At 38.9% G+C, this 144,179-nt stretch overlaps 4 protein-coding genes and 1 non-coding gene across 18 annotated transcripts in view; 1 reads left to right on the top strand and 4 right to left on the bottom strand.

Moving 5' to 3' along the window:
* Positions 1–31,074, top strand: part of LOC128693562 (fatty-acid amide hydrolase 2-B) — a 50,743-nt gene extending 19,669 nt beyond the window's left edge. For both annotated transcript variants that reach the window (XM_053783332.2, XM_053783333.2), the window contains exons 6-13: positions 2,852–2,982; positions 9,333–9,444; positions 11,286–11,440; positions 17,747–17,890; positions 25,597–25,701; positions 28,600–28,818; positions 30,339–30,521; positions 30,876–31,074. In XM_053783332.2, the coding sequence (XP_053639307.2) occupies positions 2,852–2,982; positions 9,333–9,444; positions 11,286–11,440; positions 17,747–17,890; positions 25,597–25,701; positions 28,600–28,818; positions 30,339–30,521; positions 30,876–30,974 (1,148 nt within the window). In that variant the 3' untranslated portion in view covers positions 30,975–31,074. The remainder of the gene's footprint in view (positions 1–2,851; positions 2,983–9,332; positions 9,445–11,285; positions 11,441–17,746; positions 17,891–25,596; positions 25,702–28,599; positions 28,819–30,338; positions 30,522–30,875) is intronic.
* A 13,002-nt stretch (positions 31,075–44,076) lies between these two features.
* On the bottom strand, positions 44,077–71,247 carry LOC128693563 (tubulin-specific chaperone C-like). 5 transcript variants are annotated; one of them, XM_070079879.1, is made up of 6 exons: positions 71,177–71,247; positions 62,903–63,040; positions 55,951–55,995; positions 53,576–53,748; positions 48,893–49,008; positions 44,077–46,666 (listed from the first exon to the last, which is right to left on the bottom strand). In XM_070079879.1, the coding sequence occupies exon 6, from the start codon at positions 46,417–46,419 to the stop codon at positions 45,415–45,417; it is 1,005 nt and encodes a 334-aa protein (XP_069935980.1). In that variant the 5' UTR covers positions 46,420–46,666; positions 48,893–49,008; positions 53,576–53,748; positions 55,951–55,995; positions 62,903–63,040; positions 71,177–71,247; the 3' UTR covers positions 44,077–45,414. The 5 variants fall into 5 exon arrangements, with proteins under 5 accessions (XP_069935980.1, XP_069935982.1, XP_069935981.1 ...); XM_070079881.1 differs by having other exon boundaries at positions 44,077–46,663; XM_070079880.1 differs by lacking the exon at positions 71,177–71,247 and adding an exon at positions 70,942–71,092.
* A 1,381-nt stretch (positions 71,248–72,628) lies between these two features.
* Positions 72,629–72,747, bottom strand: LOC128693602 (5S ribosomal RNA). The gene has a single exon (XR_008407747.1). It is a non-coding gene; the product is annotated as a 5S ribosomal RNA (ribosomal RNA).
* A 3,393-nt stretch (positions 72,748–76,140) lies between these two features.
* Positions 76,141–119,612, bottom strand: LOC128693565 (ferroportin). Of its 7 annotated transcripts, XR_011391033.1 has the most exons (13): positions 119,509–119,612; positions 114,231–114,462; positions 110,693–110,829; positions 109,635–109,749; positions 109,135–109,259; positions 93,782–93,896; positions 93,377–93,582; positions 91,899–92,106; positions 91,353–91,462; positions 87,614–87,944; positions 84,221–84,419; positions 81,522–81,807; positions 76,141–77,081 (listed from the first exon to the last, which is right to left on the bottom strand). XR_011391033.1 is itself a non-coding variant. In XM_053783339.2 (12 exons), the coding sequence occupies exons 1-12, from the start codon at positions 119,518–119,520 to the stop codon at positions 81,711–81,713; spliced, it is 1,887 nt and encodes a 628-aa protein (XP_053639314.2). In that variant the 5' UTR covers positions 119,521–119,612; the 3' UTR covers positions 76,141–81,710. The 7 variants fall into 7 exon arrangements, 6 of the variants coding, with proteins under 6 accessions (XP_053639314.2, XP_069935976.1, XP_053639313.1 ...); XM_053783339.2 differs by having other exon boundaries at positions 76,141–81,807; XM_070079875.1 differs by lacking the exon at positions 81,522–81,807.
* Positions 119,613–143,208: 23,596 nt separating this feature from the next.
* LOC128693421 (serine/threonine-protein phosphatase 4 regulatory subunit 4) overlaps positions 143,209–144,179 on the bottom strand; it is a 157,068-nt gene continuing 156,097 nt past the window's right edge. For all 3 annotated transcript variants that reach the window (XM_070079871.1, XM_070079873.1, XM_070079872.1), the window contains exon 18: positions 143,209–144,179. This exon is cut by the window's right edge. The gene's annotated coding sequence lies outside the window, so the exon portion shown is untranslated.

The following is a 144,179-nucleotide window of genomic DNA, read 5'->3' as shown; positions in this document are numbered from 1 at the left end:
TTTTGTTTTGGCACAATACAAAGTGTCTATGTTGGAGTATCATAGGCAAACTTATGACTAGCTAGGATTTATTATTTTAAGATTAAGATTAGTATTTCTGGGTTTATAGTCAGTGGGTGAGTGAGTGTAATTGTGAACCACCAGGTGGTTATCATGTAGTTAGTTGTCGGGGTGTATCAGGGAGATAAGATGTTTTCTAACTGTAGTTTTGAAAGTGATGAATGTGTCTGCAGTTCCAGAGTTTTCAGGTAGGGTGTTACAGATTTTAGGTCCTTTGAAATGCATTGAATTTTTGTAAAGGTTTAGTCGAACACGGGGAATGTCATAGAGATGTTTGTGTCTGCTGTTATGCCTGTGGATCCTGTCACAACTATCAAGAAATCATTTTAGGTCAAGGTTAATATTAGAATTTAAGGTCCTGTAGATATAGATTGCACAGTAGTAAGTGTGGATGTTCTGAACAGGGAGTAAGTTTAGATCTATGAAGAGTGGGGGGGGGGGTGTTGCCAGGGATGGGATTTAGTGATTATTCTTACTGCGGCTTTTTGTTGGGTTATTATTGGCTTTAGGTGTGTTGCTGCAGTTGAACCCCAAGCACAGATAGCATAGGTGAGGTATGGATATATAAGTGAATGGTATAGTGTGAGAAGGGAAGTTTGTGGCACGTAGTATCGTATCTTGGAGAGGACCCCCACCGTTTTGGATACTTTTTTTGTTATATGTTGGATATGGGTGCTGAAATTTAGGTTGTTGTCGAGGTATAGGCCAAGGAATTTGCCCTCATTATGTCTGGCAATTAGAGTGTTGTCGATCTTAATGTTAAGTTGCACAACACTTGCTCTGCTACCAAACATAATATAGTAGGTTTTGCCAGTGTTAAGTGTAAGTTTATTGGCTGTCATCCAAGTCGATATTTTGAGCAGCTCCTCGTTAACAATGGTGGTGAGGGTGGCAAGATTAGGGTGGGAGATGACATAAGTCATGTCGTCAGCAAAGAGAATGGGGTTCAGGTGTCGAGATACGTTTGGAAGATCATTGATGTAAATGAGGAAGAGCAGGGGTCCAAGGACACTTCCCTGCAGAACTCCAGTATAAAGTGGCTGTATTGATGAGGCTGTCTTTAATGGTGACATACTGATACCTATTAGAAAGGTAGGATTTAACCCTTTGACTGTCGAAGGGCCAAATCCTGAAGTTGCTTCTGGTGTCGCAAAATATTCGAAAAAAAAAAAAATTATTTTTTCTTATGAAATGATAGAGAATCTTTTCCCGATTGTAAAGACACCAAAAAAACGAAATTTGATGGAAAACTGACGGAATTACGCTCTCGCGAAGTTAGCGACTTCGGCGATATTTAAAAATCGGCAATTTCGCCCACTTTGAGCTCTATTTTCGGCTAATTCCGTTATTTCAGTCAACCAAACTCATAACTATTTCTTCAGAACTCTATTTTTTCTATCGATTGAGTACAAGAAACTGCCCATTTACCGATTTCAACTACCCAATAACATGGTCAGAAATTTGCAATTTGGCCAATTTCACGAAAATTAAAAAATACGACAATTTCAAAATAAGGTCCAGAATGAACAATGCAGACATTCCTGGCTCTAAAATAACATTTTCTTTGTTCATCAGTCATGTCTCCAGGTCCCTGTGATATTACTCTTGCTTTTTATTTTGAAATTTTATTCAAACAAAAAATAGAAGATTTACTGTTATGCAGACTACTGCAATACTGTAATAATTGTAAAAATTACATCAACCCATTCATGACTGCGTATTAGAATGGCTATTTGGACATTTATTGGACAATGACATCATTTGTTCACTTTTGAACATCGGCAAAAATCAAACATTTCCTGTACTTTGTGCTCCATTTCCAGGTTCTTTTTATAGTAAAATTAATCAAAATCACCTCTATTTCTATAATATAGTTTCCATTCTATCAAATGAGACCAAGAAAACGAGAATACAACCACAAATACTATACGAAAATAGACCACAAAGTCGGCATTTTAATTAAAAAAAACGGTCGGAGTTTTTTTTTTTCTCATTATGCACTGCGTGCTCCAGGATTTTTTTTATGTGGTGCACACTGACCACACAGACCCATTCTCTCACATGTGGGCCTACTAGCTTTCTCCTGCCTGATTTGAAGCCGCTAGAATTTATGAGTATATATACGTCAAACACGGTACCTCACAAACGTATATATACGGCCGCGACAGTCAAAGGGTTAAAATATGCAAGCGCATTGCCTCTTATACCATCTTATCTCATCTTATATCATCTTACTTAGCCTTCATTCCATCTTGTGTATTTTTATTTTTTTTCAACACTGATGTTCTCCTACCAACGTAGCTTACCCCCCAAAAAAGAAACATAATTCACCATCATTCATTCAGTAGATGTCTTGTCAGAAGTGTGGAGACATCACAGTTCATATGACACTCTAAACTGCGACATCTACAAGTACAAGCACTGTATTTCCCACCACCATACATTTTTTTCAACAACTGTCATTACATTATAGACATCACAGCATTTTTTTTTTTTTTTAAACTAAGAGGATCATAATGGTAAAGTTTCTTGTAATCATTGAAAGAGTTGCCTTAATGCTGAATACTGAAAGGTTCTTGAGCCAAAGAATTAAAGGTATCCTCCCCTTCCTTGAATCAAATCGCATTATCTCTCATTCCCCAGGCATTGTATGTTTCCTATGGGATTAGCACTGTCCTGTGACTGTAATGATGATCTATGAAGGAAAACCTTTTTATTTCCATTGAGGCAAACACTTCTTGCATATTGTTTATAAAGCTTCCCTTAGTATATAAATATTTCTTTCTTTCAGGAGCCATCTTGTTGGCAAATACCAACATATCAGAGTTGGGTATGTGGTGGGAGTGTGACAACAGAGTGTATGGCCGCACCAATAACCCGTATGACACCAGGCGCACCCCAGGAGGTTCATCTGGTGGTGAGGTGAACTTATCAGGTCTCTCTTTCTGTCTTTTCTCTCAGCATGTATCTCTCTCTCTCTCTCTTCTGACCTCTGACCTGATAAGCCAGGTCTTCAGAAAAAATTAGATTAAAACAAATGCAAAGAGGGGTGCAGAAAGAGTGTACTCGCCTAATTGTGGTTGCAAGGGTCGAGGCTCAGCTCTTGGCCCCGCCTCTTCACTGATTGCTACTAGGTCCTCTCTCTCCCTGCTCCATGAGCTTTATCATACCTCATCTTAAAGCTATGAATGGTTCCTGCCTCCACTACCGCACTTGCTAGGCTATTCCACTTCCTGACCACTCTGTGACTGAAGAAAACTTCTTAACATCCCTGTGACTCATCTGGGTCTTCATCTTCCAATTGTGACCCCTTGTTTCTGTGTCCCCTCTCTGGAACATCCTGTCTCTGTCCACCTTGTCTATTCCACACAGTATTTTGTATGTTGTTATCATGTCTCCCCTAATCCACCTGTCCTCCAGTGTTGTCAGGCCAATTTCCCTTAACCTTTCTTCATAGGATATTCCCCTTTGCTCTGGAACTAACCTTGTCGCAAACCTTTGCACTTTCCCTAATTTCTTGATGTGCTTGATCAAGTGTGGGTTCCAAGCAGGTGCTGTATACTTCAGTATGGGCCTGACGTACACGGTGTACAGTGTCTTGAACGATTCCTTACTAAGGTACACAAATAACCCGCACATAAAAGAGAGAAGCTTACTGCGACGTTTCGGTCCGACTTGGACCATTTACAAAGTCACAGGCTTTTCCTTTTCCGTTTACTAAAAACCCATGCACAGTGGCATGTACATTCACTACTTTTCCTATCATGCTTTCCCTGTCAAGAAAAGTGTTCTTATCTCCCTCTTTCTCCGTGCCCTCCACATCTGTGATCCTCAGTTCCTTCCAGCAGAAATTTCCACTCTTCATAATTCGTTTTCCCATCTTGGCTACCCTTCCCATTTCATAGACTCTGCCCTCTCACATGCTAAATGCAATTTCTTCTCTCCCAAACTCTCTACTCCTGGGAACTCTTCTATCCTCTGCCTTCCCTACATTTCCGGTCTTTCTAATCTCAGCAGTTCTCTCCGTCCCTTAGACATCAAGCTTACCTTCTGCCAGACTAACACTGTTCGCACTAATCTCGTTCATACCTCTCCTCCCTCTACAGATGTTCCTGGTGTCTACTCTATTTCTTGCTCCTCCTGTCCTCTTCAATACTTCGGAGAAACTGGTTGATCTCTTTCTGACAGACTTAGGGAGCACAAAAATAGTGTTAGGCTTGCCAACACTAACAATGCTCTTTTCTGTCACGTCAGAGATCATAGCCATCCTATTGACTGGTCTTCTGCCAAAACTGTCTTCCCTACTTCCAACTCGAACAGTTGCCGTCTAGTTGAATCCTCTCTAATACACAACTTTCCTTGTATGAATCTTAGCCCTGGCTTCGTCTCTGTAGATGCCTTCCTCTCCCACTACATTGTAAAATGCTCCAAACTTCAGAACACCCGTGACTTAACCTGACTCCTCACTTTTTCTTTTTCTTTTTCTTCTCCCTCTTCCCCTTTCCTCTTTACTTTTTCTCCTCTGGGTTGTCTTTCTCTCTTCTGTCTTGTGTTTCTGTTCCTTCTTCATTTATTTCACCACTTCCTCTTTCACGCACCTCTGTGCGCTTGCTCTCCCTCTGTGGGCACCTAGCTCTCTTGCAGTGCTCCCCTTCCTTTGTGTTTGACTGGCTCGTCCTCCTTATTTCCCACTTCTACCACTACCACTACTACTGCCTCTTCTACTACTACTACTACTACTACTGATGAAATTAAGACACATGCGTGGCGTCTGGTTGTCTTTGTTGTGGACGTTTCGCCATCCAGTGGCAGGCTGGATGGCAAAACGTCTACGATGGTGATGCCCGGGTGTTGCGCATGTGTCGTGATTTCATCTTGTCGGTATTATATACCATTCTTGTACTACTACTACTACTACTACCACCACCACCACCACCTCTTCCTGCCTATATATAGCTGTCCTGCTCCACTTCTGGTTAGTGTGACTTTGTAAATGGTCCAAGTCGGACCGAAACGTCGTCGTAAGCTTCTCTCTTTTATGTGCGAGTTATTTGTGTATCGTTCCAGTCACGGTATTGTGCCTTTTTTTTGTTATTCCTTACTAAGGTATCAGAACACTGTTCTCAGGTTTGCCAGGCGCCCATGTACTGCAGCAGTTATCTGGTTGATGCATGCTTCTGGAGACGTGCTTGGTGTTATACTCACCCCAAGATCTTTCTCCTAGAGTGTGGTTTGCAGTCTTCGGCCACCTAGCCAATGCTCCGTCTGCGGTCTTCTTTGCCCTTCCCTGATCTTCATGGCTTTGCATTTGGCTGGGTTAAATTCAAGAAGCCAGTTGCTAGACCAGGTGTCCAGCCTGTCCAGGTCTCTATGAAGTCCTGCCTGATCCTCATCTGATTTAATTCTCCTCATTAACCTCACATCTGCAAACGGGGACACTTCTGAGTCTAACCCTTCCATCATGTCATTCACATATACCAAAAATAGCACTGGTCCTAGGACTGACCCCTGTGGGACCCCGCTTGTCATAGGTGCCCACTGTGATACCTCATCACATACCAAGACTCATTGTTGCCTCCCTGTCAGGTATTCTCTGATCCATTGCAGTGCCCTTCCTGTTACACATGCCTGATCCTCTAGCTTCTGCACTAATCTCTTGTGAGGAACCGTGTCAAAAGCCTTCTTGCAGTCCAAGAAGATGTAATCAACCCACCCCTCTCTCTCGTGTCTTACTTCTGTTACTTTATCATAAAACTCCAGAAGGTTTGTGACATAGGATTTGCCTTCCATCAATCCTTGCTGACTGGCGTTTATACTCTTGTTCCGTTCCAGGTGCTCCACCACTCTCCTCCTGATAATCTTCTCCATGACTTTGCATACTATACAAGTCAGTGACACTGGTCTATAGTTTAGTGCCTCTTTTTTGTCTCCTCTTTTAAAAATAGGATCTACATTTGCCGTCTTCCATACCTCAGGTAGTTGCCCAGTTTCAAGGGATGTGTTGAAGATTGTGGTTAGTGGCACACACAGCATTTCTGCTCCCTCTCTAAGAACCCACGGGGAGATGTCCGGTCGCATTGCCTTTGAGGTATCAGTGTCCCTTAGCAGCAGCTTCACCTCCTCCTCAGTTGTATGTATGTATGTCATCCATCACCTGTTGGTATATTCCTTGCTGGTGTCCCCCTCTGTTCTGTCCTCCCAGAGGCCTTCCTGTCTCCACTGTAAATACTTCCTTAAATATCATGTTTAGCTCCTCACATACCTCTTTATTGTTTCTTGCGAGTTCCCCACCTTCTTTCCTCAGCCTGATCACCTGGTGTTTGACTGTTGTCTTCCTCTTAATGTGGCTATACAGCAGTTTCGGGTCGGACTTGACTTCTGATACTATGTCGTTTTCATACTGTCACTGGGCCTCCCTCCTTATCTGTGCATACTCGTTTCTGGCTCTTCGACTAATCTATTTTCCTGGGTCCTTTGCCTCCTGTACCTTTTCCATTCTCTGATGCACTTAGTTTTTGCCTTCTTACACCTTCGGGTAAACCAAGGACTCGCTTTAGTCTTCCCATTATTTCTATTGCCCGTGTGTGTGTGTGCATGTGCGTGTGTGTGCATGTGCGTGTGTGTGCATGTGCGTGTGTATACGTGTGTGTACGTGTACGTGTACTTACCTATACATGTACACCTACCATCCGACTAACGACCTGCTCGACTTACGACCACTCGACTTACGACCGTGTTTTTTATGCCAAATTTCTGGGAAATAAACAACTACATGTATTTGTGTTGTACACAGTGTTTATCCTAAACCTTACAGGATAAAATACAGTACTAACAACATAAAAAGTAAAGTAAAACATGAAATACCAAAATAAAACAATAAAATAAAGTCATTACAAAAATGTTTTGTTGATATTCAGTAGTAAAGTTCGAATTACGACCATTTCAACTTACGACCGGTTTCTCGGAACTGAACTCGGTCGTAAGTTGGATGGTAGGTGTATATGGTTGCAGGGGTCAGGTCATGGCTCCTGTGTATGTGTCTTAAAAATAAGTGAATGTCCAGTATTGTACTACTTAGATATTTGGCAATATACATGTTAGTAGGTTGATCTATAGACTATTAAATGTTTATCAAGGAGCAGACTAGATAGAGATGGCTTGAGAGCATTATGTGTAAATATTATGCAGAGTTCTAGGTAGTAGGTTGGTAGACAGCAGCCGCCCAGGGAGGTACTACTGTCCTGCCAAGTGAATGTAAAACGAAAGCCTGTAATTGTTTTACATGATGGTAGGATTGCTGGTGTCCATTTTTCTGTCTCATAAACATGCAAGGTTTCAGGTACGTCTTGCTACTTCTGCTTACACTTAGGTCACACTACACATACATGTACAAGCATATGTATACACACCCCTCTGGGTTGTCATCTATTTTTGTACTAATTTTTGTTCTTGTTTATTTCCTCTTATTTCCATGGGGAAGTGGAACAGAATTCTTCCTCCATAAGCTATGCGTGTTGTAAGAGGCAACTAAAATGCCATGAGCAAGGGGCTAGTAACCCCTTCTCCTGTATAAATCACTAAATTTAAAAAGAGAAACTTTCATTTTTCTTTTTGGGCCACCCTGCCTCAGTGGGATATGGCCGGTTTGTTGAAAGAAGAAGATCATGCAGAGTATTCAAAATGTAGAAATTAGGAACTGTATAGGATTATAGAAGGTATAATTCAGAGGGCAGGTGAAGGGTTGTTGAGGTTATTTCTGTATTTAGAGAAGATGAAGCATAATACGGTAGCCAGTTTCAGAGTAAAAAGTAGTTTTTGAGCAGTAGGCGCTTAGCCCTTTGAGGGTCAACAGGCCCTCTCCGAGACTTGTTCTCAGGGTCGGCCAAATTTAAAACAAAAAAAAAATTATTTTTTCTTATGAAAAGATAGAGAATCTTTTCTCGATCATAATGACACCAAAAGTATGAAATTTGATGGAAAACTTACGGAATTATGCTCTCGCGAAGTTAGCGGTCTCGATGATGTTTACGCATCGGCGATTTTGCCCACTTTGAGCCCTATTTTCGGCCAATTCCAGTGTACTAGTCGACAAAAATCATAACTATTTCTCTAGAACTCCATTTTTTTCTATTGAATGAGTACAAGAAACCACCCATTTACTGATTTCAACTATCCAATACAGTGGTCAGAATTTAGCAATTTTGCCAATTTCACACAAATTTCAAAAGATGCCAATTTCCAAATAGGGTCCAGAATAAACAAGAAAGACATTCCTGGCACTAAAATAACATTTCCTCTGTTCGTTAGTCACATCCCCAGGCCCCTCTTATATTTTTTTGGCTTTCCACTTTCAATTTTTATTCTTACAAAAAATTGAAGATTTACTGTTATGCAGACTGCTGCATTAGTGTAGAAATGGTATAAATAATATCAGCGCACTTGTAAAAGAATATTAGGCTCACCAGTTGACGTGTATTGGATGCTTGGCATGATTTGTTTACTTTTAAACTTTGGTAAAAATTTAACATTTCTGCTACTTTGAGCTCAATTTCAAGGTACTTTTCATTGTAAAACCAGTCAAAATCATCTCCATTTCTGTAATATGTCTTCCATTCTATAAAATGAGACCAAGAAAAGTAGAATACAACAATAAATACCATACGAAAATACAGTGCAAAGTCGCTGTTTTATTCCAAAAACACAGTCTTTTTTTCTCATTATGCACTGTGTGCTGCAGGATTTTTTTTATACTGCACACACTGACCACATAGACCCATTCTTTCATATGTATGCCTACCAGCTTTCTCCTACTAGATTTGAGGGCGCTAGAATTTAGGCGTACTAGTACGTCAAAAGCCCTGGGTCGTAAGCCGTACTAGTACGGCCGAAACCCTCAAAGGGTTAAACATCCAGCAGGTGTATGAGTATGTTAGATCTGAGTGAGAGGAGAAAAGTTTGTTTTTATGGCTTGACATGCTGTTGAAGGGTGTGCAAAGAAACATTTATAAATGGGTTCAGGGAAATTGGTTATCCAAACTTGAGTACTGGAGATGGGAAATAGTACCTGGACTCTGAAGGAGAAAGATTAATGTTGTTTGAAGGGTTAGCCATTTATTTGAATTGCACTATCTGCATACTTCTGGTGAGACAGCTGTTGAAAGAATGATGGTGAATGTGTCCTTTTTATTTACTGAAATAACTGAATGACCTGTACAGGTCTGGCACTTTGTTGCTTTTATCATATTTAAATAATCAGATAATTTGTCTTCCAGTGTGCTTTAATGTGTGCATGTGGAACCCCATTAAGTTTGGGCACGGATACTGGAGGTTCCATCCGCACTCCGGCATTCTTCTGTGGCCTCTTTGGTCACAAGCCAACCAGTGGTAAGTGTTCTTTCTCTCTCATCCACTTTTTGACCCCCTTACGAGTATACCCAGGTGGGGACACTCACAGCTCCCAGAGCTCAAGGAGAATTAAACCTCTAAGGTTTTACAGAGATGCACTTTAAAATTATTTAAATCTTGTATATTTATCGTTTCTCCATGGGGAAGTGGAACAGAATTCTTCCTCAATAAGCCATGCGTGTTGTAAGAGTCAACTACAATGCCAGGAGCAAGGAACTAGTAATCTTTTCTCCTGTATGCATTACTAAAGTTAACAAGAGAATTCTTGTTTTTCTTTTTGAGCCACCCTGCTTGAGTGGGACATGGGTGATTTGTTGAAAGAAGAAAAGATATTTATCTTTACATTATTTTTATAACTTGGACATTCTTATAGTTTTTTCTGGATCATGCACCAGAATAGTTACACCTCATTTATCCACATTTACTGTAACTGAAAACTCTGTAGTTCAGTTACCCTTCAAGGACTAAGGGTGCCTTGATTTTGGTGAAAGGCTCTTGATCTGAGAAATTAGTTAGCTTCCCTGTCCTTGGGTCAGACCTGATTACATCCCATTTCCCAGGTGATGTATGACCCCTCAGGGTTTAATGCTTTCCCATAAAAATATTGTTTTACTTAAGATTTAGTTGGTGCCTGCCCACAACCATTTAATTAGATCATCTAATCTCATTAAAAATAAGAATGATTTTTTTTTAGTCATGGGAAATTGCTAAACATTAGCTGTCATGCAGTGCTTGGGAAATAGCAGATAATTAGATTTAGCCCAAAGGGATGAGTAGCTCCAGTACCTAAGAGCTCTTCACTAGTATCAAGGCACCTCCCTCTGAAGGGATGAATATTCAGATTATGATCCCCAGACAGAGGGTTAATAACCCAAAATAACCTAACCACATCACCCACTTTCATACATAAACCTTCTATTAAAGCTCCTCAAAAAATAGGACAAAATACACTAGGTATTAATAAGTACCAGGCAATAAATAGGTCCTTATTTACTGCTAGGTAAACAGGCAGCAAATGTAAGGAGACTTGGCCATATGTCTCAGCATTCCCAAAATTCAAACCTATGTCCTTTTGATTTGTGAGAAATCTAAAATTTAGAAAAATATTGTTACTTAATAATGCCCCAGGATATGAAAACACTTTTTTTTTTCGTTTTCTAGTCTAGGTGAATACAATAAGGTAGTAGATTCTCATAATTAGCAGACGGAGGATTAATTTTTCATCATTCCTTGTGCTGAATGACCCACACAGATTTGGCACTTCATATAAATAAAAATTCTGGCCTGTTTATTAGTTTGAGGTTGAAATATTCTTACCTGCCAGACATCTACTAAATTATGATTTTTCTTTCTCAATTTTTATGTTGGAAATTCATGTACAGTGGAACTTCAGTACTCAAACTTAATTCATGTTCAAGTACTGAACGAATTTTTCCCAACCAATTTTCTTTTTTGTTGGCTGTTACCACTAATCTTCTTAGGCCTCATGATGACTTATTTGTACATATAAAAAAAACACAAAAAATGCAAAGAAACATGAAATAGTTTACAGCGAATTTCTGGCATGTCATGTTTGTTTGGTCGAGTACCGGGCAAATGGTCAACTATAGAATACTGAGTTGTTCGAGCAGGTAACTGTTAGAGTACTGAGGCTCCACTGTATTTACAACTATTTACAACTGTATGATAATGATGATTTATACATGCTATTTTCTTACTTTGCTAGTAAATTATATTTTTAAATAGCAATGAAAGCATCTAAGGATGAAAATCATTTATTATTTATTCTTGCTTGTTACTTATATGATTTATTGCTCCAGGTGTGGTGTCACTTCGTGGGTGTAACATTCATTTTGATAAAGAATGGGGTGAGTTGCAGTGTGTAGGTCCCTGCACCAGACATGCACAAGACCTAGCTCCCATCCTTGCCATTCTTGCTGGAGACCGGGTCAACAAGTTATCCCTTGGAAAAAATGTAAGTTGGTAGAAAATTGTACATAAATGTACCTGAAATTACTGTACACTGAATGACAAAATTTCTTTATACAGTTGGTGATATGTAACTTGAAGCTATGAATAATAGGAAATTTTGTGCGTCCAAATTATATCAGTGTTTTTAGCTGTATCTGCAAATTTTGCTCTAATCTGTTTAATACTGACGTTCATAATGCAATGAGCTCATTTTGAATGAAATCTAATGGCTAGTTTTCAATTTAGTGGTCATGCACTAAGAAAATAAATAGATAGAAAAATGTGAATAATCAAAGCTATCCACAAAATAGCCTTTAGTAAACATGCATAATTGAATCATGCAGATCATGAAACATGTTAACCCTTAAACTGTCCAAACGTAGATCTACGTTTGCACGCGTAGCGCTCCGAACGTAGATCAATGTTTTATTTTTCATTCCTTCAAATTTGGCACAGTAGGCTTGAGTCACCTAGACATGAAAAAATGGGTCTGTACACTCAGTGTGTGCAGTATTAAAAAAATCTGGGAGCACTTAGTACCTTGCGGGAGCACCAGTTCAATTGAGCGCTAGCTAGAGCAAATATTGTGGCAAACACCTGTGATTCATTGATGCCATGTTGCATTAACACTCCCATTTTAAGAGGAAAGTAAAAACAGGTTAGATAAATACACGAGTGAGTGTTGGTGGGTGTGAGTTGGACCTGACTAGCTTGTGGTACTAGGTCTGATGTCATGCTTCTTCCTTCAAAATATGTGACCTGACTAGGTGGGTCATTGGTCTAAGCCAGGGGGGATGACATGGACCTGCCTTGCATGGGCCAGTAAGCCTGCTGCAGTGTTCCTTCGTTCTTATGTTCTTATGTATTTGGCAGGCTGGCTGGCCTGCTTTGGCTGTCTATATCTCTGTCTATCTGTATCTCTACATTTCTGTCTATCTATATCTCTGTTTCACATGTACACATAAGTACAGTTATTATACATAGTGTAAATTACCTAGGATAGCCCAAAATTTCCAGGCAAAGATAGATAGACAGACAGACAGACAGACATGTTTGTGTGTATCAGTGAAAACAAAGCCAGGATTCCCCGAGCACCCATTTATCAAATGTCACTGGGCTATCAACAGATTTCATAACACCATTCTTCAAGGAGTTTGATATACATATACTCCAGGCAGACAGAAAGACAGATAAGCAGAGACAGACAGAGAGGCAGACAGATAGATAGACAGACAGACATGTTTGTGTGTAATGTTGATAAATACAGCAAGGGCTCTGGTGGCCTGGTGGCTAACACACTCGCTTCGCACGGCGAGGGCCTGGGTTCGATTCCCAGCCAGAGTAGAAACATTGGGCGTGTTTCTTTCCACCTTTTGTCTATGTTTACCATCAGTAAAATGGGTAGCTGGGTGTTAGTCGACTGGTGTGGGTCGCATCTGGGACACTGACCTAATTTGCCCAACATGTGGAGCATAACAGGGGGCTTTCCATATATGTAGTAGTATGTCATTGTTGTCAGCTAGGCCTGTATACCTTGTACATGTACTTGTAGTAAATAAAGGTATTATTAAGGGTTAACTAATTACGTACATGAATAACAAAAAAGGCACAATACCGTGACTGGAACGATACACAAATAACCCGCACATAAAACAGAGAAGCTTGCGACGACGTTTCGGTCCGACTTAGACCATTGACAAAGTCACACTAACCAGAGGTGGAGTAGGACGGCTATATAGGCAGAAAGAGGTGATGGTAGTAGTGGTAGTAGTAGTAGTACAAGAATGGTATATAATACCGACAAGATGAAATTAAGACACATGCGCAACACCCGGGCATCCCTATCGTAGACGTTTCGCCATCCAGCCAGCCACTGGATGGCGAAACGACCACAACAAAGACAACCAGACGCCGCACATGTGTCTTAATTTCATCAGTAGTTGTAGTAGTAGTAGTAGTAGTAGAGGTAGTAGTAGTGGTAGTGGTAGAAGTGGGAAATAAGGAGGACGAGCCAGTCAAATACAAAGGAAGGGAAGCACTGCAAGAGAGCTAGGTGCCCACTGAGGGAGAGCAAGCGCACAGAGGTACGTGAAAGGGGAAGTGGGAAATAAATGAAGAAGGAACAGAAACACGAGACAGAAGAGAGAAAGACAACCCAGAGGAGAAAAGGAAAGAGGAAAGGGGAAGAGGGAGAAGAAGAAGAAGAAGAAGAAAAAAAAAAATGGTATTATATACCATTCTTGTACTACTACTACTACCATCACCTCTTTCTGCCTATATATAGCCGTCCTACTCCACCTCTGGTTAGTGTGACTTTGTCAATGGTCCAAGTCGGACCGAAACGTCGTCGTAAGCTTCTCTCTTTTATGTGCGGGTTATTTGTGTACGTACATGAATGAGTGATGGTGGGTGTGAGTTGGACCTGACTAGCTTGTGCTACTAGGTCTGATGTCATGCTCCTTTCTTCAGTGGATGTGACCTGACTAGGTGGGTCATTGGTCTAAGCCAGGGGAGGGGGTGACATGGACCTGCCTTGCATGGGTCATTAGGCCTGCTGCAGTGTTCCTTCTTTCTTATGTATTCAGCAGGCTGGCTGGCTAGTCAGCTGGCCAACTGGCTGGCTGGCTAGTCAGCTGGCCAACTTGCTGGCTGGCTTTGGCTGGCTTTGGCTGTCTCTCCATCTGTATCTCTGTTACTGTCTATATCTGTGTGTGTCTCACATGCACACATAAGTACAGTTATTATACATAGTGTAAATTACCTAGGATAACCCAAAAATTCCAGGCAAAGATAGACAGGCAGATAAATACAGAGAGACAAGACATGTTTGTGTGTAACAGTGATAACAAACACAGAGAGGGTTAGCTGGAGCAGTGGGCACTTATCAGATGTCACTGGGCTGTCAACAGTACATGTATAGGGATTCCTTTCATAACAACATGCTTCAAGGTATATGCCAAGGTATCTAAAACATTGATGGGACCTATAAATACTTTGTATATATTTCTAGACAATAGTAAATAACCCAGGCAGGTGTAAATGTTCACCTGTCAATGTGATTGTGACTATTTGAGCACTATTTCAGTACCTAATATTAGTGTCAGAGCAAAGATTGGCTATGAAATTACAAGAACTATTATAAATTGTAATTATGAGAACATAAAAAATATATAAATTGAAATAAAAACAAGAAAAAAAGGTATATCAGCAACACTTCTGCAAGCGGCAGGAGTTGATGTTGCCATCAGGTGAGCATCCAGAGCCAAATTCATGGTCTTATATCTCAGTAAGTACTGACCCTAAAAAATTTTTTTGATCCTATAACATGTAGAAAAATGTGCTCTTCATTTTAAAAGAAAAAAAAATATTTTTTTACTTTTCAAAATATTCGGAGCACCACGCAAGTGAACGTAGATCTATGTTAGGACAGTTTAAGGGTTAATATGCTTGATTTCCGTCAAACATGTTTGTGTGTAATTGTTGTACCATTTGAGTTTTCTAGGGGAGCTAGGTATAAGCTATAGCTCTTGACCCCAGTAGGGAAGGGTCACTGGTATGTGGTTTGATACTGCTCAGATTTGAAACTGAAAACTAGCCATTGGATCAATATTTAACCTATTGACTGTTTCGGTCGTATATATACGTCTTACGAGCCACCGTGTTTGACGTATTACCTGGAGTTTACCTGGAGAGAGTTCCGGGGGTCAACGCCCCCGCGGCCCGGTCTGAGACCAGGCCTCCTGGTGGATCAGAGCCTGATCAACCAGGCTGTTGCTGCTGGCTGCACGCAAACCAACATACGAGCCACAGCCCGGCTGATCCGGAACTGACTTTAGGTGCTTGTCCAGTGCCAGCTTGAAGACTGCCAGGGGTCTGTTGGTAATCCCCCTTATGTGTGCTGGGAGGCAGTTGAACAGTCTCGGGCCCCTGACACTTATTGTATGGTCTCTTAACGTGCTAGTGACACCCCTGCTTTTCATTGGGGGGATGGTGCATCGTCTGCCAAGTCTTTTGCTTTCGTAGTGGGTGATTTTCGTGTGCAAGTTCGGTACTAGTCCCTCTAGGATTTTCCAGGTGTATATAATCATGTATCTCTCCCTCCTGCGTTCCAGGGAATACAGGTTTAGGAACCTCAAGCGCTCCCAATAATTGAGGTGTTTTATCTCCGTTATGCGTGCCGTGAAAGTTCTCTGTACATTTTCTAGGTCGGCAATTTCACCTGCCTTGAAAGGTGCTGTTAGTGTGCAGCAATATTCCAGCCTAGATAGAACAAGTGACCTGAAGAGTGTCATCATGGGCTTGGCCTCCCTAGTTTTGAAGGTTCTCATTATCCATCCTGTCATTTTTCTAGCAGATGCGATTGATACAATGTTATGGTCCTTGAAGGTGAGATCCTCCGACATGATCACTCCCAGGTCTTTGACGTTGGTGTTTCGCTCTATTTTGTGGCCAGAATTTGTTTTGTACTCTGATGAAGATTTAATTTCCTCATGTTTACCATATCTGAGTAATTGAAATTTCTCATCGTTGAACTTCATATTGTTTTCTGCAGCCCACTGAAAGATTCGGTTGATGTCTGCCTGGAGCTTTGCAGTGTCTGCAATGGAAGACACTGTCATGCAGTGTCAAAAATTCTAGTGGCTTCAAATCAAGCAGGAGAAAGCTGGTAGGCCCACATGTGAGATAATGGGTCTGTGTGGTCAGTGTGCACCACATGAAAAAATCCTGCAGCACGCAGTGCATAATGAGAAAAAAAAAAACTCCGACCGTTTTTTTGGATTAAAATGGTGACTTTGTGGTGTATTTTCGTATAGTATTTATGGTTGTATTCTCGTTTTCTTGGTCTCATTTGATAGAATGGAAGACACATTATAGAAATAGAGGTGATTTTGATTGGTTTTACTATGAAAAGAACCTTCAAATGGAGCTCAAAACAGGGGAAATGTTTGATTTTTGCCAATGTTCAAAAGTAAACAAATGATGTCATTGTCCAATAAATGTCCACCTAGCCATTCTGTTATGCAGTCATGAATGGGTTGACATTACTTATACAATTATTATAATATTACAGTAGTCTGCATAACAGTAAATCTTCTATTTTTTGTTTGAATAAAAATTCAAAATAGAAAGCAAGAGTAATATCAGAGGGGCCTGGAGACGTGACTGATGAACAAAGAAAATTGTCATTACCATTGGGAAAAGATTCTCTATCATTTCATAAGATTTTTTTTTTCGACACCAGGAGACACCTCAGGATTTGGGGTTTCAACAGTCAAGGGGTTAAGGAAATACAGCTTTCTGCCAGTGTAAGCATGTGGGTGCCACATTGTTGTTACCATTTGTGGCTTAAAATCAAAACCAGTTACTGAATTTTTACAAAAAAATAAAAATGAGATCTTTAACATCAGCATCCTTCCGCTATATAATGTACAACTTATACAAGTTATTTAGCACTTTTTAGTGGATATACTTATACTGTTTTGCTTCATAATTCAATGAAGATTTCTGTTCTAAAAACCTAGGGTCCTGTAATTGCTTTGAAACAGGAAAGGAATATGAGAACAGCTTATGAACCATCAGGAAATCTTACTGACTCATAACCAGAGATCACTTCCAGATTGTTTGAAGCTTGCCTGTTATCACAGGAACACATTTAGTTTTCATTTATAATTTTTACCTATTCTTACTATTTATTTTTAGTTTTGTTGCTTTGTTTCACAGACAAAGCCTATACCATTGTTATTATATGGAGGTCATATAGCACCTGGGGGAATGTCAGGCATTCAGGTTTAATTCAAGGAAGAGAAGGGCAGGTCAAATTCCTTGGTCCAATCTTACATTCTTATTTAATAAGTGATAGCTTATTACTTTTGGTTCTTTATTCCTCATATTTTAAATAACATAAGAAAAACAAGTTACTTAAATATTAACTATATTTCTTTATGGAGTTGTAATATGTAAGCTACCATACCCATGAGCATAAAAATCAAAGTGTGCATATTTTTTTTTTTTTCAACAAGTCGGCCGTCTCCCACTGAGGCAGGGTACTTTTGGTGTCATTACCATCGGGAAAAATTCTCTATCATTTCATAAGAATTTTTTTTTTTTTTTTTTTTCTTCAAAAAAATTTTGTGACAATGACAGTTTCAGAAAGGGGCTTGCGACAGTCAAAGGGTTAATATAGTGTGAAGGATAGTTTGGTCGAGTGAGAATCTCAAATGTTCTAACACTGCTTGCTAGCCCTGTTTAAACATTCTTTCAGTGCAGTATAACCACAGCCTATAGATAGTGTTAGTTTCTCTCCTTGTAGGTGGATCCTGGAACATTACGTTTCTTCACCATGGAAAATGACGGTGATGCAATTTTGACAACACGTATGAGTCCTTACCTAATCATGATACAGAGAGCTGTTGCAAATCACATCAGATGTACATACGACTGCACAGTCCATAAGGTAAGCCCTATTGAATTTTAAGACTTTTAGTATCTTTTTGATTGTGCTACTTGGAACAGTATCTGAAATATTGTATCTAGCATAATATTATTCCTTCAGAGCATCCACCTTTTCATGATGGTGAAAAATGGTTGCTACAGTGTCATGGGTTGTCTTGGTAAGGGTTACTCACAGCCATCTCACTAAGTGCAACTAACTTGCCATACCCAAGTTATAGTTGCATAGTATTAACCAGTTTTGGGGTCACCCTACCTTGTGCGTTAAAAAATAGAATAAGAAAATATAATGCATCTTAATTATTGGTCTACACACAGTTTTCTTATTATGATTAACCCTGTCAGTGTCAGTCCCACTATATCATGGCTTTGAAGCCAGTGTCAGTCCTGTAATATGATGCCTTGAGCTCAGCTCACTCAGATAAGCTGTGAGCGGTAAATTTGGGCCTAGATATGAGAGAATGTATCTGTACAGTAAGTGTGCACCATATAAAAAAAATCCTGCAACATGCAGTGCATGAGAAAAAAAATGCAATCATGTTTTTGGTTTAAAACAGCAACTTCATGGTGTATTTTGTGGTTTTTATGGTTGTATTCTCGTTTCCTTGGTCTCATTTGATAGAATGGAAGATACATTACAGAAATAGAGATGATTTTGATTGGTTTCAGGACTAACAGTAGCTTGAAACTGAGCTCAAATTACTGGAAAATTTCGATTTTTGTCAATGTTCAAGAGTAAACAAATCACATCACATGTGGGTCTAATATGCGTTCATGAATGCGCTAATATTATTAATACAGTTACATTATAATAATGCAGTGGTCTGCATGATAGTAAATCTTCTATTTTTTTGTGAATAAAAATTCAAAATGGAAAGTAAGTGTAATATAAGAGGGGCCTAGAGATATGACTAATGAACAGAGAAAATTATATTTTAGTTCCAGGAATGTCTGCATTGTTTATTCTGGACCCTATTTTGAAATTGGCCTTTCTTAAATTTTGTGTGAAATTGGACAAATTGCCAGCTTCTGATCACTGTTAGGTAGTTGAATTAGGTAAATGGGCAGTTTTTTGTACTCGGTCGATAGACTAAAAGGAATACTAGCGAAATAGCTATGAATTTGGTTGACTGGAACAATGGAATTGACCCAAAATAGGGCTCAAAGTGGGCAGAATTGCTGATGAGCAAATATTGCCAGGACTGCTAACTTTCCTAGAGCGTAATTCTGTAAATTTTCCATCGGGTTTCATAATTTTGGTTTCATTATGTTTGGAAATAGATTCTTTGTCATTTCAATAGGGAGGTACTACCGTCCTGCCAAGTGAGTGTAAAACGAAAGCCTGTAATTGTTTTACATGATGGTAGGATTGCTGGTGTCTTTTGTCTGTCTCATAAATATACAAGATTACAGGTACGCCTTGCTACTTCTACTTACACTTAGGTCATACTAAACATACATGTAAACGTTTATTTATACACACTCATCTGAGTTTTCTTTGATTTTATCTTAGTTCTTGTTCTTATTACTTTTCCTTTTATATCCATGGGGAAGTGAAATAAGAATCTTTCCTCCGTAAGCCATGCGTGTTGTAAAAGTCAACTGAAATGCCGGGAACAATGGGCTAGTAACCCCTTTTCCTGTAATAATTACTAAAAAGAATAAGAAGAAAATTGTCAAAGTGGGAAGTCTGAATGTGTGTGGATGTTGTGCGAATGATAAGAAAGAGATGATTGTGGATGTTATGAATGAGAAGAAGCTGGATGTCCTGACTTTAAGTGAAACAAAGCTGAAGTGGGTGGGTGAGTTTCAGTGGAGAGGAATAAATGGGATTAGGTCAGGGGTTTCTAATAGAGTTAGAGCTAAAGAAGGAGTAGCAATAATGTTGAAGGATAAGCTATGGCAGGAAAAGAGGGACTACAAATGTATTAATTCAAGGATTATGTGGAGTAAAATAAAGGTTGGATGTGAGAAGTGGGTTATAGTAAGCATATATGCACCTGGGGAAGAGAGAAGTATAGAGGAGAGAGAGAGATTTTGCGAAATGTTGGGTGAATGCATGGGGAGTTTTGAACCATGTGTGAGAGTACTTGTGGTTGGGGATTTTAATGCTCAAGTGGGTAAAAATGTTGTGGAGGGAGTAGTAGGTAAATTTGGGGTGCCAGGGGTAAATGAAAATAGGGAGCCTTTATTTGAGCTATGTGTAGAAAGAGGTTTGGTAATAAGTAATACATATTTTATGAAAAAGAGGATAAATAAATATACAAGGTATGATGTAGCACGTAATGAAAGTAGTTTGTTAGATTATGTATTGGTGGATAAAAGGTTGATGGGTAGGCTCCAGGATGTACATGTTTATAGAGGGGCAACTGATATATCGGATCATTATCTAGTTGTAGCTACAGTTAAAGTAAGAGGTAGATGGGATAAGAGGAAAATGGCAACAACAAATAAGAGGGAGGTGAAAGTGTATAAACTAAGGGAGGAGGAAGTTCGGGTGAAATATAAGCAACTATTGGCAGAAAGGTGGGCTGGTGCAGGTATGAGTAATAGGGGGGTTGAAGAGGGTTGGAATAGTTTTAAAAATGCAGTATTAGAATGTGGGGGCAGAAGTTTGTGGTTATAGGAGGGTGGGTGCAGGAAGAAAGAGGAGTGATTGGTGGAATGAAGTAAAGGGTGTGATAAAAGAGAAAAAGGTAGCTTATGAGAAGTATTTACAAAGCAGAAGTGTTATAAGAAGAGTAGAGTATATGGAGAGTAAAAGAAAAGTGAAGAGAGTGGTGAGAGAGTGCAAAAGGAGAGCGGATGATAGAGTGGGAGAGGTACTGTCAAGAAATTTTAATGAAAATAAGAAAAAATTTTGGAGTGAGTTAAACAAGTTAGTAGATGGGGAGATGGAGGTTTTGGGTAGATGGCGAGAATATTTTGAGGAACTTTTAAATGTCGAAGAAAGAAAGAAAGGCGGTAATTTCATGCACTGGCCAGGGAGGTATACCATCTTTTAGGAGTGAAGAAGAGCAGGATGTGAGTGGGGGAGGTGTGAGGCATTACGTAGAATGAAAGGGGGTAAAGCAGCTGGAACTGACGGGATCATGACAGAAATGTTAAAAAGCACTGGGGGACATAGTGTTGGAGTGGTTGGTATTTTTGTTTAATAAATGTATGAAAGAGGGAAAGGTACCTAGGGATTGGCAGAGAGCATGTATAGTCCCTTTATATAAAGGGAAAGGGACAAAAGAGATTGTAAGAATTATAGAGGAATAAGTTTACTGAGTACAGTATACCAGGAAAAGTGTACGGTAGGGTTATTATTGAAAGAATTAGAGGTAAGACAATGTAGAATTGCGGATGAGCAAGGAGGTTTTAGAATGGGTAGGGGATGTGTAGATCAAGTGTTTACATTGAAGCATATATGTGAGCAGTATTTAGATAAAGGTAGGGAAGTTTTTATTGCATTTATGGATTTAGAAAAGGCATATGATAGAGTGGATAGGGAAGCAATGTGGCAGATGTTGCAAGTATATGGAATAGGTGGTAAGTTACTAAATGCTGTAAAGGGTTTTTATGAGGATAGTGAGGTTCACGTTAGGATGTGTAGAAGAGAGGGAGACTACTTCGCAGTAAAAGTAGGTCTTAGACAGGGATGTGTAATGTCACCATGGTTGTTTAATGTATTTATAGATGGGGTTGTAAAAGAAGTAAATGCTAGGGTGTTCGGGAGAGGGGTAGGATTAAATTATAGGGAATTAAATACAAAATGGGAAGTGTCACAGTTAATTTTTGCTGATGATACTGTGCTTATGGGAGATTCTAAAGAAAAATTGCAAAGGTTAGTGGACAAATTTGGGAGTGTGTGTAAAGGTAGATAGTTGAAAGTGAACATAGAAAAGAGTAAGGTGATGAGAGTATCAAATGATTTAGATAAAGAAAAATTGGATATCAAATTGGAGAGGAGGAATATGGAAGAAGTGAATGTTTTCAAATACAGTGGACCCCCGGTTAACGATACTTTTTCATTCCAGAAATATGTTCAGGTGCCAGTACTGACCGAATTTGTTCCCATAAGGAATATTGTGAAGTAGATTAGTCCATGTCAGACCCCCAAACATACATGTACAAACGCACTTACATAAATACACTTACATAATTGGTCGCATTGGGAGGTGATCGTTAAGCGGGGGTCCACTGTATTTGGGAGTTGACGTGTCAGCGGATGGATTTATGAAGGATGAGGTTAATCATAGAATTGATGAAGGAAAAAAGGTGAGTGGTACATTGAGGTATATGTGGAGGCAAAAAATGTTATCTATGGAGGCAAAGAAGGGAATGTATGAAAGTTTAGTAGTACCAACACTTATATGAGCATGAAGCTTGGGTTGTAAATGCTGCAGCGAGGAGGTGGTTGGAGGCGATGGAGATGTCCTGTCTAAGGGCAGTGTGTGATGTAAATATTATGCAGAGAATTTGGAGTGTGGAAATTAGGTGAAGGTGTGGAGTTAATAAGAGTATTAGAGGGGTTGTTGAGGGGGTTTGGTCATTTAGAGAGAATGGATCAAAGTAGAATGACATGGAGAGCATATAAATCTGTAGGGAAAGGAAGGTGGGGTAGGGGTCATCCTTGAAAAGGTTAAGGGAGAGGGTAAAGGAGGTTTTGTGGGCGAGGGGCTTGGACTTTCAGCAAGCATGCGTGAGCATGTTAGATAGGAGTGAATGGAGACGAATGGTATTTGGGACCTGACGAGCTGTTGGAGTGTGAGCAGGGTAATATTTAGTGAAGGGATTCAGGGAAATCGGTTATTTTTATATAGCTGGATTTGAGTCCTGGAAATAGGAAGTACAATGCCTACACTTTAAAGGAGGGGTTTGGGATATTGGCAGTTTGAGGGATATGTTGTGTATCTTTATACGTATATGCTCCTAAACTGTTGTGTTCTGGGCACCTCTGCAAAAACAGTGATTATGTGTGAGTGAGGTGAAAGTGTTGAATGATGAAAGTATTTTATTTTTGGGGATTTTCTTTCTTTTTGGGTTACCCTGCTTCGGTGGGAGACGGTCGACTTGTTTATATATATTTATTTACGGCATTCCGCTAATATGGACATTTCAAATTATGACCAAAACTTGCTATATGGCTCCCCCTCCCCCACCTGACATTTTAATATGGTCACCGTGCGCCACCCAGTTTGTTTATATTCTCCCTGAGCCCCTTGTCTCTTCATTATGACTCGACTCGACTCGACTCATTATGTCTGGAAACTTTCCAAAATTTCAAGTGTTTTAAAGTTACTTCATGTTTTATATATACATGTACTCTGAAAAATGTACTTATGTGTACCTGAACCTAAATAAACTTGCACACTGTGCTGGCATGCAAGTATACATTAAAATTACTAGAGTGTCTTATTAGTCTTGAGAACACCATATTAATAATGAGTCTTGACCCCTGCAACCACAAATAGGTGAGTATTTTGAGGTGCATTCAATGTCGTATATTATGTTAATATAAACATTTTCTTTAATCCATCTATATTTTTTCAAAATTATATAATAAACATGCTACGTAACATGGAAACATGATACACCCCACAGTAGAATAAATTAACATAAATATTAGATGTTATTTTCATATAGTCAGACTTGAGTCCTGGAAATGGGAAGTACAATGCCTGCACTTTAAAGGAGGGGTTTGGGATATTGGCAGTTTGGACGGATATGTTGTGTATCTTTATACGTATATGCTTCTAAACTGTTGTATTCTGAGCACCTCTGCAAAAACAGTGATAATGTGCGAGTGTGGTGAAAGTGTTGAATGATGATGAAAGTATTTTCTTTTTAGGGATTTTCTTTCTTTTTTTGGGTCACCCTGCCTCAGTGGGAAACGGCCGACTTGTTGAAAAAAAAAAAAATTAGATGTTAGGTGTAGATGAACGTGTATCAACCAAAACCAGACGCCGTCTGTTTGTTTGCATCCTCTGCAGCTCTCCTCTCTCATTTACTCATTCTCTCTGTCTTTCTCATTTATTCGTTTTTATGTCGTTTACTCGCCTCTCACCTTACATTAAGACTACAAATATTTTTAGGTAAGTAATAAGTGTACTGTCTATGTACAGGATTTTATCGCTCTAGGGCATGGGCAAGTGATCGCCCGCGCCCTAGAGCAAACGGGTGGCGGGCGAGTGATCGCCCACCACCTGTTCAGTTTGTGTTTTTACATTGTCTGAGCTCCGTGCATCTCGTTCTCTCTCTCGTTTACTGTTTCGTAAACTAGTTGGCTCCTGTTGACAATTGCATCTAAGCTTAGTTGTGATAAAAAGAAGAGCCATAAGCCTCTTACTTTAAGTGCCAAGTTAGAAGTGATTATAATTAGTGAACTGACTTCGTTGGGTTATCCTAGGTTCTCTACACACATGCTGCTATGTATGATAATCTATGTAACTGTATTTGTGTATATCTGAATAAACTTACTAACAAGGTTTGTCGATGGCTGAGATAGCCATCAAATACAGTTATATATAGCAGCATATGTGTAGAGAACCTAGGATAACCCAAAAAATTCAGTGACTTAGTACTGACATGGAAAAACTTTTACACTGCCACTCGCCTTTCACACATTCATATTAATATTTTAAGGTAAGTAACAAGTGTACTGTGTGTGTATTTTACTTTTTATTGTATTTTTAATGCCTAGTTCTATTGCTAACTTAATATATGTTAATGTAAACATGACACTGAAAGGGTTAATAAACTGGAACTACTACTTTATTCATGCAGTAGTAGTTTCAGTAACTATTCTCTGTATTGGATTTATATGAGTATCACTGGATCTGTTGTACACTTCCTCCCATACCTCTCACTCTAGTACATTATTTTTTGCAACACCAACACTTCTGAGTGCACATTGAATTATCATCCCAATTAAAGAGAGCTCCACCATATTATTACAGTCAATGAAGGGAGCTAAATCTGTAAGGGGGGGGTCATACAGTACCAGGAAAATGGAAGGCAATCAGATATGATCCAAGGATAGGCAGGTTAGTTGCAATTCCTTGGCTCTAGATTAGTTAACAAAGCCATCTGTCATTCTTATGTTTGTATAATTTCTCAGTTTGGTTTTGATTTTAAAGCTTTTGGAATCTTTTCTTTCAACACACCGGCTGTATCCCACCGAGGCGGGGTGGCCCAAAAGGAAAAACGAAAGTTTCTCCTTTTACATTTAGTAATATATACAGGAGAAGAGGTTACTAGCCCCTTGCTCCCGGCATTTTAGTTGCCTCTTACAACACGCATGGCTTACGGAGGAAGAATTCTGTTCCACTTCCCTATGGAGATAAGAGGAAATAAACAAGAATAAGAACTAGAAAGAAAATAGAAGAAAACCCAGAGGGGTGTGTATATATATGCTTGTACATGTATGTGTAGTGTGACCTAAGTGTAAGTAGAAGTAGCAAGACGTACCTGAAATCTTGCATGTTCATGAGACAGAAAAAAGGACACCAGCAATCCTACCATCATGTAAAACAATTACAGGCTTTCGTTTTACACTCACTTGGCAGGACGGTAGTACCTCCCTGGGCGGTTGCTGTCTACCAACATACTACCTAGGAGCTTTTGGAATATGGGTAATTATTAAAATTTAAATTAAATTCTATACTCGCATGCATTCTTTGGAAATCAAAGTAAGATAAAATATTATATCAAACTTATTGAAAGATTGTGATCCCTGGAATGCGACGATCTTACCAGATATGGCAAGAAAAACTCAGAGAAGAATACAAGGATTGGCCTCCAATGTTTGAGCAGCTGGCAGACAACAAGGTAACATTTTTGTACTAACTGGTTGAGCTAAAGTTATACAGTGGACCCCCGACTTGCGATATTAATTCATTCCAGAAGTCTGTTCGGATGCCGTTACCGAACAAATTTGTTCCCATAAGGAATATTGTAAATTAGATTAGTCCGTTTCAGATCCTCAAAAATACACGTACAAAAGCACTTACAAAAATACACTTACATAATTGTTCGAGTTGGGAGCTGATCGTAAGCCGGGGGTCCACTATATTTGTTATACTGTGGACATTTTGCTCTTTGCTGTTGTCAGATATAAAGAATTACAGGGTATTTATTTAGCCTTGGAACTATATCTTGTTACAATCTAAGAAAAGTCAATTAAGCAAAGTATTTTGGGCAAACTAAAACTAGTACATGTACTTAGGAACTACCTAATACTAGTACACATATTTACATAAGGATTATAATATGTACTTTTGTGTGACAGTTCAGTATGAATAGGTTTTGTACATAATGAAGTGGTTTATATTACAATGAGGAGGTAGTAATTGAATAAGCTAACAGTATGATACAGTTGACATAGCAAATATTCCTGGTCATTATTTATTAAATGTTACATAAAGTTCAAGAGATATTTTTTTGAATTTTTGAACCCATTAAGTAAATTTTTTTTTTTTAATCTTACAGGAAATTCCAGATTTTGGGCCTTTTGATATGCATGGAGTGTTTGCTCAGGTTTTGGTGTACATGTGGAATATCAAGATTTATTTTTTGTGTTGTGCCTATGTGATCTCTTTCAGCTGTCAAGAATTGTTTAGCTTAGAGTTAATATTTCTATTGAGTGTCCTGTATAGATAACGTGCAGAGTAGTATGTGTGGATTCTTTGTATGTAAATTATCATGGGGGGGGTTGCTAAACCCATTATACAGTGCCTGTGGGGGGATGATGGAAGGCATTTAGGCTTAATTCAAGGAAATGGAGCTTGTATACAAAGCAGAGGGTTGTTAAGAATCAGATTGAGTGATTGCTCTAATGGTAGATATTCATTTTATGATCAGTTTAGACGATTTGTTGTTGTAGAGCAACATGCATGTATACCACACAAGGTAAGGATAGGTGAACGAGTGGAAATAAAAAGTTTGCCATACCGACTAGGGGTTTAAGAAGACAAAATGCAAACACTAGGACATTTTATTGGAAATGTTTTAGTCCTGGGACCTTGGTCACTCCAAGTGTACATTTGGATAGAAAAAGATAAGCATAAATAGTCAGAAAGGCCCCAGACTGGCAGCATGGTTTAGGCTTAGTGAAGAATCGCCTGACTGCTGTATCTGGTGGTCAGAATGACGCCTTTTCAATTATGTGTGCAAGAGTAATGGCAATATTGTAACTTCCTGTTTTTTTGTGTATGGTGGTGTTTGTTACAACAATCAAATAGGCTTCTGAACACTGGCATCTGCTGAGATATAGCTTTGTGCACCTCCCAAATTTATCAGGTGTGCGTGTTTTTTGTGGACCTTGAATACATTAGTTACGTCATCCCTGTTGCATGCACATTAGTATTTGTTTATTTTAGTGGACAGATTTCTACCTGTTTCTCCATAGTGATCACACAAGATCACAGACTCACAGCAGTGGAACCTGACTGGCGAGGAGTGTGCCACTTCCTGGTGAGTTCCTTGATGGATGTGGAAACCACACCTAGTGGGTGCTGCTTCTTACCAGTGCATATGTTGTATTGCTAGTCACATTACTGAAGGGAGGATTATGTTCATCTTGGTGGTTTGTTCCCTGGGTGTGTGCATGTGGTCTACAGAACATATATACTCATGTTGGGGATGTGCACAGATGATCAGGGAGCCAAATCTCAGCAGACTGAGGTTTGGAAGCCCTTCTGAGTGCTGTAATACAGTCGTATAAAAAATACTAAGTTACAACGTTGCTATTACACACATGATAAATGATAATTGAACAACTATTATCATATGTATGGAGGAGTGCTACACCCACCCATTTGGGGTCATAGAGCACCAAGGGAAATGGGAGGCATTCAGATTCAACCCAGGGAAAGGTGTAGCAGGTCAAATTCCTTACATCACAAGAATACTTGAACAAGCTTTGCTTCACCCATTACCATTATCATCATCATGGAGAGTGCTAAACCATAGGGATTATACAGTGCCTGTGGGTATATGGAAGGCATTCAGGCTTAATTCAGGGAATTGGAGCACAGATCCAGTTCCCCTCATGACTCACGAAATCGTAATGACACGATTGCAAACAAACCATACCACGGGCGGGATTTGAACCCGCGGTCAGAGTCTCAAAACTCCAAACAGTCGCGTTAGCCACTGGACCAGCTAGCCACAATAAGATTCATCCAGCTAGGTATATTTCTACACCATAAGAAGGTTAGCATAGGCACCACTGGAGATTCGTCTGTAAAAACTTGCATTTGTGGTCACAGTGGTGCCTATGTTAACCTTCCTGTGGTGTAGAAATATACCTAGTTGGACGAATCTTATTGTGGCTAGCTGGTCCAGTGGCTAACGCGACGGTCTGGAGTTTCGAGAGACTGACCGTGGGTTCAAATCCCGCCTGTGGTATGGTCAGTTCCCTTCATGATTACCAAATTATATTCATGGAGAATCCATTACTAGATATTACTATCAGGAGACAAGAAGATGAATTCAGAATACTGAGAGTAGCATCACATAGTAGGAAAATATTAACCTTTATATTCATGAAAACCTCATATATCAACCACTCTATGCATCTAGTTTCTTTGGTTTGATTTTATTATTTTGCATCTGGAAATCTTACAGAAGAGTATAAAAGAATTGGAATCTTAATTTACTAATTAAGAATCTAGAGGTAGGCAAACTATTGTTTGGATATTGACTACTACTGCTTATTATTCACAGGGAGAAATCAATGTGTGGACTGAAATAACCCGAGCTATACTGGGCCGCGCACTCCACACTATACCCTCACTAGCACAGGCTCTCCTTGACAAGCTCGTAGGGGAAATCAAATTCCTCAAGGACCAGACAAAGGTACTCTTGGGAAAGGAAGCCACAGCTGTTCCTATGCCAAAATTTAATGCAGAAAATCACTGGAAAACCCTACAAATGAGGGTGCAGGTATGCTATGTAATTAAACTGTTTCCATAGACGCCTTAAGACAACTTTACTTTTTTTTTTCCCCTCTCATTTGCTACTTTTTAATTATCTAAATACATTCACTCCCTAAACATTTTGTTACCTTCATCACCTTGGTCTTTTCTATGTACACTTTTTAATTTCCTTTAACTCACCCTGAGTAAAAGGCAATTAAAAAGTGTACATAGAAAAGACCAGGTGATGAGGGTAACAGTTTAGCATCTGGCAATTCCCACTTTGTATCAGCCATCTTTTAATCCCACACTTCTCCCCAACACCAGAACATTCACTTGTTATAAACCTTGGCAGTGCATACTGACAGTTGGTTTAAAGTACAGCCTCTCCTCACTTAACGATGGAGTTCTGTTCCTATGCCCATGTCGGTAAACGAATTCATTGCGAAGTGAGGAGCATACTATAATAGTGGGTTTGTGTCAACCATCTTTGACATTGTTTTAATGTCACCTTTGCATTATTTATAACATTTCTGTTGTATTTTTAAATGTCACCTTTGCATTATTTACAACATTTCTGTTGTATTTTTAAATGTTTATACAGTAGTGTACTGTATATTGTAATAAACAGAATGCATACTAATCAGAGAGCCTGTTGTAAGTCCGAGTCGTTGATCAATGAGTATGTCGCTGAGTGAGGAGAGGCTGTATTATAAAAAATGAAGTGCTAAACTTATGAGTCATACAACGCAGCAATTGGTTTAAAAAAAAAAAAGAAATGAAAGCAAATAAGACGACAAGAAAGATTTTGATCGTGGGACCTTAATCATTTGTAATGTTATATCTGGGCATAAAGGTGATGTTTCAAGCACTTTTTGAAATGCCTTTTATCCCAACATTATACATAGTGTAAGACTTAGAAAATTATCACAATTTGTAATAAAAAAAAAATGTTGGTATGCGCATTTATGTCAACATAGGAGTCATACATCACCTGAGGAAATGAAAGGCAGTCTAGTTTGATCCAAGGAAATATTACATTAGTTTCTTGAAAGGAGGGAGGGGGGTCATAAAACTTTTATGGGTCATACAGCATCTGGGAAGCAATTGGACCTAGAAAGTAAAAACAGGTCCAATTCCTTGCATAGAGTTGCTTGCCACATCAAGGCACCTCCTTTGAGGAAATTTGCAAAATATGCAAAACCTATATGGGTCACCACCCTCTAGGGTGGTGCTTTGATGCCTGTGAAGAGCTCTTAATCCAAGAAATTGAACATAGCTTTCCTTTTCTTGGATCAAACCTATTTGCCTCCCATTCCTCAGGTACTGTATGACTTATGGGTTTAGCACTCCCTCATGAATGTAATATGATAAATGCATCATAAAGCACTGCAAGACTGAGGGAAGCTATTGACAAAGTAAACTAAACTAACCAGGTAAATGAAATTTGGCATCTTGGTATTTTCTTGATTGTATTAAAAACCATTAAACTTTCAATTCCTTTATTGGAGAAAAATTATACCGAGTTAATCCATTTTTTTCATTCAGCGATTGCTTGGAGATAATGGAGTGCTACTATATCCAAGTCATCCTACACTGGCTCCTTATCACAGCGAGTCATTTTTTCGTCCTCTCAATTTTACTTACACAGCAATCTTCAGTGCTCTCGGATTTCCTGTAACTCAGGTACCTCTCGGATTGTCCCCTAATGGTCTTCCACTTGGCATACAGGTAAGAAATGGTTGAATTTTTGTTTAAGTAATTAAATTGCTCATCTACTGCAAACGTGTACAGACCACCCTGACATTGAAAGCCCCTGCCAGTGTAGCCAGCTCTCAGTAGGATGAACCCACAAATAACTTGCCTATAATTGAAATATTTTTGGAGCCATGCAAGATTACCTACATTCACTTCAAAGAATGTGTGTGTACTAAAAGATTTCACTGTTCATAGGTTCGAGTTGAAATGTTTTATTAAAAAACTGCCCATAAGGAAAGGGGGGAAGAACGTAGACATCTGGTTCCTCACATGAGACTTTTGCAGATAAAAAAAATACATAACCAAAATATTTTTATGTACTTACAGGTTGTAGGAGGAATGTATCAAGATCATTTAACCATTTCTGTAGCAGCAGACCTGGAGAAGACATTTGGAGGATGGGTGTGTCCTTCAAAAATTCTTTGAGTAAATTACACATCATAGAAAACTATATCACATTCCAGATGTACATGAAGAGCTCGTTTCTGTATTTCAGTACTGCAAATAAATTACTTTTTGTAAGTTTTTCCAACGTTCACCCAAACCTCAAATAAAGCTCTATACTAATATGACATTAATAGGGAATCCTTTAAGGTGCAGCACTATACGAGCCTTCGGGGTTTAGCACTTTAGTTACGATTATAAGTTTAAGGAGAGTGCCTTGATGCCAGTGAAGGGTTCTTTATCCTGGAAATTGTACTGAATATTTCTTTCTTTGAATCAGACCCGAGTGCTCCTGGTTCCCAGAATGCTGCACGATCTCCAATGGGTTTAGCATTTCCCCATAAACAATCATGGGAAGAGCATTCAACCCATGGGATTATTATTATTATAATCAAAAAGAAGCACTAAGCCACAAGGGCTATACAGCGCTGCAGGGTAGGAAGGAAGCGAGGGCATCAGGTGGCAAAAGGGAGATGGACGAGTAATAGGTTACGGATAACAGCGGGGTAGTGGATGGTGAAAGGGTAAAGGGCAGCAAGAGACTGAACTAGAAAGGGCTGAGGGGAGTGCGAAAAGTATCATCAGAGTTTGTGGAGTAAATCAGTCGTTGTCAAGAAGTCAATGAGAGAGTCAGGATTAAAGGAGGGTCCATCAGCAAAAAGGGAAGGTAAAGAGAGAGTAGTAGAACGAAGATGACGTTGGAGGTAAATTCTGCGTGCTCGTTGATAGAGAGGGCAGTCTTAACAGAATGTGGCTAATCGATACTGGAACTTGACACTGCTCACAGAGAGGAACAGGGTGCCTCTCCACGAGATACCCACGAGTAAGACGAGTGTGGCCAATGCGAAGGCGGGAGAGAGTGGTCTCCCAACCTCGGCACTGATGACAAGAAGACGGCCAGTAACCTATGCTCGGTTTAATAGAATGAAGTTTGTTACCGAGCAGAGTTGACCAACGTTGTTGCCAACGGGTGTGAAGGTGGGTAGTTATTGCAGCAAAATAGTCCAGAAATGGAACACCTCTATAGGAAATTGGTAGGTCATGTACTGCTGACCACGCAGCAGTGTCTGCTTGTTCATTGCCCTGTACGTCGACATGACCAGGGACCCAACAAAAAATAACATCTTTATGCTTGGTAGAGATACGGCGTAGCCAAAGTTGGATACGGAGAACTAGGGGGCGAGATGTATCAAATTTTCGTATAGCCTGTAGAGCACTAAGGGAGTCTGAGACTACCACAAATGATGACACAGGCATAGATGCAATACGAATAAGTGCTGCAAGAATGGCATACAATTCAGCAGTAAAAATGCTAGCCGAAGATAGTAAATGCCCCCGCACGACGCTGTCCGGAAACACTGCTGCGAATCCGACGCCGTCTGAAGACTTAGAGCCATCTGTGTACACAGCGATGGCATGAGAATGGGAATGGGAGTGGATGTGATCAAGACAAAGAGAGCGGGAAGCCACCGTAGGCAGCTGAGCTTTCGAGCAAGGGAGTGAGAAAGAACAGACCCGAACAGCTGGAACTTCCCAGGGGGGTAGGGAAAAGTGAGATGCTACATGAACATATAAAGGTGGTAACTGAAGGGAAGACGAGCGAATGTAGGCGAAGAGAAAAGGGACGGAGCAAACAGGGGCGGCGAACGAATAAAGAATGTCTACTAATATCAGTGACCATTCTATAAATGGAAGGATTGTGGAGATCGTGAGAGCGTACATAGTAGCGAAGGCAATGGGCATCATGGCGATCAGACAAGGATGGAACATTCGCTTCTGCATAGAGGCTCTCAACAGGGGAAGAGCGAAAAGCACCAAGGCACAAACATAATCCTTGGTGATGGATGGGGTTAAGGCTAGAGAGAGTAGCAGGAGAGGCCGCTGAATAAATCTGGTCACCATAATCGAGTTTCGATAAAACGAGGGCTGAATGTAGGCGAAGCAGAGTTCGACGATCAGCTCCCCAGGAAAGATGAGCAAGGGTTTTAAGAAGGTTTAGCCGGCTGTGACAAGTTGCCTTCAGAGAGGTAATGTGAGGTTTCCAGGATAACCTACGGTCAAAGAGAAGGCCTAGAAACCTGACTGTATCACGTTCGGGGATACGGGAGCCATAGAGATACAAAGGATGATCGGAGATGACAGAGCGTCTAGTGAAAGTAATTTGGGGAGTTTTGGTACTGGAAAATTTAAACCCATGCGTGGTGGCCCAAGTGGAAACACGGTCGACCGCATGCTGGAGAGAAACTGCAATGAGATGACAGTCAGCGCCTGCACAAGCAATAGCGAAGTCATCACCATAGAGTGATGACCAAATATTGGGTGGAAGAACAGAGGCCAAATCATTTATAGCAAGGAGAAAAAGTGTTGTGCTTAGAACACATCCCTGAGGGACACCTTCAGCTTGGATGAAGTCCGGGGAAAGAACATTATTGACTCGAACACGGAAATGTCTGTCAGTTAAAAAGTTCTTAAGGAAGGATGGTAGATTGCCTCGGAGGCCTAAGGAGTGGGCCTGGGCCAAAATATTATACCTCCAAGTTGTGTCATATGCCTTCTCAAGGTCAAAAAATATGGCAATAACAGTGATTATTCGCAAAGGCATTACGAACATACGTATCCAAGCGTAGTAAGGGGTCTATGGTAGAACGGCCCTTACGAAAGCCATATTGGCTAGCGGAGAGACTGTCGTGTGTCTCTAAATACCACATTAAACGTCGATTTAAGAGACGTTCCATTACTTTGCAAACTGCACTAGTAAGAGCGATGGGACGATAGTGGGAGGCATCATGTCCTGTAGTACCCGGTTTGCGGAAAGGGAGAACAATGGCAGATTTCCACAGCTGGGGAAGAACTCCTTGTGCCCAAATAAGATTGAAGAGGTGTAAGAGGACTACAAGGGCTGACCGATGTAAATGTAACATACGAATATGAATGTCGTCAGGCCCAGCTGCCGATGATCGGCAAGCTGAGAGCGTTGCCTCCAGTTCTTGAAGTGTAAAAGGCACATTATACTGTTCTTCTCTGAGAGAAGAAAAGTCCAAGGGTACTAACTCTCTGGCAGACTTTGAGGAAAAAAACGAGGGGCATAAATGGAGCCCCTGGGAAATACGGACCAGATGTGTGCCAAGTTCAATGGCAACGTCGAGAGGGTTTGCTACATCAACACCAGCGACCCGTAGAACAGGAGCCGGGCCAGGAGAGTATTTACCACTCAATTTCCTCACTTTTTTCCAGACTGCACTCATAGAAGAAGCAGAGGTGATGGTGGAAACATAGTCTCGCCAGCAAGTGGGTTTAGCTTCACGGATGACACGGCGAGCAATCGCACGCTTCTGCTTAAAATCAAGAAGTCTCTCAGCGGGTCTATTGTACCAGTACCTGCCCCATGCAGCGCGTTTCAAATGTACTGCACAAGCAAGAGACCACCAAGGCACGCACTTCTGAGAATGCCTGCCTGAGGTTTGGGGTATAGAATGAGAAGCTGCGGTATAAACTGACGTCGAGAAGAGGTGTAGGAGCTCATCAATGGAGGATGAAGAAGGAACCTCACTGAAAGCAGTGAGTTGCGAGTAAAGATCCCAATTTGCCCGATCAAATTGCCAGCGAGGGCTACGGAAAGGTGGTGAATAGGAAGGAGAAGTAAGAATGATTGGAAAATGATCGCTGTCATGTAAGTCCGGTAGAACAGACCAGGTGAAGTCTAGTGCAGTGGAGGAAGAGCAGACGGATAGATCGATGCAAGAGAGAGTATGAGTACGAGGATCAAAATGGGTGGGAGTACCCGTATTTAAAACATGGAGGGGGTGAGAGGCGAGAAAAGCCTCCAACTGGATGCCATGCGAGTCACAATGAGACCCCCCCCCCCCAGAGGAAATGGTGGGCGTTAAAATCACCAAGTAACAGAAGTGGTGGTGGTAAGGATGAAACGAAAGGCAAAGTCTGGGATAGAAAATGCTCGAGAAGGAGAGAGATATAAAGAACATATTGTAAACCACTTATTCAAGTGGATACGGGCTGCAGTGTAATGCACCGAGGTATGGACAAATAGTTGACAGTACGGAATATCATTGCGTAGAAGAAGGGCACTTTCATTAAAGGTCCCATCTGAGAAAGGATCCGAAGAATACAATAAATTATAGCCTGAGATAGGTTGGAAAACAGCCGAGTGTAATTTTGGTTCTTGTAAGCAGCACCAACGGGAAAACCTGGAAAGCAACATCTGAAGCTCACCCCGATTACCCCTGAGGCCGCGGATATTCCACTGTAAATAGGCCATGATTGGCGATGAAGAAAATACCAGGAATCCGTAGGGAAAGGCACCTACGGACTAGAGGGGTTAGAAAAGTCAACGTGCGGTGGCATTGGAAGACGTTCAAGCAGCGAAGGAACGGAGCGTTGCGAAGAATGGGGTTGTGAAGATGGAGGAGAGGGAAGAGAAGGAACAGGAAGTGAATCAGTGTCCATTGAAGGTTTAGTCTCTGCAATATATTCTGAAATGGCTTCCCAGGATGACCCCTGTGCCTCCTACCTTAGTCATACACCCACATTGCCTTTTAATTTCTATGTTCTGAATTCTCTGCGTGATGTTTAAACATGACATCTCCATTGCCTCCAGTTTCCTTTGTGCTGCAGCAAGAAGAAACTAGAGGCACCACTATAAAATCGAGAATACTTTATCCAAAATGCTTAAGACCAGAAGAGTTTCAGATTTTTGGAATATCTGTAAACAGTAGAACCCCCCTATCTGGGGGATATATGTTCTGTGGATAGTGGCAAACTCTATACAGTGGACCCCCGGATAACGTAATTAATCTGTTCCAGAGAGTGTCTTATACCGAATCTGACTTAATCCGAATTAATTTTCCCCATGAGAAATAATGGAAATCCAATTAATCCGTTCCAGACACCCAAAAGTATTAAACAAAATAATTTTTCTACATGAAATATACATTTCCCTACACAGAAAACAATGAGACATGCAGAGTAAAACATTACTAAAATGACACTTACCTTTATTGAAGACTTATTGATGATTGATGAGGAGGGGGGAGCGGATGGTGGTGTACTATTGTTTGGAAGGGGAATCCCCTTATCTTATCTGGGGTTACTTACCTTCTTTGTTTTTTAATGCCACTAGGACCAGCTTCAGAGTCACTGGAGCCCTGTAGCACAAAATATCTGTCCAGAGAGCTCTGTTTCTAGCGTCTCTCTTAAGATTTCCCTAAAATGGGGGACAACATTGTTATTGTAGGTGTTGCCAGCACGGCCTGCAACAGCTATGTCAGGGTGATGTTCATCCATAAATGTTTGCACATAAGAAAGCAGGAACACTGCAGCAGGCCTGTCAGCCCATACTAGGCATGTCCTTCACAAACCATCCCACTAACAGAATCGTATTTGCCCAGCCCAATTTTCAATGCTTCCCAAGCAATGAGCTTTGATAATTCTATTCACTCGTGCGCAAGTCCCAATCAAATCGTGTGTGTGGGGACATACCCCTGGCTGGTGTGTGTGTGTGGGGATGTACCCCTGACTGGCGTGTGTGTGTGGGGACGTACCCCTGGCTGGTGTGTGGGGATGTACCCCTGGCTGGTGTGTGTGTGTGGGGACGTACCCCTGGCTGGTGTGTGTGTGGGGATGTACCCCTGGCTGGTGTGTGTGTGTGGGGACATACCCCTGGCTGGTGTGTGTGTGTGGGGACATACCCCTGGCTGGTGTGTGTGTGTGGGGACGTACCCCTGGCTGGTGTGTGTGTGTGTGTGTGGACGTACCCCTGGCTGGTGTGTGTGTGGGGGGATGTACCCCTGGCTGGTGTGTGTGTGTGTGTGTGTGTGTGTGTGTGTGTGTGTGTGTGTGTGTGTGTGTGTGTGTGTGTGTGTGTGTGTGTGTGTGTGTGTGTGTGGGGACGTACCCCTGGCTGGTGTGTGTGTGTGTGGGGACGTACCCCTGGCTGGTGTGTGTGTGTAGGGTATGTACCCCTGGCTGGTGTACATAAGAAAGCAGGAACATTGCAGCAGACCTGTTGGCTCATACTACCACCCTCTACCACCATCACTTTTGTATCTTTCTACAAACTTTTTCATAAATTCTAATGTTTCTCACCGTCTTTACCAAAGGGCTGGCACTAGAAGCTTTCTTTGGGTCCATGGTGGCTTATTTAGCAGTTAGAAGCACTAAAAACAATGGAATAATGCAAAATGTATCACATATTATTACAAAAAAGTAATTTTTAAAGATGGCAGGTTTACTCATTTTGTAATAAAGAGTTCGGGATACATAAATACATGTTAAAATCAATTAATCTTTAATATTATATAAAACACACAATCTTTGGTCTAGAGGTATTTAAAATATACATATATAAATGTTACAATAATAAATTATAATTAGCATTTTACTAAAATAATAAATAATTCGTTACCCTACACAGGGTACAACTCTCTTGACACTACTGTGTCACTATATATATATATATATATATATATATATATATATATATATATATATATATATATATATATCTATGCTAAAATAATAAATTATGCGTAACATATTTACAATAATATGTTAGTCAACTCTGTCTTACGACACCTTAATGACGCTCCGTGTCTCACACGACACTTATCCGTGGTGTGTTGTGACGCTCCCTCTCAACTGTGTCACTTGACACCCTTCCGTGTAATGACGCTCCTGCTCAACCGTGTCCACTAGACACCCTTTTCTCTGTGTCACATGACACCCTTTTCTCTGCATCATACACAATATCTCTACTGTCACTCTTGACACCCTTGTCTCTGCGTCGCACACTATCACTCACAGCGTCTTTCTTATGAGAGACCAGTCACATGACACTATTCAATGTACACTGCAACCAGGCCATCTTCAGTGTCACACGACACCCTTTTCTTCTCAGTGTTCCACTACGGTCCTGTAGCATATCTCAGTGTTCCACTCCATCATACTTCCCTAAGTGTCACACTACGGTCCTAGCCCAGTTCAGTGTAACACTCCAACCTTTTCTTCATGTAATGTTCCACTAAAACAGCATCAGATGACTCCGGCCCACAGTTGACCAGCGTAGGCAGTGAGTCCGCAGACATCACCGGTAGTCCTGTAAATACTCTCTAAGGCCGGTAGAAGTACACTGTAAGATGGTCTGGTGAGTACTGTCTACCGCCTTCAAGACAGTTGACACACCGCAAGGTGGTCCGATGCAGCACACACTATATTGCAAGCTCACTGAATGCGGCCGTCAAATAACTGAGGCCAACAGATTCAGTGAGCTGCGGTGAGCGCTTCTTCTAAAATCAGTAGAAGCCAGTAGAATACTCTCTACTGCCAGTAGACGTGTACCATTAGGTGTTCTGGTAACTACTGCTTAGATGCGTACCGTGAGGTGTTCTGGTACATACTGCTTCTAAAGCCAGTAGATGTGTACCGTGAGGTGTTTAGGTACTTAGTGCTCTAAGGCCGGCTCAGCAGTCCCCACATTGGGTTTGATGACGTACCCAGTGGTACTGCCGGCCGGCAGGTTAATCATTTAACCTCTAGTTTGGTAGGGGGCCGCAACACATGTACCCGTGGAATCGTCCTCACTGGTTGGTAAACAATGGCACACTGACTGTACACGCACTCAGACACATTGGGGACGAATGACTTTTACCGAGTTCAGTGTCGTTAACCGAACCAATATTTTGACGCAAAAATGTTACTTAATCCAATTATTACTTAATCTGATGACGTCTTAATCTGGGGTCCACTGTATGTAAGTCCTATACATCCCTATTATAAAGTTTAATTGGTAAATTATGCACACTAAGTGGAGAATTATCACTTTTTCAATGATGGGAAGCACTTTACAGCTTCTCTTAGGCTTTGAAGAACACCTCTATTTGTGGTTGGTACCTTGTGTCAACATGAAAACTTTGGGATTTTGGATAAAGGATTCTGTACTATACCATGGTGCATTCCCTTTTTTATTTCCCTGTAATTCTACACTTTCTCATGTCCCATTTTCCTTTATACAAAGTAACTGTGCATGCTTTGCCAATACTTAAGTATCCTTCCTTCTTTCATGCACATAATGAACAAATACAGCAACCACTCAATGCTACAGTTGTATCTCCATCTTAATCCTATCTGTCCCTGTTGCATTACCCCCTTTTATTCTGCTCTCCCACACAACACTGGGCACATCTCCTTAGGCACACATCAACCAAATAACTGCTGCAGCACATGGGCACCTAGCAAACCAAAGAACAGCATTCCGACATCTTAATATGGAATCATTCAGGACCCTGTACACTGTGAACGTTAGGCCCACATTGGAGTATACAGCACCAGTTCAGAACTCACACCTAGCCAAGCATGTAAGGAAACTGGAGAAAGTGCAAAGGGTTGCAACAAGACTAGTCCCAGAGCTAAGGGTATGTCCTATGAAGGGAGGTTCAAGGAAATCGACCTGACGACACTGGAGGACAGGAGAGATGTAATAACGACAAAATACCAAGAGGAATCGACAAGGTGGACAGAAACAGGATGTTCCAGTGATGGGACACAGCAACAAGGGGTCACAGTTGAAAGTTGAAGACTCTGATGAATCACAGGGATGTTAGGAAGTATTTCTTAAGTCACAGAGTTGTCAGGAAGTGTTGTAGTCTGGGAAGTGATGTAGTGGAGGCAGGATCCATATACAGTTTTAAGTAGTAGGTTGGTAGACAGCAACCACCCAGGGAGGTACTACCGTCCTGCCAAGTGAGTGTAAAATGAAAGCCTGTAATTGTTTTACATGATGGTAGGATTGCTGGTGTCTTTTGTCTGTCTCATAAATATGCAAGATTACAGGTACGTCTTGCTACTTCTACTTACACTTAGGTCACACTACACATACATGTACACGTTTATTTATACACACTCATCTGAGTTTTCTTTGATTTTATCTTAATAGTTCTTGGTCTTATTACTTTTCCTTTTATATCCATGGGGAAGTGGAATAAGAATCTTTCCTCCGTAAGCCATGAGTGTTGTAAAAGTCAACTAAAATGCCGGGAACAATGGGCTAGTAACCCCTTTTCCTGTAATAATTACTAAAATGAATAAGAAGAAAATTGTCAAAGTGGGAAGTCTGAATGTGTGTGGATGTTGTGCGAATGATAAGAAAGAGATGATTGTGGATGTTATGAATGAGAAGAAGCTGGATGTCCTGACTAAGTGAAACAAAGCTGAAGGGGGTGGGTGAGTTTCAGTGGAGAGGAATAAATGGGATTAGGTCAGGGGTTCCAAATAGAGTTAGAGCTAAAGAAGGAGTAGCAATAATGTTGAAGGATAAGCTATGGCAGGAAAAGAGGGACTACAAATGCATAAGTTCAAGGATTATGTGGAGTAAAATAAAGATTGGATGTGAAAAGTGGGTTATAGTAAGCGTGTATGCACCTGGAGAAGAGAGAAGTGTAGAGGAGAGAGAGAGATTCTGGGAAATGTTGAGTGAATGCGTGGGGAGTTTTGAATCAAGTGTGAGAGTAATGGTGGTTGGGGATTTCAATGCTAAAGTGGGTAAAAATGTTATGGAGGGAGTAGTAGGTAAATTTGGGGTGCCAGGGGTAAATGTAAATGGTGAGCCTTTAATTGAGCTTTGTGTAGAAAGAAATTTGGTAATAAGTAATACATATTTTATGAAAAAAGAGGATAAATAAATATACAAGGTATGATGTAGCATGTAATGAAAGTAGTTTGTTAGATTATGTATTGGTGGATAAAAGGTTGATGGGTAGGCTCTAGGATGTACATGTTTATAGAGGGGCAACTGATATATCAGATCATTTATTTAGTTGTAGCTACAGTTAGAGTAAGAGGTAGATGGGAAAAGAGGAAGGTGGCAACAACAAGTAAGAGGGAGGTGAAAGTGTATAAACTAAGGGAGGAGGAAGTTCGGGCGAGATATAAGCGACTATTGGCAGAAAGGTGGGCTAGTGCAAAGATGAGTAGTGGGGGGGTTGAAGAGGGTTGGAATAGTTTTAAAAATGCAGTATTAGAATGTGGGGCAGAAGTTTATGGTTATAGGAGGGTGGGGGCAGGAGAAAAGAGGAGTGATTGGTGGAATGATGAAGTAAAGGGTGTGATAAAAGAGAAAAAGGTAGCTTACGAAAGGTTTTTACAAAGCAGAAGTGTTTTAAGAAGAGCAGAGTATATGGAGAGTAAAAGAAAGGTGAAGAGAGTGCAAAAGGAGAGCAGATGAAAGAGTGGGAAAGGCACTGTCAAGAAATTTTAATGAAAATAAGAAAAAATTTTGGAGTGAGTTAAACAAGTTAAGAAAGCCTAGGGAAAGTATGGATTTGTCCGTTAAAAACAGAGTAGGGGAGTTAGTAGATAGGGAGAGGGAGGTATTAGGTAGATGGTGAGAATATTTTGAGGAACTTTTAAATGTTGAGGAAGAAAGGGAGGCGGTAATTTCATGCACTGGCCAGGGAGGTATACCATCTTTTAGGAGTGAAGAAGAGCAGAATGTAAGTGTGGTGGAGGTACGCGAGGCATTACGTAGAATGAAAGGGGGTAAAGCAGCTGGAACTGATGGGATCATGACAGAAATGTTAAAAGCAGGGGGGGGATATAGTGTTGGAGTGGTTGGTACTTTTGTTTAATAAATGTATGAAAGAGGGGAAGGTACCTAGGGATTGGCAGAGAGCATGTATAGTCCCTTTATATAAAGGGAAAGGGGACAAAAGAGATTGTAAAAATTATAGAGGAATAAGTTTACTGAGTATACCAGGAAAAGTATACGGTAGAGTTATAATTGAAAGAATTAGAGGCAAGACAGAATGTAGAATTGCGGATGAGCAAGGAGGCTTCAGAGTGGGTAGGGGATGTGTAGATCAAGTGTTTACATTGAAGCATATATGTGAACAGTATTTAGATAAAGGTAGAGAAGTTTTTATTGCATTTATGGATTTAGAAAAGGCATATGATGGAGTGGATAGAGGAGCAATGTGGCAGATGTTGCAAGTTTATGGAATAGGTGGTAAGTTACTAAATGCTGTAAAGAGCTTTTATGAGGATAGTGAGGCTCAGGTTAGGGTGTGTAGAAGAGAGGGAGAATACTTCCCGGTAAAAGTAGGTCTTAGACAGTGATGTGTAATGTCACCATGGTTGTTTAATATATTTATAGATGGGGTTGTAAAAGAAGTAAATGCTAGGGTGTTTGGGAGAGGGGTGGGATTAAATTATGGGGAATCAAATTCAAAATGGGAATTGACACAGTTACTTTTTGCTGATGATACTGTGCTTATGGGAGATTCTAAAGAAAAATTGCAAAGGTTAGTGGATGAGTTTGAGAATGTGTGTAAAGGTAGAAAGTTGAAAGTGAACATAGAAAAGAGTAAGGTGATGAGGGTATCAAATGATTTAGATAAAGAAAAATTGGATATCAAATTGGGGAGAAGGAGTATGGAAGAAGTGAATGTTTTCAGATACTTGGGAGTTGACGTGTCAGCGGATGGATTTATGAAGGATGAGGTTAATCATAGAATTGATGAGGGAAAAAAGGTGAGTGGTGCGTTGAGGTATATGTGGAGTCAAAAAACGTTATCTATGGAGGCAAAGAAGGGAATGTATGAAAGTATAGTAGTACCAACACTCTTATATGGATGTGAAGCTTGGGTGGTAAATGCAGCAGCGAGGAGACGGAGGCAGTGGAGATGTCCTGTCTAAGGGCAATGTGTGGTGTAAATATTATGCAGAAAATTCGGAGTGTGGAAATTAGGAGAAGGTGTGGAGTTAATAAAAGCATGTCAGAGGGCAGAAGAGGGGTTGTTGAGGTGGTTTGGTCGTTTAGAGAGAATGGATCAAAGTAGAATGACATGGAAAGCATATAAATCTATAGGGGAAGGAAAGAGGGGTAGGGGTCGTCCTCGAAAGGGTTGGAAAGAGGGGGTAAAGGAGGTTTTGTGGGCGAGGGGCTTGGACTTCCAGCAAGCGTGCATGAGCGTGTTAGATAGGAGTGAATGGAGACGAATGATACTTGGGACCTGACGATCTGTTGGAGTGTGAGCAGGGTAATATTTAGTGAAGGGATTCAGGGAAACGGTTATTTTCATATAGTCGGACTCGAGTCCTGGAAATGGGAAGTACAATGCCTGCACTTTAAAGGAGTGGTTTGGGATATTGGCAGTTTGGAGGGATATGTTGTGTATCTTTATACGTATATGCTTCTAAACTGTTGTATTCTGAGCACCTCTGCAAAAGCAGTGATAATGTGTGAGTGTGGTGAAAGTGTTGAATGATGATGAAAGTATTTTCTTTTTGGGGATTTTCTTTCTTTTTTTTTGGGTCACCCTGCCTCGGTGGGAGACGACCGACTTGTTGAAAAAAAAAAAAATGATAAAGCTCATGGAACAGGAAAAGTGACCTAGTAGTGGCCAGTGAAGAGGTGGGGCCAGGAGCTGTGACTTGACTCCTGCAACCACAACTAGGTTAGTGCACACACACACTCAATGTCTACCTCTGGCTCCTCTTTTCTCCCATAAGATGTCATTCCTCTCTGCCCAGTGCACGAAATCATCACTCCGGTATGATTACTACATTCATGTTAAGTGCAAAAACCTATGTAGATCATTCAGTGCTGAATGACAACAGTGATAGATAGTAGAGGACAACAGGTAGTAGTATGAGGGAGGGACAACACAAAAAGGGAGGACTAACGTTGATACTGCAAATCAATGTACAGTATACCTGTTGTAAATTCTAGGGGTCACTGCCACTAGTCCAGTCTCATATCAGGCGTCCTGGTTGATGGCCTGACCAGTCAGGCTGTTAGTACTAGCAAAGCCATCCAACAGGTATCAGAGCACAGCTGATCAGGAACTTATCATTTCCTCTTGGAGACAATCAGAGAACCTGCTATAAGGGACCACCCATCAATGTAGGCATGGAATGTACAAGTCCTCAATCAGAGGTTAAAATTTCATGTCTAATCTTTGTTTACAACTTGTCTAACATATATGTACTGATATACAATATATGTATACTGATATACAGTATATCAGTACATATATGGTACAAAATATTCAGGCAGGTTGATCAAAACAAGACAGTATGTATGATGTTTATTGCTATACAATATATAGGTGATCCTAAATTTAATCTTACACTTCCTTTGATTAGTGTAATCACCACTGCAGTGATGATAATGCATGCTGAAACTGAAAATGTCAACCCCAACTAATATACATGAGTATTTCTGTATAATGCTGGGTCAGAACAAGAAAAACCTTTTTCATCTTCATTTGACTGGATATTATATAGGTGAACAAGTTTCCTCTTTTTGGGTAACCCTACCTTAGTGAGAGATGGCCGATGGGGATAAAGAAAAAGATTACCAAAATGTCAATCTGGCTTGCTGATCCCATGAGGTTTTCACCTTCAGAGGAGAAATTATAAAACTAAGAATGAATGTACAATTCTCTGTATATTTACCAAATTGAAACTTAAGGCATCAGTGGGTTCAGCATTCAATAGTAGAAATATATAACTATACTCCCTACATTTTTATAAGACATAAGAATGATGCCAGGAATAGGGAAGGATGAAGTAGTGAAAAAGGTGGGTAAACAGGAAAAGAGGTAAGAAAGGTTAAATACCCCCAAAACTTTGAGTGGGTTTTCAGGGAGTTCTTTGTCATAGTGATAAGGTATATACTCCGACAATCCGTGCATTGGATCCGAGTATTTATATCTTGTGAAGACTCCATTATTTTATTAGATTAAGGAAATGCCAATGATTAACATAATGTAAGTTTTCTTATAAAGCTATTGTATATATTGCAAATACTACTGAAAAAGTGCATCAAAAACTGAACAGCACATACACTGAAGGCCTTTTCATGTGCTATTCAATTTTGGATGCAGTTTTTCAATTGCATTTACAAAAAACTGCACTATATAAAGGTGCTTTATGAGACAGCTTACTGTATTTGAAACTGTGTGCAACTTCCTATTCTTAATAATTAAATATTATTTTTGTTATATAATGGCATTTACCAGATAGTTTCTTGCACTATAATAATCATAATGTACATTATGATCTATGATACACTGGTGGTGGGTGATGCATAAATCATGTTCCATCATTACCCCTTTTGCCACTTTTGTGAGGTGAGAAAGCTTTAGCAGAAATGATAGAAGAGTAATGTTAGAGGTAAAAAATGTTAAAATATTTCAGCATGAATTAAGATTTAAGTCTTAATTCATCAACATTTATAAGCAATTTTTACTCCTAGTACAAATACAGCAGCAGAGCAAAATAATTTTGCAGTTTAAAGCAATCAATGTCACTTGTTTCCAGATACATTTGATTAAGTAAATTTGAGAAAAATCCCAAGCTACAAAAATATCAATTCATCAATATTGCACTTTGTGCAGTAATGCAATGTTTACTCTAACCAGTTGTCAATTCTTTCGCTCTCAGGAATTTCGGACCAATTAGGGGACTTTTCATTCTCGTTCAACCAATCAAAGTCATCAATTTTGTTCCACTGGTTAGTACTTAAATCTAAACCACTTTGGCAATAATGGTCATTTAATTCTGAGTAGTTAAGGTTGTAAGGTGCAAATTTAACATTCTGGCAATTTTCTATTATAGCTGCTGCTGTAACATGTAAATAGAACTGTGTATCTTGTGTGCCATGAATGCGTACTTGCTGACTAGCAATCACAAATTTACAATTAATACAGTCTTTAATGAATGCTGATCTTGAAGTTGGACCAACTACCACTGTGCAATTTCTAAGCGAGGCCACTTGTAATGTGCTTGGATTTCCAAGAGCAATAACCTTACAATCTTCCAAGTTTTGCAGGTTTAACTGTCGGTTTTCCAGTTCAGTAGCTGACATTATCAGTGTCTGATCTCTCTGGTCTTTAAAACCAAAAAATTGCTTTTGGAGTAATATGTCTAAGGTGCTATGCTTTGAAATGCTGCTGTCAATGGTGTCTGCTTTAATATCTTTAGCCTTTTCACTTTTTTCTGCCAACTTTTTCTTCCCAAAGCCAAACTTTTTCTTCGGCTGAAGCTCCTCGATTACGCACTGAATTTGATCATTTAACTCTTTCATGTCATTTAAGGCTTTCTTAATTTGGAAAGAAGCTAAAAACATGGAGGATTCATTTAAGAATTGCTGCATTTGTTGAAAATCCTTTACCAAATCATCAAAGTATAACAACATATTTTCTTTGTTTACACTTCTTGCTTCTTCAATCTTTCTTTTTAAGTCATTCTTCATACGTTGAAAAGTTTCAAGGAAATAATCAGCATTTTCAGCTACAGCTGCATTACTCTCTTTCTCAGAACGTCTTTCCTCTGCTCTTTGTGCTAGTTCATCTGTTCTCTGCTTCATACGTTCCAAGATGATAGAATAGGTGGAAGCTTGCGACGGATCCATTATTTATAATTGTAAAGACTAACCTGAAAGCAATTTCCTCAAGTGTAATTATCAAATATGTACAACTGAATAAGAATATTCAAGATGCCTTGCGAGCCTGTTCCTCTTGATACATCTCTCGTGCCTTCCTAGCAGCTACTTCAGGATCATCTCCGGCTGCAGCATTCTTCAGCACACACATAAATAGAGCATTGCGCTTCTGAGCTTCTGTTTCATAATTTATTTGTTTCCCCTCAGGCAGTTTCTACTGAAAGAGAAACATTAATGAGCATCAAAAGAATCTAATGGATAATTTGATAACTATAATAAAATGGAATAATTATAACTGATGCTGTTACAAATATAAGTCGTCCCTCATCCTAAATTTAAGCTCTTAATTAGAAATGTCTAAACTATTCAACCTTTCCTTTTCTTCTTATCAGCCAATACAGTTATGGTATGCATTTTATATACATTCAAAATGACATATTTCCAATGATTCTAGAAAAATATCCCAACTTTGCCTACTGTAACTCCTAGCAATTGTAATTTCCTAAATCAACAAGGCCTTCCATCCCGGCAATCCCTTACACTAGTGTCTCTGTAATATCAAATATATTTTTGACTGAATTCATTAACTATTCAACTAACTTATTGCTAATTGTTACGGAATTCATTATATTTGTAAACAATAATTTGCTTATCTAATTATTATAAACAAAACCAAGCACTACACCTGTAAGAGTCATTTGCTTAGGTAAGAAAATGTTAGAACCAATTCCTAGACCTATTTTTGTGCCACTGTAATCTTTTAACTACTGCCCATAGAATGGGTAAGGGGTAAATAATACAACTATTCACTAGCTCTAATCAATATTTCATCTTACTATTACTAATCTATTTTCAGCTCTAAGGCATGGAAATTTTTATTTTGTTATACATGCATCACAAAATGCACTAAACCCAAAAAGGTCATAAGGTGGTACAAGGCTTAGGCGACCTATTGGAATAAGAACTTATGAGCTAACAAGCAATGTCAAAGATGGCGTAATAAGTCAGTTTCCACAATAATAATAATAATAATAATAATAATAATAATAATAATCACAGGTGTTTCCACTGAAAGCAGAGCTTTCTGAAAGTCAAGTAGGCAAAATGAGTGAACAGACAAAAAATTAGTCCTTTGTGTTCTCTGATAATGATACAATTACCCAAAAGGTGATTAATGTCAACAGGACTTGAAAAGTTCCAGAGGCACCAGGTGCCTCTAGTATGTGATAGCTGTACGTGTTGTGTGGTTCACAAACGAGAACACACAAATACAATGATCTCAGAGAGGAAGTGGTAGAGGAAGGCTCCATACACAGTTTTAAGAGCAGGTCACATAAGGCCCATGAGGCTAAGGAGTGGTAAGTTAAGAGGCAGGGCCGGGATTTGATAGCTGACCCCTGCAATCACAAATAGGTGAGGAGTAAGCACAGAGCCTACCATATTGCCAGAGGCTCACATCAACTGAATAACCTCCATAGCCAATGCTCGCCTGAATGACACAGAGTGGTCTTCAAGATTCAAGTGTCATTCTGGGTGCTTTATATAATGCAAGTCAGGTCCATCTTGGAGTACACAGTACTTGTATTTAACCTACACATAACGAAGCATGTTAAGGAATTGGAGAAAGTGCAGAAGTATGCAACAAAACTAATTCCAAACCTAAGGGGTATGAGCAATAAGGAGAGAATACAAAAATTTAATCTAATGACCCTGGACAACAGAAGCAGGGTAGAAACAATAATATACAAAATATTCAGAGGTATTGATAGGGCAAACAGGGAGAGGCTGTTTGAGTCGTAGGGAAACACGCTGAGGGACATAGCTAGAAGCTCAAGACAGACGAGTCACAGGGATGGTAGGAAATACTACATTTCTTCAGTCTCAGGGTGGTTGGGAAGTGGAATAACCTCAAAGATGTGCTGTAGGTGGACTCCACACAGTTTGAAAAGTAAGTATGATAGTGCCCACAAGCCTAGTGAATCTGGCCAAGGGACAAGTTGAGAGGTGGGGGCCAGAGGCTAAGACTTGACCTCTGCAGCCATATATAAGAGAATACTTACAGGTTAGTACATGCAGAGCAATACCCAACATTTCATATTACCTTGCATATCACAGGAAACTAGTACTATTACACTAAATTATCTACAACAGTATTTCTACCATACATTTACATTCTCAACTAAAAAAGGGTTTTAAATCAATCCATCTATAATTACGAGATTAGCTGAAATGACATAATATGGACTAGTACAAAGATGTGTTAGCATGTACAAACAGAAGAGGAGACAACAGCCCTTCTATAAATTTAGCTGGGAAAGAAGCAAAAGCATAACTGACAGACCAACATTTAATTAAATTTCCCCACTCTAAAGCCTTCACTGTTAACTACTAGTCACCTAGTGAGGGCATTCCACACAGAAATAGTGGTGGAAAACAGCCTAACCTTGCGGAGTGTCTCAGGGTCACGTTCGACCAGCTTCAGCAGTAAATATCCTGCAAGGGAGCAGCCCCCCACGTAGTATATGATCTTCGTAGCAGCCATTATACCACTTCTGTAAGCTAAAACCCAAAAATGCCAATAATGTTGTTCATATCTTAGTTGATAAACTCTAATTTTAAGACATAAAATAGTTTGAAATTAAAAGCACGCAAGATGGAACGAGCATGTAAAATATTGCAAAAGTACATCCCAGGAAGCCTAGGAAAAACACCAGCACTAGCATTAACTGTAATAACATACCCAGAACTGCTCTGTTATCATTTGCCTGAATCTTTCACACATTGTGGTGCAATGTTATTATACAAGACAGTGGCATTGTGGCAGGGGTACCCATTGCCAATGATTGGCCAGGAAATTCCCCAGATTTGAAGTCACAATGAGAACCTCTGGGTTGTGATAGATCTACTAGGGAAAGGATATCAGGCCACTTCCACACCATCCACAATTTATTGGGAAATTTACCTTATGAAACCTTGAAGAATGAGACCTATCAATTCCTAAATGGTCGAAAGATGTCCCAATGAGCAAGACACAACCTACTGTGTGGTCAGGGCTTTAGAGGGGAATCAGCATACTTCAATGACAAGCATGGTATACTGAAGCTATGACCAAAATTATGATGATTCATGACAAATGTACTCTATACACAAATACTTAAGTATGGTAATCATCAGTTTAACATATACAGTGGAACCTCGACTTACGAGTTTAATCTGTTCCATGACCTAGCTTGCAACTCAATTTGCTCATATATCAGATCAATTTTCCTCATTTAAATTAAATGATATGCCATTAATCCATTCCAGCGGAATTCCTGCTCTCATGAGGCAGGACAAAATAATTCAATATGTAATGCTAATATCAACTCTATGGCTTATTTATCTATCACAATTGATCTAATATGATATAATAAACAACATAAATAACATAGAAACATGATATATACTCTAGAATGAATAAAATGTCATTATGTGACAAGTGGTGGCGGCCATTCCCGCTCCCACTCTGACCATATCTTCACATGCTTCCCCTTCTGAGGTCTTATAAGAGAAAACAGTGTGGTCGTGAGGTTAACTGCACTAGATCACTAGTTTCATAAGGAAAACATTGAAACAAAATATTTAAAAACATGAAATGCTGTATAAAAACATCAGAGAATTTTTTTTTTTTTTTTCCCCAACAAGTCAGCCGTTTCCCACCGAGGCAGGGTGACCCAAAAAAGAAAGAAAATCCCCAAAAAGAAAATACTTTCATCATCATTCAACACTTTCACCACACTCGCACATTATCACTGTTTTTGCAGAGTTGCTCAGAATACAACAGTCTAGAAGCACACACATATAAAGATACACAACATATCCCTCCAAACTGCCAATATCCCAAACCCCTCCTTCAAAGTGCAGGCATTGTACTTCCCATTTCCAGGACTCAAGTCCGACTATATGAAAATAACCGGTTTCCCTGAATCCCTTCACTAAATATTACCCTGCTCACACTCCAACAGATCGTCAGGTCCCAAGTACCATTCGTCTCCATTCACTCCTATCTAACACGCTCACGCACGCTTGCTGGAAGTCCAAGCCCCTTGCCCACAAAACCTCCTTTACCCCCTCTCTCCAACCCTTTCGAGGACGACCCCTACCCCGCCTTCCTTCCCCTATAGATTTATATGCTTTCCATGTCATTCTACTTTGATCCATTCTCTCTAAATGACCAAACCACCTCAACAACCCCTCTTCTGCCCTCTGACTAATACTTTTATTAACTCCACACCTTTTCCTAATTTCCACACTCTGAATTTTCTGCATAATATTTACACCACACATTGCCCTTAAACAGGACATCTCCACTGCCTCCAACCGTCTCCTCACTGCTGCATTTACCACCCAAGCTTCACACCCATATAAGAGTGTTGGTACTACTATACTTTCATACATTCCCTTCTTTGCCTCCATAAATAACGTTTTTTGACTCCACATATACCTCAACGCACCACTCGCCTTTTTTCCCTCATCAATTCTATGATTAACCTCATCCTTCATAAATCCATCTGCCGACACGTCAACTCCCAAGTATCTGAAAACATTCACTTCTTCCATACTCCTCCTCCCCAATTTGATATCCAATTTTTCTTTATCTAAATCATTTGACACCCTCATCACCTTACTCTTTTCTATGTTCACTTTCAACTTTCTACCTTTACACACATTCCCAAACTCATCCACTAACCTTTGCAATTTTTCTTTAGAATCTCCCATAAGCACAGTATCATCAGCAAAAAGTAACTGTCAATTCCCATTTTGAATTTGATTCCCCAAAATTTAATCCCACCCCTCTCCCGAACACCCTAGCATTTACTTCCTTTACAACCCCATCTATAAATATATTAAACAACCATGGTGACATTACACATCCCTGTCTAAGACCTACTTTTACCGGGAAGTAGTCTCCCTCTCTTCTACACACCCTAACCTGAGCCTCACTATCCTCATAAAAACTCTTTACAGCATTTAACCCTTTGAGGGTTTTCGTCGTACTAGTACGTCTTACGCGTAGGGGTTTTTGACGTACTAGTACTCATAAATTCTAGCGACCTCAAATCTAGTGGGAGAAAGCTGGTAGGCCTTCATATGAAAGAATGGGTCTATGTGGTCAGTGTGCACAGTCTAAAAAAAATCCTGCAGCACACGGTGCATGAGAAAAAAAAACCTTTTTCCATTTTTTTTTAATAAATCAGCGACTTTGCAGTGTATTTTCGTATAGTATTTATTGTTGTATTCTAGTTTTCTTGGTCTCATTTTATAGAATGGAAGACATATTACTGAAATTGAGATGATTTTGACTGGTTTTACAATGAAAGGTGCCTTGAAATTGAGCTCAAAGTAGCAGAAATGTTCGATTTTTACCAAACTTCAAAAGTAAACAAATCGTGCCAAGCGTGCAATACACGTCAACTGGTGAGTCTAATATTCTTTCACAAGTGCACCAATAATATTTATACCATTTTTTACACTAATGCAGTAGTCTGCATAACAGTAAATCTTATATTTTTTGTGAGAATAAAAATTCAAAGTGGAAAGCAAAAGAATATAAGAGGGGCCTTGAGACGTGACTAATGACTAGAGGAAATGTCATTTTAGTGCCAGGAATGTCTTTCTTGTTTATTCTGGACCCTATTCCGAAATTGGCATCTTTTGAAATTTGTGTGAAATTGGCAAAATTGCTAAATTCTGACCACTGTACTGGATAGTTGAATTTATAAATGGGTGGTTTCTTGCACCCATTCGATAGAAAAAATGGAGTTCTAGCGAAATATTCATGTTTTTTGTCAACTAGTACAGTGAAATTGGCCGAAAATGGGGCTCAAAGTGGGCAAAGTCGCCGATCCGTAAACATCGCCGAGACCGCTAACTTTGCGAGAGCATAATTCCGTAAGTTTTCTATCAAATTTCAAACTTTTGGTGTCGTTATGATCGGGAAAAGATTCTCTATCTTTTCATAAGAGAAAATAATTTTTTTTTTTTTAAATTTGGCCGACCCTGAGAACGAGTTTTGGAGAGGGCCTGTCGACCCTCAAAGGGTTAATAACTTACCACCTATTCCATATACTTACAACATTTGCCACATTGCTCCTCTATCCACTCTATCATATGCCTTTTCTAAATCCATAAATGCAATAGAGAATGTAAAGAAAACTGGTTTTATAAAGTATACATACATATTTACCTTGGAGAAGAGATGCTGGCAGAGGTTGAGGGTGGAAAAGATAAGCAGAGTGATTATGCTGTCAGTGGCCCTATAAACCCTATCATCATCATCATCATCATCATCATTGCAGGAGTTTGTTTCATTTCATCCTTTTTCTATCTCTTAATCACTTAACTTACTTGCTACACTCTTAATGCTACTCTTTACTGCTGAAATTAACTGCTACAATTACCGTAATGCCCTTGGCTGGCGCTATAGCCTTTATTGACTCCTGCTTTAGTATTGTACATATCACAGAAGTACCACACTGGTACTGCCTGGCCAAGTCCACAACCCACACACCTCGCTTGTGTTTATCTGATTTCATGCTTTAATTCCATGGACATCATCCTCTTTTTCTTCTCAGCACTGTCCTTTGCACTTACTTTCTTAGGACCCATGGTTAGAAAAAAGAAATTTAGCAAAATACAGTAACTGCATAAAAAGCAAGCAAAACACAAGAGAAATGCTTCCACGGCGAGGTAAACACGTGCACTGCTCAGTGGATGTTGTGGTGTTCACTGCACCAACTAGTCGCAGCATTCTGAAGCTCGCTCATTATTATTATTATGGGGAAGCGCTAAATCCATAGGATTATACAGCGCCTGTGGGGGGGGGATGGAAGGTATTCAGGCTTAATTTAGGAAACTGGAGCACAGATCCAATTCCCTAGATCAAGAGCCCTTCACCAGTGTCAAGGAACCTACCTTGAGGGGGAAGCTCGCTCAAAACTCGAATTTTGACTCTTAATTCAGAACAAAAAATCGACCGAGCGACGGCTCATATCTCGAAAAACTCCTATGTTGGGGCATTCGTAAGTCAAGGTTCCACTGTACTGAGATAGTAGATGCATATAAACACAGTTACAGAACTCTTTACCTCATAAGTGCAGCCGGAAGCTGTAAATTTCATAGGCAAAAATCTTCACTCCTGCTTTACTAGTGATTCTTCCCTTTTACTGTCACTTACTGGAAACTGCTTGGACCAAATATGTTGGTCAAATTCTCTTGTTTTATCTTGTTTGTTTAAATATTCACCAACACTGTAAAATACTGTAAAAAAAAAAAAAAGTGTCAGTAAATCTAACAGGGTAAATAAAGGCTTTGACAATCAGGCTACTTCACTGAAGTAATGATGTTTAATAATAGCCACCAGCTCTATTCAGACAATATTTCTTGTGCATGAAATTCATTTGTTGAATCTAGCTGCAGGATTGTTATTGCTGTATCTTAAATATACTGTATATCATAACTGCATTCTGACCATAGTACAGAATTGACATTTAATTTTTTTTTTCATTTTTCAACATAAATTTTCATAACTCCTGTACACCTCCAAATGAAATTAAAACATGATTCACGAAGCCTAAAATACAACACTGTCAAATCAAGATATTTACCATAAAAGAAACAGTAACTAAGAAGTAAAATATAAATATATGTAGCATTTTACAGATCTAAATATCTCATTCCCCAAAATTTCCTAAATACAGTAGTTTAGTGTGACTGCAAGCAAAAATTCACCATTAATCCTTGTATATAATGAAATAAGAAGTGTTCCAAAACAGTCACTGAAGTCTTTATATTTGTATTCAAAATACAGTGGAACCTCAAAAATCGAACTGCTCCCAACACGACCAATTATGTATGTGTATTTTTGTAAGTGCTTTTATAAGTGTATTTTTGAGGGTCTGAAATGGACTCATCTAATTTGCATTATTCCTGATGGGAATAAATTCATTCGGAAAAGGCACTCGAACAGCCTTCTGGACCGAAGAAAGTTCGATATTTGAGGTTCCACTGCAATTCCAGAAACAATTTGGAAAAAAAAATGGCTCTACTTGTTATAAATAACAGCAAGGCTTTTATCTACAGTACTTACTGTTACAACACTTACTAGCTTATGGCGAAGCTTAAGGTAACTCATCAATAAGATTATTAATACTGTATACCCCGTGGGGAAATGGAAATGAATTTTTCCTCCGTAATTCATGTGTGTTGTAAGAGGCGACTAAAATGCCTGGATAAAGATGCTAGTAACCCCTTTCTCCTGTATAATTTACTGAATCTAAAAAGAAAAACTTGTTTTTCAGTTATACATGGTTTTTGTAGCCCAAAAATAACCCTTAATTTTGATTAATAATGGCCCCAAAGTGCAAAAATAGTGATGGTGGCAGTTGTTCAAAGCCTAAGAGAAGTTGTGAAATGCTCCCAATCCATGAAAAAGTGCTAATTCTAGACTTACGTATTTTGCATAATTTATCAATTAAACTTTACTACAGGTATGTATATAAACAAAAAATGACATACGGTATACAGGGTTCACTACTATCCATAGTTTCAGGTACCCACTGTAGGTCTTGGAATGTATCCCTCGCTGAAACTGGGGTAACTACTGCACCGTGTAAGGTGACAACTCTATTTAAAAATGAATAAGACAAGGATATTTGGTTATCTTCCACCTGAACAATTTATCATTTCTCCAGGGAATACAAGAATTATCAACTAATTCTGTTGATATTTTCCTATGTTATATTGTGTAATAAAGTAACATAACTGTTGTCCAGAGGGCTGAGGAAGGGTTGTTGAGGTGGTTCGGACATGTAGAGAGAATGGAGCGAAACAGAATGACTTCAAGAGTGTATCAGTCTGTAGTGGAAGGAAGGCGGGGTAGGGGTCGGCCTAGGAAGGGTTGGAGGGAGGGGGTAAAGGAGGTTTTGTGTGCGAGGGGCTTGGACTTCCAGCAGGCATGCGTGAGCGTGTTTGATAGGAGTGAATGGAGACAAATGGTTTTTAATACTTGACGTGCTGTTGGAGTGTGAGCAAAGTAACATTTATGAAGGGATTCAGGGAAACCGGCAGGCCGGACTTGAGTCCTGGAGATGGGAAGTACAGTGCCTGCACTCTGAAGGAGGGGTGTTAATGTTGCAGTTTAAAAACTGTAGTGTAAAGCACCCTTCTGGCAAGACAGTGATGGAGTGAATGATGGTGAAAGTTTTTCTTTTTCGGGCCACCCTGCCTTGGTGGGAATCGGCCGGTGTGATAATAATAAATAATAATAAAAAAATACATATTTTACTACTATATTAATTATTGTTTTGGAAATTTATATACAGTTCTCCCATTCTTTTAAATGGATTTGCTTTACATGAATTCACTATTACGTGATATCCTATTCCCGTTGGTAATCCCACGTATGTGATCTGTAAGAACTATTTTTTTTCAAAATATAAAGTATCTGCATTTCATATTTACCTTCAAGTCCAAAACTGTAGTTGTTGCTCATGTAATACCGGAAATCTGAAAAAAAAAAAAAAAAATGGTATTATAGGTGGCCCGGTGGCCTGGTGGCTAAAGCTCCCGCTTCACACACGGAGGGTCCGGGTTCGATTCCCGGCGGGTGGAAACATTTCGACACGTTTCCTTACACCTGTTGTCCTGTTCATCTAGCAGCAAATAGGTACCTGGGTGTCAGTCGACTGGTGTGGGTCGCATCCTGGGGAACAAGATTAAGGACCCCAATGGAAATAAGTTAGACAGTCCTCGATGGCGCACTGACTTTCTTGGGTTATCCTGGGTGGCTAACCCTCCGGGGCTAAAAATCCGAACGAAATCTTATCTTATCCATATTTTTTCCACAATCTTTATAATGTACCGAAATGCCTAGGCATGCTAGTGGCCTTCTTTGTAATTAATATTTTATAATATGTAACTATGTATTGTAAGCTCTGCAAGGAAATAAACATTTTCATTTTCACACATATAAAAATACAGTAGGACAAAATGTTTAATAAATTAACTAAACAGAATGAAAAGATAAATTAAATAAAAATAAAAAATAATTAAATAAAAATTAATTTAAAATTAAATAAAAATAAAAATATTAAAATTAAAAAAAAAAATGCTTGTACATTGCAGAGTCACTTGTTTGCACAGAACTGCTTAATGCCTCAAATGATGTAGTGGAAGTTTTAGCAGTAAAGGTCGAGAACCAAAACCTAGTCATTGTGGTAGTCTACAAGCCTCCGGATGCAACATCCCAGCAATTCCAGGAACAGCTGTTAAAAATTGACCACTGTCTGGAAAATCTTCCAGCTCCTGCACCCAACATCTTGCTCCTGGGGGATTTCAACTTAAGGCACCTAAAATGGAGGAATATAGCAAATAATATTGTTGCAGTAATAACACCAGGAGGCAGCTCTGATGAAAACTCACACTCACACGAGCTTTTAAATCTCTGCACAAAATTCAATTTAAACCAGCAAATAATAGAGCCTACTAGACTGGAGAATACACTATACCTCATCTTCACTAACAATGATGATCTGATAAGAAATGTCACCATATCAAAAACAATATACTCAGATCACAACATAATTGAGGTTCAGACATGTATGCGTGGAGCCCCAGACCGACATAATGAGACTAGTCACGAGGGAGCATTCACCAAATTCAACTTCAATAACAAAAACAAAGTGGGACCAAGTAAACCAAGTCCTAACCGATATAAGCTGGGAAGATATACTAAGCAACACAGACCCCAACTTATGCCTAGAACAGATTAACTCGGTGGCACTCGATGTATGCACAAGGCTTATTCCTCTAAGAAAAAGGAGTAGTAGATGTAAAATAGAAAGAGACAGGCGCTCCCTTTACAGGCGACGGAAAAGAATAACAGAGCGGCTAAAAGAGGTTAATATATCTGAAATGCGTAGGGAGACACTGGTCAGAGAAATAGCAAGCATCGAACTTAAGCTAAAAGAATCCTTTAGGAGTCAGGAATCGCGGGAAGAACTAAAAGCCATAAATGAAATCGAAAGAAATCCAAAGTATTTCTTCTCCTATGCCAAATCAAAATCGAGAACGTCCAGTATTGGGCCCCTACTTAAACAAGATGGGTCCTACACAGATGACAGCAAGGAAATGAGTGAGCTACTCAAGTCCCAATATGACTCAGTTTTTAGCAAGCCGCTAACCAGACTGAGAGTCGAAGATCAAAATTAATTTTTTATGAGAGAGCCACAAAATTTGATTAACACAAGCCTATCCGATGTTATCCTGATGCCAAATGACTTTGGACAGGCGATAAATGACATGCCCATGCACTCTGCCCCAGGGCCAGACTCATGGAACTCTGTGTTCATCAAGAACTGCAAGAAGCCCCTATCACGAGCCTTTTCCATCCTATGGAGAGGGAGCATGGACACGGGGGTCGTCCCACAGTTACTAAAAACAACAGACATAGCCCCACTCCACAAAGGGGGCAGTAAAGCAACAGCAAAGAACTACAGACCAATAGCACCAACATCCCATATCATAAAAATCTTTGAAAGGGTCCTAAGAAGCAAGATCACCACCCATCTAGAAACCCATCAGTTACACAACCCAGGGCAACATGGGTTTAGAACAGGTCGCTCCTGTCTGTCTCAACTATTGGATCACTACGACAAGGTCCTAAATGCACTAGAAGACAAAAAGAATGCAGATGTAATATATACAGACTTTGCAAAAGCCTTTGACAAGTGTGACCATGGCGTAATAGCGCACAAAATGCGTGCTAAAGGAATAACAGGAAAAGTCGGTCGATGGATCTATAATTTCCTCACTAACAGAACACAGAGAGTAGTCGTCAACAGAGTAAAGTTGAAGATTGAGACACTTATGCAGCATATGGGAATCTTTATTCAGGAAACGTTTCGCCACACAGTGGCTTCATCAGTCCAATACAAAGAGGAAGGCGTAAGGAGAGGAGGAGTATGAGGTAATCAGTCCTCAGCCTGGAGTCGATGTGTTCAGTCCATCAATCTTGTAGAATGTACAGCATAGGGCCGTAGACGTGGCTTATATACTGTAGTGAGGTGACTTGAAGCAGGCGGAGGCGGGGTCATAGTGGTACCATCCACTAGTCGAAGTAGGTCTTTGTCCAAAGGTTGAACAAGCGTTGAAGAATTCTTTGTAAGAAGATCCCATGATGCTGCAGTGTCTGACAGTTGTGATGAATGGTTTGAAAAACCGACAAGTTGAAGATTGAGACACTTATGCAGCATATGGGAATCTTTATTCAGGAAACGTTTCGCCACACAGTGGCTTCATCACTCCAATACAAAGAGGAAGGCGTAAGGAGAGGAGGAGTATGAGGTAATCAGTCCCTCAGCCTGGAGTCGATGTGTTCAGTCCATCAATCATTCATCACAACTGTCAGACACTGCAGCATCATGGGATCTTCTTACAAAGAATTCTTCAACGCTTGTTCAACCTTTGGACAAAGACCTACTTCGACTAGTGGATGGTACCACTATGACCCCGCCTCCGCCTGCTTCAAGTCACCTCACTACAGTATATAAGCCACGTCTACGGCCCTATGCTGTACATTCTACAAGATTGATGGACTGAACACATCGACTCCAGGCTGAGGGACTGATTACCTCATACTCCTCCTCTCCTTACGCCTTCCTCTTTGTATTGGACTGATGAAGCCACTGTGTGGCGAAACGTTTCCTGAATAAAGATTCCCATATGCTGCATAAGTGTCTCAATCTTCAACTTGTCGGTTTTTCAAACCATTCATCACACACAGAGTAAAGTCCGAGGCAGCTACGGTGAAAAGCTCTGTTCCACAAGGCACAGTACTCGCTCCCATCTTGTTCCTCATCCTCATATCCGACATAGACAAGGATGTCAGCCACAGCACCGTGTCTTCCTTTGCAGATGACACCCGAATCTGCATGACAAGTGTCTTCCATTGCAGACACTGCAAGGCTCCAGGCGGACATCAACCAAATCTTTCAGTGGGCTGCAGAAAACAATATGAAGTTCAACGATGAGAAATTTCAATTACTCAGATATGGTAAACATGAGGAAATTAAATCTTCATCAGAGTACAAAACAAATTCTGGCCACAAAATAGAGCGAAACACCAACGACAAAGACCTGGGAGTGCTTATGTCGGAGGATCTCACCTTCAAGGACCATAACATTGTATCAATCACATCTGCTAGAAAAATGACAGGATGGATAATGAGAACCTTCAAAACTAGGGAGGCCAAGCCCATGATGACACTCTTCAGGTCACTTGTTCTATCTAGGCTGGAATATTGCTGCACACTAACAGCACCTTTCAAGGCAGGTGAAATTGCCGACCTAGAAAATGTACAGAGAACTTTCACGGCACGCATAACGGAGATAAAACACCTCAATTACTGGGAGCGCTTGAGGTTCCTAAACCTGTATTCCCTGGAACGCAGGAGGGAGAGATACATGATTATATACACCTGGAAAATCCTAGAGGGACTAGTACCGAACTTGCACACGAAAATCACTCACTACGAAAGCAAAAGACTTGGCAGACGATGCACCATCCCCCCAATGAAAAGCAGGGGTGTCACTAGCACGTTAAGAGATCATACAATAAGTGTCAGGGGCCCGAGACTGTTCAACTGCCTCCCAGCATACATAAGGGGGATTACCAACAGACCCCTGGCAGTCTTCAAGCTGGCACTGGACAAGCACCTAAAGTCAGTTCCTGATCAGCCAGGCTGTGGCTCGTACGTTGGTTTGCGTGCAGCCAGCAGCAACAGCCTGGTTGATCAGGTTCTGATCCACCAGGCGGCCTGGTCACAGACCGGGCCGCGGGGGCGTTGACCCCCGGAACTCTCTCCAGGTAAACTCCAGGTATAGTACACATAATACATTTATGCATGAAAAGGCAATCAAATTTCCTCCTACAGAATGAACTCAACACACAAAAACACTTCTACTTTTTTAATTAAAAATTTAATACCACCATACACATCTTATGTTGATATACTTTATTCCGGTCATAACATTGACACCATACAATGATTTTAGACAAGCTCTTTTTACTGCCTTTTACCTCCTTGCTGCATTTTTTATGAGGCACACCTATACACTGATACCTCTGATATGCCTTTTGATGGTTTTCAAGAGTTTTCTACTCCCACAGCCTATCAGACGTTATCTTGACGCCAAATGACTTCGAACAGGTGATAAATGACATGCCCATGCACTATGCCCCAGGGCCAGACTCATGGAACTCCATGTTCATCAAGAACTGCAAGAAGCCCCTATCATGTGCTTTTAACATCCTATGGAGAGGGAGCATGGACACTGGGGTCGTCCCACAGTTACTAAACACAACAGACATAGCCCCACTCCACAAAGGGGGCAGTAAAGCAATAGCAAAGAACTACAGACCGATAGCACTAACATCCCATATCATAAAAATCTTTGAAAGGGTCCTAGGAAGCAAAATTGCCACCCATGTAGGATACCCATCAATTACACAACCCAGGGCAACATGGGTTTAGAGCAGGTCTCTCCTGTCTGTCCCAACTACTGGATCACTAGGACAAGGTCCTAGATGCACTAGAAGACAAAAAGAATGCAGATGTAATATACATAGACTTTGCAAAAGCTTTCAACAAGTGTGACCATGACGTAATAGCGCACAAAGTTGGTGCTAAAGGAATAACAGTTAAAGTTGGTAGATAGATCTTTAATTTTCTGACAAATAGAACACAGAATAGTAGTCAACAGAGTAAAGTCTGAGGTGGCTACGATGAAAAGCTCTGTTCCACAAGGCACAGTACTCGCTCCCATCTTGTTCCTCATCCTCATATCTGACAGACAAGGATGTAAGCCACAGCACCCTGTCTTCCTTTGCAGATGACACCCGAATCTGCATGACTGTCTTCCATTGCAGACACTGCAAGGCTCCAGGCGGACATCAACCAAATCTTTCAATGGGCTGCAGAAAACAATGTGAAGTTCAACAATGAGAAATTTCAATTACTCCAATATAGTAAACATGAGGAAATTAAAACTTCATCAGAGTATAAAACAAATTCCAACCACACAATAGAGCGAAAAACTAACGTCAAAGTCCCGGGAGTGATCACGTCGGAGGATCTCATCTTCAAGGACCATAACATTGTATCATTAGCATCTGCTAGAAAACTGACAGGATGGATAATGAGAACCTTCAAAACTAGAGATGCAAAGCCCATGATGACACTCTTCAGGTCGCTTGTTCTATCTAGGCTTGAATATTGCTGCACACTAACAGCACCGTTCAAGGCAGGTGAAATCGCTGACCTAGAAAATGTACAGAGAACCTTCACGGCATGCATAACTGAGATTAAACACCTCAATTACTGGGAACATTTGAAGTTCCTGAACCTGTACTCCCTGGAACGGAGGCAGGAGAGATACATGATTACATACACCCGGAAAATCCTAGAGGGACTAGTACCGAACTTGCACACGAAAATCACTCCCTACAAAAGCAAAAGACTCAGCAGACGATGCAACATCCCCCAATGAAAAGCAGGGGTGTCACTAGCACGATAAGAGACAACACAATAAATGTCAGGGGCCCAAGACTGTTCAACTGCCTCCCAGCATACATAAGGGGGATTACCAATAGACCCCTGGCTGTCTTCAAGCAGGCACTGGACAAGCACCTAAAGTCTGTACCTGACCAGCCGGGGTGTGGTTCGTATGTTGGATTGCGTGCAGCCAGCAGTAACAGTCTGGTTGATCAGGCCCTGATCCACCATGAGGCCTGGTCAAAGACCGGGCCGTGGGCGCGTTGACCCCCGGAACTCTCTCCAGGTAAACTCCTGGCCTGGGGCCAGGCTTCTCTGGTACTTGCCTTGGAGGAGCACTGGTGGAGCCTTTTCTTCAAGACTTCTATATTTACTATTTTGCATCCAGACAAATTTCTTACCAGAAGTTTCTATACTCCAACAACTTTCTTCAAGATGGGAGAACAAAAGACAAAGATGAGGACGAAAAGAAGGGTAAGCAAGATGGGGTGAGAGGGAAAGAACAGGAAGAAGAAAAATAAGGAAAAGGGAGAAAGAGGAAGAAAAACGAGAGGGAAGAAGATGCAGAAAAAGAGAGGAAGGGGAAGAGGATAATAATTAAGAAAAAAATAAAGGAAATATAAAATGCAGAAAAAAAAATAAAACAATACCACTTTACAAATAGAAGACGAGCAATGAATGGAGTGTTTCTGTAAACTTCAAACTTTTAATTAAATAACAGATATGTAATAGATGACAACACCCCAACATAACTCCATTTAAGTACGTGTTATCTACAAATAATTTGTTGCAAACAGATACTGTAGTTACAGGCAAGTATATATAAATATAATTACCGTCTCAAAATTACTGTAGCTTACCTCTGTCCGTGTTCATCCGGTTATAAACATAGTACAAGCCACCAAACGCCCCAACTTCTAGAGCAAATAAGACTGCAGCACTCTTCTTTATGAAGCTAAACAACTGAGAACGTGGGTATTTTTTCATGATAACATGCCCTGGAATTAAAGGTGATAGCTTATGTAAAACAAGACAAACTGTATTCAAGAAATTTACATGTGATTTCACAAACATTGGTATGAATTTGTATAATTATTCTGAAGATTCATAAATACTACACTACAGATACTAGGTTGGAAGACAGCAACTATCCAGAGAGGTACTACTGTCCTGTCATATGAATGTGAAATGGAAGCCTGTTAATTTTTTTTTTTTTTTTACACTGGAAGAACTCCTGATCATTCCTTTCAGTCTCATGAACTGATGACAGGTTAATCTTATATGCCTCTACCTACATTTATTACCATCTTGTAGGAGTGAAGAAGAGCAGGATATGAGTGTGGGGAAGGTGCGCGAGGCATTACGTAGAATGAAAATGAAAGGGGGTAAAGCAGCTGGAACTGACGGGATCATGACAGAAATGTTAAAAGCAGGGGGGGGATATAGTGTTGGAGTGGTTGGTATTTTTGTTTAATAAATGTATGAAAGAGGGGAAGGTACCAAGGATTGGCAGAGAGCATGTATAGTCCCTTTATATAAAGGACAGGGGGGACAAAAGAGATTGTAAAAATTATAGAGGAATAAGTTTACTGAGTATACCAGGAAAAGTGTACGGTAGGGTTATTATTGAAAGAATTAGAGGCAAGACAGAATGTAGAACTGCAGATGAGCAAGGAGGTTTTAGAGTGGGCAGGGGATGTGTAGATCAAGTGTTTATATTAAAGCATATGTGTGACCAGTATTTAGATAAAGGGAAGGAAGTTTTTATTGCATTTATGGATCTAGAAAAGGCATATGATAGAGTGGATAGGGGAACAATGTGGCAGATGTTGCAAGTATATGGAATAGATGGTAAGTTACTAAATGCTGTAAAGAGTTTTTATGAGGATAGTGAGGCTCAAGTTAGGGTGTGTAAAAGAGAGGGAGACTAGTTCCCGGTAAAAGTAGGTCTTAGACAGGGATGTGTGATGTCACCATGGTTTAATATCTTTATAGATGGGGTTGTAAAAAGTAAATGCTAGGGTGTTCGGGAGGGGGGTGGGATTAAATTATGGGGAATCAAATACAAAATGGGAATTGACACAGTTACTTTTTGCTGATACTGTGCTTATGGGAGATTCTAAAGAAAAATTGCAAAGGTTAGTAGACGAGTTTGGGAGTGCGTGTAAAGGTAGAAAGTTGAAAGTGAACATAGAAAAGAGTAAGGTGATGAGGGTATCAAATGATTTAGATAAAGAAAAATTGGATATCAAATTGGGAAGGAGGAGTATGGAAGAAGTGAATGTTTTCAGATATTTGGGAGTTGACGTGTCAGCAGATGGATTTATGAAGGATGAGGTTAATCATAGAATTGATGAAGGAAAAAAGGCGAGTGGTGTGTTGAGGTATACATGTATGTGGAGACAAAAAAACATTATCTATGGAGGCAAAGGGAATGTATGAAAGTAAAGTAGTACCACCAACACTCTTATATGGGTGTGAAGCTTGCGTTATAAATGCTGCAGCGAGGAGGTGGTTGGAGGCAGTGGAGATGTCCTGTCTAAGGGCAATGTGTGGTGTGAATATTATGCAGAAAATTCGGAGTGTGGAAATTAGAATTTGTGGAGTTAATAAAAGTATTAGTCAGAGGGCTGAAGAGGGGTTGTCGAGGTGGTTTGGTCATTTAGAGAGAATGGATCAAAGTAGAATGACATGGAGAGCGTATAAATCTGTAGGGGAAGGAAGGTAGGGTAGGGGCCATCCTTGAAAAGGCTGGAGGGAGGGGGTAAAGGTTTTGTGGGCGAGGGGCTTGGACTTCCAGGAAGCGTGCGCGAGCGTATTAGACAGGAGTGAATGGAGACGAATGGTATTTGGGACCTGACGAGCTGTTGGGGTATAAGCAGAGTAATATTTAGTGAAGGGATTCAGGGACACCGGTTATTTTCATATAGCCGGATTTGAGCCCTGGAAATGGGTAGTACAATGCCTGCACTTTAACCCGTAAATGGTCCAAGCAGATCTACGTTCACATGTCTAGTGCTCCAAAAGTAGATCTTCATTTTTTTACACATTTTCAAATATAACAAAAAAAAAAAGTAGATCAAAGTTTTTTACACATTTTCAAATGTAAAAAAAAAAAAATCTACTTTTTTTACATACTTTCAAATGTTGAAAAAATGTATACAGTGGACCCCTGGTTAACGATATTTTTTCATTCCAGAAGTATGTTCAGGTGCCAGTACTGACCGAATTTGTTCCCATAAGGAATATTGTGAAGTAGATTAGTCCATTTCAGACCCCCAAACATACATGTACAAACGCACTTACATAAATACACTTACATAATTGGTCGCATTGGGAGGTGATTGTTAAGCGGGGGTCCACTGTATATACGTTTGGACCGTTTACGGGTTAACCCTTTCAGGGTCCAAGGCCCAAATCTGGAGTCACGCACCAGTGTCCAAGAATTTTCAAAAAAAAAATTTGTTATTTTTTCTTATGAAATCGTAGAGAATCTTTTTGTGAAGGTAATAAAACAAAAAGTACGAAATTTGGTGGAAAATTGACGAAATTATGCTCTCGCGAATTTTGATGTGTCAGCGATATTTACGAATCGGCGATTTTGCCGACTTTGACTCCCATTTTATGCCAATTACATTATTCCAATCAACCAAATTCTTAGCTATTTCACTAGTATTACTTCTATTCTATCGATTGAGCACAAGAAATCGCCAAGTCAACTGTTTCAACTACAAAATAAAGTGATCGGAAATTGTTAATTTGGCCAATTTAACACAAAGTTCAAAATATTCCAATTTCAAAATAGGGTCCAGAATAAACAATGTAGGCATTCCTGGCACTAAACTAACATTTCCTCTGTTCATTAGTCATGTTTTGAGGCTTTACAAATAAATTCCATTTTGATTTTTTATTCACATAATGAATTTTTATTCACACCAAAAAATAGAAGATTTACTGCTATGCAATACTGTAATAATTGTATAAATATCATCACCATATTTGTGAATGTATATTAGACCCACCAGCTGACGTGTATTAGACGTGTGAGGTCGTTTGTTTACTCTTGAATATCGGCAAAAATTTAACATTTCCACTACTTTGAGCTCAGTTTCAAGCCATTTCCAGTGCTAAAACCAATCAAAATCATCTCTATTTCTGTAATATGTCTTCCATTCTATCAAATGAGACCAAGAAATCGCAAATACAACTATAAAAAAACATACGAAAAAACACTGCAAAGTTGCTGTTTTAATCGAAAAATCATGATTTCAGTTTTTTTCTCTCATTATACACAGTGTGCTGCAGGATCTGTTTTATGTGGTGCACACATACCACATAGATGTATTCTCTCATATCTAGGCCCAAATGTACCACTCACAGTTTATCAGAGTGAGCTGAGCTCATGGCGTAGATCTACGGTTTGGACACTCACCATAAAGCCGTAGATCTACGGGACGGACCCTGAAAGGGTTAAAGGAGGGGTTTGGGATATTGGCAGTTTGGAGGAATATGTTATGTATCTTTATACCTCACCGGCAACTACCCGAACACACTGTTCCTAGCTCCGACTAACCCATACGAAGTCTCCCTTATTATCAACGCACTAAAAAACAAGGCAGGAGATTTAAATACCTTACCACCCTTTATATACAAAAAAGTGTCACAAGTGCTATCACCAATCATTGCAACACTCTTTAACAAATCCATTGAATCCTCCACCTTCCCTACAGTACTCAAAATAGCAAGGGTCACCCCGATCCACAAAGGAGGAGACCAAACAGAGTTGAATAATTATAGGCCAATATCCAACTTACACCCTCTCTCAAAAATCTTCGAAAAATTAATTCATAAACGAATCTACTCCTACCTTATCTCCCAAAACATACTCAACCCCTGCCAATTTGGATTCAGGCCTAATAAAAATACTAATGATGCTATTATACACATGCTAGAACATATATACACTGCAATAGAGAAAAAAGAAGTCCCACTGGGGATCTTCATTGACTTACGTAAAGCTTTTGATACAGTTGACCATGACTTGCTCCACGTAAAATTGTCACACTATGGTATAAGAGGGCACTCCCTCAACTACCTCAAGTCATACCTCAGCAACAGAAGCCAATATGTGTACGCAAATGGGGCAAACTCTTCTGCGCAACCAATTACAGTTGGTGTCCCACAGGGAAGTGTCCTTGGCCCTCTTCTCTTTCTCCTATACATAAATGACCTTCCAAATGCTTCGCAATTACTCAAACCCACACTATTTGCAGATGACACTACATACGTCTTCTCTCACCCGAGCCCAATCACGCTAGCTAATACTGTAAACACCGAATTACAGAAAATATCTACCTGGATGAGGACTAACAAACTTACACTAAACATTGACAAAACCTACTTCATTCAGTTTGGTAACAGAGCTACAGATGTACCTCTTAACATAATGATAAACGGATCACCTATCACAAAGCTAACAGAGGGAAAATTCTTAGGAATCCACCTTGATAATAGACTCAAATTTCATACACATATACAACAAATTTCTAAGAAAATTTCCAAGACTGTAGGCATACTATCGAAGATACGGTACTATGTTCCACAGTCAGCCCTCCTGGCCCTATATCACTCTCTTATTTACCCCTATCTCACCTATGGAATTTGTGCATGGGGCTCAACAACAATTAACCATCTCAGACCACTAATTACCCAACAAAAGGCTGCAGTTAGAATAACAAATTCTCACTACAGGCAGCACACTCCACCAATATTTAATACACTAAACCTACTCACCATACAAAACATCCATACTTATTACTGCACCTATTACATACATAGAACACTTAACTCTGATATTAACCCTCCCCTCAAACATCTCCTTGCCAACCTCAACAGAACACATGACCATAACACAAGGCACAGATCACTCTTTGATGTTCCTCGTGTCCATCTCACACTATGCAAAAACTCAATGCACATAAAAGGCCCTAAAATCTGGAATTCATTACCTGTAAATATAAAAGAAACACTACCTGTTTATAAATTCAAGTCTCTTCTCAAAGATCACTTACTCACCCAAAACCAAATAAATACTGAATAACTGAACCTTATAAATTGTATATCTTAAATGTTTCTCACAATTATATCACATAAATGTTAAACCTAAAACCGAATCTAACTTTATTATTTTTTAAATACACTACCTAACAGAATACTTCATATGACTTGAATGTACAACAATGCATGCAACCATATGACCTGTCTTTGTAATACTCACTTGTGCTTTATAGTAATCTGTTTACATTAATGTTATATCACTGATTTCATCATTGCTTAGTTAATCTTAAGTTAATTTTAAGCCAGCCCGTAATGCTATGCATAGTATAAGTGGCTTTGGCATGCTGCTCTTATCTGTATTTTTTTGTACCTCTGTATGTGTGCTCAAATTGTTAATAAATAAATAAAATAAAATAAATAAATAAATAAATATACGTATATGCTTCTAAACTGTTGTATTCTGAGCACTTCTGCAAAAACAGTGATTATGTGTGAGGTGAAAGTGTTGAATAATGAAAGTATTTTCTTTTTGGGGATTTTCTTTCTTTTTTGGGTCACCCTGCCTCGGTGGGAGACGGCCAACTTGTTGAAAAAAAAAAAATTACACATTACTTTCTTATGTGCTTTATAATCCTGCAATATTACTTTTTTATCATAGAAAGCCTGGTCTGAGACCAGGCTGTGGGGAAGATAATCCACAGAATATAAGAGATAACTAACAAATAAGATACATTACTGGTATTATAATTATCATATTTTGGGAAGTGCTTGACCCATGAGGGTCATACAGCACCTGGGGAACAAGGCTCCATTTCCTTAGATCAAGAACCCTTTACCAGTATCAATGCACTTCCCTTGAAGATTGCATTGCTGATGAATTAATTTGACTTATACACAAATAACCCGCACATAAAAGAGAGAAGCTTACGACGACATTTTGGTCCGACTTGAACCATTTACAAAGTGGTCCAAGTTGGACCAAAACGTCGTCGTAAGCTTCTCTCTTTTATGTGCGGGTTATTTGTGTATCGTTCCAGTCACGGTATTGTGCCTTTTTTTGTTAGTTATTAATTTGACTTAACTTGGATAGCCCCCCAAATTTAAACATTTTGACTTATTTCCATTGTGGTACACATTTCTCATTTCATATACAAGCACGTGTGTGTGCCATCTTATATTTAATCCACAGTGATACTAAACAGTGAAACTTATGCCTGCAACTCATAGAACAACTGCTTGTTCATACAGTGTATTATTATACAGTATACACTAATATACCATCCACATTTATGATACAATAATGACTCCTAGCAGGAACACAAGGGCAAAGCTGGAAGTTGAAAACAAAGACGATTCATAGGGATGCTAGGAAGTATTTCATCAATCTTAGAATAGTCAGGAAGTGGAACAACCTGGACAGTGCAATGGTAGAGGCAGGATCCATACACAGCTTTTAATTAAGAAGCCATGAGAGTAACCCTAGTAGCGGCAAGGAAAGAGGAAGAGCCAGGAGCTGACTCAACCCTTGTAACTACACATAGGCAAGTATATATGGGCAAGTACATACAAGTTTATTCTCTATAAGTATTACAATGCTGAGTTTACAGAATTTGGTTATTGTGTGGTTTACATGTAGTAAAATAATGATTACAGAGTGTACCACTAGAACACCTAGCATGGCTAGGCATTTCGGGCAGACTTAGTTTAATTCTTAATTTTAAAATATTACAAATTATGAGGTAAATTGGTATTATGGCTAAGTGACTAAATACATGTACTAGTTTGTGAGTTTAGCAATGTGAATGCTTTTGTTTTGGCACAGTACATAGTTTCATTATTGGAGTATCACAGGATTCATTATTTTAAGATTGAGATTAATATTTCTGTTTATGGTCAAATGGGTGAGTGAGTGTAAGTGTGAACCACCAGGTGGTATTCGTGTAGTTAGTTGACGGGGTGTATCAGGGAGATAAGATGTTTTCTAATGGTAGTTTTGAAGGTGATGAATGTGTCTGCAGTTCTAGTTCTCAGGTAGGGTGTTCCAGATTTTAGGGCCTTTGACATACATTGAATTTTTGTGAAGGTTTAGTCGGACACGGGGAATGTCGTAGAGATGTTTGTGTCTGGTGTTATGCCTGTGGGTTCTGTCACAACTATCAAGAAAGCGTTTTAGGTCAAGGTTGATATTGGAGTTTAAGGTCCTGTAGATGTAGATTGCACAGTAGTAAGTGTGGATGTACTGACCTTATATATGATGGGGTCCACCTCTGGTGTAAATTGTGGGACCCAGAGCCTCGGAGAAGTGGATAAAAAGGCTTCAAGGAAGAATATTTGGATTTCTTCCTGAAGTCGTTTGAATATTCCACTTCCCCTTCCATCCCATCTTGTCATTCTTTTTTACCAATAGGTATATTTTATTACATAATATAGTACAAAAGGTTTAAGATATACATTGTTGATATAAAATGGCATATATTGATCTTATATGTATATTTTATATAGTGAGCCGAGTGCACTATTATACATTCTTTTATTGTAGGTTAAATCTGAATGACAGTGTAACCAATAAAGAAAACTGAAATAAATTTATTGAATAAATATAGATTTAATGAATAAAGCCCCAATGGAAATTAAATCACACTGCTTGTCTTTTTTTTTATATGGGATTAAATCTGATTAAACTTATTATACAAGTGCTGTATAACCCATAAGGGTTTAGTGCTCAAATGGAATGATAATAATTATTACAAAACGAAGCTAATTGCTAAAACCACAAGTCATTAATAATTAAACCACCAAAATTTTAAAATTATGAACCAGGCATAAAAGCTTGCTAACTTACATTATCTTAACTTCCACACCTTAACTTTGTGTAAATAAACTTATATTTCTGTTCCTTTCCTGTTATGGTGTTTCTTCTAAATTATATCCCAAGACATGTTCATGTATCTACATTTCACAGTGATTAAAGGTGTTTATCACCCCACCAATGTAATACGTACACAGTAGTGTCAACTGTGACTTACATTACTGTTAATATTGTATAATAAAGAAAATAAAGAGTAAACTAAACCGACCGTGAGTGAAGGACAGCAGGTGACTGACTAACACACTACCTGCCTAAACCTTATTACCTTAACACATTCCTTGAAATTCACCTAGCAGTCATTATTATTATTATTATTATTATTATTATTATTATTATTATTATTATTATTATGAGGAGGAGCGCTAAACCCGTAGGGATATATAGCTCCTGTGTGGGGTAGGGATGGATGGTATTCAGGGAACTGGAGCACAGAATAAGTTTATTCAGGTACTAGTACACATAAATAGTTACATAAATTATCATACATAGCAGCATATGTGTAGATTCCTAAGATAACCCCCCAAAAAAGTAAAGATGATTTATCCAATTCCCTAGATCAAGAGCCCCTCACCAGCATCAGTGAACCTCTCTTAAGGGCTCACTTAGCAGTAAGTAGGTACCTGGGTGTTAGGAGACTTGTGAGTTGCATCCCGGGGTGGGGGGGATGAATATTAAAGGGCTAGAATGGACATAAGACGGACAGTCCATGATGACGCAATGACTTCTGGATTTTTTTCTGGGCAGGTAACCCTCCAAAATTAAAAATTCTTAACAAAATCTTTTTATATATTCCTCGGGTCAAATTTGTTTACTTCCCATCCCTCCTAGTGCTGTAGGACCCTGACGAATTTAGTGCTTTATTTTAAATATAATAATGACAGCAGAGTGGAGATATGATTCAGCCAAGGATGACTCAGGGATTGTATTAATTATCCTGGGTGACTAACCCTCAAGGTTAGGAATCCGAAAATCTTATTATCTTAACTTCTCCATCTGTAAAATAATATAAAAAGGAATGAGTCGTACAGCAGGCCTACTGGCCCATGATAAGCAGATGACTCGAAAGATATGATGATACAGATTGTATGTAATGATACATGCAAATGACAATAAGTCACTGACTTTTTTGGGTTTATCCTGGGTAATTTACACTAAGTATGATAACTGTACATGTTTACCCATACCTAAATAAACCTACTTACACATTATTATTATTATAATCAATAAGAAGCACTAAACCGACTAGGGTCAAATTATTATTATTATTATTATCAAAAAGAAGGGCTAAGCCACAAGGACTATACAGCGCTAACTAGGGTCAAACAGCCCTACTTGCATAGCTCAGGTTAAGACGTTTATTAGGGAAATTATTGCTACTATGGGGAGCACTAAACCCGTAGGGCTTATACAGCACCTGTTGGGGGGATGGAAGGCATTTAGGCTCAATTCAGGGAATTGGAGCACATCCCATTCCCTAGATCAAGAGCCCCTCACCAGCATCAAGGAACCTCACTTGTGGGGTTATTGGGGAAACGTTCAGTCACCAGTAGCTTCTTCAGGACGCTAGAAGCTACTTATGGCAAAACGTTACTTCAGTAGTTAGAGATTTGCCGGTATTTCCGGCCCGGGTTTTCTCCAGATGGTGACCCGGCAGTTTTTATGCCAACAGCATTTGGTGTTCCCAGGCGGTCACCCATCCAAGTACTAACCAAACCCAACGTTGCTTAACTTCGCTGATCGGACGAGAAGTGGTGCGTTCAACGTGGTATGGCCGTTAACGTTACTTCAGTCAAGATCTCGAACTGTACGAGTCTGTCTACATTCTGGAAATAAGTCGCTTCGACTTTTTTGGGGGTTATCCTGGGAAATTTATACTTAAATGTGACTCATGATCAGGCCTATTATGACTAATAATTCCACAATAGATCATACTGTGTTGAAAATAAATTAACTGTAAATTATCAAAAAATAATTTTCAAAAACTTCTAAATTCTACAGTATACCATATTGTTTATGTCTTGAAAGTAAATTAACTAACCCATAAACTATCAAATATAATTTTCAAAAACTTCATGCTTCTGAAAACGTGTATTAATTGAATGTAACTAAATAGCAAACCAAGAAATTAACTTCACGAGAACACACTTCAGCACCACCAAAATGTAATTACTCACAAAATAAAAAATAAGAAGGAAGTGCTAAACCTGTACGAGTCATATTTTTTTATCTATTTTAATCAGGGGAAAGTGCTAAACTCACAGGGGGTCATACAGTGTCTGGGGGAGTGGGAGATAATGAGAACCATATAGGAAAACTCTAGTTTCTTGGATTAAGAAACCTTCACCAGTAAAGGGTTAATTAACAGTATCATTACTGCTACTTTCTTAATAAACAGAGAACATGTGCAAGACCTTCAGACCAGTGGCTTCTAGATTATCACAGTTGCTCTTTGCTGATGACACTGCTTTTGGGAGATTCTGAAGAGAAGTTGCAGAAGTTGGTTGATGAGTTTGGTAGGGTATGTAAAAGAAGGAAGTTAAAAGAGTAAGGTTATGAGGATAACAAAAAAATTAGGTAACAGAAGATTGGATATCAGATTAGGAGAGAGTATGGAGGAGGTGAATGTGTTCAGATATTTGGGAGTGGACGTGTCAGCAGATGGGTCTATGAAGGATGAAATGAATCATAGAATTGACGAGGGGAAAAAGGTGAGTGGTGCACTTAGGAGTCTGTGGAGGCAAAGAACTTTATCCATGAAAGCAGAGAGGGGAATGTATGAGAGTATAGGTATACCAATGCTCTTGTATGGGTGTGAGGGATGGGTTGTGAATGTTGCAACAAGGAGAAGGCTGGAGGCAGTGGAGATGTCATGTTTGAGGGCAATGTGTGGTGTGAATATAATGCAGAGAATCCGTAGTTTGGAGATTAGGAGGAGGTGTGGGATTTCCAACACTATTACCCAGAGGGCTGAGGAGGGGTTATTGAGATGGTTTGGACATGTAGAGAGAATGAAATGAAATAGAATGACTTCAAGAGTATACAAATCTGTAGTGGAGGGAAGGCAGAGTAGGGGTCGGCCTAGGAAAGGTTGGAGGGAGGGGGTAAAGGAGGTTTTGTGTGCAAGGGGCTTGGACTTCAGCAAGCGTGCATGAGCGCATTAGACAGGAGCGAATGGAGACAAATGGTTTTTAGGACTTGACGTGCTGTTGGATTGTAAGCAAGGTAACACTGATGAAGAGATTCAGGGAAACTGGCAGGCCGGACTCGAGTCCTGGAGATGGGAAGCACAGTGTCTGCACTCAGAAGGAGGGGTGTTAATGTTGCAGTTTTATAACTGTAGTGTAGGCATGCCTCTGGCAAGACAGTTACAATCGTAATAAGTTATTGAAGTATCATCTAAGAGGTACTGTACCTTTAAGTTAGTGACAGCTTTATTTCTCCTTACCCAAGGTTTCTGTATCTTGAGAACATCTCATTTGATTGACTTGACACCTTCCAGGTCAATAACTTGAGAGCATTATTTCATTCATGGGGAAGGGGTGAGCAATGAACCACTAGGGGGTCATACAGCACCTGGGAAAGTGAGGCAATCAAGATCTCTCCAAGGGGAGTACAAGTTCACTTTCTTGGATCAAGAGCTCTCACTGGCATAAAATATAATCAGGGGAAAGCACTAAACCCATAAGGGTCATACATTGCATAGAGAATCAGAGGTAACCGCATTGGCTCCAAGGAAGGGGAGACTAGCTCCAATTCCATGAATCAAGAACCCTTATCCAGCATTAATTAATGAAGTACAGATAATTAGATGGTGACTGCTGAGTTACACTTGCTGCATCAGTGGTTCTGTACAGCAAATTATGATCTTATGAGCAGCATCTGTAGATGTGTGAAATAAGTAAATAGGTAAGTTAGTTTATTCAGGCATAGTTACAATTATCATACATAGTGTAAATTTCCCAAGATAATCCAAAAAATGCACGAGAATGTGCTAAATCTGTAAGGATCATAGTACTAGGGAATGGAAGGTAATAATGTTTGATCATATTTCAAGAGTAAATAGCAAATTCCGGAGGATTGCAGTCTGATAAAATGCAGTGTCAAGATTAATCAAAAAGGTGTGCTCTTGCCTATGTGATCAGCTTTTAAAAATTCTCTGGCTACAGAGCTTTTTAGATTACCTCCCAAAAGAGTGCCAATAACTGTTTAGTACAGTACTGCATAAAACTAAACAATCCTGTAACTTTAACATATAATTAAGAGGGGTCTAGATACCTAATCAGGGGCCTGTCCGCTCTCCATGTTTGACTGTTGAGTTTTCCTTGCTGAAATCCAGTTTACAACCAATGTATGTCTAGTAATTTTATGCCCATTAGAACCACTGCATAAATTCATAATACTGTCTGTGAAATCATATGAAGCAAGACCTCATATCTTAAGATATGAAGGTTATATAATGTATGTTATATAATCAAAATGAAGATCATAGATAATGAGAATAAGAGATGACAGCATTTTTTTTTCTTTTCAACAAGTCGGCCGTCTCCCACCGAGGCAGGGTGACCCAAAAAGAAAGAAAATCCCCAAAAAGAAAATACTTTCATCATCATTCAACACTTTCACCACACTCACACACATAATCACTGTTTTTGCAGAGGTGCTCAGAATACAACAGTTTAGCACATACATATAAAGATACACAACATACCCCTCAAAACTGCCAATATCCCGAACCTCTCCTTTAAAGTGCAGGCATTGTACTTCCCATTTCCAGGACTCAAGTCTGGCTATATAAAAATAACCGGTGTCCCTGAATCCCTTCACTAAATATTACCCTGCTCACACTCCAAAAGCTCATCTGGTCCCAAATACCATTTGTCTCCATTCACTCCCATCTAACACGCTCATGTATGCTTGCTGGAAGTCCAAGCCCCTTGCCCACAAAATCTCCTTTACCCTCTCCATTATACTTTACCCCCTCCTAAAAGGGATTGTTGGTGTGGATGTTACAACCTGGCCATTAGAATTGTAAGGAAGATTCTTAGCTTGACAGCATTATTATTTTAATTACTATTCAGTGAGTTCACACAATTACAAAATAAAAAAAAATAATAAATTCACCAAGTAACATGTGAATGTATATAACAGGAGGAGTTGAAGAAAACTATGTACTACATGAATACTGTATTTTCTAGTTTCACAATAATTATGCATTACCTATTAATTTGATTAATAATTTAAGACATTTAACATGGGAAGATTTCTTGAATTACAATTAAGTATTTTACAGAATTGTGACTGCACTGTGTGTAGATGGGCCCAGATCACTTCACACTTCATATGGGGCATTGCACACCAGAAAAGAAACAGTGCTAATTAAGGATACAGAGGAAATCAGCTAAAACTCAAGTTACCATACTCTGTTATGGGCCTCTGAGCCTAACTTACAAATGCAGATACAGTAATATCTACATCCCACAAACAGATGAAGCATTAAGGAATCAGTTTGTTCACTAACCCAGATTTTGGCCATGGTGGAGTTTATTCTTTCCTGCCATGCAATGCCATTGCTGTATGATCACAAATGGATTTAGTGTTTATTCATGAATAAAATAAAATGCACATTACCATATACATACTTTATCATTACCTAAGTTTTGTCATTTCTTGAGGTTTGCTTACCTGGACATCTTCACACAATCTTCATTCAGCTATTGCTCCAATACACATTATAGCTGTCATCCTTTACCCCTCAATGCTTAGCAGATATGGAGATTTCATTGCTGCACAGGCTATCACAGAACTTTTCTTCACCATGGAAAGGATTTTGGCATAAAAGTGAAGAAATAATAAAAGGATAACTCAACATGGTGAGACACTCTGACTTTGCCACTGGACATGTCCTCTGACACAGCATCCTGAGCCTCCAGTGTGCCATACAACAATGTTGGCTCTGGCAACTGACTCTGGATACTGGCTCTGAGATCCAGCTGTGGTATCAAATACTGGTGTTTCAAGTCATGTGTATTGTTGGAATGCCTGTGAATCCCTTTTAAACCCCTTCTGCATGACATCAGCTGCCATCTTTCCAGTTATAATCTTGGCTGTACAAGCTGTAGGAAAAATAAGAAATATTAATACATTAACTTGGTAAAAATCATGAGCCTATAAGCACTGAATATGATTTTCATATATTTAAGCAGTCTCAGGGTTAACTGTCATTTTTATCACAGATTCTCATTATTGATTATAAACTCATAATACACCCTAGAATAGGGTTTCAGTGCTTTTAATACAAATACTATACAGATTACTACCCATGTTCACTGCACATTAAACAATTCATTGATTAATATTCTCATTCTATTTAACCTAATAGAACTGTTGTGAGTGAAACCAACACAGTATTATATGAGGCAAGGCACTTGTACATATATCAAACTTTTATATATTAACAATGAAACGATTTCTCTAAAAATGGCATAATTTTATTGGTCAATTCAGCTTTGTCAAAAAAAGAACTAGATGCACTGCTAAACTTATCCCACAGCACTCCCTCACACTGCAAATAATAGGTGAAGGTCCTCATTTCAATCCATTTCAAATTCCATAATACAGTATGCCATAACAAAGTTTTTATTGTTTAGTGGAACCTCTTTACTGCTTTACAAAACTTTGGGTGGTAAACAGTAACATAGGAAATAATATAAAGTCCCTATATACCCTCTCAGAATAATTTGGACACAAAACTGTTATCTTAGTTCTCAGGTGAGGCTATAGCTATAAATGGGTGAAGAAATTCTACAATATAAAGCAACCACATGCACAGTGATTTGTTACAAAGGAAAGACTACAATGCCTGGGAAAAGGAGAGTCCAGTAGGGCCCCCACTTATATGGCAAGCTAGATTCCAGGCTATCGCCGGAAAGCAGACATCGCCAGAAAACAGAATGCCATTTTTTCCATTTATAAATGCATATAAATGCCAGACAACAAGTTTACACTAACTTATATTAAGTTAGTAATAGAACTAGGTATTAAAAAACACAATAAAAAGTAAAATATATACACAGTGCATTCATTACTTACCTTAAAATATTTGTAGTCTTAATGTAGGGCAAGAGGTGAGTAGTAGTTATTTGTAGGAAGTCAGGTGTAGGTATCCTGGCTCCCCGTCTCATACTTAATATACGATATTTAAAGCAGCTCAGAGAGATAAAATACACATGCAGTGCACTCATTATTTATCTTAACCCTTAAACTGTCCTAACATAGATCTACGTTTACTCGTGTAGCACTCCGACCTTGATTTTCTCCATCTGAAAGCATGTAAAAAACGTAGATCTACGTTCGGAGCGCTACGTATATTTTAAGGGTTAAAATATGTGTAGTCTTAATGTCGGATGAGAGGTGAGTAGCATTTATTTGTAGGAAGTCAGTATAGGTAGCCGGTAGGTAGCCTGGGCTACATTTTTTTTTTTTTCAACAAGTCGGCCGTCTCCCATCGAGGCGGGGTGACCCAAAAAAGAAAGAAAATCCCCAAAAAGAAAATACTTTCATCATCATTCAACACTTTCACCACACTCGCACATTATCACTGTTTTTGCAGAGGTGCTCAGAATACAACAGTTTAGAAGCATACACATATAAAGATACACAACATATCCCTCCAAACTGCCAATATCCCAAACATATTTATACAATATTTAATGCGGCCCAGAGCCATATTATTACCATCAACATACCTTGTTCACAGAATTTAATCGTTCCTAACAACTACGTTTAGATGCCATCATAAATGAAGGAAGAAGTAATGAACATTCATGCCAAGAATTGTAAACAAAAGCGGAGTGTCAAGGCGAGTGACTGGGCCTAACGCAGATCCATACATGTTGTCTTTGGTACTGGACCATGGGCCAGAGAAAACGTAATGTTTTTCCTCCGCCCGGCATATAAACATAGCATGTTTATATGCTATATAATATGTTTCTTATATAATTTTGAAGAAATGATCATAGATAGATTAACCCTTTCAGGGTCCAAGGCCAAAATCTGAAGTGGTGCCCCAGTGTCCAAGAATTTTCAAAAAAAAAAAAAATTTTTATTTTTTTCTTATGAAATGGTAGAGAATTTTTTTGTGAAGGTAATAAAACAAAAAGTACGAAATTTGATGGAAAATTGACGAAATTATGCTCTCGTGAATTTTGATGTGTCAGCGATATTTACGAATCGGCGATTTTGCCGACTTTGACTCCCATTTTAGTCCAATTACATTATTCCAGTCGACCAAATTCTTAGCTATTTCACTAGTATTACTTCTATTCTATCAATTGAGCACAAGAAATCGCCAAGTCAACTGTTTCAACTACAAAATAAAGTGACCGGAAATTGGCAATTTGGCCAATTTAACACAAAGTTCAAAATAGGGTCCAGAATAAACAATGTAGGTATTCCTGGCACTAAACTAACATTTCCTCTGTTCATTAGTTATGTTTTGAGGCTTTACAAATAAATTCCATTTTTATTTTTTATTCACATAATGAGTTTTTATTCACACCAAAAAATAGAAGATTTACTGTTATGCAATATTGTAATAATTGTATAAATATTATCACCACATTTGTGAATGTATATCAGACCCACCAGCTGGCGTGTATTAGACGTGTGAGGTCGTTTGTTTACTCTTGAACATCGGCAAAAATTTAACATTTCCGCCACTTTGAGCTCAGTTTCAAGCCATTTCCAGTGCTAAAACCAATCAAAATTATCTCTATTTCTGTAATATGTCTTCCATTCTATCAAATGAGACCAAGAAATCACAAATACAACTATAAAAAACATACGAAAAAACACTGCAAAGTTGCTGTTTTAATAAAAAATCACGGTCTCAGTTTTTTTCTCATTATACACATTATGCAGGATTTGTTTTATGTGGTGTACACATACCACATAGATGTATTCTCTCATATCTAGGCCCAAATTTACCACTCACAGTTTATCAGAGTGAGCTGAGCTCATGACGTAGATCTACGGTTTGGACCCTGAACGTAAAGCCGTAGATCTACGGGACGGACCCTGAAAGGGTTAATGAAAATGTCTATATTAACATAAAATAAGACATTTAATGTGCCCAAGAGTGATTATTATTACGTAGTATTACTATGGCGTTAAGACCAGAGGGACGCTCTTAGTGATTTTAACGTGTACCTTCACGCCAGCACAGTGTGTGAGTATATTTTGGTACAGATACACGAGTATTTTTATCAGAACACATAAAATATGCAATAACTTTAAAACACTTGAAATTTTGGAAAGTTTCCAGACATAATAGAGAGATATGCTCACAGAGAATGTAAACAAACCGGGCGGTGCACTCACTGTATAGAAAGTTTTAGTCATAATTTGAAATCGCTGTATTAGCGAAACGCCGTAAAGTGGGGCCCTACCATAATCAGGTTTAATTTAAGGAAGAGAAGGATATTTCCAGTTTCTTGGATCAAGAGCCCTTCCCCAGCATCATGGACTTTTCTTCCCCCTTGCTGGATTGAACCTGAGTCTCTCACATTCCCCAGGCACTGTATGACCCCTATGGGTTTAGTACTTCCCAATAAATATAATAATAATAATTCACTGACATCAAGGGAGTGAGTGCTACTGTAGATTGGCAGGTTATGATGCCAGTGCATCTCTGTGTAGTAGAAATGTTCTAAATAAGAGCAACTGTCAAGAACACAACACCTTTCGAAAATAATACAATGATTTACATTACATTTGTTGTAAGTAGCATAATAAAAACATGGAGACAGGAGAGGCATTTTCTTTTTCCAACTTAAAATAATTAGTTGAGTATACAAACAATTGCCTACAAATTATTCCTTGATTTCAGCACTACAGGTTTTTCAGTGAGCAATAAGTATTTAACAATGGGAACAGAAAAGGTAAAGAATTACATGACTGTCAGACAATATCATGAGACAAAAAAATAGGCCTTAAAAGTTTATTACTACTGTACCTTGCTTCTCACTTCTGTGAGGTAAAAAGACATCTACCCAGAGAAGAAAAAGTGATATAAGATATAAAATTACTAATATGTGATACTGGATATAAAATTACTAATATAAATGATATAGGATATAAAATTACTAATACTACAGTATAAGTGATATAGGATATAAAATTACTAATACTACAGTATAAGTGATGTAGGATATAAAATTACTAATAAAAGTGATATGGGATATAAAATTATTAATATGTATTCAATCACTAGTCCTTTGACATTACTTTCCACACTTGTCACTATCACAAAAATTTTGCACCACTAGTTCAATATACTTAAGCTATTGCTTCACACCAGTATCTCAATAACATTCTTTAATAGCTATGTGTAAAGTAGTCTTCATGAGTTGTCATAGATAAAATATCAATCATTCATTCTCTTTGAATAAACCACTTCACCTCAGCCTTGTAATGAAAGCAGTGTATTATACAGTAGAAACAAAAATATTTACTACATTAAAACTGTCAAAATAACACATGAAACCAGCACAAACCTATATGTATGACCCTACTAAGTTTAGCCATTTTTATTTTCCTTTTTAACACCAGGATTCTCCCACTACAGTAGGGTGACCCAACAGAAATGAAACATTAGCCATCGCTCATTCAATAGCCGTCTTGCCAGAAAAGTGCAGGCATCCCATTTTATATGACCTTCCAAACTGTAACACTCTGTGTTGTCTTTATTCTGTAGCAGGTTTCAGCTCCTCTGTTTCAGGAGTTATTGTTGTGGGTGTTGATGATGGGTGTCGACACGCATATGATGCAAATATTACCCACCTGGAAAAAAAATCATTATACTCTACAGTATAATCAGTATTATTATTAATATTACATTCTTGGGGGATTGCCAGACCTGTAAGGGTCATACAGAACCTGGGGAATGGGAGGTAAGCAGGTTCAATCAAAGAAAAGGGAGGACAGGTCCAATTCCTTGGATCAAGAGCTTCTTACTGACATCAAGTGCTCTCCCCTAACTCTGAGACCTACAATATAGTATAACCAGTATCATTAAAGAAATGAATCGACATTAAATAAAAAATATAATATTTAATGGAAGAGAAATGGAAGATGAACTCTGCCTTAACAAATTTGGGAAGAATGACGAACCATGAAGACAAAATTTTTAGGACTGTTCACTTGTATTTACTTCTCAGCTCCTATTTCTATTTTTTGTTTTTAATGTGCCATTTCTTGGGTTGACAGGAAGCCTGTGGCTTGTGTAAATCCTCCAGTTTTTGTCATGAGAGTTCCCAAGTGAATTTAAATTGTAGTACGTATATTCTGTTCAAAGGATTTACTACGATTTATATTCATCTGGGAGACAAATTTTTTGGTCTGTCATGGACAGCCAGGCAAATACAGATAGCTAGTGCATCTATCTCATGTTTAGTTGACAAGGTATCAAACCTCCAAAACCTGTGCTGAATGACCCACATGGGTTTGGTGCCTCACATATTATAATGCTAAGTTAAGCCTGCTTCTTATTTACCATCTGTGGTGAGACAGCAAGCTGATGAATGGTAGCTTGCAGACCAGCACTGGTCTACAGGCCACTATTTTGAGAAGCACTAGGTTAGTAGACAGCAACTATACAGGATGTACTAAACTAACTTATGGTCATAGTGGTGTAAAACTGAAGCATGTGTAATAATTTGCAATCTGGTAGAATTTCTGGTCTTTTCTTTCTACAGCATTTCACGAACATGTAGGATGGTGGACAAATCTTACAAACTTCTACTTACATTCAGTATGTACTTTAATTTTGTTATGTGTGTTGTTTCTTCATAGTTCTTGTTACTGTAACATTTATTTTCCAATTTAGGATGCCAAGTGCAAAATCAGGCCATGAGTGATGATTCCCAGAACCATTAATAGATAATAAGAGCAAACAAAATTTGCAGTGGCACAGCCTGGATTTCAATCTGGAGAGATTACAACTCACAAGATACTGAAAAACATATGATTTCTATGTGGAATTTCTTGAACTATTTTGTTTTCTGTGGTCACTGGTCAATATAATGCAGTGAAAATTAGCCATCTGGGGAGGCTTTTGCCTCATTACCCTCCCCTTTCACAGTGGCTGTGAAAAAAGTGACAAAACTATCAAGACAATGCCCATCAACAATCCAAAGGAAGACAGCCTATAGATGCTATCTCTTGTTTTGTGGTTTAGGGGCTGAAACTGTCTTATACCAATTCGTTCTCCATTACCCAATTTTCAGATCATTAATGCATCAACCTCTTTGCAGAGAAGAGCACTAATCTTGATGAAAGGCTCTTGATCAAAGAAATTGGAGCTACCCTCCCCTTACAGGTTCAGTGATTCTCACCCCTACAACCATCACCAGTGCCACCATCATATCCCTGCAGCCATCCTTACTGTCTCCTCACCCTGTAATATTTACCATTACCACCTCACCCCTGCAACCATCACCACCAATTCACTGCTGCAACCATCACTACAACCTCACCCCTGCAACCATCACCACCACCTCACCCCTGCAATCATCACCACCACCTCACCCCTGCAATCATCACCACCATCTCACCCCTGCAATCATCACTACCACCTCACCCCTGCAGCCATCACCATCACCTCACCCCTGCAATCATCACTACCACCTCACCCCTGCAGCCATCACCATCACCTCACCCCTGCAACCATCACCACCACCTCAACCCTGCAATCATCACCACCACCTCACCCCTGCAGCCATCACCATCACCTCACCCCTGCAACCATCACCACCACCTCACCTCTGTATTCATCATTTCCTCACCCCTACAACCCTTATCATCATTCCCCTACAACCATTAACTTGTCCCTGCAACCACCACTATTTCACCCCTGCAAAAAAATTCCTCCTTACCCCTACACACGAATATAATGCATAAATCATTATTGGTCTTATTTTTATCCTTCACTTTTTAATGAGAACATTATGAAAGAACTTGCTGCCAACATTGTCACTGCTGTTCCCACATCCACCATATAAGGCCACAAATGACTCATAAATTAATTTAACTACGATTACTCAGAGAAAATTATTAAATCTTTAAATACAGTACTGTCCAAATACATACTTAAAACAGGTATAAAATGATGTATAGTCTATGGCGCTGGCAGGTGTCTGGTCAGCAGTCATTACTTAAAATGTCTAAAATTACTATACTGAATACAGCAACTTACGCAGATGAAACAAACAGAAATGACAGAAGAATAAGAAAGCCAAAAGTTTCTCTTTTGGGAAGAATGATGATAAGGATGGCTCGCAGAAGGTTAAGGGACTGGTTGAGAGAATACTGAACCCCATTTATGGCACCACGGTGATCTTCCTCGACTCCTTCCTGTAGGATCTGTGTCACTGTCAGGTCGACCACCCACAATCCTGTGAAGTTTATATATACTTGACTTGCCTGAAGGAATTGAAAACTACAGTAAAATATATAGAAAACTCTAGCAAAGTATATGAATATGTTCATGGAATGATGGAAAAGTCTTATGCAAAATAAACAATAAAAATGCTATAAATCTTACTGGGTGGCGACATTCTCTACTCTCATCTAGGAGGTCAGAGGATGAAGGCTCCAGCATTTAACCCACTTTCACAAAGGATGACAATAAAAATCACTGAAGTGGAGAAGGTAATGCTCAAGGTACTAAACAGAAAGTTTCAGAGTATTTACAAAAGAAAATATTATATAGTATTTTAATGCAGCAGATTTAAAACATGTATAGACAAGTGAGTAAGAGGATATTTGAATAACTAATGTTAAATAGATACAGGCTGGCCCCGCTTTACAGAGCTTTGCTTTACAGCATTTCGCTAATGCAGAAGTTTTTAAATATGCCCATTCTTCACTTATTCAAGACTTCCTACAATACATATATTCACTACTAACTATAAACTAAGGGCAAAAATCTTTTAAGTTAAGCAATACAGTGGAACCCCCCCCCCCCCCCCGAGTTTCGTGATTAATCCGTTCCAGAGAGTCTGCCGAATGTCGAAATTGCCGAATGGCGAAACCATTTTCCCCATAAGAAATAATGGAAATAAAATTAATCCGTTCCCGACACCCAAAAATATTAAAATATTTTTTTCAAATTAAATAAAGATTTACATACTGAAAACAATGAGAAATCAAGTATACATATATAAAATAATAATAACATTACACTTACCTTTACTGAAGACTGGGTGGATGGAAGACGGGAGGACGGGGTAGGAGGAAGGTGTACACTATTGTTGGGAAGGAGAATCTCCTTTCATTAGGACTTCAGGTACTAAGTCCTTATCTGGGGTTACTTCCCTTCTTTGTTTTTTAAAGATACTGGGAACAACTTGAGAGTCACTGGACCCCTGTTACACAAAATATCTGTCCAGAGAGCTCTGTTTCTGGCATTTCTTTAAGATTTGTCTGAAGTGGGACACACCACTGTCATTGTACATATTGCCAATACAGCCTACAACAGCTTTGTTAGAGTGAAGTTCATCCATAAATGTTTGCACTTCAGTCCACTTTGCACAAATGTCCTTAATCTTTGAAGAAGGCACCGTCCTCCATCTCTCTTCCTCCTCCTCTGCAGCAATTTCCTGAGCTGTGATCTCTTGCTGTTGCAGATGAAGCTTTTGCAGCTCTTCAGTGGTTAGCTCTTCCCTGTGGTCCTCCACCAACTCTTCCACATCCTCACCACTCACCTCCAACCCCAGGGACTTCCCCAATGCCACAATAGATTCCACAACTGGCATAGGCTTCTGAGGGTTAGCCTCAAACCCTTCAAAATCCCTCTCTCGTACACATTCTGGCCACAATTTTCTCCAAGCAGAATTCAAAGTTCTGCGAGTCACTCTTTCCCAAGCCTTACCTATAAGGTTTATGCAAGTGAGGATATTGAAGTGATCTTTCCAGAACTCTCTTAGGGTCAATTCAGTGTCTGAGATCACTTCAAAGCACTTTTGAAACACTGCTTTGGTGTACAGTTTTTTGAAGTTTGAAATGACCTGCTGGTCCATGGGCTGGATGAGAGGAGTTGTATTAGGGAGCAAGAACTTCACCGTGATGAAACTAAACTCCTCCACTATTTGCTCTTCCAAATCTGGAGGATGAGCAGGAGCATTGTCCATTACCAGAAGGCACTTGAGTGGCAATTTATTTTCCAGGAGGTATTTCTTCACACTGGGGCCAAACACTTCATTAAACCAGTCTAGGAAAATTCCCCTTGTGACCCATGCCTTACTGTTAGCCTTCCACATCACACGCAAATTACTCTTGGCGACACTGTTTTTCTTGAACACTCTGGGATTTTCAGAGTGATACACCAGTAAATGCTTCACTTTGCAATCCCCATTAGCATTACTACAAAACATGAGAGTAAGCCTATCCTTCATAGGCTTGTGTCCTGGGAGTGCAGTTTCCTCCCGCGTGACATAGGTCCTCTTTGGCATTTTCTTCCAAAAGAGGCCTGTTTCGTCACAATTAAACACTTGTTGGGGTTTGAATTCTCCAGTGTCTGCACACTCCTTAAACTCCTGTACAAACTTCTCAGCTGTTTTTTTGTCAGAACTGTCAGCCTCACCATGCCTTATCACACTGTGAATGCCACTACGCATCTTAAATCTCTCAAACCAACCTTTGCTGACCTTAAAATCACAAGCATCACCACTTGTTGCAGGCATTTTCTTTATGAGATCGTCATGCAACTGCCTTGCCTTTTCACATACTATCGACTGCATAATGCTATCTCCTGCTAACTGTTTTTGGGTAATCCACCCCAACATTAACCTTTCCACTTCTTCGAGGATTTGCAATCTCTTTTTTGTCAGCATATCTACCCCTTTTGCAACAACAGCACACTTTATTTCCTTTCCCTTCGCCACAATCGAAGTGATGGTTGAATGGGGTTTGCCATACATCCTGGCAAGTTCTGTAACACACACTCCACTCTCATATTTTTCAATGATTTCCTTCTTGAATTCGATCGTGTTCCTTGCTTTCTTTACCAAAGGGCTTGCACTAGCTTTCCTTGGGCCCATGGTGACTTATTTAACAGTTGCAAGCACAAAAAACAATGGATTATTATGTATTGTATGAACCTGCAGGGTGATGGTCATGTACTAGTAAACAATGGCACACTGAGTGTGAATGGTGCGGGAGACTGGCTTTGTGTGTGCGGTGACGGGCGGATGGGTACCGGACGGTCACTGAATCACGAGTCCAATCATGAACCGCGAGGCTAAATTTTGCCGAAAAAAATTGCCAAAAGTCGGATTTCACAAAAGTTGATGCTGACGAAACTCAGGGATCCACTGTATGTGTACTGTATATGCATATTTTAGGCCTAGCTCTATTGCTCACTTAACATATGATAGTGTAAACATGTTTTCAGGCTTTTATATGCACTGAAAAGTGAAAAAAAAAGCTATGTTTCACTTTACAGCAATTTTCACTTTACAGTAATAGCCTGGAATCTAACCTGCTGTATAAGCAGGGGCTGCTTGTAATTACAAACAGGAAACTAGGCACATCACCATGTACCTCACACTACTGCCATTAATCTCTCCCTTTAACATAATATACTCACCAAATCTTGAACTGATGATACCTGTTAGAAGAAGAATTACAAATGTGAATTCCTTATCTGGTATCTCAGGAACTGAGTCATTTGTTATCCTTTCAGTTGTATTTAAGGATACTATCTTATCGATAAAGTCACTTGGTGGAATTGTTGAGTTTGATATGAAGTATGGAGGAGTAGTTAAGGTGGAACTTGTTAAGTTTGTTGAGGTTTCAGCAGGACGTAAAAGAGCCGAGGCATCAAAGGGGCTTCCAGGGGCAAAGACAGAGGCCACACAAAGGGTCAAGCACAGGGTTTCACACCCAAATCCAACTAATCCTGTTTTAGTAATACCAATCTGAAAGAGAAACAGATCCTTTACATAAAAAAGGCTTTATATTAACATGTATAAATTACCTAAATTTAAGATATACATAAATTTTCTATGAATGATTAAACTCCCTCATTTATTGACTCTTTGCAAATATAAACATTAATACAAATACATAAATGATGAGGATATAAAGAAGTAAAAAAGTGTTTTCCCTCCATATTTAATGGAGACAAATGTTCTTTTAGGATTTGAAATGCTGTCGAAGTGTGAGCAAGGTAATACGTATATGTATATGAATGGATTCGGGGAACTTGGTTTTTGAAGGATGCATGGGTTCGTGGCTCATTTGTACAGCATTTGTAACTTCTGTAAAGAAATTTTCTGCGAGTGCTATCAAGAATGACTGAAAATTACAAAATACAGTGGACTCCCGCCTAACAATCAGCTCCCAACTCGACCAATTATGTAAGTGTATTTTTGTAAGTGCTTTTGTAGGTGTATTTTTGGGGGTCTGAAACGGACTAATCTAATTCACAATATTTCTTAGGGGAACAAATTCAGTCTATAACGGCACCCAAACAGACTTCTGGATTGAAATAATATCGTTAGGCAGGGGTCCACTGTAATTCTCTCTCCCTCGCATACAATTTGCAGTTTGGAGAGGCATCTAAACTGTCGTATTAACACACCTCTGGCAAAAGAGTGATAGACTGAATGATGGTGAAAATGTGTCTTCTTTTTCCAATCTCCCTATGTTGGTGAGAGAGGGCTGGTGCGTTAAAAAAAAAAAAAAGTAAGTACACCCTCAATTTAACGGACTTTGGAAAAAAGGGACAAAAATACTGCCAAAACAGGTGTGCAAATCTTCAAGAGAAAAATGAACCACAACATATGAAAAGTACCAGATCAGCCAGGCTGTGATAGCTATGCTGGTCAGCGGATTACCAACAGCAAGTCTGGGTGAACGATAGAGAAGCCTGACCCCAGGCCAAACTGCAAGGGTAGAAAACTTTCAAAACTGTCACTAATAATCACAGGCATTTTTTTTTAAACAAACGGGCCGTATCCTACCAAGGCAGAATGACCTAAAAAGAAAAGCAGACTTTTTTTTAATCTGTCTAAATTTCTTTTTAACTTTTTTAACACGTTGGCCATCTCCCACCGAGGCAGGGTGGCCCCAAAAAAGAAAGAAGCACTTTCAACCATCATTCACACACAATCACTCTTTCAAGAGGTACCCAGATACAACAGTTTAGATGTCACTCCAGAGAGCCAATATCCCAAACCCCTCCTTTAACTTACAAAAATAATAAAAAGCTAATATAAGGATGATAATTTTTTATTAAATATTTCATATCTATTCACTTCCAATACTACAGTGAAGCTTCAAATGAGATATTAATTACTGTACATGCCTTTATTCTTCCATTATACTACCCAAGAAGTAAGTACTAAGTTATTCAGGTATACACAAATACAGATACAGTGGAACCCTGGTTTTCGTCCAGTCTGGTTATTGTACAATTCAGTTTTCAACCACTTTTTTTGGCGAAATTTTCCTTGTTTTCATAAATCTGCTCAGAAATCATCCATACCAGACGCACCCGCCTACCAGCAGGACGCACCTGTTCATAGTTTGTGACTCAGTCTGCCTTTGTTACTCATAGAGGGTGGTAGTGATGGTGGTAGTGGTTGTGATGGTGGTAGTGGTTGTGATGGTGGTAGAGGGTGGTTGTGGTTGTGATGGTAGTAGAGGGTGGTAGTTATAGTGGTAGAGGGTGGTAGTGATAGTGGTAGAGGGTGGTAGTGATAGTGGTAGAGGGTGGTAGTGATAGTGGTAGAGGGTGGTAGTGATGGTGGCAGAGGATGATAGTAATGGTGGTAGTGGTAGTGACTGTGGTAGAGGGTGGTAGTGACTGTGGTAGAGGGTGGTAGTGATGGTGGTAGAGATAACCTCTCCTCCTCGCTGTCTTCCATATACCAACAAGAGTCTTCAATAAAGGTAAAAGTGATTTAAATGTTCATTTATCCATTTTGTTAGTGCTTTATATTTATTTCTCATTGTTTTCTGTATGTAAAACTATAGTTATTCTCTATAAAACGTATTTTTTTGTTAATATTTTTGGATATCTGGAATGGATTAATTGGATTTACATTACATGTATTTCTTATGGGAAATATTACTTCAGTTTTCGTACAAATCGGTTTTCAGCCGACCTTCTGGAATGGATTAAACACGAAAACCAGAGTTCCACTGTACATAGATTATCATACATCGCAGCATATGTGTAGAGAACCTAGGATAATCCAAAAACGAACTATTCAGTTAGTTTAATAACATTTATTCAATACCCATACCAGCCAAAATATTGAAGGTACACAAAGCTAGCAAACAGCTTTGTAAATAGTAATAGTTTTTGCCTCAAAAATCTGATAAGAAGCAGAGATGTTATCTGAAATACAATTACAGTAATAATGATATGGAATTTTCATATTTACACAACTGTCAGCATTTTGTGTTCTATTCAATCAACTTCAACCAAATTACAAATCATTATTCACATCATTTTCTGTGTATACTATGTGTGCCTCATGAGAAATTCTGTATTCATATCTAAAAACAAAATAATAACAAAAAACATTATCTATGGAGGCAAAGAAGGTAATATATGAAAGTATAGTAGTACCAACACTCTTATATGGGTGTGAAGTTTGAGTTGTAAATGCAGCAGCGAGGAGATGGTTGGAGGCAGTAGAGATGTCCTGTCTAAGGGCAAAGTGTGGCGTAAATATTATGCAGAGAATTCGGAGTGTGGAAATTAGGAGGTGTGGAGTTAATAAAAGTATTAGTCAGAGGGCTGAAGAGGGGGTTGTTGAGGTGGTTTGGTCATTTAGAGAGAATGGATCAAAGAAGAATGACATGGAGAGCCTTTAAATCTGTAGGAGAAGGAAGGCAGGGTAGGGGTCGTCCTCGAAAAAGTTGGAGGGAGGGGGTAAATGAGGTTTTGTGGGCAAGGGGCTTAGACTTCCAGCAAGCATGCATGAGCATGTTAGATAGGAGTGACTGGAGACGAATGATATTTGGGACTTGACGATCTGTTGGAGTGTGAGCAGGGTAATATTTAGTGAAGGAATTAAAGGAAACCGGTTATTTTTATATAGCCGGACTCGAGTCCTGGAAATGGGAAGTACAATGCCTGCACTCTAAAGGAGGGGTTTGGGATATTGGCAGTTTTGGAGGGATATGTTGTGTATCTTTATACGTATATGCTTCTAAACTGTTGTATTCTGAGCACCTCTGCAAAAACAGTGATTATGTGTGAGGTGAAAGTGTTGACTGATGAAAGTATTTTCTTTGAGGATTTTCTTTCTTTTTGGGTCACCCTGCCTCGGTGGGAGACGGCGGACGTTAAAAAAAAAAAAATTACAAACCTTTGACCTTAAATAAGGAGTAGCCAAGGAGCCTAAAATTCCAACCAGTGAGGCTACAGCTGTCAGAGCACCAAGGATATTTTCTGGGACACCAGAATCATAAACAAAGGCTAGAAAAATATAAAAAAAATATATATTAAAATTTTGATCATGAAAAAACATTTGTTAATAGCAAAACCCTACAGTCATTACTTACATATTTTTTAGTATGATTATTTCATGCAATTTCTTGATTACTTCAAGATAGATACATATGAAATATATAGTAGTCATATATTGCAACAGTGCTACAAAGACATTTGGTACAGACTAAACTTTTACTGAAGACAGTGTTGTGCCCACAGTGAACTTTAACAAGTCAACATATTCCAGTGTGTTGGCAAAACATTGTCTATAATAAAAGGCTTTGTCTGCACTAGTGTCTTCCTATCATACTTGTTACCAATACCTGCCATTCATCACAACATGACAATGTATATAAGAAATTTTCATCAAATTTTTTTCCCTATTCTGAAATGTTCAACCTTTATTGTATGAAACACTTACCTCTAGAATAGTTATCAAAAGCCAAAACTGTCATATAGATGAGAGCAAGACTAAGGCCAGCATCCCTGACTGGATGCTTCATATATTTAAGCCAAGCTCCCCATGCTGACACAATATACTCCAATATCTTGTGTATTTTCTTGCTCTTGTTAGCCTGCCTAGTGTAAACTGACTGTTCAGAAAATTCTTCTACTTTTGATGTGTCTTCCTGTAAAACAAAATTACATAATCAAATAATTTTAAAGTTGAGTGAAACATTAATTTTACTGAAGAAGTAATGCCCCAAAAAAGCAGACCTAAGAAATGTGTTTCATTTAAATTACTGTATTTTATGGCATTTTAGGTAGTAGTTTGGTAGACAGCAACTGCTCACGAATGTACTACCATCCTGCCAAGTGTAAAACGGAAGCCTGTAATTGTTTTACATGATGGTAGGATTTCTGGTGTCTTTTTTCTGTCTTGTAAATATGCAAGATTTCAGGTACGTCTTGCTACTTCTACTTGCACTTGGGTCACGCTATACTTGTATTTTTTTTTTTTTTTTCAACAAGTCGGCCGTCTCCCACCGAGGCAGGGTGACCCAAAAAAGAAAGAAAATCCCCAAAAAGAAAATACTTTCATCATCATTCAACACTTTCACCACACTCGCACATTATCACTGTTTTTGCAGAGGTGCTCAGAATACAACAGTCTAGAAGCATACACATATAAAGATACACACATATCCCTCCAAACTGTCAATATCTTGTATGTACAAGCATATATCTACACACCCCTCTGGGTTTTTTTCTAGTTTCTTACTAGTTCTTGCTCTTGTTTATTTCCTCTTATCTCCATGGGAAAGTGGAACAGAATTTTTCCTCCACAAGCCATTCGTGGCATAAGAGGCAACTAAAATGCCAGAGCAAGGGGCTAGTAACCCCTTCTCCTGTGTACATTACTAAAGATTAAATGAGAAACTTTTTTCTTTTTGGGCCACCAAATACGGCTGGTTTGTTGAAAGGAGGAGGATTTTATGGCATCAAAGACACTTTATTTTTTGCAAAGTAAGTCTCGAAAATTTACCCAGCATCTTTCAGGCCAAATTACCATTCATCTTTTTTTTCCAAAATTTATCCAATAAGAATGGGGGGAAAGGGGGAAGGGCTTCCTCGACACTGGAGTAATTAAAAGTTTATAACTCCGCCTGAGAAGTTTGCTCTGAGCTGTAATGCTAGACCATAACAATGTTAAGATATACTGTGTTCATTTACACTGAAACTTTATACTCCACTGGGTATAATGTGAAGCAAATACTCTTGCATGATCTTAATAATAAGATTTTTCCAAAATTCAATTTTTTTTTGCTATCTAACTCTTCTTCCTCTACTTCTTTTTACTAACTTTTGTCCCTTCACTTCCCATTCTTTTTACTCCCTATTTCTTTTTCCCTCACTATCTAGCTTGTCTTCCCTTACTTCTACTTATTTTTTCCTTACTTTTTTTGCTTTTGGTTTCTGAAGGTCAGAATTTGAATAGAAGAGATGGTGCAGCAAGCCATACTCCACGAAGAGGGAAGCCACATTCCATCCAGCAATAACAATCCCTCCAACTGCCATCCCGAAGGCGGTCATGATAACACCTACAATCACAGGTGCTAGAACTTCGGTACTAAGGTCAACTGTCCTCAACACACTGTTCATTTCTGCAAGAGTATTTCATTATGATAATGAAATCATTGGCATTTCTCAACTTTTTATGTATAATTTTATTTACTGACATTTTACTGTATTTGTGTAATTTATGTCTAAATTTGCAGAATTATGAAATACACTTCCATTTATATATATATTTTTTTTCAACAAGTGATCACTGTAGTTACAATAACAGAAATGCATACATACTTGCCAATCGATTCTTGTCTTTGCCACAGATGATAAGAATCCAGTCTTTTTCAATGACAAGTTTTGACCCCAAAGATCCAAGCCGTGCTATGCATGCTGTTAAAATTACTAAGCCCTGAAAAACAAAATGTATCACTCTTCACTAAGTCATTCACTAAAGCTGCAATCATGATCAGTCCCTAGAAGCTACAGATAGTATTGATTTCTGAATTTTCTCTACATTTGTAATTTTCTATTCTGTACCTAAAACCATTTAATATTAAGTTTAACTTTATTGTTAGCCCCATTAATTAAGCTACAGACATAGGAATCATCATACAATACTGTTTACCATTTATGTTGATAAATATATCTTCTTCTTTCAATGAACCGGCCATATCCTACCAAAGCAGGGTGGCCCAAAAATAAAAACAAAAGTTTCTCTTATTAACTTTATTAATGTATACAGGAGAAGGCATTACTATCCCCTTGATCCCTGCATTTTGGTCACCTCTTACAACATGCATGGCTTATGGAGGAAGAATTCTGTTCCACTTTTCCATGGAGATAAGAGGAAATAAACAAGAACAGGAACTAGTAAGAAAATGGAAGAAAACCCAGATGGGTGTGTATACAGTAGGGCCCCGCTTTATGGCGTTCTGCTAATACGGCGATTTCAAATTATGACCGAAACTTGCTATACTGCAACCTGTCTTTTTAATATGGCGCACACAACGTGGTTTGTTTGCATTTTCCATGAGCACATGTCTCTATTATGTCTAGAAACTTTCCAAAATTTCAAGTGTTTTAAAGTTATTGCATATTTTATGTGTGTTCTGATAATAATACTTATGTACCTATACCTAAATACATGTACTTACACACTGTGCTGGCATGCAGGTACACATTAAAATCACTAAGAGTGTCCCTCTAGTCTTAATGCCATAGTAATACTAATAGTACATAATAATCATCACTCATGGGCACATTTCATGTCTAATTTTACGTTAATATAGACATTTTCATTAATCCGTCTATGATATTTTCTTCAAAATTATATAAGAAACACATTGCATAGCATATAAACATGCTATGTTCATATGATATGGAGGTGTGGTTGCTGGGGGGAGGGAAAACATTATACATGTATTACTAATAATAATCACTCTTGGGCACATTAACCCTTTCAGGGTTTCAGACGTACTTGTACGGCTTATGCAATAGGGTTTTTGACGTACTAGTACGCCTAAATTCTAGCGCCCTCAAATCTAGTGAGAGAAAGCTGGTAGGCCTACATATGAAAGAATAGGTCTATGTGGTCAGTGTGTGCAGTATAAAAAAAAATCCTGCAGCACACAGTGCGTAATGAGAAAAAAAAAACTTTGACCGTGTTTTTGGATTAAAACAGTGATTTTGCACTGTATTTTCATATGGTATTTATTGTTGTATTCTAGTTTTCCTGGTCTCATTTTATAGAATGGAAGACATATTACAGAAATTGAGATGATTTTGACTGGTTTTACAATGAAAAGTACCTTGAAATTGAGCTCAAAGTAGCAGAAATGTTCGATTTTTACCAAAGCTCAAAAGTAAACAAATCATGCTAAGTGTCCAATACACGTCAACTGGTGAGTCTAATATTTTTTCACAAGTGCACCGATATTATTTATATCATTTCTACACTAATGCAGTAATCTGCATAACAGTAAATCTTCTATTTTTTGTGAGAATAAAAAATTCAAAGTGGAAAGCAAAAGAAATGCAAGAGGGGCCTGGGGATGTGACTAATGAACAGAGGAAATGTTATTTTAGTGCCAGGAATGTGTCTTGTTTATTCTGGACCCTATTTGGAAATTGGCATCTTTTGAAATTTGTGTGAAATTGGCAAAATTGCTAAATTCTGGCCACTGTACTGGATAGTTGGAATTGGTAAATGGGTGGTTTCTTGTACTCATTCGATAGAAAAAAATGGAGTCCTAGCGAAATAGTTATGATTTTTGTCGACTAGTACACTGGAATTGGCCGAAAATAGGGCTCAAAGTGGGCAAAATCACCGATGCGTAAACATCATCGAGACCGCTAACCTTGCGAGAGCATAATTCCGTAAGTTTTCCATCAAATTTCATACTTTTGGTGTCATTATGTTCGGGAAAAGATTATCTTTTCATAAGAATTTTTTTTTTTTTTTTTTTTTTTTTTTTTTTTAAATTTGGGGGACCCTGAGAACAAGTCTCTGAGAGGGCCTGTGGACCCTTAAAAGGGTTAAATGTCTTATTTTACATTAATATAGACACTTTCATTGATCCATCTATGATATTTTCTTCAAAATTATACGTATAAGAAACATGTTATGTAGCACATAAACATGCTATGTTTATATGCCGGGCGGAGGAAAAACATTATGTTTTCTCTGGTCCAGCACAAACGACAGTGTGTGAATCTGCATTTGGCCCAGTCACTCATCTTAACACTCTCGGCATGAATTATTCATTACTTTTCCCTTCGTTTATGATTGTATCTAAAGGTAGTTTATTATTTTATTATTAATTTTTATTAACACATCAGCCGAGTCCCACCAAGGCAGGATGGCCCGAAAAAGAAAAATTTTGATCATCATTCACTCCATCACTGTCTTGCCAGAGGGGTGCTTTACACTACAGTTATAAACTGCAACATTAACACCCCTCCTTCAGAGTGTAGACACTGTACTTCCCATCTCCAGGACTCAAGTCCAGCCTGCCAGTTTCCTTGAATCCCTTCATAAATGTTACTTTGCTCACACTCCAATAGCAAGTCAAATATTAAAAACCACTTGTTTTCATTCACTCCTATCAAATATGCTCACGCACGCTTGCTGGAAGTCCAAGCCCCTCACAAACAAAACCTTCTTTACCCCCTACCTCCAACCCTTTCTAGACCGACCCCTACCCCACCTTCCCTCCACTACAGATTTATACACTCTTGAAATCATTCTGTTTTGTTCCATTCTCTCTTCATGTCCAAACCACCTCAACAACCCCTCCTCAGCCCTCTGGATAATAGTTTTGGTAATCCCACACCTTCTCCTAATTTCCAAACTATGAGTTCTCTGCATTATATTCACACCACACATTGCCCTCAGACATAACATCTCCACTGCCTCCAGCCTTCTCCTCGTTGCAACATTCATCACCCATGCTTCACACCCATACAAGAGTGTTGGTACAACTATACTCTCATATATTCCCCTCTTTGCTTCCACAGACGAAGTTCTTTGTCTCCACAGACTCCTAAGTGCACCACTCACCCTTTTCCCCTCATCAATTCTATGATTCACCTCATCCTTCATAGATCCATCTGCTGACACGTCCACTTCTAAATATCTGAATACATTCACCTCCTCCATACTCTTTCCCTCCAATCTGATATCCAATCTTTTGTCACTTAATCTTTTTGTTATCCTCATAACCTTACTCTTTCCTATATTCACTTTTAATTTTCTTCTCTTACATACCCTACCAAATTCATCCACCAACCTCTGCAACTTCTCTTCAGAATCTCCCAAGAGCACAGTGTCATCAGCAAAGAGCAACTATGACAACTCCCACTTTATGTTTGATTCTTTATCTTTTAATTCCACACCTCTTGTTTACGAGTTTATTGGTGATTCTTGATTGCGGTGAGTGAATGATAAGGCTTCGGAGGTTCCTTACTTTATTTGCGATATCTGGGTACACAGGCAGTGTGTTTGTGCCCATGGCCTGGGATGGACATGCCCAGCAAGAGAGAGAGGAGTAGGCCTTGTTGACTGAGTGAAGGCCGCTGAGAGAGTGTGATAGGCAGGGGTGGGCATACTGAAGTAGCATAGGCCTATAGGTGGCAGCACGAGCAAGGCGCATAATATGAACTCAGCTGGCAGACAGCATAGTGTGTCTATGCAGACAGTACAGGCTGTCTACATTCTTGCCAATACCCTTGCATTCACTTCTCTTACAACCCTATCAGTAAATACATTGAACAACCACGGTGACATCACACATCCTTGTCCAAGGCCTACTTTTACTGGGAAATAATTTCCCTCTCTCCTACGTACTCTAACCTGAGCCTCGCTATCCTCGTAAAAACTCTTCACTGCTTTCAGTAACCTACCTCCTACACCGTACACCTGCAACATCTGCCACACTGCCTCCCTATCCACCCTGTCATATTCTTCTTCTTTCAACGTACCAGCCATATCCCACTGAGGTGGGGTGGCACAAAAGGAAAAACGAAAGTTTCTCCTTTTAAATTTAGTAATATATACAGAAGAAGGGGTTACTAGCCCCTTGCTCCCAGCATTTTAGTCGCCTCTTATGACACGCATGGCTTACGGAGGAAGAATTCTGTTCCACTTCCCCGCGGAGATAAGAGGAAATAAACAAGAACAAGAACCAGAAAGAAAATAGAAGAAAACCCAGAGGGGTATGTATATATATGCTTGTACATGTATGTGTAGTGTGACCTAAGTGTAAGTAGAAGTAGCAAGATGTACCTGAAATCTTGCACGTTTATGAGACAGAAAAAAAGACACCAGCAATCCTACCATCATGTAAAAAAATTACAGGCTTTCATTTTACACTCACTTGGCAGGACGGTAGTACCTCCCTGGGTGGTTGCTGTCTACCAACCCTGTCATATGCCTTTTCCAAATCCATAAATGCCACAAAAATCTCTTTACCATTATCTAAATACTGTTCACCTATGTGTTTCACTGTAAACACTTCGTCTACACCTTTCCTAAAGCCACCTTGTTCATCTGCTATCCTACTCTCCGTCTTACTCTTAATTCTTTCAATAACAACTCTACCATACACTTTACCAGGTATACTCAACAGACTTATTCCCCTATAATTTTTGCACTCTCTTTTATCCCCTTTGCCTTTATACAAAGGAACTATGCATGCTCTCTGCCAATCCCGAAGTACCTTACCCTCTTCCATACATTTATTAAATAATAGCACCAACCACTCCAAAACTATATCCCCCACCTGCTTTTAACATTTCTATCTTTATCCCATCAATCCCAGCTGCCTTACCCCCTTTCATTCTACCCACTGCCTCATGAACTTTTCCTACACTCGCAACTGGCTCTTCCTCACTCTTACAAGATGCTATTCCTCCTTGCCCTATACATGAAATCACAGCTTCCCTACCTTCATCAACATTTAACAATTCCTCAAAATATTCCCTCCATCTTCCTGATACCTCTAACTCTCCATTTAATAACTCTCTTTTCCTATTTTTAACTGTCAAATCCATTTGTTCCCTAGGCTTCCTCAACTTATTAATCTCACTCCAAAACTTTTTCTTATTTTCAACAAAATTTGCTGATAACATCTCACCCACTCTCTCATTTGCTCTCCTACAAATAAATACTGTACAACTCACCTCTCATCCAACATTAAGACTACACACGTTTTAAGGTAAATAATGAGTGTACTGTATGTGTATTTTATCTCTCTGGGCCGCTTTAAATATCGTATATTAAATTTGGAATGGGGACCAGGGCTACCTACACCTGACTTCCTACAAATAAATATTACATACTCACCTCTCGCCCTACATTAATAAGACTACAAATACACCTACCATCCGACTTACGACCTGCTCGACTTACGACCACTCGACTTATGACTGTGGTTTTTTATGCCAAATTTCTGGGAAATTAACAACTATTTGTGTTGTACACAGTGTTTATCCTAAACCTTACAGTATAAAATACAGTACTAACAGCATAAAAAGTAAAGTAAAACATGAAATACCAAAATAAAACAAAATAAAGTCATTACAAAAATGTTTTGTTGATATTCAGTAGTAAAGTTTGACTTACGACCATTTCGACTTACGACCGGTTTCTCGGAACCGAACTCGGTCGTAAGTCAGATGGTAGGTGTATTTTAAGGTAAGTAATGAATGTACTGTGTATGTATTTTACTTTTTATTGTGCATTTTAATGCCTAGTTCTATTACTAACTTAATATAAGTTAGTGTAAACTTGTTGTCTGGCATTTATATGAATTTATAAATGGAAAAAATGGTGTTCTGCTTTCCAGCGGTGTCTGCTTCCCATTAATAGCCTGGAACCTAGCCTGCCGTATAAGTGGAGCCCTACTGTATATATGCTTGTACATGCATGTGTAGTGTGACCTAAGTGTAAGTAGAAGTAGCAAGATGAACCAGAAATCTTGCATGTTTATGAGACAGAAAAAAGACACCTGTAATCCTACCATCACGTAAAACAATTACAGTAGTACCTCGACTTACAAGTTTAATCCATTCCGTGACCAAGCTCGTAACTCAATTTGCTCGTATATCAAATCAATTTTCCTCATTTAAATTAAATGAAATGCCATTAATCCGTTCCAGCGGAATTCCTGCTCTCGGGACGCAGGACAAAATACTTCAATATGATGCTAGTATCGACTCTATGGCTGATTTATCTATCACAATTCATCTAATATGACATAATAAACAATATAAATAACACAGAAACCTGATACAGTGGACCCCCGCATAATGATATTAATCCGTGCATGAGAGCTCATTGTTATGCGAAATTATCGTTATGCGAATGAATTTTCCCCATAAGAAATAATGGAAATCAAATTAATCCGTGCAAGACACCCAAAAGTATGAAAAAAAATTTTGCCACATGAAATATACATTTTCCTACACACAAAGAGAAGGATACATGCACAGTAGTAGAGTAGTACATGCACAGTATATATTGTGCATGTACTACTCTACTAAATGAAGAATAAATGACACTTACCTTTATTGAAGATGCAGCAATGACTGATGAGACACTGTGTCCTGGGAGTGCCTTTTCCTCCTGAGTACTGTAGGTCCTGTTTGGCATTTTCTTCCAGAACAGGCCTTATCACACTGTGTATGCCACTACGATTCTTAAATCTCTCAAACCAACCTTTGCTGGCTTTAAATTCATCAATATGAGCACTAGTTCCAGGCATTTTTCCCTGTTCACCTGGGTGTTAGTGGACTGGTGTGGGTTGCATCCTGGGAGACAAGATTATGGACCCCAATGGAAATAAGTTAGACAGTCTTCGATGACACTGACTTTTTTGGGTTATCCTGGGTGGCTAATCCTCTGGGGTTAATTGTTTCTTGGTATTCTCAATAAGCTACACCAACAACGGTGCTACAGCAGCAGCAGCAGCAGCTGACAGTGCTACAGCAGCAGCAGACGATGCTACAGCAGCAGCAGACGATGCTACAGCAGCAGCAGACGGTACTACAGCAGCAGCAGCAGCTGACGGTGGTACAGCAGCAGCAGCAGCTGACAGTGCTACAGCAGCAGCAGCAGCTGACAGTGCTACAGCAGCAGCAGCAGCTGACAGTGCTACAGCAGCAGCAGACGGTACTACAGCAGCAGCTGACGGTGGTACAGTAGCAGCAGCAGCTGACAGTGCAGCAGCAGCAGCAGACGATGCTACAGCAGCAGCAGACGATGCTACAGCAGCAGCAGACGGTACTACAGCAGCAGCAGCTGACGGTGGTACAACAGCAACAGCAGCTGACAGTGCTACAGCAGCAGCAGCAGCAGCTGACAGTGCTACAGCAGCAGCAGCAGCTGACAGTGCTACAGCAGCAGCAGACGATGCTACAGCAGCAGCAGATGGTACTACAGCAGCAGCAGCAGCTGACGGTGGTACAGCAGCAGCAGCTGACAGTGCTACAGCAGCAGCAGACAATGCTACAGCAGCAGCAGACGATGCTACAGCAGCAGCAGACGGTACTACAGCAGCAGCAGCAGCAGCAGCAGCAGCTGATGGTGGTACAACAGCAGCAGCAGCTGACAGTGCTACAGCAGCAGCAGACGATGCTACAGCAGCAGCAGACGATGCTACAGCAGCAGCAGATGGTACTACAGCAGCAGCAGCAGCTGACGGTGGTACAGCAGCAGCAGCAGCTGACGGTGCTACAGCAGCAGCAGCAGCTGACAGTGCTACAGCAGCAACAGCAGCAGCTGACAGTGCTACAGGAGCAGCAGCAGCAGCAACTGACAGTGGTACAGCAGCAGCTGACAGTGCTACAGCAGCAGCAGCAGCTGTACGGAGACAAGCACTCCACTTTCATACTTATCAATGATCTTTTTCTTCATCTCTATAGTAATTCTCACCCTTATTGCTGTAGGGTTGGCACTAGAAGCTTTCTTGGGGCCCATGGTCACTTATTTTGCAGATAAAATCACCAAAAACACTGTAATAATACAAAATGTTCCGATTGTATGCTTGGATGTTACCGCGGAGGCTGGCTGGTAAACAATGCCACCGGCGGAACATGTGAGGGTGGCTCAGGCCGCACATAGATGCATCTCGGACGAACAGCGTTGAGCGGGTTTTTTAGCGGTATGCGAGGCAAAATCTTAGCGATAAAATGTAGCGGTATGCGGATTTAACGTTATGTAAGGCCAACAGTATGCGGGGGTCCACTGTATATACTCTAGAATGAATAAAATATGCCATTATGTGATGAGTGTTGGCGGCCATTCCCTCTCCTGCTCTGACCATGCTTCTCCTTCGGAGATCTTATTACAGTATAAGAGAAAAAGGAGTGTGTCAGGCTAACTGCACTAGATCACTAGTTTCATAAGGAAAACACTGAAACACTGTATTTATAAATAAGAAATATTGTATAAAAACATAATAGAGAATGTGAAGAAATAAACTGGTTATATAAAGTGTACGTACACACTTACCTTGGAACAGAGATGCTCGCAGAGGTTGAGGGTGGGAAAAGATAGGCAGAGCAGCATATGCTGTCAGTGGCTCTATAAACACAAAAAATAACACTGGAAGAGTTCGTTTCATTACGTCCATTTTCTATCGCTTAATCGCTTAACTTACTTGCTACACTCTTATTAATGCTACAACCCACACCCTGCACACCTCACTTGCTTTTATCTATGGTTTCCTGTTTTAATTCCATGGACATCATCCTCTTTTCTTCTCAGAGCTGTCGTCTGCACTTACTTTCTTAGAACCTATGGTTAGAAAAAAGAAATTTGGCAAAATAACTGTGCAAAACGCAAGCAAAACATAAGAAATGCTTCCATGGCAACGTAAACACATGCACAGATCAGCTGTGGCTCTCGCTGCGCCAACTAGTGGCGGTGTTCTGAAGCTCTCTCTCGTTATTATTATTTTTAATTTAGGGAACTGGAGCACAGATCCAATTCCCTAGATCATTTTACACTCACTTGGCAGAACAGTAGTACCTCCCTGGGCAGTTGCTGTCTACCAAACTACTACTACTTCTTTCTTTCAACAAACTGGCCGTATCCCACCAAGGCGGGGTGGCCCAAAAAGAAAATCAAAAGTTTCTCTTTTCGAATTTAGTAATTTATACAGGAGAAGGGGTTACCAGCCCCTTTCTCCTGGCATTTTAGTTGCCTCTTACAACACACATGGCTTACGGAGGAAGAATTCTTTTCCACTTCCCCATGGAGATAAGAGGAAATAAACAAGAACAAGAACTAGAAAGAAAATAGCAGAAAACCCAGAGGGGCGTGTATATATGTGCTTGTACATGTATGTGTAGTGTGACCTAAGTGTAAGTAGAAGTAGCAAGACTATCTACTATCTACAATAAATATATCTTATTCACATTAATAAATTAAAGACCAAATTGAACTTCATGTATGCCTCAACATATGCCACAGACATAAATATTCATATGCTTCTGATAGCATGGAGACAAATGATACAAATTCAAATTCAAATTCAAATTCAAAGTTTATTCTCTATAAGGATTACAATGCTGAGTTTACAGAAATTTGGTTATTGTTTGGTTTACGTGTAGTAAAATTGAGATTACAGAGTGTACCACTAGAACGCTTAGCATGGCTAGGCATTTCGGGCATACTTAGTTTTATTCTTAATTGTAAAATATTACAAATTATGAGGTAAGTTGGTATTATGGCTAAGTGACTAAATACTAGTTTGTGAGTTTAGCAATGTGAATGCTTTTGTTTTGGCACAGTATATAGTTTCAGTATTGGAGTATCACAGGATTCATTATTTTAAGACTGAGATTAATATTTCTGTTTATGGTCAAATGAGTGAGCGAGTGTAAGTGTGAACCACCAGGTGGTATTCGTGTAGTTAGTTGACGGGGTGTATCAGGGAGATAAGATGTTTTCTAACGGTAGTTTTGAAGGTGATGAATGTGTCTGCAGTTCTAGAGTTCTCAGGTAGGGTATTCCAGATTTTAGGGCCTTTGACATACATTGAATTTTTGTAAAGGTTTAGTCGGACACGGGGAAAGTCGTAGAGATATTTGTTTCTGGTGTTATGCCTGTGGGTTCTGTCACAACTATCAAGAAAGCGTTTTAGGTCAAGGTTGATATTAGAGTTTAAGGCCCTGTAGATATAGATTGCACAGTAGTAAGTGTGGATGTACTGAACTGGGAGTAAGTTTAGATCTTTGAAGAGTGGGGGGGTGTGCTGCCAGGGATGGGATTTAGTGATTATTCTTACTGCAGCTTTTTGTTGGGTTATTATTGGCTTTAGGTGTGTTGCTGCAGTTGATCCCCAAGCACAAATAGCATAGGTGAGGTATGGATAAATAAGTGAGTGGTATAGTGTGAGAAGGGCATTTTGCGGCACGTAGTATCGTATCTTGGAGAGGATCCCAACCGTTTTGGATACTTTTTTGGCTATATGCTGGATATGGGTGCTGAAATTCAGGTTGTTGTCAAGGTATAAGCCTAGGAATTTTCCCCCATTATTTCTGGTAATTAGAGTGTTGTCAATCTTAATGTTAATTTGTGCATCTCCTGCTCTGCTACCAAACATAATATAGTAAGTTTTGTCAGTGTTAAGCTTAAGTTTATTGGCTGTCATCCAAGTCGATATTTTAATCAGCTCCTCATTCACAATGGTGTTGAGGGTGGCAAGATTAGGGTGAGAGATGACATAAGTCGTGTCATCAGCAAAGAGAATGGGTTTCAGGTGTTGGGATACGTTTGGAAGGTCATTGATGTATATGAGGAAGAGCAGGGGACCAAGGACACTTCCTTGCGGAACTCCAGTATCAAGTGGCCGTGTTGCTGATGCTGTGTCTTTAATGGTGACATACTGATACCTATTAGTAATGTAAGATTTGAAATAAGCAAGCGCATGGCCTCTTATACCGTAGTGGTCAAGTTTGTGGAGTAGGATTTCGTGGTTTATTGTGTCAAAAGCTTTTCTTAGGTCAATAAAAATTCCTAGTGGAAATTTTCCAAGCTGTGTAAAGCAGATCTATTTTTAAGATTGCATCATCTTTATTTTTCCTGAATCCAAACTGGCAGGGGTTGAGTATGTTTTGAGCCGTTATAAATGAATACAGTCTCCTGTGCATGAGTTTCTCAAAGATTTTGGATAGCAATGGTAAGTTAGATATTGGCCTATAGTTGTTTAAGTCTGTAGGGTCACCACCTTTATGTATTGGTGTAACCCTTGCCATCTTGAGTAGTTTCGGGAAGGTGCTAGTCTCTATTGACTTGTTAAAAAGTAATGAAATAGCATGCGAAAGGACATGGGCCGCTCACTTGTACAGTAATGGTGGGACATGAGACAGATTCCCCATAGTTATTTTTAAGTGACTTTATGATCTCAATGACTTCCGTGGGCTCAGTTGGTGCAAGATAGAAGGAATTAGGGAAATTTCCATCTAGGTAGTCCCCAGCATGGGCATTGGTATGTGGGATTTTACTGGCGAGATTAGATCCTATGTTTGAGAAGAAGTCGTTTATCTTGTTAGCTGTGTCAGTGGGATGTAGTGGTGTTTCATTAGGTTTAGTCAGGACAATATTCTTGGTTTTTCTCAGTTTGTGGGTCCCTAGAATCTGAGAGAGTGTTTTCCAGGTCTTTTTTATATCTCCTCTAGTGTCTGTGAATCTACTGGAGTAGTATAGTTGTTTGGCTTTTTTTATTACTTTGGTGAGAGCTGATGAATAGTGTTTAAGAATATCTTTGTGTATTAAGCCCTGTCTATATTGCTTTTCATATTGGTGTTTCTTGTCAATGGATTTCAGAATGGTGCTGGTTAGCCATGGGCAACCAAGCCATTTGTTTGTGGTCTGTTTTGTTTTTATAGGACAATGTTTGTTGTATAGTCTAAGTAATTTGTTAAGAAAGATGTCTGTCCAGTCATCAATACCATTGGCCTTGGAGAATTCTGTAGGCCAATCAACAGTCTCTAGGTCAGCTGTGAACTTCCTTACTGAGGCCTCGTCATGGAGTCTAAATGAGACTTTGTTGTATTCAAGTGGTGGTTTACTAATGTTTGTCAGGAGGAAGGTAGGGTAGTGGTCTGTAGTGCTATCTGTGATTATCCCTGATTTAAGGGGGGCTAGTATATTGGTCCATATGTGGTCTATTATGGTTGCACTTGTCTCAGTGAGCCTGGTTGGTTTAGTTATTGTTGGTATGAGAATTGTGTTGTTCATATTGTTGATGAAATCAGTTACAGGCTGATCATCTAGTAAGCCAAGGTTGATGTTGAAGTCTCCAGCTAAGAGAAGGTGGTGCTTATTCATTTGTCTGTTTGTTATTAGTGACTTTAATTTCTCACTGAAATTTGGGATGTTTGTGTGAGGTATCCGGTAAATGGCACCAATTGTTATAGGCGTCTTAAGGTTTTTTACAGTAAAATTAGCAAAAATGTATTCCCCATATTCATCACTAAAGCAAGTGGTGCTAAGACAAGATAATTGGTTAGAGTAATAGATTGCAATACCACCCCCAACTTGGTTTGTTCTGCAGTTGTGAATTGCTGTGTATCCTGGTAGAGGGTAGATATCTATTGTGTCCTGCTTAAGCCAGGTCTCAGTAAGAATAATGCAGGAGAAGGGTGTCTTTAGTGATTCAAGGAGTGCTAGGAGGACCTGATGTTGTAGTTAAGTACTGATAGACTTTTAGCATTGTTTAGGATAGTGGTGGCTTGTGATGCTGTGTAATAAAGGCAGTTACTTTCCAATAGGTTATGATTGGGTGTCAGATTATGGAGGTTTAGATCAGGGTCAACGTGATCAATCATCTTCTAGGTTTAAAATTATGGTTATTTATATCCTGAGTTGTGTGTTGAGTTCTACTACTGATATCTGTAGTGGTTGAAAGTTTGGACAAGTATATAGCTAGAGTATTTTGGTCATGTAGGGTATAGTCACTACTACACATAATGAAGTTGATGTTGTCTGTGTGTTGTGCTGGAATGAACTAAAGTACAACTAGGTATAAACTAGTAGTGAAAAAGACAATTTCCTCTCTACTGTGTTTTTATTCATCACCTCAAACAATACATTGGAGGATCAGGTGAAAAAGGCAGCAAAATGACAAGTAGATGAAAAGACATAAAAAAGAATAAGCCATTATTATAACAATGCTGCACTCAAGGGAAGCTGTAACAAGTTATACAGAAAACATGTAACTACTCCTCATACAGTGTGTTTAATAAGGTGAGAATGAAGGTGTGACTTGGGCATCACATGGGTGATATCATATGCTGGCAGATGATATAGTAAAATTTGGATGAGAGGTTTTTGCAAGTGCATTCATATTTTTGGAGGCCCAGTTGTAGGGGGCATTATGTGTGTAGGGTTTTGCAAGGAAGAGTTACCTAGCAGTAGATATGCAATATGTTTTGAAGTGCTGAAACCAACTTGATGTTGCTAAATAATGCCATGTACCCAGAAGATAGCTGCTTCTAGACACTTCCTCAGCTTTATCTTAATAGAGGGTAATAGAGTTAGCAAGAAGTGCATGGAAGCCAACATCATCAGGGTATATAACAATGTCAAAAAGAAACATGGCACTTTCAACCTAGAAAAACCTCTTGCACAATACTGATAGGCAGTCTTCCTATACAAAGCCCAGCACACACGAAGCCACCTACATTCAACTCTCCAGTTTCCATATTTTCATCATAAATTCATTAACCTTCCCTTCCTTTTCAACCATATAATTTAAAAAGGATATAAAGTGTATTTATTTTGGGTCTTTCCTGTAAACTTGTGTACTTGCTTGTAACCATGTTGCCCCAGGAACAAATTTTTTTAGAAAACAATTTTGAGAATAAGACAAGGATTTCTGTACTAAACTGATTGTGAGATTAAGATGAAAACAGGCAATTAAAATTAATGATTTTGAGTGTAGAAGACAAAAAAAAAAAAAATAAATGTATGTACAGCAAATCACAACATAGGAGGAAGCCCCAAAACTTGCAACTGATTGTACAGCCAAGGAAGAGTTGTACTGGCACTGTACAATAAGTGCATTTCAATCACCCTATCTTGCTAAATCTTTTAAATTATTATTATTATTATTATTATTATTATTCTAGGTAGTAGGTTGGTAGACAGCAACCGCCCAGGTAGGTACTACCGTCCTGCCAAGCGAGTGTAAAACGAAAGCCTGTAATTGTTTTACATGATGGTTAGGATTGCTGGTGTCCTTTTTTCTGGCTCACGAAGCTGCAAGATTTCAGGTATGTCTTGCTACTTCTACTTACACTTAGGACACACTACACATACATGTGCAAGCATATATATACACACACACCTCTCTGGGTTTTCTTCTATTTTTTTTCTAGTTCTTATTCTTGCTTATTTCCTCTTATCTCCATAGGGAAGTGGAACAGAATTCTTCCTCTGTAATCCATGCGTGTTGTAAGAGGCGACTAAAATGCCAGGAGCAAGGGGCTAGTAACCCCTTCTCCTGTATTAATTGCTAAATTTAAAAAGAGAAATTTTCGTTTTTCTTTTTGGGCAACCCTGCCTTGGTGGGATGCGGCCGGTTTGTTGAAAGAATTATTATTATTATTATTATTATTATTATTATTATTATTATTACTACTACTACTATTACTACAATAAAAAACAGTAAACATGTAAATAACTCTTTTTAAGCCTATGAACTGATGCAACACAAAAAAAAAAAAAAATTAACATGTCGGCCGTTTCCCACAAAGGCAAGGCGACCCAAAAAGAAAGAAAAAACTTTCATCATCATTCAACACTTTCACCATCACTCATGCATAATCACTGTCTTTGCAGAGACACCCAGATATGACAGTTCAGATATCCCTCCAAACTGCCAATATCCCAAACCCCTCCTTTAAAGTGCAGGCACCGTACTTCCTATTTCCAGGACTCAAGTCCGGCTAACTGGTTTCCCTGAATCTCTTCACAAAATATTACCCTGCCCACACTCCAACAGCTCATCAGGTCCCAAAAACCATTCGTCTCCATTCCCTCCTATCTAACACGCTAACGCACACTTGCTGGAAGTCCAAGCCCCTTGTCTACAAAACCTCTTTTACCCCCTCCATATTGAATTTTATCTCCAACTCACCTCAGCAATGACCAGCAACCAGCCATCCCAGGCATTAAATATGTGATGTTGTGTAATAATAACAACCAGAAGTGCAGCACATAGGCACACCATGATGTTCTGTATGCTCAAACTCACCTGAGCACCTGTAAAAATGAGTCAATATACAGCATACTTATATAAAGAATTTTTTACCTTGATTGTTTACTAAAGCAGCTGATTCTATCTTTCTGGTATATACAGCATCTTTGAAAATAACATTTAAGGTGGAAAGTGGGTACTGAATGTTGTTTTTACCCATGATGTATCTTATATGTAGAAATGCAGTGTACAGTAGGTGCATAACATGCATAGATTTCAACCCATGAACAAAGTGTTCCTACTGAACACTTTACCAAAAAAATTTGCTGATGAAAGCTGGATCTATAATAGAATGTATGTATATAGTGATGGCCCAGAGACTGCAAATATGCTACCAAATGCCATTTTAGTGTGCTGAACTCATTAACCACCTAACTTACTGGTTAGTCTTGATGTACGGTCCACCCAGTGACCAACTGGCGCACCAAAAATTATAACAGTGAGAGCAAGAGATGCCCCATATACAGCTGCAAGGCGCAAGGATCCCGGAGTGACCTAGAACGGGTCACAAATGTTGTGTTCTTTATTGTCATAAATTAATACTATGTTTTTATTCAAAGATCAACTACATTATCATTTAGTAACAAATTTCTTCAATTAACAGCCTATTCAAAACTAAAAAAATATGAAATACGTACTGTTATCAAATTAAACATTATAGTACATAATTAGCAATTTATTCTTAAATGGTATAATGTAACTTTAGTAACTATGAATACATTTTGTTTACATTAATGATTGCAAAGTTAAAAAAACTAATTTCTGTTGTTTTATTAATTTTCTATTAAAGTTGTTTTCTGTCCATCAAAATTCTAATAAATCACACTCAAATTGGTACTTATGTAATAGATTATGTTAACATTCTTTAAACATTATATGTATCTATAAGTACATAATTTTCATACAGCAAGAGGTGAATAAAATAATTAACAGCACATGCAACCATGTTATTTATGATAACAATGCAACTGCTGTATACTAGAATAAATAGTAAGGCTGCATTCTGCCTTCTGTGCATATAAATACAATGAGATCATATCTGAAGATTATGTCATGATGCAGGTGAGGTGCTGCCATCTTGCTGGCAAAATAAGAATACAATAACTAAATAAGAAGACAATAACTATTAACTGATTATGGTAATGCATATAAATTTCTTTATATTACTTTACATTATTACTAAAACTATTAAAATCAATGTCTAAGGAGATTAATATTTTGATAAGATTAACAGCATTCAATAACATAAGTGGATATAGTTAGGGCCTCAAGGGACTTTCAGTGACCTTGTTTGTGCAAGTCTATTTGTGAACCTAGAGAGGCATGATCAGGAACACAACCCAGAAGACTGTGACTCTCAAGAAACTTATTACTATATATGATCTAAGAGGTCATATATATAATGAGCAAAATCATTTTACTAGATTAATAAACATACTTCAAGAAGGAAAAGTCCACCAGCAAACATCCACATGCGATCTCCCCACGATGAAAGGAAGTGAGAGGTATAAACCTTGAAAGTTGCTGAACGACATCTCTCACAACAGTGTCTCCCTTCATTTTCACCTGATTTTTCTGCAGACAGAATTGATGAAATTTTACACAAAAATTAATATCATAAAGTATTAAAAATGACTCTCAGAAGTCATTTTTAATACTTAAGAGCAGGAATTTAAAAAAATCTACTGTATGGTATTTACTATAATAACAGGTTTCACTGCTGAATCTCTCTCTAATATTGCTAGAGTATATGCCCAGGAGTGGCACGAACTATACCTTAAACATGCTTTGTTTTAAGAAGACAACAATTCTACGAGAGAATACACAATTTCTAAGTTTTCCTTTGTGCAGTAAACCCTCAATTTAACAAACCTTGATTTAATAGACGTTGGAAATATGGGACAAAATCAGCTGCATCAACTTATTCAGAAACAACATTGTCCATTAGTCACATAATTATTTGTTATCGTTATAATGACAGCAAAACAATCTCATCTCTATACGCCACAATCACCATCACAGGCTTTCCTCCCTCCCATCAGTCTGTTAAATTGCAGATTTACTGCAGTACGATTTTTTAAGCACTATTCCATAAATTATGAAATCTCCGCTCTTTTAACTCAGATATTTATTTCAATTTTACCAAGTCAAGCTCACTCAATGAATGCATGTACTACTAATAATTTAAAAAGACAAACTAAATATTGTACTGTGCACCTCTGTTTTTACTAACATCTATTGCTGAAGAAGAAGAAAGCTTTCTTTGAATTATTAACCCAGAATAACCCAAGAAAGCCAAACAGTGCAGCTTATTCACACTGGGGTTCTTTGGTACTCTTCTGCAAGATGCAACCCACAGAAGATGATTACACCAAGGTACCTATTTACTGCTTCGTGAATAGTTACATAGTAGTAGAAAAACTGGAGTAGATCATACATGACAGCTTGCCCAGTAATATAATGATAGCCCAAGAAGCAAACCTTTCATCCTGAGCTGAAAGTGTTATCATCAAGTTATGAGTTAAGGCGTGACTCTGGTTTGATCCAAGGAAAGTTAGGGCAGCTTTAATTCCCTGGATTAGTAGTACTTCACCAGCTTCAAGGCATCTCATCCCCCATCCCCCAATCCCCACTGAAGAGAACAGCTTATAAATAATACAGTACTATATGCTACTTGTTTATGGGAGCTAAAACAGAACAGTAAATTTGGACAAATAACAGATATAGAGAATGTTACTACTTTTTTACCTCTTAACCCTTTGACTGTCGCAGGCCCCTTTCTGAAACTGTCATTCTATGTTGATAAGTTTTTGGAAAAGAAAAAATTATTTTTTCTTATGAAATAAAAGACAATCTTTTCCCGGTGGTAATGACACCAAAAGTACGAAATTTGGTCGAAAACTCATGGAATTACGCTCCCTTAAAGTTAGCGGTCTTGGCGACATATACGCATCGGCGATTTCGCCGGCTTTGAGACCTGTTTTTGGCCAATTCCACTGGTCCAGTTGACCAAACTCATAGCTATTTCTTTAGAACTCCATTTTTTTCTATCAGTTGAGTACAAGAAACTGCACATTTACCGATTTGAACTACCCAATAAAGTGGTCAGAAATTGGCAATTTGGCCAATTTCACGCAAATTAAAAAAGATGCCAATTTCAAAATAGGGTCCAGAATAAACAATGTAGACATTCTTGGCACTAAAATAACATATCCTCTGTTCATTAGTCACGTCTCTAGGCCCCTCTTATATTACTATTGCTTTCTATTTTGATTTTTTATTCATACAAAAAAATACAAAATTTACTGTTATGCAGACAACTGCATTATTGTAAAAATGGTATAAATAATATCAGTGCACTTGTAAAAGAATATTAGACTCCCCAGTTCAAGTGTATTGGACGTGTGGTGTGATTTGCTTACTCCTGAACATTGGTAAAAATCGAACATTTCCACTACTCTGAGCTCAATTTCAAGGTTGTTTTCATCGTGAAAATAATCAAAATCATCTCTATTTCTGTAACATGTTTTCTATTTTATCACCTGAGACCATGAAAACGAGAATACAATGATAAATACTATACGAAAATACACCTCAAATTTGGCGTTTTAATCGAAAAAAATGGTCAGCTTTTTTTTTCTCATTACGCACTGCATGCTGCAGGATTTTTTTTATGTGGTGTACACTGACCACACAGACCCATTCTCTCACATGTGGGCCTACCACCTTTCTCCCACTTGATTTGAAGCCACTCGAATTTACACGTATAAATACGTCAGAAACAGTGGCGCGTAAGAATTATATATACGACTGAAAGTCAAAGGGTTAAAGTACTGTGCATCATTTTGCATTTCTATGATAATACTGTAGTAGTACAGTATGTATTTAAAATTTACAAAGAAAACAATGAATCAACAATTTTGCTAATTGAAAATCCCCAGGCTATATGTGAAAATCAGTACTGAACCCTATTATAAGTTTATATAAATGACTTGCCAGAAAAATAACAAGATGAATATGCTGCAAAAATCTTATGCAAAATAAACAATAAAAATTACTGGAACCCCCTAAATAATGATTAGGATAAATTTAACACACGAAGTGAGTATTCGAGTTGAACAATTTACAAGTTCTAGACTAAACTTTCTAATGATAAACTGATATTATATATCGTGGAAACACAGAAAAGTCCACAGTAGTTGGTCACCTTTATACTGTACTAGTAGCCAAGATGGAAGTGCCAAGCTGTGAACTCTCTTTTACATAACCTCCATAATCTTAAGTTGGTGCAATCAGTACGATTCAGCATCCAGCTGTCCATAATTTTTTTTTATCCTATGTTCCCTCTTAACTCTCCTTCGTAGTCAGTACCTGACCAGCCAGGCTGCGGTTCGTACGTCTGTTTACATGTGGCCAACAGTAACAGCTCGGCTGATCAGGCCCTGATCCACCATGAGGCCTGGTCACAGACCGGGCTGCAGGGGCATTAACCCCCCGAAACCCTCTCCAGGTATACTCCAGGTAACAAACTTATGGAGATTGGGAGTAGAATCATGCCTAAGTATTGAAGCAAAAATTTCCCTAAATGACTGCCTAAAATGCAAAATGCTCCAGCATACTAGTGGATGGGTAGAAAGAAAGCCACTAGTATGCTGGGGCATTTTGCATTTATATGCATTTACACACTGTAACCTGTGCAAAGAAATAAAATTGTTTACTGTTTAAGTTTTTATTGTTTTATATCTCTCAAGATTTAAAACTTTTTCCATAACACTAAACAAGTTGAATACAAGCCATATCAGGAAACATTTCTGCCCAAAATACTAAGGCATGTTAGTAGCTTTCTTTGTATTTAACATTTTATAAAATGTAAATCACACACATTGTAACCTTTGCAAGAATTAAAACTTTGCATTTGTTGATAGAGCTAGGTAGAAGACTGGAATTTCAACTTTTTTTTTTAAGATATTTCTTACCTTGTATTTCAACAATGTTATTTTTGTATCTGCTGGTATCCCCTGAATCTTCTTCATGTGGGTCTTCCAGTTGTGTGTAGGTTTCTCTAGCACTGTTTAAGTGGTCAGCAGATGAGCTTTGCAAGGTATTAAGTGACTGCTGTAAGTCTTCTTCCTTCAGGTCACCATTATATCCATAAACAATAGCTGCAGGTTTTCCTTTAAGGTTTTCTCCAGACATTGTCACAGCCTCCTTTAAATAAAATACTATTGTATAGATGGGCAGAAGAAATATTGGTTATTACAGAATAAAATAACTACAAACTTTAGCACACACTATACACACACATACACCCGAAGAGAACCAGGGGAAGTATATTTATTTAGGCACAGATACACACAAGTACAATTATCATAGTGTAAATTACTGTGGATAATCAAAAAAATAAAAAGTCAGCTAAACAGCCCAAAAAAGTCTGATAAATAACCAAAAATAGTCAGACATGATTACTGTATACGTACTACACTCATAGTTAATTATCGGATTCTTTTACCTTAATCAGGAAGAAATGCTAAACGTGTAGGGGTCATGTTGTGGCTGGGAAGCAAGAGGTATCCAGGGACGGTCCAAGGATGGGGGAAGCTAAATCCAGTTCCTAGGTAATCTATACATATGCTGCTATGTATGATAATTTATGTAAGGAAGAGAAGGTCTGCAAGGGAAGGAAGAGAAGGACTGGAAGGGAAGGAAGAGAAGGACTGGAAGGGAAGGAAGAGAAGGACTGGAAGGCAAGGAAGAGAAGGACTGGAAGGGAAGGAAGAGGAGGACTGGAAGGGAAGGAAGAGGAGGACTAGAAGGGAAGGAAGAGAAGGACTGGAAGGGAAGGAAGAGAAGGACTGGAAGGGAAGGAAGAGAAGGACTGGAAGGGAAGGAAGAGAAGGACTGGAAGGGAAGGAAGAGAAGGACTGGAAGGCAAGGAAGAGAAGGACTGGAAGGCAAGGAAGAGAAGGACTGGAAGGGAAGGATGAGAAGGACTGGAAGGGAAGGATGAGAAGGACTGGAAGGGAAGGATGAGAAGGACTGGAGGGGAAGGATGAGAAGGACTGGAAGGGAAGGAAGAGAAGGATTAGAAGGGAAGGAAGAGAAGGATTAGAAGGGAAGGAAGAGAAAGATTAGATGGGAAGGAAGAGAAGGATTAGAAAAGAAGGAAGAGAAGGATTAGAAGGGAAGGAAGAGAAGGATTAGAAGGGAAGGAAGAGAAGGATTGGAAGGGAAGGAAGAGAAGGATTGGAAGGGAAGAGAAGGACTGGAAGGGAAGGAAGAGGAGGACTGGAAGGGAAGGAAGAGAAGGACTGGAAGGGAAGGAAGAGAAGGACTGGAAGGGAAGGAAGAGAAGGACTGGAAGGCAAGGAAGAGAAGGACTGGAAGGGAAGGAAGAGAAGGACTGGAAGGGAAGGATGAGAAGGACTGGAAGGGAAGGATGAGAAGGACTGGAAGGGAAGGATGAGAAGGACTGGAGGGGAAGGATGAGAAGGACTGGAAGGGAAGGAAGAGAAGGATTAGAAGGGTAGGAAGAGAAGGATTAGAAGGGAAGGAAGAGAAAGATTAGATGGGAAGGAAGAGAAGGATTAGAAGGGAAGGAAGAGAAGGATTAGAAGGGAAGGAAGAGAAGGATTAGAAGGGAAGGAAGAGAAGGATTGGAAGGGAAGGAAGAGAAGGATTAGAAGGGAAGGAAGAGAAGGATTGGAAGGGAAGGAAGAGAAGGATTGGAAGGGAAGAGAAGGACTGGAAGGGAAGGAAGAGGAGGACTGGAAGGGAAGGAAGAGAAGGACTGGAAGGGAAGGAAGAGAAAGACTGGAAGGGAAGGAAGAGAAAGACTGGAAGGGAAGGAAGAGAAAGACTGGAAGGGAAGGAAGAGAAAGACTGGAAGAGAAGGACTGGAAGGGAAGGAAGATAAGGACTGGAAGGGAAGGAAGAGAAGGACTGGAAGGGAAGGATGAGAAGGACTGGAAGGGAAGGAAGAGAAGGATTAGAAGGGAAGGAAGAGAAGGATTGGAAGGGAAGGAAGAGAAGGATTGGAAGGGAAGGAAGAGAAGGATTGGAAGGGAAGGAAGAGAAGGGCTGGAAGGGAAGGAAGAGAAGGGCTGGAAGGGAAGAAAAGGACTAGAAGGGAAGGAAGAAAAGGACTAGAAGGGAAGGAAGAAAAGGACTAGAAGGGAAGGAAGAAAAGGACTAGATGGGAAGGAAGAAAAGGACTAGAAGGGAAGGAAGAGAAGGACTGGCAGGGAAGGATTAGAAGGAAGAGAGGGACTGGAAGGGAAGGATAGTTCCACTTACATGAAGACCCCTTCCCCTCCTCCCTCCGTCTCGAGAGAACCAAATATAAGATAAGATATTAATACACTAGAGGAAGTAGTTAAGTAAGCACCATGCATATCCAACAATGATATTCACTGTGATCTACTGTGTTAACTAACACCGCACACCGCACGGTGAATTAATAAACATGAAAGTCGGGCGATGGCGGCTCCAGAATTTCTATTTACCTGGAGTTTACCTGGAGAGAGTTCCGGGGGTCAACGCCCCCGCGGCCCGGTCTGTGACCAGGCCTCTTGGTGGATCAGAGCCTGATCAACCAGGCTGTTGCTGCTGGCTGCACGCAAACCAACGTACGAGCCACAGCCCGGCTGATCCGGAACTGCCTTTAGGTGCTTGTCCAGTGCCACCTTGAAGACTGCCAGGGGTCTGTTGGTAATCCCCCTTATGTGTGCTGGGAGGCAGTTGAACAGTCTCGGGCCCCTGACACTTATTGTATGGTCTCTTAACGTGCTAGTGACACCCCTGCTTTTCATTGGGGGGATGGTGCATCGTCTGCCAAGTCTTTTGCTTTCGTAGTGAGTGATTTTCGTGTGCAAGTTCGGTACTAGTCCCTCTAGGATTTTCCAGGTGTACATAATCATATATCTCTCCCTCCTGCGTTCCAGGGAATACAGGTTTAGGAACCTCAAGCGCTCCCAGTAATTGAAATTTCTCATCGTTGAACTTCATATTGTTTTCTGCAGCCCACTGAAAGATTTGGTTGATGTCCGCCTGGAGCTTTGCAGTGTCTGCAATGGAAGACACTGTCATGCAGATTCGGGTGTCATCTGCAAAGGAAGACACGGTGCTGTGGCTGACATCCTTGTCTATGTCGGATATGAGGATGAGGAACAAGATGGGAGCGAGTACTGTGCCTTGTGGAACAGAGCTTTTCACCGTAGCTGCCTCGGACTTTACTCTGTTGACGACTACTCTCTGTGTTCTGTTAGTGAGGAAATTATAGATCCATCGACCGACTTTTCCTGTTATTCCTTTAGCACGCATTTTGTGCGCTATTACGCCATGGTCACACTTGTCGAAGGCTTTTGCAAAGTCTGTATATATTACATCTGCATTCTTTTTGTCTTCTAGTGCATTTAGGACCTTGTCGTAGTGATCCAATAGTTGAGACAGACAGGAGCGACCTGTTCTAAACCCATGTTGCCCTGGGTTGTGTAACTGATGGGTTTCTAGATGGGTGGTGATCTTGCTTCTTAGGACCCTTTCAAAGATTTTTATGATATGGGATGTTAGTGCTATTGGTCTGTAGTTCTTTGCTGTTGCTTTACTGCCCCCTTTGTGGAGTGGGGCTATGTCTGTTGTTTTTAGTAACTGTGGGACGACCCCCGTGTCCATGCTCCCTCTCCATAGGATGGAAAAGGCTCGTGATAGGGGCTTCTTGCAGTTCTTGATGAACACAGAGTTCCATGAGTCTGGCCCTGGGGCAGAGTGCATGGGCATGTCATTTATCGCCTGTTCGAAGTCATTTGGCGTCAGGATAACATCGGATAGGCTTGTGTTAATCAAATTTTGTGGCTCTCTCATAAAAAATTCACTTTGATCTTCGACTCTCAGTCTGGTTAGCGGCTTGCTAAAAACTGAGTCATATTGGGACTTGAGTAGCTCACTCATTTCCTTGCTGTCATCTGTGTAGGACCCATCTTGTTTAAGTAGGGGCCCAATACTGGACGTTGTTCTCGATTTTGATTTGGCATAGGAGAAGAAATACTTTGGGTTTTTTTCGATTTCATTTATGGCTTTTAGTTCTTCCCGCGATTCCTGACTCCTAAAGGATTCTTTTAGCTTAAGTTCGATGCTTGCTATTTCTCTGACCAGTGTCTCCCTACGCATTTCAGATATATTGACCTCTTTTAGCCGCTCTGTTATTCTTTTCCGTCGCCTGTAAAGGGAGCGCCTGTCTCTTTCTGTTTTACATCTACTATTCTGAACCCAGGAGATGGAGTTCAACTGGTTGAGTGCCCTTCATTACGCAAATAACCCGCACATAGGAGAGGGGAGCTGATGACGACATTTCCTCGATGACCCATTGACTTTCTTGGGTTTTCCTGAGTGGCTAACCCCCTGGGTTACAAAAAAAAAAATCTTATTTTATCTTATCTTATCTTCAATGGCATCGTTAACGGTCATACCCACGTTAAGAGAGAAGTTCTCGCTTCACACGCTGAGGATCCAGGTTCGATTCCAAGCAGGGTAGAAACATTCGACGCGTTTCCTTACATCGGTTGTCCTGTTCACCTAGCAAGTAGGTACCTGGGTGTTAGTCGACTGGTGTGGGTGGCATCCTGGGGGACAAGATTGAGGACCCCAATGGAAATAAGACGGACAGTACATCGATGACACACTGACTGTCTTGGGTTATCCTGGGTGGCTAACCCTCCGAGATTAAAATCTTATCTCACATGAAGGGTAGGTAAGTAAGTTTATTCAGGTATACACAAATAGTTACATAAATTATCATACATAGAAACACATGTGTAGAGAACCTAGGATAACCCAAAAAATAAAAAGTCAGGTAAAAAAAATAGTTTTCATACTTTGTAAAATGTTAATAGGATTGTACCTGAAAAAAAAAGATACGTTACTTTCATCGATTCATTGACTGGCTTAAATCTTTTTTTTATGCCTTTTCATACCAATAATTTACACTGCACACACTTCATAGCAAGCATAAGTGACAATTATTTAAGAGCAAAATTCCAGAGGACCGTGAACTAGAACTCCTGAGGTGTATATTAAGAGAATTATTATTATGGGGAGCACTAAACCTGTTGGGATTATACAGAGCCTGTGGGGAACAGAAGACATTCAGGGAATTGGAGCTCAGATCCAATTCCCCAGATCAAGAGCCCCTCACCAGCTATTAAGTGAAAACTTTACTAACTTGACAGTAAAAGACAAGGGAAATCAGTATATACGTACTTCCTCTTCCATCACCAACAGCAGCTGCAGCAACAGCAGCAGCAGTATCTACAGCTCACAAAGGCTGTATTCACACTGACAAAGCAGTTTATCTCCACTAACACATGCATGCGGCGTGCTCTCTGGTGTCTTGTATTAATTTATCTTAATTTAGTAAACTCTCCAGTACCGAATGACCCATTCCAATTTAGCGCTTTCTTGTGAATGTAATAATGTATTTAGGTTAAACATTTATTTCACATAAACTCGTGGCTTAGCTTCCAGCAAATGAAAAATAAAATCATACTGTTTTGCTCCATTAGGCTATTCTTAGTTCACCCTTCATAATTACCACCGCTTTTTTTTTTTCATATAGTATTGTTCCGAGGTTCGTAGGTTCGAGTCTCCTTTGACCTGAGATTAGTGTTTGTGAATAATTTGCTTGTTCTGCAAATTCTAAATATTGTAAAAATCTCTCGTCGGTGAATGCATGAAATGATGAGATGAAAAAACTGAAAACCAACTGCCTGAAGGCTGGGCGCCTTGGGCAACATTCCTTACATCAAGGGACTGCTCACGGAGTCAATTGCAATGTTTGCAGATTTCATTGAGACCCACATAAAGGATTATTTTGACAACGAAATGTGGATCCCAGGTTATAACCTACTCAGATACGACATTATTATTATTATTATTATTATAATCAAGGGGGAAGCGCTAAACCCGGAGGATTATACAGCGCCTGGGGGGGGGATGTGGAAGGCATTCAGGCTTAATTCGGGGAACTGGAGCACAGATCCAATTCCCTAAATCAAGAGCCCCTCACCAACATCAAGGAACCTTCCTTGAGGGGACTCAGATACGACAGACTAAACAGGTAACAAGGAAGGGGGGTTGTACGTCACAGAGTCGCTCATTTGCTCAGAACTACTCAAATGATGTAGTTGAAGTTTTGGCGGTAAAGATTGAAAACCAAAACCTTGTCATTGTGATTGTATATCTGGGCTTGTATACAAGCCTCCGGATGCAACTTCCTAGCAATTCCAGGAACAGCTTTTGAAAATTTTCCAACTCCTGCCCCAAACATCTTGCTACTGGGAGATTTTAACTAGACACCTAAAATGGTAGAGTGTAGCAAATAATATTTTAAATGAGATCACCCCAGTAGGCAGCTCAGATGAAAATTCACACACACGAGCTATTAAATCTCTGCACCACATTCGCCTTAAACCAGCAAATATTAGAGCCTACAAGACTAGAAAATACGCTGGACCTCATCTTCACTAACAATGACGATCCGATTTATAATATAACCGTATCAAAAACAATACTCAGATCACAACATAATGGAGGTACAGTACAGACATGTATGCACAGGGCTCCTCACCAGCAAAGTGTGATCAGTCATGAAGGTGTCTTCACAAAATTCAACTTCCTAAATGACACATGCTGGAAAGATATCCTAAACAACACAGATCCAAACCTTTGCTTAGAATAAATAAACTTTGGTTCTTGAAATCTTCTCAAGGCACATTCCATTAAGAAAAAGAGAAGATGTAAACTAGAAAGAGAGAGATGCTTCCTATACAGACGAAGGTGAAGAATCACAGAGCTGCTGAGAGGGGCCAATATGTCTGAAATACGAAGGGAGGCACTGGTCGACGAAATAGCAAATATCGAACTTGAGATGAAGGAATCTTATTGGAAACAAGAATCGCAGAAGAACTAAAAGCTATAAAGGAAACTGAAAAAAAAATACTTTTTCTCTTATGACAAATCTAAGGGAAAAAACAACTTCCAGTATTGGGCCCCTGCTTAGGCGAGATGGGACATACACAGAGGACAGCCAAGAAATGAGATACTACAGTCCCAATACGAGTCAGTGTTCAGTGAGCCATTACCCAGACTAAGGGTCAACAATCCAAATGAATTCTTTATGAACGAGACCCAAAATTTGGTCATCTCAAAAATATCTAGTATTATCCTAATGCCACAAAATTTTGAAAAGGCAATAATGACATGCCCATGCACTCTGCCCCAGGCCCAGACTCATGGAACTCCGTGTTCATCAAGAAATGCAAGTCCGTCGCGTGCCTTCAGCATTCTATGGAGAGGGAGCATGGACGCGGGTCATCCCATACTCACTAAAAACGACATAGCCCCACTCTACAAAGGTGGCAGTAAAGCAGTTGCAAAGCACTACAGACTGACAGCACTAACATCCTATATCATAAAAATCTTTGAAAGGGTTCTAAGAAGCAAGATCGCCAACCACCTAGATACCCTTCAATTACGCAACCCAGGGCTACATGGGTTTAGAGCAGGTCATTCCTGCCTGTCCCAGCTACTGGCCCACTATGACAAGGTCCTGGATGCTATAGAGAATAAACAAAATGCAGATGTAGCATGCACAGGCTTTGCAAAAGCCTTGGACAAGTATGACCAAGGTATAATAGAGCACAAAATGCATGATAAAGGAATAACAGAAAATGTTTATAGATGAATCTATAACTTTCTGACAAATAGAACACAAAGAGTAATAGTAAAGAGAGTAAAGTCCGAGGCAGCTATGGTGAAAAGCTCTGTTCCACAAAGCACAGTACTTGCTCCCATCCTATTCCTCATCCTCATATCTGACAGAGATGTAAGCCATAGCTCCGTGTCTTCTATTGCGGATGATACCCAAATTGCCATGACAGTGTCCTCCATCAAAGACACCACAAGACTCCAAGCGGACATCAACCAAATCTTCAAATGGGCCACTCAAAACAGTATGAAGTTCACTGAAGAGAAATTTCAACTACTCAGATATGGAAAACTTGAAGAAATTAAAACTGTATCATGGTATACAACAAATTCTAACCATACAATAGTGCTTCAATGTAAACACTTGATCTACACATCCCCTACCCACTCTAAAACATCCTTGCTCGTCCGCAATCCTACATTCTGTCTTACCTCTAATTCTTTCAATAATAACCCTACCGCACACTTTAATAATTTTTACAATCTCTTTTGTCCCCCTTCCCATTATATAAAGGAACTATACATGCTCTTTGCCAATCCCAAGGTACCTTCCCCTCTTTCATACATTTATTAAACAAAAATACCAACCACTCCAACACTATGTCATCCCCTGCTTTTAACATTTCTGTCATGATCCCGTCAGTTCCAGCTGCTTTACCCCCTTTTATTCTACATAATGCCTCACGCACCTCCCCCACACTCACATCCTGCTCTTCTTCACTCTTAAAAGGTGGTATACCTCCCTGGCCATTGTATGAAATTACCGCCTCCCTTTCTTCGTTGACATTTAAAAGTTCCTCAAAATATTCCTGCCATGTGCTTGCATATTTCAAATCCTACCTTACTAATAAGTATTAGTATGTCACCAGTAAAGACACAGCATCATCAACGCCGCCACTTGATACTGGAGTTCCACAGGAAAGTGTCCTTGGACCCCTGCTCTTCCTCATTTACCTCAATGATCTTCCAAACGTATCCCAACACCTGAAACCCATTCTCTTTGCTGACGACACGACTTAAAGTCATCTCTCACCCTAATCTTGCCACTCTCACCACCATTGTTAATGAGGAGCTGCTCAAAATATCAACTTGGATGACAGCCAATAAACTTACACTTAACACTGACAAAACCTACTATATTATGTTTGGTAGCAGAGCAGGCGCTGCACAACTAAACACTAAGATTGACAGCACTCTAATTGCCAGACATAATGAGGGCAAATTCCTAGGCCTATACCTCAACAACAACCTGAATTTCAGCACCCATATCCAACACATATCAAAAAAAAGTATCCAAAACAGTTGGGATCCTCTCCAAGATACGATACTACGTGCCGCAAAATGCTCTTCTCACACTATACCATTCACTCATTTATCCATACCTTACCTATGCTATTTGTGCTTGGGGATCAACTGCAGCAATACACCTAAAGCCAATAATAGCTCAACAAAAAGCTGCAGTAAGAATAATCACTAAATCCCATCCCTGGCAACACTCCCCACTCTTCATAGATCTAAACTTACTCCCTGTTCAGAACATCCACACTTACTACTGTGCAATCTATATATACAGGACTTAAATTCCAATATTAACCTTGACTTAAAATGCTTTCTTGATAGTTGTGACAGGATCCACAGGCATAACACCAGACACAAACATCTCTACGACATTCCCCGTGTCCGACTAAATCTATACAAAAATTCAATGTATGTCAAAGGCCCTAAAATCTGGAACACCCTACCCTAAAACTCTAGAACTGCAGACACAATCATCACCTTCAAAACTACCGTTAGAAAACATCTTATCTCCCTGATACACCCCATCAACCAACTACATAAAAACCACCTGGTGGTTCACACTTACACTCACTCACCCATTTGACTATAAGCACAGAAATACGTATCTTAATCTTAAAATAATGATTCCTAACTAGTCACAAGTTTGCCTGTGATACTCCAATATAGAAACTATGTATTGTGCCAAAACAAAAGCATTCACATTGCTAAACTCACAAACTAGTATTTAGTCACTTAGTATTTAGTCACTTAATATTTAGCCAACTTACTCCACAATTTGTAATAATTTAGGGTTAAGAATTAATCTAAGTTTGCCCGAAATGCCTAGCCTTTCTAGGTGTTCTAGTGGCTCCCTCTGTAATTAGTATTTTATTACATGTAAACCACACAATAACCAAAATCTGTAAACCCCGCATTGTAATCCTTATAGAGAATAAACTTTGATTTGATCTACCCAATACCTCCATCTCCCCATCTACTAAATCCCCTACTCTGTTTTTAACCAACAAATCCATTCATTCCCTAGGCTTTCTTAACTTAACTCACTCCAATTTTTTTTCTTATTTTCATTAAAATTTCTTGACAGTGCCTCTCCCACTCTATCATCTGCTCTCCTTTTGCACTCTCTTCACCTTTCTTTTACTCTCCATATACTCTACTCTTCGTATAACACTTCTGCTTTGTAAAAACCTCTCACAAGCTACCTTTTTCTCTTTTATCACACCATTTACTTCATCATTCCACCAATCACTCCTCTTTCCTCCTGCACCCACCCTCCTATAACCACAAACTTCTGCTACACATTATAATACTGCATTTTTAAAACTATTCCAACCCTCTTCAACCCTCCCCCCACTACTCATACTTGCACTAGCCCACCTTTCTGCCAATAGTTGCTTATATCTCACCCAAGCTTCCTCCTCCCTTAGTTTATACACTTTCACCTCTCTCTTACTTGTTGCCATTTTCCTCTTGTCCCATCTACCTCTTACTCTAACTGTAGCTACATCTAAATAATAATCCAATATATCAGTTGCCCCTCTATAAACATGTAAATCCTGGAGCCTACCCATCAACCTTTTATCCACCAATACATAATCTAACAATTATTATTATTATAATCAAAAAGAAGCACTAAGCCACAAGGGCTATACAGCTATAATCTAACAAGCTACTTTCATTACATGCTATGTCATACCTTTTATATTTATTTATCCTCTTTTTCATAAAATATGTATTACTTATTACCAAACCTCTTTCTACACAGCTCAATTAAAGGCTCCCCATTTTCATTTACTCCTGGCACCCCAAATTTACCTACTACTGCCTCCACAACATTTTTACAAACTTTAGCATTGAAATCCCCAACCATAAGTACTCTCACACTTGGTTCAAAACTCCCCACGCATTCGCTGAACATTTCCCAAAATCTCTCTCTCCTCTACACTTCTCTCATCTCCAGGTGCATATACACTTACTATAACCCACTTTTCACATCCAACCTTTATTTTACTCCACATAATCCTTGAATTAATACATTTATACTCCCTCTTTTCCTGCCATAGTTTATCTTTCAACATTATTGCTACTCCTTCTTTAGCTCTAACTCTATTTGAAACCCCTGACCTAATCCCATTTATTCCTCTCCACTGAAACTCTCCCACCCCCTTCAGCTTTGTTTCACTGAAAGCCAGGACATCCAGCTTCTTCTCATTCATAACATCCACAGTCATCTCTTTCTTATCATTCGTACAACATTCACGCACCAGCCAGGCTGTGGCTCATACGTTGGATTGCGTGCAGCCAGCAGTAACAGTCTAGTTGATCAGGCTCCAATCCACCATGAGGCCTGGAGAGACCAGGTCGTGGGGGCATTGACCCCTGGAACTCTCTACAGGTAAACATTCAGACTTCCCACTTTGACAATTTTCTTCTTATTCTTTTTAGTAATCATTACAGGAAAAGGGGTTTCTAGCCCATTGTTCCCGGCACTTTAGTTGACTTTTACAAAACGCATGGGTTATGGAGGAAAGATTCTTATTCCACTTTCCCATGGATATAAAAGGAAAAGTAATAAGAACAAGAACTATTAAGATAAAATCAAAGAAAACTCAGATAAGTGTGTATAAATAAATGTGTACATGTAAGTGTAGTGTAGTCTAAGTGTAAGTAGAAGTAGCAAGATGTACCTGTAATCTTGCATATTTATGAGACAGACAAAAGACACCAGCAATCCTACCATCATGTAAAACAATTACAGGCTTTCATTTTACACTTACTTGGCAGGACAGTAGTACCTTCCTGGGTGGTTGCTGTCTACCAAACTACTACAATACCTGCATTTTAAAGGAGGGGGTTGGGATATTGACAGTTTGGAGGGATATGTTGTGTATCTTTATACGTATATGCTTCTAAACTGTTGTATTCTGAGCACCTCTGCAAAAACAGTGATTATGTGTGAATGAGATGAAAGTGTTAAATGATGATGAAAGTATTTTCTTTTTTAGTATTTTCTTTCTTTTTGGGTCACCCTGCCTCGATGGGAGACGGCCAACTTGTTAAAGAAAAAAATAGAGTGAAAAAGTAATGTGAAGGACCTGGGAGTGATAATGTCAGAGGATCTCACCTTCAAAGACCATAACAATGTTATCTACCACATCTGCTAGAAAAATGATAGGATAGATAATGGGAACCTTCAAAACTAGGGATGCCAAACCCATGATGATTCTCTTCAAATCGCTTGTTCTCTCTAGACTGAAATACTGTAGTACACTAACTGCCCCCTTCAAGGCAGGCAAAATTGCTGACCTGGATAGTGTACAAAGAACTTTCATGGCACACATAAGTACACGTACAATAAGGCACCTAAATTACAGTGGACCCCCGGTTAACGATTTTAATCCGTGCAAGAGGGGTAATTGTTATGCGAAATAATCGTTATGTGAATGAATTTTCCCCATAAGAAATAATGGAAATAAAATTAATCCGTGCAAGACACCCAAAAGTATGAAAAAAAATTTTTTTTACCACATGAAATGTTAATTTTAATACACACAAACTGAAAAAGGCATGCACACTTACATGACACTTACTTTTATTGAAGATCTGGTGATGATTGATGGGATGGGAGGAGGGGAGAGCATTATCTTCTTACTGTTTAGAAGGGGAATCCCCTTCCATTAGGACTTGAGGTAGCAAGTCCTTTTCCGGGGTTACTTCCCTTCTTCTTTTAATGCCACTAGGACCAGCTTGAGAGTCACTGGACCTCTGTCGCACAACAAATCTGTCCATAGAGCTCTGTACCTCCCGTTCCTTTACGATTTGTCTAAAATGGGCCACAACATTGTCATTGAAATAGTCACCAGCACGGCTTGCAACAGCTGTGTCAGGGTGATTTTCATCCATAAAGGTTTGCAGTTCAACCCACTGTGCACACATTTCCTTAATTTTTGAAGTAGGCACAATGGATTCCACAACTGGCATAGGCTTCTCAGGGTTAGCCCCAAACCCTTCAAAATCTTTCTTAATTTCCATACTAATTCTCACCCTTTTTACCACAGGGTTGGCACTAGAAGCTTTCTTGGGGCCCATGGTCACTTATTTTCCAGAAACAGCACCGAAAACACTGTAATAATACGAAATATTCCGATTGTATGCTTGGATGTTACCGCGGAGGCTGGCTGGTAAACAATGCCACCGGCGGAACATGTGAGCGCGTCTCGGAAGAAAATCGGTAAGCGGGTTTTTAAGCGGTATGTGAGGCAAAATTTTTGCAATTAAAGTAAGCGGTATGCGAAATAATCGCTATGTGATGCCATCGTTATGCGGGGGTCCACTGTACTGGGAATGTTTGAAGTTCCTTGATTTATATTCCATGAATGCAGGCGAGAGAGATACATGATATTATACACTTGGAAAATCCTAAAGGAATTAGTACCAAACTTGCACACGAAAATCACTCCCTATGAAAACAAAAGACTCAACGGGAGATGAAACATTCCCCCAATGAAAAGCAGGGGTGCCACGAGTACACTGAGAGACAACACAATAAGCGTTAGGGGACCAAGACTGTTCAACTGCCTCCCAGCATACATAAGGGGGATTACCAATAGACCCCTGGCTATCTTCAAGAAGGCACTGGACAGGCGCCTAAAGTCAGTACCTGACCAATGAAGCTGTGGTTCATATGTCAGTTTACATGTGGCCAGCAGCAATAGCCTGGTTGATCAGACCCTGATTCCACCATGAGGTCTGGTCTCAGACCGAGCCACGAGGGCGATGATCCCCAGAACCCTCTCCAGGTATACTCTAGGTACGTATATACAATATACGTACATGTATCAGCATCCATTTGGCAAGACAGTGATAAAATGAATGATGGTGAAAGTTTTTCTTCTTTTTTGCGTCACCCTACTTTGGTGGGAGATGGCCACAGAAGTAGTAGCATGGTTAAGATGATATAATCAGGAGGAATAGGTTGAGGGGGTCAGTCCTTCAACTCTCAGTCACAGCAACACAACGATATCTTGGTAGAGAACATCTTCCACAACTTCATTGCTTAGCTACTAGTTATAAGCGAGAAGAGTTGGATTTAAGAGGGACCTGCTTAACATGGGCCAGTAGACCTGCTGCAGTACTTCTCAATTCTTGCCTTCTACTAATGAACCCCACCTCCTACAAATTCTTTGAGATCATCCACACCTCACCTTTGACAGTATTTAAGACTCGATTCTCAAGCTTCAGCTTCATATTGTTCCCAATCATGAAGTTTAACTCTTCTTTAGGGTGAGGAACTGACCACCTTAAACTATTCCTTTAAGGTTGATGGACTGATTACATCTTTACTTTGCCACTACTTCCGCTGCCTACAATATTCTCCTCTGACTGAAAAAGCCTACCTTGTGGGTAAAACATTATTATTATTATTATTATAATCAAAAAGAAGCGCTAAGCCACAAGGTAAAACATTTAAGCAGTAAAGATGCTCAACTGTTGCACAACTTGTCATTATTATATGCCAGTTTCAAAGCACCAGAAGGCTTGAGAACATCCCTTAAGATTTACTGTATGGCAGACTGTTTTTGAGACACAACGAATGAGAGTCAGAGTATGTGACACTCCTTCAGGTTCCGACAGGAAGAAGGCACATATACCTCTGCCTCAACTATAGTACTGCAGGGGAAGTTAATGCAGCTTTTGGTTCATTACTTCTAATTACATTGTTTGCAGTTACAGGAGCAGAGCTAAACTTAACTTCGGTATAGTATAATCTTTCACAGTTTCATATATGTAGCGTATTTCCATTAGTTTTAGCATTTACTGCTGTACCTACTTAGGTAACTTATTCCAGTATTCTTCCATATTTTGTGAAGAACAGTATAGTATTGCAGCACCTCTTTTTTTTTCATTATAGTTATGACATATCGATTTCATAAAAATAAGTTTGTGGGTGGATCATATTAAATGTTACAACCAAATCCACTCCATGTACCATAAATATTGCTATTTTCAAAAAATGTTTTCTTTCAACATGTAGAATAATACTGTAATAAGGATGAATAATAAAAGTATCAGCAATAGATGCAAGGGTTTTAATATCTCAGCAGGAGTACATGGAAGATCAGGGAGCACATGTATAACACGAGTATATGGAAGATCAGCAACACTATGCCTGTTAAATAAATTAGTGGTCCTAACCAATAAATTATTAGTGTGTAGATGCTCACCTAAAAATACATACAAAGATAAAATGTAAGTCAAGTATCGTTAAATAGGAACTAGTACATAATTTTTTTTTTAAGTACAGAATAATACTGCACAACTTAGAAACTACTGTATTATAAATGCACTGAACTTACATTTATGAACAGTATACAATCCTATACAGTATAAAGATTCAGGATAAAGTAACCTATCACCCTCAAATACATTATAAATAATACATGTCTTTTTTTAGCACTTCATAGCTCATTATTATAATGGGTAGTAACTATTATTATACAATAAATTATATAAGTTCACTTTAAATTTCACAGCTTCTTTTAAAAATTATTTATGAATGCAGAACTGCTTTAATGAAATGTATAACACTGTATTACACCATTACTTAAAATATTGAACTCTGTTTTAAAACAACCATGAGTACTGTTGCATCACAACATATAGAAATAACAAATCTTGTAGCAGTATATATTTTCAATTGACATGGCAGAAATTTAAATAATACTTTAAATATCACATGTCAGAAAATTTATAAAAATAATACATGTATATGAGAATTTTGTTATTTTTTTTTTTTTGCATCAACTGGCCTAAACAGAATTACAACATTATGCATATTATGATTATTATTTTCACACAAAGTCCTAAACCCGTACTTTAGGCATATACAGTATTACTATAATTAGCTGCAGTAGACTCTCATACAATATCCATTTTATCATACATTATGCATTAATACCGTTATATGATCACTCTTCCATTCATATTTTTTATTTATTTATGTGCACTTAACACTTTTCCAGGCTGAGGGACTGACCACCTCAAAAACTTTCTCTCCAAGGTTGATATACTAATTACATCATCTTAACTTGGCTACCATGCCTGCTACCTCTATCTGACTGAGGATACCTACTGTGTAGGCAAAATGTTTCAAACAACAGTAAAGATACCCAACTGTTGCACTTTATACTCTTCAACTTGTCGGTATTATATACCATTTTCAACATACAAGTGGAGATTACTTGTACTGTAACTGGTAAAAACATTCATCCACAAGCCCTCAAGGTATAAAAGTGCTCCCAGTCATTTACAGGGCAGTTAAGAAGACTCTGATTGCATAAAAACTTACCTTCCAATAGTTTAAGAACCATGATGTGCATAAGCCCATAATTTTTTATTTGTTTGACACTCCTCTCATCATTGATATATTAAAAAAATAAATGCAATGCTTTTACAACATATATGTCACCTACTGGGTAACTGTGCATCCTTAATCAATCTCTTGGATCAAGGAATGACTAAAAGCTTGAAAATAAAATTAAGGCTTGTTACCATATTTACTGATGATAATTTTGAGAGGCTCCTCCTTAATCTAAAGAAGGAAGAAAATCTGTAGCTGAATGAAAGATATGCCAGTCTTTGTGAAATGATTCTTGACACTACTAAGCAAGACATGGAGAAATCAGTTGTGTGACAAAGATGTTCCTGGCCATCAAATAAAATGCAAATATTGTAGTCTTGATCCTAGATGATGGAGATAGCGAGGAGCATGATGAGGACTGCTTGATGAAGATAACCACGACAATGGTGCAGTTTACATCCAATGTAGATAAAATGACGCCCTTATGGACAAACCATTTATTACTAAGCATTCCTCTCACTGAGGCATGCTTACACGAGTCAGCCTACAATATTATTAAGACTGCACCCATACTCTTAATGGGTGTTAAAGAATTGTTACTGAAAGATTTAACTAGCAATGTATCAGGTAAGTACTTGAGTTCTGAAATCTTGTGCCTGTAAAATCTACATTCATTCCAGTTCCTTCACTATACTGCATTAATTCAAGATGATTAGACTTGTATAAATAAATAGACAACTGCAAGAAAACTAGTGCAAGCTTTGATGAGTGCTTTTTTTATTTTTAACATTGATTTTGTGTGAAAGAAGCAAAAAACTGGAAGGTCTGGAAAGTTTTTAGTCCCAGTGTGTCTGGTTCAGTGAAGTTAGATTGTATAATACTGTTCACAGTGTCACAAGAGTAATCCTCAGAAATAAAATACTGTACAGAATACAGTTTTATCTTATAAACAAAGTAGCACCCAAAGGTCAATTCTTCTTTTTTTTTTTCAAGCTATGAAAACATCACACTGTAGTAAAATATGGAGGTTCATGACCCACAAACTGCTATTTACATCCCCCTATTTTACAATACTGGTCTATATATCTATATCTAAATTCCTTCTACAATACAACACAGCTACATAAAACCTCTTTATGCACCAAGATCTCTGCATATAACCAATGATTCTAACAATGACACCTCTCACAATACAACCTTCGAAGGCATCACTACACTTTTATTTACCTCCACAGTATCATTATTATTGTACATCCATTCAGCTCATCAGCTGCAATCTTTCAGTTTTTCTCTTCATTTAATTCCTTTACATTCCAACATCATCTCACTGATACATACTATTGTATATGTAAAATAATAAATATACTCATGAAAAATGGGAAACCTACAAGGATTGTTCAGTACTGCAAGGGTAGAGAACACACCATGATCAAAATGAACAGCAGGTTTAGAACACCAACAAAAAATTAAAAGAACTAGGCAAGATAGGACAATATAGTAATTAATGATGTAATGAGGAAGTCTCTGATAAAATGCTATATAGCATCACCATTATGACATTTTTTTATATAGGGAGGCCAACAGAGTATGGTACAAACATTTTTTTTTAACTTTCCATTCATAATGTTGTACCATTCTCTGATTCTCACTTCCCTCTTGTCCTTTCTCCCCAAAATCCAAAAATGAATTTTTATAAGTTCATTATAAATGCAAGCACCAATTTACCCTTTTAATGTTATAAAACTTATTGTATGTTAAACAGCATATACAAATTTGAAGTTTCTGCATTTAACGAGTCACATTTTAAGCTTTTCGTACTATTCTTAAAATATCCTATTATTTACTAGATATTCATCATTATACAACATCTTTCAAGAACAGTGCGAGAGCCTTTCCCAGCTGTATAAACTTCTTCAATACCCACAACTTCGATCACTTAAGCCATGTTTAAACATAACTCTTCTCTCCCATAAATTAGCACTAACATGTTTTGTGAATGGAGTAAATGGAGACGAATGATACTTGGGACCTGACGATCTGTTGGAGTGTGAGCAGGGTAATATTTAGTGAAGGGATTCAGGGAAACCGGTTATTTTCATATAGTCGGACTTGAGTCCTGGAAATGGGAAGTACAATGCCTGCACTTTAAAGGAGTGGTTTGGGATATTGGCAGTTTGGAGGGATATGTTGTGTATCTTTATACGTATATGCTTCTAAACTGTTGTATTCTGGGCACCTCTGCAAAAGCAGTGATAATGTGTGAGTGTGGTGAAAGTGTTGAATGATGATGAAAGTATTTTCTTTTTGGGGATTTTCTTTCTTTTTTGGGTCACCCTGCCTCGGTGGGAGACGACCGACTTGTTGAAAAAAAAAAAAAAAAATGTTTTGTATGCATGAACATTTTTCTCATAGGCTTATCAATGTCTACAATATTTTCATTGCACTTTTACTATTGGCATTATTTGCTCCATATCATCCACACTCTTAAACATCCGAGACTTTCATGTCAAACCAACATTCATAAGTATTTGTAGACAGCCTGTACTGTCAGAGCACACAGCCTAGCCGTCTGCTCTGACTAGTTCATATTTCGCGGCATTCAGTGCTGCCCTCTGTAGGCCTACCTAGGTCGGTGGGAAGCACAGCCCACCCTCTCTCACTCCGAGGCCGACCGACTTGACGTACACAAGTGCTCCCCCTCCACGGACTGGCTTGCGGTCACTCCCTCACACTGCCCGTTGTGTACTCACTCCTACCCAATTAAAGCCAAACTAGTCCACGGCCGTATCATTGCTACCTGCGCTACCTTCATCGGCACTAAACCGCTGTTCAACAGTAAGAACAGCAATAACATATTCGATATTTTTCTTTTTACCTGCAGCTATAATGTGAAGGAAAAAACATTATATTTTACAATATACTATACAGCCATGGTATGATGATGCCTCTCTATCTTCCTTCAGCTTCAGTTTAGTTATGAAAATTTTTGTCTACATAAAACAAATATAAATATTACACCTGTTTTGTAAATGTTTGTCTTTGTATTTATGTCTGTCTGTCTTCAGAGTGTATCTTCTTTTGGCTGTGTGAAAATAATTTATTTTAACATTCATTTTTTAAAGAAATAATAAAATCATTAAGAAAATCATTAAAACTTTTTTATCTGTAAGAATTTTAATTTTTTAATTACAGTATATTGCCTGAAGAAATATAATCTGATTAGTGTCTGTACAAAAAGGAATCCACTTTGTTTATAAAGAATGGGAATTATATAAATTAAGTCTTTTGTACTAATGAGAATGGACAATGCCAAAAGATAGCTTGTACTGTACTGTACTTATGAACATATAAGAACAAAAAAATTCCTAACTCTTTGCTTCAAATTCTATATTTATAATATATCCATAAAGTTCACCTCAAGAAACCAAATTTCTTCCCTCTACATCAACTGCATAACATCAGAACTCATTGATTTATTCAAGATAAGAGGGTTCCCAGTTTTCCTATACATCTTGGATGCTAAGAAGACATTTGATAAGAGTAAATTAAAAATACACGTACTAGAAACAGTTTGCAAAGTTTAAACAAAACAATGATATCAAACTATTGTGCAAATCTCTCAGCATGCTTGCCAAGAACATATAATGCAGCAAGTAACACTACTTTAGAGATGTTGAAGGCAACAGATGGGATACGTCAAGGACACACACTCTTATTATACTTGTACAGTTTTTATAATGATGAATTAAAAGCATTTCTGAGCAGAGAAAAGTATGGCTATTACTTAGAAACTACTTGTGTTAACAATCTAAACTTAACCTGATGACATGGTACTGCTTGTCCCATGTGCCACTGCAGATGATTGGCTAACGTGAAACTTTTGCAACAGAACATGAATTCGTAAACAAGTCAAAATGAAGTTCATATTCATCACACCTTAAGTTATGTAAAAGGTGACTGTTCTATTAACTTTGTTTTACACTTCACATTCTGAACATTTTTTTTTTTTTGTATATCAAGTCATAGCTTTTTTGAAGCTACTGATACTATACTACAATGCACTGTGGGCAAATTATTGCATGTTCTTAAGGAAACTAAGATCTGCCACAATGGCATACTAAAGCAGCTGCTTAAGGGACCCAGGATGACAAGCGCATTGATGCTTTTCGCCATTACTTTGTTAAATGCTTAGATGCGATTAGGAAACATTCGATGTCTGTTAAATGCAGAAGGTAGCAAACCTCGAACAATGCCATGATTGTCACACTAAGGCAAAGTGAGGCCTATCTAATCTCTCCAGTATACTGGGAATGGCAGAATAAGCTGTGCATGCCCTAACTATTTATTATGTAATCCAGTATTGCTGCCACATACTGAATAAATAAATAAATAAATAAATAAATAAATATTATATATATATATATATATATATATATATATATATATATATATATATATATATATATATATATATATATATATATATATATATATCTATATATCTATATATATATATATATATATATATATATATATATCTATAGGTAGTAGATTGGTAGTCAGCAACCACCCAGGGTGGTACTACAGTCCAGCCAAGTGAATGTAAAACGAAAGCCTGTAATTGTTTTACATGATGGTAGGATTGCTGGTGTCTTTTGTCTGTCTCATAAATATGCAAGATTACAGGTAAGTCTTGCTACTTCTACTTACACTTAGGTCACACTACACATACATGTACAAGCATATATATACACACCCCTCTGGGTTTTCTTCTATTTTCTTTCTAATTCTTGTTCTTGTTTATTTCCTCTTATCTCCATGGGGAAGTGGAACAGAATTCTTCCTCTGTAAGCCATGCGTGTCGTAAGAGGCGACTAAAATGCCGGGAGCAAGGGGCTAGTAACCCCTTCTCCTGTATATATTACTAAATTTAAAAGGAGAAACTTCAGTTTTTTCTTTTGGGCCACGCCACCTCGGTGGGATACGGCTGGTACGTTGAAAGAAGGTGGGAGACGGCCGACTTGTTGAAAAAAAAAAAAAAAAAAAAAAAAAAATATATAGGTAGTAGATTGGTAGTCAGCAACCACCCAGGGTGGTACTACAGTCCAGCCAAGTGAATGTAAAACGAAAGCCTGTAATTCTTTTACATGATGGTAGGATTGCTGGTGTCTTTTGTCTGTCTCATAAATATGCAAGATTACAGGTATGTCTTGCTACTTCTACTTACACTTAGGTCACACTACACATACATGTACACATTTATTTATATACACTCATCTGAGTTTTCTTTGATTTTATCTTAATAGTTCTTGTTCTTATTACTTTTCATTTATATACATGGGGAAGTGGAATATGAATTTTTCCTCCATAAGCCATGCATATTGTAAAAGTCAACTAAAATGCCGGGAACAATGGGCTAGTAACCCTTTTCCCTGTAATGATTACTAAAAAGAATAAGAAGAAAATTGTCAAAGTGGGATGTCTGAATGTGTGTGGATGTTGTGTAAATGATAATAAAGAGACAATTGTGGATGTTATGAATGAGAAGCTGGATGTCCTGGCTTTAAGTGAAACAAAGCTAAAGGGGGTGGGAGAGTTTCAGTGGAGAGAAATAAATGGGATTAGGTCAGGGGTTTCAAATAGAGTTAGAGCTAAAGAAGGAGTAGCAATAATGTTGAAGGATAGGGACTATAAATGTATTAATTCAAGGATTATGTGGAGTAAAATAAAGGTTGGATATGAAAAGTGGGTTATAGTAAGTGTACATGCACCTGGAAAAGAGAGAAATGTAGGAGAGATTTTGGGAAATGTTGAGTGAATGCGTGGGGAGTTTTGAACCAAGTGTGAGAGTACTTGTGGTTGGGGATTTCCATGCTAAAGTGGGTAAAAATGTTGTGGAGGCAGTAGTAGGTAAATTTGGGGTGCCAGGAGTAAATGAAAATGGGGAGCCTTTAATTGAGCTGTGTAGAAAGAGGTTTGGTAATAAGTAATACATATTTTATGAAAAAGAGGATAAATAAATATAAAAGGTATGATATAGCATGTAATGAAAGTAGCTTGTTAGATTATGTATTGGTGGATAAAAGGTTGATGGGTAGGCTCCAGGATGTACATGTTTATAGAGGGGCAACTGATATATCGGATCATTATTTAGTTGTAGCTACAGTAAGAGTAAGAGGTAGATGGGACAAGATGAAAATGACAACAACAAGTAACAGAGAGGTGAAAGTGTATAAACTAAGGGAGGAGGAAGCTTGAGTGAGATATAAGCAACTATTGGCAGAAAGGTGGGCTAGTGTAAGTATGAGTAGTGGGGGGGGGGGTTGAAGAGGGTTGGAATAGTTTCAAAATGTAGCATTATAATGTGCAGCAGAAGTTTGTGGTTATAGGAGGGTGGGTGCAGGAGGAAAGAGGAGTGATTGGTGGAATGATGAAGTAAATGGTGTGATAAAAGAAAAAAAGGTAACTTATGAGAGGTTTTTACAAAGCAGAAGTGTTATACGAAGAGTAGAGTATATGGAGAGTAAAAGAAAGGTGAAGAGAGTGGTGAGAGAGTGCAAAAGGAGAGCAGATGATAGAGTGGGAGAGGCACTGTCAAGAAATTTTAATGAAAATAAGAAAAAATTTTGGAGTGAGTTAAACAAGTTAAGAAAGCCTAGGGAACGAATGGATTTATCAGTTAAAAACAGAGTAGGGGAGTTAGTAGATGGGGAGATAGAGGTATTGGGTAGATGGCGGGAATATTTTGAGGAACTTTTAAATGTCAGCGAAGAAAGGGAGGCGGTAATTTCATACAATGGCCAGAGAGATATACCATCTTTTAGGAGTGAAGAGAAGGATGAGAGTGTGGGGGAGGTGAGTGAGGCATTACGTAGAATGAAAGAGGGTAAAGCAACTGGAACTGACAGGATCATGACAGAATTATTAAAAGCAGGGAGGGATATAGTGTTAGAGTGGTTGGTATTTTTGTTTAATAAATGTATGAAAGATGGGAAGGTACCTAGGGATTGGCAGAAAGCAGGTATAGTTCCTTTATATAAAGGGAAGGGGAACAAAAGAGATTGTAAAAATTATAGAGGAATTAGTTTACTGAGTATACCAGGAAAAGTGTACGGTAGGGTTATTATTGAAAGAATTAGAGGGAAGACAGAATGTAGGACTGCTGATGAGCAAGGAGGTTTTAGAGTGGGTAGGGGATGTGTAGATCAAGTGTTTACATTGAAGCATATATGTGAACAGTATTTAGATAAGGGTAGGGAAGTTTTCATTGCATTTATGGATTTAGAAAAGGCATATGATAGAGTGGATAGGGGAGCAATTTGGCAGATGTTGAAAGTATATGGAATAGGTGGTAAGTTACTAAATGCTGTAAAGAGTTTTTATGAGGATAGTGAGGCTCAGGTTAGGGTGTGTAGAAGAGAGGGAGACTACTTCCTGGTAAAAGTAGGTCTTAGACAGGGATGTGTAATGTCACCATGGTTGTTTAATATATTTATAGATGGGGTTGTAAAAGAAGTAAATGCTAGGGTGTTCAGGAGAGGGGTGGGATTAAATTATGGGAAATTAAATACAAAATGGGAAGTGACACAGTTACTTTTTGCTGGTGATACTGTGCTTATGGGAGATTCTAAAGAAAAATTGCAAAGGTTAGTGGATGAATTTGGGAATGTGTGTAAAGGTAGAAAGTTGAAAGTGAACATAGAAAAGAGTAAGGTGATGAGAGTATCAAATGATTTAGATAAAGAAAAATTGGATATCAAATTGGGGAGGAGGAGTATGGAAGAAGTGAATGTTTTCAGATATTTGGGAGTTGACATGTCAGCAGATGGATTTATGAAGGATGAGGTTAATCATAGAATTGATGAAGGAAAAAAGGTGAGTGGTGTATTGAGGTATATGTGGAGGCAAAAAATGCTATCTATGGAGGCAAAGAAGGGAATGTAAGAAAGTATAGTAGTACCAACACTCTTATATGGGTGTGAAGCTTGGGTTGTAAATGCTGCAGCAAGGAGGCGGTTGGAGGCAGTGGAGATGTCCTGTCTAAGGGCAATGTGTGGTGTAAATATTATGCAGAAAATTTGGAGTGTGAAAATTAGGAGAAGTTGTGGAGTTAATAAAAGTATTAGTCAGAGGGCTGAAGGAGTTTGTTGAGGTGGTTTGGTCATTTAGAGAGAATGGATCAAAGTAGAATGACATGGAGAGTGTATAAATCTGTAGGGGAAGGAAGGCGGGGTAGGGGTCGTCCTCGAAAAGGTTGGAGGGAGGGGGTAAAGGAGGTGTTGTGGGCGAGGGGTTTGGACTTTCAGCAAGCATGCGTGAGCGTGTTAGATAGGAGTGAATGGAGAAAAATGGTATTTAGGACCTGACGATCTGTTGGAGTGTGAGCAGGGTAATATTTAGTGAAGGGATTCAGGGAAACCGGTTATTTTATATAACCGGGCTTGAGTCCTGGAAATGGGAAGTACAATGCCTGCACTCTAAAGGAGGGGTTTGGGATACTGGCAGTTTGGAGAGATATGTTGTGTGTTTTTATACGTATATACTTCTAAACTGATGTATTCTGGGCACCTCTGCAAAAACAGTGATTATGTGTGAGTGAGGTGAAAGTGTTGAATGATGATGAAAGTATTTTCTTTCTGGGGATTTTCTTTCTCTTTGGGCCACCCTGCCTCGGTGGGAGACGGCCAACTTGTTGAAAAAAAAAAAAATGTGCAAAACAACCACTGTGAAAGAATAGTGAAATTCCGAGTGTTTTCGTGACTTCTCACATTATCAGGGAACTGATATAGTTCCTTGATAATGTGAGAAGTCAGGAAAGCGCTTGGAATTTCACTCTTCTTTCACAGTGGTTGTTTTGCATATTTTGATATCACCTGTTTACTGTGATCTTATTGCATATATATACATGTACATATATGTTCAACCTGCGTAAATTAATTTTTGATCTACAATATGTAATTCAAATGTATTTTATGAACATCTAAAACAGACTCAAGTCCAAAATAGCTATTATTATTATTATTATTTTTATTATTATTATTATTATTGTTGTTGTTGTTTTAATTATTATTATCACTATTGTTGTTATAATTATTATTATTATTATTACAAATGTATGATAAATTTTATGTACTAAATCCATATTGCCTCACTGTAAATTTTTTATTTCCTGCTCACATTAAGCAAACAAATCATAGAATGGGTGCTGCTTCAGCCCACGACAAGTAAATAACAGAAGATAATGATGTTCCCACTACTTTATAAAAACTCATATAACAGTCTAAAACTCCTTGATAGCTAACATATAAACTGCTGCATATCCTGGTGTCACACATCATGATATCTATTATATCCTGGTGGTGTTATTAAACTATATAGTGTGGTGGTGCCACTATGATTATTAAGCCTGAAATGGGCAAAACTTCTCTCAGTAAAGATAACCAGGAGTTGCCCATGTGTTTTATTCATCAACCTGACAGTATTATATACCTTTAATATATATCCAGGTGGTGTCACTATGATAACTAACAGTACATATACAGTAAATCACCTGTATAGTGGAACTATTTATAGCAGATAGAATACTATAGCAAATGACCAAAAAAAAAAAAAAGTCCACTAGAGGGCTATTTTTACACTTAATGTGTGACAATTTAGAAATGCCACCCCAAGTCTACACACATTTTTAGGACAGTGCTTAGCACTACAATCAACCTATGCTGACCACAAATTTTTACAACCAGTAACATGGAGCAATTAGTGTACAGGTTATCATAGAACTACATGTTATTACATTTAAATGTCTATCCAGGATCATAATACCACTCTTATTTGGTCTGCTAGTTCCTCTAATAAGAAAGATATGCATGTTACAATTGTTATGAGACATCACAAGTTTCCTTGTCTGTCGAGGATGATTCTTAAATCATTTATTGGTATATACTGCACCATTTTTTTGAATTTCATAAAATTTTCAACATTTTTTGGGCCTTCTCTAGAATAGTTTTTGTTGGATTATTTACAGGCTTTCTTGGATTTAGCAGAAAAGGTGCTGTCTCTGGTTCATTGTTTACATGAACTACTGTATGTATACACTGGTGTCATACCTGTAACATATTAATATTTTGCATATGCTACTACAGTATAATAATTTCTATCATAGTGCCGCACAAGCCACTACAGTAACCGGGTACACGTTATCTTCGTGTTGTGCAGGCCACTATATATGTACTGTATTTTTTTTTTTTGTTTCTCTTAGTTATGGTGTTAGAGATTAAAGACTAAAAATAAAAAGGAATGACTACTCATAAATGCTGACTGCTGTAACTAAAAATTATATCATAAATATTCCAACATATTGCTAATAACTTCTAAGCTCATCATGCTGATATTTGTTATATAAATTTACACTTCATGTGTACAAACATTTTGCTTCTCTTTATGTTCTTTGTAAAGAAATAACTATTTGGATATCTAGCAGGCATATATGAGTATGTTAGAAAGGAGTGAGTGAAGGCTAGTGGTTTTTATGACGATGTGCTGTTGGAGTGTGAGCAAGGTAACATTCAGGAAGGGATTTAGGGAAAACCAGTTAACTGGACTTGAGTCCTGGAGGAAGGAAGTACAGTGCCTACACTCTGAAAGAGGGGTGAAGATATTGTAGTTTGGAGGGGTATCTGAAGCTATAATGTAAGTGTGCCTCTGGCATGACAGTGATGGAGTGACTGGAAGTGAAACTGTTTCTTATTTTTCAGTGGGAGATGACCGGTGTGTTAAAAATATTTTTTCATATTTTATGAACTTTCATTTACAAAGTATGACCAGGAGAGCCTTAAATTAAACCAATAATTGAATATACCTTGGTCGAACACCTAAAGTGTAATACTTACAATGCATCTAACAGAATATTATTACAGCAGTAAGAGGAAAATAATTAATGTTTAAATTATGATCACAAAATTACAGATTATTATCCACTGCTTAATGCTATAAAGTGCTATTTTGTTTTAAATTTTTACATCATGCATATACACGCTTTAGTAACAATACTGTAGGTCCTCTAATGCTGGTTTAAAAAGTTCAATACTGTATAATAATTTCCACATTACGTAATCTTCAATCACTAAACCTGGGAAATATCAGTGCCTCGGAAATGCTCGATATTCTACAGTTTAATGGAAAAAATGTTAAGAAATACAGCAGGCTCATGATTTGTGCAACAGCAAAGTGCATTTTCAATAACTAGCTATTTAAATTTTGTTACCAAGATCAAGAGTTACGGGAAAGTAACTATGCTCTCCTGCAACTCGGGCAACTCACTTCTCACATAAAAATACCACTTTGTCACTCAGTGGGATATTTCCCTTTCATGTCTAGGGTGAGTCATTATTTTTGGGAAAGGCCTAACTTCACTCCTTGGTGTATATACCCACCAATGTCATCGTCTTTTGGGGATGTCCCATACCATACTTTCTCTTGTGCTTATTCGTCCATTTTCAATCATTATATCACCTCAACTCGAGTTGAACAAAGGCACCCAAAAGGAATGCTAGTGATATCAAAAGTATTAAGAAGAATAAACTATGCCTATTTCAATAACACTTGAAGTGACAGATATGCTGAGGAGTGGTGCATGGGTCACAGAGACAGCATAATAGTCTGGTCCTAGAGAATAAGCAATTCTTTCAAGACAATGAGGTAAAGATAAGAGATTGTGCAGGGAGTAATCCAAAATTTGACACAGTGAAAAGAACGGGAAATAGGTCATTACAATTTAACCCTTAAACTGTCCAAATGTAGATCTACGTTTGCATGCATAGCACTCCGAATGTAGATCTACTTTTTTTTTAAATAAGAAACAGTGTAAAACTGAACGTAGATCTCAGTGTAAAACTGAACGTAGATCTATGTTCAGAGCACTACGCGTGCGAACATAGATCTGCATTTGGACAGTTTAAGGGTTAATAAGACAACAAAATTATTAAATTGTGTAGACTGAGCATAAATACCTGAGCACTCAAAACTACCATCAACTAATAATTCTGTATCAACATAAACACAAGATCCCAACCATCAACATCAACTCAACTGCAACCATCCACCTCAGCACAATAGGACCACAGCCACCCTTTCCACTCACATCAAGATTATTATGCACCGGTAACCTTCATTAACTACATGTGCTCCTCTTTATCACTGTGTAACCTTCACTACAGTACAAGTATTGTATACAGTAACATCAACTACAATGTAAAGTAAGAATAACTGTTACTTTTAAAGAAATAAGAAACTGAAATAGACTTATTTTGTTTGGAGTCATCAAAAACAGTAACCCTATTTTTCATATGTGTACCTCACACCATAAGTCACAATGTCATAAAGGGAATGTCTACTATACTTACGAAATATAAAGACGTAATTACATAAACTGACACTACATGAACTGAACAAAATTCAAGACTACATTAACTGTTGTATGGTACTGTATAAAATTAGCTGATTACATAAAATAATGCTGCTTGGGAGAAAGACTACAATTTAAAACAAAAACAATGTATTATAGGTAGCACTGCATTTAAAACATGGGTATATTTTACATCAGCCAATAAGAAGCATACGATAGTAAATAATGCCTTGTGTTTAATATAATAGTCACATACTAAAAAAAATAATTTTATTTAACAATAAGGCACATAAAGAAAAAAGTCTGACCCATCAAATGAAAAATAAGATAAATATACAGTACACTATCAATATTTTTTACCTCAACTCCCATCTCCACAGCTTTATTTTTTAATTATGACTCTTGTCTGGAAAACAATAATATTTCACTACTCATGGAAAGATAAATTTACTTTCAGGGTGAAATATCAAATAAAAACCTGACCCTACACATTCTGCATACATTAGTAAAATTAACAATCAATATGATTGTCTTTTGATAAATAATATAGATCACAGTTATTGCAACTTAAAAACTAACAATTTAGCTTCAACTGGTTAGGCACATAGAATAATTAAGCTGGGATTAAATAATTTAAAGTAAACCTAAGTAAAAGAAGTATGCCAAGGCTTTACACATCCTCAGAGGTTTCAACGTAATTTGTGCAAGATATTATTAAAGTCACCGAACTGTGCTTAATTATTACTAAAAATTATTTTACGTACAGTGTGCATTATTAAAGCTATTTAAATGTCATTTCAAATACTGTATACAAACTTTCATATAAAATAAGAATTTCACAATAATGTGAAAGTAACAAATTATGTATAAGGAGTACTGGGGATCAACCAGGAATTCTGACAAGACAACATAGTCAGGATAATTGAGGACTCAGTTGTGCGAGGCCACAGGGTTAGTCCCTAGTACTCTATACACAAGTTTTATTATATAATTTTTTGCTTGCCAATAAAGATTTACATACTGCTACGAATAACAGCACCAGTATAACCCAGTGCCTCTCGTACCAGTGTACAAAATGAAGTAATTATCTTTCTTGTGACATTA

This window comes from Cherax quadricarinatus, unplaced genomic scaffold, assembly GCF_038502225.1.
Source record: "Cherax quadricarinatus isolate ZL_2023a unplaced genomic scaffold, ASM3850222v1 Contig32, whole genome shotgun sequence".
Classification (NCBI taxonomy): Eukaryota; Metazoa; Arthropoda; class Malacostraca; order Decapoda; family Parastacidae; genus Cherax; species Cherax quadricarinatus.
This window is presented reverse-complemented; position numbering and strand designations above follow the sequence as displayed.

Coding starts and splice junctions, on each gene's coding strand:
- LOC128693563 (XM_070079879.1), bottom strand. CDS start 46,419: ATGGATCCGTCGCAAGCTTCCACCTATTCTATCATCTTGGAACGTATG.
- LOC128693565 (XM_053783339.2), bottom strand. Junction 110,830..114,230: donor TAACATTGTTGAAATACAAG/GTAAGAAATATC, acceptor TTCTGTCTGCAG/AAAAATCAGGTGAAAATGAA. Junction 84,420..87,613: donor TATCATCAGTTCAAGATTTG/GTGAGTATATTA, acceptor TAAACTTCACAG/GATTGTGGGTGGTCGACCTG.